The following is a 121276-nucleotide window of genomic DNA, read 5'->3' as shown; positions in this document are numbered from 1 at the left end:
TTTTATTGAACTTTGTGCCATAATGGGGATAGATGGTCAAAAGATCAGAGGAAAGTGACCCAGCAGATTTAGCATATCTAATGATTTCATTCCTATTATTCAGCTGTACTTATATATATGTATGTGGGGCACTCAGCTACAGTCACAGGTCAGTTTGAGGGTAGTCAATGCCTGGAGTCAGGGAGTGCATTTCCCTAAAGGCCCATTAGATGGAGCCAGAGATATTTGGCTGCTTTAACAGTGTCCAGTCTGCTGATCAAATTGTTATAATACTAAAGATTGAGACTCCCATTGTGTGATCCATCAGTATAAAGTCTATTGACCAGGTATGCTCACACATGTAAAGGCATTTGACCCTGGTGTTAAGTAGGTCTAAACATACACTATCAAAACAAATATACAGAAAGATAGAAAACTGATGAATAGGAATTTAAAAAAAAGTGAAAAAAGGCAGTTAGTTATAGTACGGCAGACAAATAACAGCTGACCAAAGATACTATATGATGTATTTGCAGGTCATGTTTATATTGAAGGTTGTGTGCCGGTTGGTCACTAAGTGATTTCTCCAACTACATGTAAAAGTACAAGATGTACCCTAACAGTGCAAAGAACAGTGGAATAAATAGTGTATGAATTTATAGGTAAAGGGTGTGATGACATTTGTCCAGTTAGTAGATATTAGATACAATTGATGTCCAGATATTGCACAGTAGGAATGTATTGTAGGCCTATATATACATATCTATAATAAGAGAAATTTCACAGCTGTTATACAGAAACTCCAGTGAGCTGATCAGACTGTTTGTTTGAGTGTAATGTCCTGTGGGAAGAAACACTTCTTCTGTCTGCTTGTTTTGGCGCACAGTGCTCTCTAGCACCTGCCAGAGGGGAGAAATTTACATAAGTTTTGGCCGCGGTGTGAAGTGTCTGTGATGAACAGTGGGCATCCACTAGAGAAGTCTTAGGTTTTTATTATCTCTTAGTCTCTGTGGATCTCACAGCAACACCAGGCTTTGGAAAAACATGCTATATCTACACCATAAAGAAGTTGAATCTCTTTCTTAGAAATTCTATTAAATTGTTTAATGTTCATTATTCTCATTAGTTTAAGATTCAGCCTAAAATTTAACCATCATAATCACAAAATTTGTATCATATGCCTGGATTGTCAACCATCTGTTTTCATATGAAATGGCATCAAGTTCTCTATCCACAATATTTACGGTCTCCCCAAACATTACCGATCCTTTTTAAAACAGTAATATGTAGGAAGATAAAACAAGATAGTTAATACAGACCTCCAGTCCTCCACTGTATATTTTGTGTTCTCAGTTTTCATCATCAAATGCAAACCCTGCCAGCAGTTATCCATCAGAAGGAGAATGATGGAGAAACTGATAGACAGAGCTTTGGAAACGGAGAAAAATGAACAGAGCAAAGAAAAGAGGAGGAACCAGAAAATAAAGAATAAGCAGTTGGAGAGAGAGAGAGAGTATCAGTTGATGTGTCTCATTAATATCCTTTAGCTGTCAGCTCCATCTCTTACAGCTCCTTATAACCAGACACCACACACTGCTCGGGAGACAGAGTCCAATTTGTTGAGTGATAGATGAGGTGAAAGGGGATAAACTCTGCCTCTCTCTGCCTATTTCACTGTGTGTATGTGTGTGTGTGTGTGTGTGTGTGTGTGTGTGTGTGTGTGTGTGTGTGCTTGAATCAGAGACAAAGAGAGAGATCCTCTCCAGAGTAAATAGCCTGACCTCTTCACCTCTCTTGAGTGAGACAAGTTGGCATCCACTTGGGATAAGACCTTCAGTCTCCAAGGCAGTGTGTAAGTCCTTTTAGAGAATTTTCTGTACTTTATAAATCTGTTGTTGAAATGCCTCCCAAAGCTCGCTACCCCAACCCAGCTCCCCCACTGCCCACCGTCTGATTGTAACTGCCCCAGAGCGCCAGCCAGTGAAAAAGATGGAGGAGAAACAGGAGATGACTGAACAACAGCTGGCCATCAAAAAGAAACGAGGGAGAAGCAGAAGGCGCGAGGAGAGAGGAGACCAATAACTGCTGTCTGTGGCTGCTGCAAAAATAAAACACTTTGACCACACTTGGCTGCTCTTGTGTAAAAACCACATAATCTCTAAAATATTAACTTTTCAGAAAACAGAAAAAGGTTGACTGCCACTCATTTTTTAAAGCGTAACAATATGAAAGCTGGAGCTACAGGCTGACCTCATAGCACTAATGTGTATATTCTGGCAGGCATGAGTGTATTTACAGTTCAAAATAAACTAATTTCCTCATCTTTTTGTGTGTGTGGACCATGTTGAGGACCTATATTTACCCCCTCCAGGCCTCCCATGTCCTTTCCACTTACATTAACCTACAAGTCTGGCATGCCTTTGTCTTTGTCTGTCCTCTCCCTGCAGGGCCCATGTACACCATTACTGTGCCATTGGCCTCATATGGAGCGTGGGGCCAAAGGCCGCCTCCATTGGTCCATTATAATTCACATTATCATGCATTGTTGTTCCCTATTACTGTTAATCAGCTCAGCCTCAGGGGAAAAAGGAGAGGTCTGGATGAGTGAGGGTTACTGGGAAACTCTAGTCTAGACACATATGGAGACATGGCGGGATGCACAGTACAGTGTGTGTTTGTGTGTGTGTGTGTGTGTATGACTTCAGTCTTTGGGACTTTCAGGGACATACATCAGACTTAAGACCAGTTGATTTGGGACAGCTTGCACAATTGGGGTCAAAAGCTGTGTCCCCAATTGGTAAAAAGGTGACTTTTTGGGTCAGTGGTTAGGGTTAGGGTTAGGGTTAGGGTTAGGGTTAGGGTTAGGGTTAGGGTTAGACAAGTGGTTAGGGTTGGGGTAAGTCTCCAGGAAATTAATGTAAGTCAATGAAATGTCCCTATAAGTGACCTACTGTAAGTAAATGTGTGTGTGTGTGTGTGTGTGTGTGTAAAGAGAGAAAGAAGGAGGTGGAGTTGGTTTCCCTATAGTCTATATAGGGAATATGCATTTTACCCCTAATGCTCTGGTAATCCAGGATCTGTTTTCAACTGATAGCATTTATATGGATCTGCACAAAGAGGGTGCGGGCAGACCGCGAGGATCATCTGTGTGCCAGGGGGGAAGACACACTGGCATCCTTCCATCTTCTCTCTCTCCTGTCTTCCTCCCTCCTCCTATTCCAGTCTATCACTGTCCATGTGGATGCTCGACGTGGGGGAAGGGAGAGAGGGGGCAGTCGCCAAATTCTGGGACACCCCACCCCCAACCCCTGCAGCTTCCCCTGTTGGCACCGTTACAGACACAAACAGACATGAACAAATAATGCCTTAACCTCTTCCCTTTACTCATTAACTGTGTAACTGTGGTCACTATGCCTCATCCAACTGTGCGTCATCTTCTTTTGAGCCACCGGCTTCTGAAAGTCAGTCTCAAAGTCAGCCTGGATCATCGTCATGAGTAACTTGTGGAGGTTAAGTAAAACAAAGTGTGGGATCCGTCACAGATTACATGTCTATGTGTTCAACCCAAGGCTTTATTTGAGTACTTTTTAGGGGTCTGAAGATGTAAAATTATCCAGTAATCCACAAGCAAAAGCAATTACTCTACAGATTATAGCCCACAAATTACAGTCAAAGTATTTGTTGGGTATCCTGGTCGGTACAAGAGAAGAAGTACATTGAATAAGAGGGACACACATTTGCATTTAGGGTGGAGCTAGAAATAAATTACACTGTACCTACTTTACTTGTGATGCATGTTAAATAATTACAGGGTACAGAGTGGAGGCCAGTGGGCTACTACACACACCAGAAACCTGACAATTTATTGCTACAGAAATCTGTTCATCTACCATTACTTGATATGGTAGATGTCAAAGAGTCATATTTATAGAATAATATATAGGGTTATATAGAATAAAAAGAATAAAAGAAACAAGTCACGGTCAGAGATAATCAGTTATCATTTTGACTGGTTTCCAAATTAAAGAGGGTGGGTCTCATCTAATACAAGCCTGTCAGAGGGCAGACGCCAGAGAGAGAGAAGAAGAGAGTGGCGTATGCAGCTTTATCTAGAGGCTTCCACCATCTAAATGTAACTGTTACCACTTTACTTATAAGAATAAGTATGCTAAGTAGCCTACAGTGTCATTTGCAAGCTGTAATTTAAAGCTTTACAGCAAAAAGCAAACATTGTAGTAAAGCCAGAAAAAATAAACATAGTAGAAATGTGCTCTTCTGCTTTCATATCCTGTTAAATTGATTAAAAGGATTTAATATTGCACATCCATAAAGTTGAGGAACCTGCAAGAGCCTGAAAAAAGAATGGTCACAATTGAGCCAACAGAGGCCGAGACATCCCTAAAGCTCCCAAAACACTGGCTCCTACTTTTCCCATAATGCAACCAATAGCATCATTTCAGACTCTACCTGGTAAAAGCCACGTCTTTCAAACTCCATGCCCCCAGTTAGGCTTTTTATTCGAATTTTTTTTTGTCCCTTTGCAAGCGACTGCACTCTCACATAAAAGGACCATTTTCTATTCAGATATATACACAGTCGTACTCTCAGCAAATCTCCATCAGTGTAAATCTATGACCTGGTTCTTGCATGTCCTTCAACTTACACATTTCATAAACTCCATCTCTTCTCTTGGGTTATATCACAGCGTCTTTACATAACCGACACACCAGGGAGAGCTATCAAAGCTCATCTCTCTCTCGACAGTTTTCATTCCCTAATTCCTTCAAAGGGAATGCCAACTGAAAGACACAATAGAGAGATAGAAGAGATAGTTCACTTTCTGAGAGGAAGAGATGGTGAGCAAAGGCTTATCTCCAAACTCCCTCCGAATCAAGATCCTATTCATTAATCTGATCTATTTTTCTTCTTCTAAGATCTGCTCTGTTGCGTGGGCTTTGGGGTGGGTTTGAGTTTTGTCCCTGTGGGGGAATTACTCAGAGTAAATGTAGTGTTGCCTACAGGTTGGTAGAGATTAACAAGAGCAGATGTTTCATCCTGATAATATGCCGAAACACACACACACACCAACCCTACACCATTAAACGACCCCCTGCCTGCCTCCTTTCGTAGACGCTGACACACTTAGCAGCCGGGTGTTTTGTTGGTTTAATTCCCATCTCGTCCCCCTTTGCGTCTGTCTTTTTACTCCACTCAGGGACCTGTGACTAAATGGATTTACATCTCTCTTCTCCCATCATTCCCGAAGGGGTGTCATCCCTCCATCTGCCACAAAACGAGAGGTCTATTTAACTTAACTCAGATACCAGAACACAGAGAGGAGGTGTGTTTATGCAGTCTGCGGCGACGCTGACGCCGATGTACTGCACACACACGCTGAGCAAACACACATGGATCACACGAGGCCTCTCGCTCTACACATGCATGTCCATTCATGGCAGGCGCCTCCATTCAGATGCTTCAAGCCCAATTAGCACCTGCCTGGTCCTTGCAGGCAGACCAGGCCTCCTGCTACACAGGAGGTGAGAAATGCTCCAGCTGAACCAACAGAACCAGCATGCTTGCGCGCGCGCACACACACACTTGAAAGGGGACAAACTCCACACACTCTCCCACACACTCACACAGTCGTGTTTCCATCACTTCAGAGGACAAAATATTGACTTACGTTCACTTTGAGACTTACCCTACCCTTAACCATAACCTTTCCTTAACCTTAAAGCAAGTCTTCACCCTAAAATTAAATGATTTACATTATAGGGACATGCTCTTTGTTGCTAAAAGGGATGCGAGTCCCCACTATGTGACAAACAGATTTATTTCCCAACAGGATGAGTCATACAAGAACACTCACACACACTGACAGATACACAATTTGGTAATTGCAGCCGATCAAGCGTGTTCCAAAATGACATTTTTCTATTGTTTCTAACTCCTCAAAGGGTGTATCTTGCACTTTAACACACTGTTCTGTATATTGTGTTGTAGGTCCTCCACATGCTCTTAGAATTGTGTCTTACTTTTGTACTCTTCTCTCGCCTCAAAACCAACCGCTTTTCTTTGGCACACTCTCCATTTCTCACCACTGAAATTCTCTCTTCATTTATATCTGTGAATTATGGTGAAATTTAAGGTAAAAGAATCCCACAGATTTTTACATGTGAAGATCAGTTTACTTGACATGAGGAGTATTACTCAGCCTGTGAAAACAGCTGTATGATGTCTTCTGTGCCTCTAGAAGAGCTTTGACAAATTTCAGAAAATAACCCTGATGATGTCATTGAGGTTATCTCAACTTGCATGGAGACGTCCATTTTTTAATGGAAAGCCTGCATTATGAACTTGGGAGTTTGAAAGACATGGGCATTTACTGAACCAGACAGCAAGCGTCTAACAGACCTTTTTGCCAGCAGACATTTTGACTTAACACAATAGGTAAAGCACAGGTGTTACTAATAACATTAACAATGGCTCTGTTCCCTTTAGGTGTCCCATTGACCCCGAAACTGGCAGACTTAAACAGAATGCAGCATTCATCAACGTTATTAATTACATCTGTGATTTTTCTACTGTGTCTTGTCAAAATATCAAGAATTTTTGGCACTGGACTAACACTTGGGATTACATCAATTTAAAAAATTCTTTCGTAATGTGTTTTGTAAGTCCCCCAAGTTAATGAAAGTGCAAAATTGCTGGTGTACCTTTTTAATCTATTAAATCGATATTTATTAGAAACTGAATATCGATGAGTAATTGCTGTCCATTTCTGATTTCAATGGATGTGAAGGTTTTTCATTGCTCACATCAGAGCTTAACCTGAATTGACCGTGAAGTGACATGTGATCAGACTGCACACAAGCATGATGGAGTATATTTTTGTGTGAATATGATGACAATTAGGCTAAATAATATATAATTGTGTGTATAATTTTTGATGATGATGATAAGGAGAAAAGAATGTTGATAATCAGTCAGTGATGATGATAGTCGTGTAATAGTCGCAGTGATACAGTCTGGTCTGGCAATACACTTTTCCATTTCGGGCACTTGCTGACATGCAATTTGGTTATAATAAACGTCTTTCACTGAGCTTTACACCATACGCTACCAGTTGTGTTACAATGTTATGTTTAGGACAGCCTACTATAGTAATAAACATGAATGATGAACACATTCATGCAGTGTTTAAAATTATGAATGGTTAACTCACTTAGGTACTCAGATTCATGGTTTAAATGCTGTTTCACAGGTATTTCCATCTTTCCAAAAATCACATTTAGAAATTCAGAAGGAGGATTTTTTAAAATAATTTTAACATATTTAATATTCTGACTAAGTACCAGCAGCTTTCAATCCAATTAACCCAGCTGTAAGTGTCCCACTGTCTAAATTGTGTTTCTTTTTAAGCTTTTCTGCTCTAAGAAAAAAATGGAATTGTGGGAGAACAACTACAACCATAAATACCTTTAGCATGAGACTTGAAAATTGATTGCCACAATTTGCCACAAAATATGGCCTTCTCAGTTGAAAAAATGTTGGTATTTGCTTTCAAAAGCTCAAACGCTTCAGTTGAACCCTGCTTCTTATCATCATCCCCATCACACTCTCCCCTTGTCCATCTTCATCCTTCCTCCTCCTTGTTCTCTGTTTCCTAATTTCTGCTCCTGTGCCTCTACATCATCATCTCTCTCTCTCTCTCTGCTCCTGTCAGAGTCACTGTCCCCCTACCTGCCTGCCTGTGCTGGTACAGCCCCCTCTCTCTGCCTCTGTCAATGTATTTTGCCCTTATAAGGAGAGAGCACAGGCAGACTGTACTAACCGCAGGAGCTCGGTGGGGGTGTTTCAGGGGCAGAAAGACCACAACGACTGTAACGGCAGAGCGAGATGGGAGGAGGATGGAGGGGGTGGTGGGGGTAGTGGTGGGGGGTTGTTGAGCTACCACACTTCTGTCAATGACTCCAAATAAGATGACAGAAATAGGCACGGGGGGAGGAGGAGGTGGGGCGAGGGGAGGGGAGCCTGGAGATTGGAGAGGCAGGTGGATGTGAGCGGGGATGCTGGTGTGGCAGGTTGAGCAAATGTTACTGAGAGACAGCGGCAACATTTACCTTCCGTGTCACAAGCCAAAGTCAGCAGCCACTGATTATATACATCAACAAAGCTCACATTTTCTTGACTCTGGCGCTGTGTGATGCCAACTCACCGTGTAGCTGCCCACGCACTCATCGATATAGAAGTCTAACATTTAGCTGGTGAGAGTCATGGAGGGAGAGCGTGGGCTTCAGTGCGGACGTCTGTAGCGTAACGTGACTGGTGCAGGCCTCAGATGTTCCACCCTTTGATGAAAGGAATATGATGCCCTTTGACTGGGTGTACCTGATAACACAGTGCAATGAGATGATGAATTTTAGATTACTGAGCATGTTCCCACACACTGATTATTCAGTCTTACCCTGATTAATACAATATTTTTTAAGCCGTTATGTAAACTCCTTTATCTGATTATCTTTATTAGAGTGACAATAAAAAAAACAAGATTGTTCAGTCAGCAATGTAGCCGGATGTCTTTGCTTTGGACAGATTTACTGTGGATGTCAAAGGTCACCAGGATGGAGAGGAAGGACTGCACATGCTGGTTTTTACATTTCTGCCTGTAGATATGCAGAACGTTATGTAACTTCTAAGAGATGAAATAACACCTCTTCTTTCTCATACAAATGAAAAGTAGAGATGATAAGCAATAAAACACACATTTCCTCAATTTAATACACTTTTTGTGGTTTTGCTGATGCAATCTTTCTTGGTCTGGTATGACCGGTGGCTTATGGTACTTACTTTAATGTGAAAAAAACCTGTTCCCTCTAACTATGTAATGTTGTAAGCATTACAGCAAACATTTCATTAAGTTGACTGCACAGAGATTCAAGTTTTCTTAATTCAAGACCAAAACCTAAATTTCTATGTAGCCTTATTGCTCTCAGTGGATATAAAATGTGTAAAAATGTATAAAATCCTCTTGTGTGGAGTGTGCTCAGCTTTGATTTTCTCACTCCAGCAAGTCACTCTTTCATGCTTTTTCACCTTGATGGTACTAGTGCACTTTACTTCTCCTCATAATTCATAAAACATGCCTATATAGAGACTAAACTCAGTCATTCACGCAACGGCAAGCAGGATGGGACAATTGACCTAAAAAATAATAGACACTATATAAATAATCCAAGGTGCTGCTTGGCAATAATGCTCAGGTATTAATATTTCAGTAAAAAAAAGACCTCCATATCTCTTTGGCGTATAGGCTGGGGCTTTGTGGTTTCAAAGGGCAGTTTGTCCTCTTATTCACCTCATGATCAATAGGGAAAAGCTAATTGAAAATGCTCAGAATTTCAGATATATGTATGATGTTAAAAGAAAGCATTCTGGTTATCAGATAAAGAGCTTGAAACAGAGACCTCTGAGCAATTAACCAGGTTAATGAATGGCTTAGTAATCGTTACCTCATATTTATGTACTAAGGGACTGTATACGGTACATATCTCTGGAAGCAAACTTTCCCTGGAAGCTTATGCAAATGGACTTACTCACCATCCTCCCTCAGTATCCTTTGATATGTGTTATTTATTAATTTTGGTCTCCTTCACTGCAGAGCCGGCATCTTTCAGAGCAACGCACCCAGATCAGGTGATTATCATGTGTCTCAGCCGGGGTCAGCAGTATCTGCTGTTCAATCTGGCACACACACACACACACACACACACACACACGCACGCAGGAAGACACTGTTGTGAGTCTAGCCTTAACAGCATACAGAATTGAATTTCACAGTGTGGTGAGATGTGAACAATTTATCTCTTAGCCAGAGTCCAGTTGGTCAGGAGGGTTCAATACAAGGCCTCACATCAAAAGTGATGTTTATTCACAGACAACAGGCAAAACCCACTCCCCTCTCCCTCGTTTCAAAGAGAACATCTGGTCTCGTGCATATTTGAGTCATTATGGGTGGTGATGCTTGCTACACTACAACTGTGAATCTGGAGTATTTCATTGTTTGAAGGGCTTCCAGATTCTGATGCACTGAGTTAATAAATGATCTCAGTCTATGTTGGAGTGTTTTCCAAAAGAATAAATTATAATGGTGGCATTGATCGTGTTGGTAAGAGAAGATATTGAGTCAGTGGGGGTCACACAGTCATGTGTGTGTGGTTGAAATGCCCTGCAGAAAGCTCAGCCTCACATTTCAGAATATATCCTCCAACGGCACCTACTCATTCAAGAGATGGCTGCACTCATATTGTTTGTGTATTTGAATTTTACATTTAAAGATTTTTCAAAACATTTTCCAGAGTGATGTTGGAAACATCGCTCTGAAGAGCGTTTACATCAGAAGCATTTGTTTCCCTGAGCTAGGTGGGAAGCTCACTCCGTGTTTATGATACAGCAACTAAATAAAACATGATAACAGACTGAGGTGTATCATTACAGTGAGTCTCACACCGGCTTCATAATAACCTCACACTCAATGAATTTGAGTGACTCATGATTCTCCTCCAGTGATCAGGCCTCCCTGTGGACACAAACTCTCATCATGTGGCGAACATAAAACCCAAAGCACTCTCACTTCTCTACAAAATGAAATGCTCACTGTTCTTTTCTTTTCTGTTCTGTCTTTCCTTTCATTATCGTTTACCTCCCCTGCATCTATGTGGCACTGACTTGTGAGCTAACAGGAGGGTGTCAGTCATTGCAGCGCCACTTCCGTGTTTCTGTGCGTCGCTTCCTGTGTGGTGGACTACAGATGGCACAGGTGCATTCTGGTACGCTGAGTCTACTTAGTGTTCTACTCTTAATTCAAACTTTCTTTTTATGAATGTGCGCCTGGTGATTGCACAATACTGGAATATGTATGAATACAATGGCTGAAATATATTGTATGCTCTATGTTTTTTTCCCACTATACAGTTACTTGGACTATATTTAATTAATCCTGCTTACTTTTCCAGCGTATAATGAAGGTTCATATCTGCAGTGCAGCAGTTAAACTGAGGTAAAAATATATTTCCATAAATGTTTAACATCGTGTGTGATTACACACTGCCTACAGTCTGTTTAGTAATATGGGACAATGTTTGGTGATGTGAAAGTAGCAGTCAGAAGATCCACTTCTTGCATACAACCACAAAAACAGGAAGGCTTGTATTCATTGTTAGACATTAAATTCTTCCTCTACTTTCCATTTAGGTTTAGCAGACAGCACAGAGCGACGCTTCAGCTCTAACCTGTGTGCTGAAGTCACTGTATGTAGTTTTCTGAAATCAACACCATATGATGAATTAATGAACTAATTTTTTTTTTTTAATAACAAAAAGGTTTATGTCATGAGTGACAGTTTGAAAAGGGCACTCATGACTGACCAGCTACCACTCAGCTATGTTCAGTGATGGTATTACTAACTGCCAGCATGCATAGTTATTTATATGCCAAATCATTGTTCCTCATGATTAACTGAAGCCATATCGCAGTTCCTCTGTGCTTATTCTACACTCTGCTGGTGCAGTGCTTACTGAGTTCAACAAGCAACATTTTTATTGATTGGTCAAGTCAAAGCTCATCTCACATGAATAATTGTGTGGACTTTGCATGGGTAAAAGTTTTCTTTCGAGTCTTTTTAAGTCACTTTTTGCATAGAATTAAGTAAGGGGATGAAAAGCAATGCAACTTCTCAAGCACTTTGGAGTCTGATTGTATCTTTATGCTATCCATATTCAGATGACAAGTGTCCATTTGTGCTCACTTGACCCAAAAGCTTGTACAAACATTAATAACGGCAGCAAAAGAAAGAGTTCATCAACATGACTCCTCTCTCTGCCCACAAAAACACCCATGTAACCCAATTATAAAAGGGCATCCTGTCTTACTAACCTGATTCTGCCCTAGATTTGGCGCTAACATAAACTTTGGCGCTGGCATGACAGCATTTGGTCTTCAGTTCTTTTTACTCTGCCCCTGGTCTACCACAGTACAAGACCACCAGACAATAGACATTCTGTTCCTGCCCTTACACACACACATACAAAGAGTGACAATTTACACATGGCTCATTTAACTGTGCCCTTTCGTCCGGGCTGCGACCCTGAAGTAAGGGTCCCTAATGGGAGGTTTCACAAATTCTTACTGAATGACAAGAACAGAGAGGGATGGGGTAACACACACTAACGCACATACACAGTAGTAAAATAGTTCTGGGGATAAATATTGATCACATGCATGTTTTATAAATGTCAGCTCATTTACATCCATGGCCACTCTGCAGTTCTACAGTAAATATAAACACCTTCACACTCATGCTGCTTTTGACCACAAATAATATGAATTTCCTTCCCCTCTGCAGCACAGTAGCAAATGATGCTTGCAGTCACCCACACAGTTTGCAAAAATACCCTGCTGCACATCCTTACTCACCATGATTCACTTTCACACCGTGTGGACAGAAAAAGTCACTCTGCTTCTGAAACAATGTCAAACACAATACAACTCTGCACCACACACACAAATACACAGCAGCACACACAGCAAGAGTAGTGCCCCCTCCTCTTTTTGCCAGCAGGCTAGTGGGAGATGTTAGTCAAAGGGGGAGGGGGTGTTGTGAGGACATGCCGAGTATGTGTGTGTGCGTGTGTGTGTGTGTGTGTGTGTGTGTGTGTGTGTGTAGTGGGGGTCTTTGTGAGCGAGAGAGGTAGGAGGAGAAGGGGAGAGGGAGGGGGACATAGCGTTCTATTTCTCATAGACCAACAGCTGCTGTCTTTAGTGCAGAGAGAGAGAGAGAGAGAGAGGAAGAGGGAGGGCTGTGTGGCGTGAGGCAGTGCGTGTGCTCAGTGTTTAGGTGAATCCACAGCCCTCTGGCTCACAAGGATAAAGGATCCTCTCCGAGGAAGAGAGAGAGAAAAGCGACACAGGGACTTTTTTTCCTTTTTTTCCCCCTCCTATCCTCTTTCTTCTGCTTCATTCTCTCACAAGCTCCCGGTGTTTGCATTTTGGCTCGTTATTTGCCCTCTGTCTTTCTCTTTTGTTCCCTGCATCCATCTCTGTTTCACCTCGGTCCATAGAGAAGGAAGGAAGAGCAGAGTCAGAGGCATCATCCTCCCCTCCTGCACGCCCAGCCGGTAAGCTGAGCAGACACTCTTTTTCTCTTCACTTTTATCTCTCACCGTTGCTCCATCCATTCTGATAGAAGGAAGGGGCCGGATAGTCCCACCCTGCACCTAAAAGAGAGGCTGGATTTGCCGGGAGAAGGAGGCTGAGGAGGAGAGGCTGGAGGATGGATGTAGGTTAGACTCTAGACGGAGGCTGGTGGGTGGCTGGTGGTTGGTTGTTGAGGGGTTTTGAGCAGGCGGAGGGATGGTGCTAGTGCCTGTGGGTAGATGGACTGGACGTGGAGGACTAGCGTGGGTCAGGATCCTTGAGGGTAGAGGGGGGAAGCGTGTGTGTGTCGATTCGGCCCGTCCACATCAAACCCTGTGGGGCTGGTCAACTGGGGCTTGTCCACTTTCACTGCAGTGCTTAGCCAGAGCGGCACGGTCACTGCCACTGCCACAGTCTCACACACAGACACACACACACGCACGCACACAGCAGGAATCCATCAGGAGAACATGGAGAACACAGATGCTCATGTGTGTTAATGTGTGTACATTTTCAGTGATGGATGGCGGTTTGGTCACGGGACATATGTGACCCAGAACCATCACAGCACATGCATCATATAGCCTATCACACTGATGCACTGGAGTGTTCTGTGAACAATGTAGGTAAATTGCATGTCAAGCACGCCTCCTCGCCTTTTCCGGTCCATTATCGCACGCATTACATCAGGACTTGTTAGTGTCAGTACAAAAGGTGCTCCGCTTTATACAGAGGTGTTTTAGGTGTGTATGTGTGTATGTGTGCTTGTGCAATCCGTCTCTGCAAACAACCTGCTAAAAACAATAGCCCCAGATTGCACTGCTGATCAGGAGGGGTGGGTGCATGCGAATAGAATGGAAAACAGGGAGGAGGGAAGGAGGGAGGAAAAAACTGAATGGAGGGATGAATGAATGAGGGCTAAGGCTTTTCAGGAGGCTTTGGTTTTTCCAAATGTGAAAAGATCTGGCGTATTCCACAGGGAGGACAGGGCGTACGGGAGGTTGTCAGACGGAGGGGGAGAGCAGAAAGGGTGAAGCTACCGTGTGACTCTGCAGGGCTTCTTTGTGCATGCGTGCGGGGGAGACAGAGTGAGATACTGTGGATGGAGAGATGGATGAATAGTGAGGTAGAATGAGAAAAGAAGAAAAATGAAGTACTGTGTGTGTGTGTGTGTGGTGGTGGTGATGGGGGGGGGGGGACAGACAGGAGAGGTGTGTAATTGAAAGATCTGGTCCCCGTCTATCCCTCCTGTAATCTACTGACTCTGGTTATAATCCATATGAGTAGATTAACTGATGATTTACTGCCATGTTGACTTTCATGATGCACCGTGACACACACACACACACACAAACACACACATATATAATTTGGTTTAAAAGGAGGTCAGTATGTTATAAATCACAAACAATATCTCTCTAACATAGCTATACATATACTTCATTCATGCGAATATACAGACACGAACATACAATATATATGCCCACACACACACACACACACACACACACACACACACACAAACACACACATATATACATATATATGTATATATATGTATATATGTATGTATGTATATATATATATGCATATTCACATTTATTAGTATATTTGGTTAAATGTTTCAAAATGTAACCATGTGATTGATAATGTAAATGTGTGTTTAGGAATGTAGATATAGATGTACTCATTATGTATTCATAAACATGTTGTAAGCTACTTATATTTATACTTGTCACATGTACACAATCAACACAAATTATACATAATACTGAATATATATATACATATATATTTGTATGTGTTCTTATCTTCTTATAAGATACATAAGAACATACAGTATCTCTTAGATGCTTGTCATATTTCATTACTGTCATTTCAAACATGCTTACATACAGTGAGTGACATGTAGATTTTGTCCTACATCTAGGCAGCGGCATACTGTGTGGTCATGAATCAAAATATGCAGATTATAACCCATTTTACATGTGTGAATAAACAAGAAGCTGTAACTGAAACAGCTACATGTATGTGCACAAGTATGTTAATCAGAGTGTGTGTGTGTGTGTGTGTGTGTGTGTGTATAGGGGTTTTTCTTTCAGTCTAAGATGGAATGGTGGCTGCTATGGTATTTACTCCGCTGTTGCTAGGACACTCCCTTTGAACATTTTAACCGAGCCTTTTCATTGGCCTGCTGCGATGATGCAAGATTCCCTCACCCCAAATCTTTCCTGAGCGCCCATAGAAACATGCCCGTCTGCATTTCCTCCTCTCTCGTCGCTCCTTCTCTGTCACTCTTTGTCTCACACCACCACCACTTCCCCCTCCTCACCTTCTCTCTCTTTTTCTGTCTGTCAGTATCTCTCCTTTTTCATTCTCTCTATTCATCCCTCTGTCATTAACTCAGAAGTTCACTAATTCATTCCCGCTCTCTGTATTTCTTTCCTTCCAAACCCTCCAAATCAGTCTTCATCGCCTTGGTATGTCCTGTCACTTCCTTCTCCCTCATCCAGTCAAAAATGTTCGCCGCAAAATGGTGTTGACAGCATGTAGCGGCGTCTTCCACTGCTGCACAATCATTCTGTCCTGCTGTCTTGCAGAGGATTAGTGCTCTGTGTGTCTCTCAATGTCCCATTTCCGCTGTCCATATGAGGTGTGCTATCTTATTAGGCTGCCTTAGCATGTGTCAGGATTATCAGGTTTGACAAGGCGGAAGACAGGAATGGGGGGCTGGAGGAGGAGGTGGAGGAGATTGTCTTTATATTTATCTTGATGTAATGTTGACATTTCCCTCGTAACAACACCCTATGTACTGTATTTCATTTGTTTGTCCTTAACAATATGTATAGCCAAAGTGAGCTATGCATTCATGTTATGACAGCAATTACCCCAAGTTCACGACTACACCACATTTCCCATGATGACATGTATTTCACACTATAGAGGTGCACAACCTTATGGCTCCAGGATGTCGGTTATTATGCTGAGGGACTGGGAATAGAGATGGGGGTATGTAAGGTTAAAAGGGGTGAAAAAAGGCGAGCAGAGGGGAAAGGAAGTAGAGGATGGGTAATGTTCTCTTCTAGTTTGCTACTTTTCTTTACACTGCATCACTATTTTTCACCCCTGATGCACTGTCAACACAGTCCATCAGGTGTAATGATGTGTAATGAGCTCCTCCAGCCTTCACTGAACTCAATGTTACTGAGGTCGCAGTATAACCTCAACTGACAGTCTATGAATAAGGCAGAAAAGTGACATGTACAGTGACTTGGGTAAGTGCAGCTACTCCAAAGTGTCACGGTTCACGCCTGAAAAGTGTTTTGTCAAAACATTTTGACACTGAATAGATGCTAATGGGACAGTCCGCAACAGCATTTTAAGGCTGAAGTGTAGCATCAGACATATGGACGTCTGCCGCTACCTGCATTGCTCTCTGAAGCCAGAATGTAATTATCTTTCTGGCATCGTTTTAGTAAACAGTTTCTACAGTTAATTTGACAATGTCTTAACCTCATTAGGTGGAAAATGTGTGCCTTTTTAACTCAAAACCATCTTTGAACATCCTGTACTTGCCACCTGTCACTGATTGTTGAGAAGAACAGCAATGATGCGACAGCAGATAATTGTTGCTCTTCTCAATTTAGGAAAGCTTATCAGACAGACTTTCACTGAAGTATTATGAAGCCAGAAGCAAGTGGATGGACAACCATGTTGCATTCACTGCTTTGATTAAAATATAACATCACTCACATGTTTGTCCATGTGGCCCAAGTGATTTCCTCAAAAGGCCTGACAATCCATGTTTTATCTAAACACTCCTAATCTTGTTGACTGTCCAACCCATCTGTCCAGCAGCAACATCTGTCATCCAAACATCTGTCACTTTATGTTTGCTGGTGATGTTCCTTTTGTTTTCACTGGAGTTCAGAGGTTGGATCAGACTAGTTTGTGGCCAAGGTTGAAATAATTTAGGAATTTGAGATATGATCCTTCTCTACCTGGTAATCTCACGGTTTTTAATCCAGTAGTGTCAGGAGTCAGGGATTACTCCCTTAGAGATGAGATGATCCTGTTAAAGGGGCGCGTGGTGGAGTGACAGAGGGTGCAGGGGGGTGAGGGTGGGTCCGGATATAGGATACAGGATGTTATGCTATATCTGTAGCGGAAGAATATTCACTATGTAAAACTTGGGTCAGTGGGGATAAAAGAAGAACTGTGGATGTTGCCTATGTACAAATCCAGTTTTATAATTTGAGATTTCTAAAAGCAATAGTTTTTAATATTCTGGGAATTATGCTCATTCACTTTCTTGCTGAGAGTTAGATGAGAAGACTGATACCACTCTCACATATCTGGCCATTAAATATAAGGCTACAGGCAGCAGCCAGTTAGCTTAGTTTAGCACAAAGACTGGAAACAGGAGGAAACAACTAGTCTAGCTCTGAAGGTAACAAAATCTGCTCTCCAGCACCTCTTTAGCTCACTTATTAATGCATTATATCTTATTTGTTTATTCCATAAAACAACCAAAGTGTAAAAATTTACCACCACAATCATCATCACCATTAGGTTGCCAGGCAACCAGTGGAGACTTCAGGAAGTTACTACTCCCAGCCAAGGAATAGTTTGGCACATATCCCCTGTAAAACCACAGCCTGATGTTTTTACACTCTGGATTACACAAATGAGATATAATATGTTTATTACACAGCTTTAGAGGTACTGGAACACAGGTTTTGTTACCCTTGGATAGATCCGGGCTAGCTGTTTCCAGTCTTTGTGCTAAGCTAAGCTAACCCTCCACTGGCAGTACCTATATATAAACCATACAGGGTGGTATCAATCGTCTTATCTAACTCTTGGTAAAAAAGTGAATGAAAAAAGTGATTGAATGAAAAAACAAATGAAAAATTCGGCTTTGTGAGGTAATGTCACTTGTAACTACTGCAAATCAAATTCCACAACACTGTCATCTGTGTCACTATCTTGAAACAAAGAGGAACAAAGACCCTCTTTACTGCTGAGAATACGGCTCTTCATTCGAGAAAATGAAATGATTTAACGGAAAACTAAATTCTCCAGTGGCAGATCAACAAGTTTTGAAATGATGGATTCATTAATTAAACACATATCTATGAGGTAACCCTACTGAATCAGCGAGAAAATAGATTTAGGAGACAGTGACATTTAAGTCATTGTGACAAAGAGGCCAAGATCTGATGACTCTTCAATCATATTACCTAACTCTAGATGTTGGATGGCACTACTGTGGAAACTACTGAAAAGTCTTATTAAACCCTGTTATCATCCTTGTTACGGGTGTCCTGCTGAAACTCTTTGAAACGTGTGATATAACATCCAGTAAGACACAGAGACAGGCCATGGTGACTCCTCTCCTGCCTCTGTGGGTCCACTTCTAACCAGACATGACTGGGCTTGTCTAACTCTCTCTAGCAATAAATGGGAAGAGGGTGAATTTCTGGATGTAATCAGATTACCTCAGATCTGCTCTCTGAGGACTTCCTACAATATCATGGTCTGCTGTCTGTCGATCAGATCAATCTCTGTCCACTAACGTCGATGAATAGCCCAAATGCCTGCCTCTGGTCACATTAAGATCAATATCCCCAATTCAGTGGGAAGGTGAAGCCAAATTAGGCCGATGGAAGGCTGAAGAGAGCGGAGCGGGAGGAGAGGAAGCGAGGCAGTATTGCAATTAGTGTGTAATAAGTGAAAAGGCAAATTATCTACTTAGTGAGGGTATCTCAATCGAGGCTTCAGCTCTCTTAATATTACTAACATAACCAAGTGTTTGGCTGCTGAGGCTCAGGGTAAATACATTTATATGAGAGGGGAACACTCTGAGACGAATGAACACTTCATCACTGTATGTCTTTGTACGTTGCTGTCCCTCTCTGTGTGTGTTTAAGTATGCCAGATCTGCCGTGGGCACACTAGGATGCTGGCAACCACACTCATGTTAAGTGTTTGATCAGGCTTGTGAGACTAAATGCATAGACACTCTATATTTTCCCTTTTCTGTGCACACACATGCTCACTAATTAGTTCAGCTTGAGTCAGTGAGGATTTATCTGCTGTACATATCATTCTTTTTGCAGCAAACAACAAAGAGAGAATAGACATGTGACTCAAAAATAAATCACCGGATGGAAATAAACCTCAAAAACAGCCAAGATCTCAAACTTTCACACCAGGGATCCATCAACATATTCCAAATCGACTTTTTTTCCCCCCTTTTTTCATTTTATTCTCATCCTGTTCCATCTTTTTTTTTTTCTCTGCGTCAGCTCAAGCCCATACCTTACATCGCAGCCAATTTCCTATATTTGAGAGCTGCTGCTGCTATCCTGCCCCTCCCTGAGGGACAGGGAATAGTGTAACACTGCATCCTCTGCCATGTGAGACACACTGCAGCACAGTGTGATGAAGCATCGCCGCTGTCAAGGACACGCCGGCTCTTCCCGCCCTGTACAGGGTGTAGGACTTCAAAGCATACACGCAGCTCAATATAGATTCTAGGTCAGGCCAGGGTCAGAGGTCGGCCCATTCATTCATTCTCTGTGGTCATGTGATAGAGAGATATATGTTATGGTGCAGGTCCATACTACTACTAACTGTATACAGTATGAACAACATACAAGATATCACTGTACTTTACTATGAGACATAGTAGCCATTTGTTTAAACATCATTATTCAATCTAAGATCTACTTTCTTTTTTCCTTTTTAGTTTGCTCATGTTAGCTGTTTTCTATATGGAAGAGGTTGTTATTTTGTCTCAACCAATCAGTAGTGAGCAACTTATCCGTCCTGCCAATGTAATTTTCAGTTGATAAGGAAGCTGCCGTAGTGGTTGCCAGAAACGGTTAAGTTAAGTTTTTGACATCGAAGAAATCTGCTTATTTAAGAGTTGCTACTTTTATAAGCCGATTTACAACAATATGTGGCTACATTGATCTCATCCACACATGTTGATAGTTTTGGGGCCACTTGCTTGTCGCCTTTTTTCTGGCTCTGGTAGAGGAAAATTCCTATCAAAGACAGAGTAACTACAGTTTTTTTGGACTCAGCACTTGGACAAGGAAGATGTGTGTATGTTCTACACACAGATTGACACAAAAATGTCACCATTCTTAATCCTGTCATCCTATAAAGCTGTGATTGGTTGGTTGTTTTTCCAAACAGGGAAACAGCAGTGAAAAGCACAAGATTCATTTGAATTGCTGAAAAAATCTCGGATGTGGACAGTGATCCAGATGTAGTGAACTGTTTGGTGCTACCAGGAGTTTAGGTGATACGTGCGCAGTTGGATGTCAATTAAACAGTTTTTTCTTTCTTTTTTCCCCCCAAAGATTTAACACTAATCATCCTCTATTTCCATTGTGTTGCAACATCTCTTGCTTATCAAACCCTCCTCTCTCTCTCCTGGAACATTTCTTGACTGTATCTACTGTACACTATCAGCCTCTTTCCAACAAAAGGTATAAAAAGACAAAAATGAAATCTTTAAAAAGGCTGTAGTATGGAATTGGAAACGCAGAGAGACAGAAAGGAAGAGGATGAGAAAGGTTGAGTGGTGAGGAAAATATGAGGAGATATTACAATTTATGGATGCTACACAAACACAATGTGTGATTGTGTTAAAGAAGAGAACAGCGGCGGATGAGCATGTAGGCAAAGACACAGGCCTCGACGTGGGCAGACAAACACAAGCACAGTGAATGGACTGAAAGAGTGAAGGAGAGTTGAAGGAGAGAAGAGAATCACAAGACAGTGAGGCGCCAGGGAGTGCAGTCCACACTGCCTTTATGTACTGTTTTATAGTCGTCCTTGTCACTCACTCTCTGTTTTACACTCTCACACACAAGCACGTGCTAACTCGATTTAATTCAAGGCAATCCAGCTCAATGTAAATCGAATTAATTCAATTCAATTGCAAGTGAATATGCACATGTACACATAATCACACTGTATGTACAGGCATCTGCACATCACTCACACACAATTCAAACCAACACAATTAAATTGTATTTTAATTCCAGTGAACTTTATAACACACACACACACATACACACACGGCCCTGACCCATAAAAAGCGGTGTGTAAGCAGTCCATCAGGGACAAAGAGCGACTGTCTGTACAGATGTATATCGCTTCTCTCTTTGTTTACACATAGCAGGGGGTCAGGGAAGGACAGAGAAGGGGGGGGGGGGGGGTGCAACAATATCCACAGCACACATGCACATATGCAAGTCCCCTATGAGTGCATGTAGACCCCCTAAAAGGCTATAGTGTTCCCTTTGATAGCAGCTAATTGGCATCCTACATCACAAATAAAGATAACAAGAGCTCACAGTACATCCTCTGACAGATGAAGCACAGAGAGGAAGCTGTTCTAAAAACTGAAATCCAAGGCTGTAATTTTTCCAACTCTGCTTTTTTTTTTTTTTTTTTCAAGGTTCAAAAAGCCCCTGAGCCAAACTGTGGTATTCAAATATTAATGGCTACATTAAATATAAGGCGTATTAATCTCTGTGGTGGAGAAAAGAGAGCAGAACATTGAAACTGAATTATATTACCAAGAATCTCTTCTGTTAGACACTCTGACAAACAGGATATACTGTATATGACAAATGCAAATGCTGCACAAACATTTAAGAGCTTAATGGATATAAACCTTCGTCATATCTACACAATAAAGAGACATCAGAGCTCGCTTTTTATCCACCTCTGAGCAAATAAGCCATGAAATCCCTCAGTTGCTGCCCCACTTCTTTATTTCACTTGAAGAATTATCACACTGAAGCATGTTACACAATGAAAACAGTGCAGCTTAAACATGCCATACCAACTCTCTCTGTCATTTTCTCACTCTCTCACTCTATCCTCCCCTTTTTCTTTGTCAGCCTCGCAGCACAGAATCACAATGCTCATTTGCAATCGCCCTTTCATGGGGCACCATGCGCTGCTCTGGACTCAGACTCAGTCAGTGTGTGTGTGTGTGTGTGTGTGAGGGAGAGAAGGGGGAGGGGTGATGCTGGAGAACCTCCTCCTTCCATTTCCATCTCTTTTTTGCTCTCTGCCACTCCATCCTTCGCTCTCACGCTCAGTCGCTCTCCCCTTTTATTCTCCTTCCCTCCTCACCTCAGCGAGGGACAGCGGTATCTTTAATTGTGTATGAATGAGTGTGTGTGTGTGTGTGTGTGTGTGTGTGGACCTGAGGCAAATTGGCTGTAGCGTTCCATCAGCGGTCAATCCTTAGCGATGGTCTAGCTGGGTCTGACACTGCCACCTCCCATTTACTCCCGCTAGCTCTTTGTCAGTGTACATCTCTGCTCCTCTCCTCTCTTTTCTTCTCCTTTCCTTTGTCTTTCCTTTCCTTTCCTCTTTCCCTTCTCTTTCCTTTCCTCTCTTCATCTCCTCTCATCTTTTCTCCTCTCATCTTTTCTCCTCTCTTTAATTTCCTCTCTTCTCCTCTCCTCTCCTCTCCTCTCCTCTCCTCTCCTCTCCTCTCCTCTCCTCTCCAGCTACTTAACATTTACATCAATTCACATTATATGATTCATCAGCCTCAAAAAGTGGTTAAACTCCTTTTCTGCAAACCAAACGGAGGATTAACAGAGTTTAGTTGGGTGTTTAGTTCACTCTGCGTTCCTCTTCTCTTTCCCTCTTTTCTCTTTAAACACACATGCAAGCTGCTGATACGACTGCAGCCGACTGCACTGGTCTCTATCTTTAGGGATAATGTGCTGAGAACAAAGAAGGAAAGGATAGAGGGAGGGTATAAAAGGCACGGACAGAGGAAGAGGTCAAAAGGGTTTTGCAGTGAGAAGATGAGTGAATGAACGACTGCATAAAAGAGGGACTTGGAGTGAACAGGGGGTGGAAAGAGGGGTGTGACGAGAGAGCGGGCAAAAGGTTGAGAAAGAGGGAAGGAGATAAGAATAGGAATAAACACTGGTGGGTTTTTAAAGAAAGACCTGTTCAGCCAGCAGAAGTAACATGAGCTGAGTACATCGGACCCTCAACAAAACAGACAGATGTCTCCCCACAATGATTTTGTGATCTCTGGCTTTCTCTCTTTTCACCACTCAGATCCTCTGACTCTTTCATCAGCTCTGTCTGAAATACATTTCAGCTCTGCTACATTGAAAGACTGTCCCTGCAGCTGGCTAGACCTCTCTTACAGTGTCTACTCTCTGAAGACATCCGAGTATGTCTAATATTTGATTACCATGACACTGATTACTGACAGGGCTCATCAAGTGGCAGTGCAAATATGCCAATGCTTCAATACAGGGCACGAAGGACACACCGAGTGGTTTGATGGGTATAAAAAGGATGTGAAATATATGCTATGACCTTAACAGTCACCAGATCTGAAACTGAACATCTACCGTATGGGATATTTTGGACAGACAGCGTTCTTTGCCACCATCAGGCACCAAATGAGGGAATATCTTCTGGAGGAATGCCATTTCACAGCCTTAGTAGAGTTCAGAGACTTACTAAAACACTTCATATTGGCTTTTCAATTAATTTGTGATCCAAGTGTATAAAACAAACAAGGTTTGGGTTACTATATAGGACCTTAAACATGCAGATTTAACATAAAGACCATTTAAACAGCTCCTCTAACATTACTATGTATCCTGATTGGCTTGGACCGTATACTGATAAAACTTTGTAGTTTAAATGTAGCTGAGTTTAAATTTAAATGTCAATCAAAGTGTATGCAGTTGCATCTCAAACCCACATTCATGTGTATCAAGCACAGAGATGGAAAATGAAGTTTGTTTTTGGATCAGATTAAGCAGTGCTGAGAAAGTGAACAGGTGGCATGGAGCTCAACTGGCAAACTCAACTAATTAGCAGAATAGAAAATAGTAATCCATCAAAATGTGTACTCAGGGCCCTGAAGCTGGTGTAAAATTAGATGTCTGCTCTCAATTTGATTTGATAAAAAACATTAATAGTTGTTACAACAGCTGCATAGAGCTGGTTTCAGCTCTATGCCCACTAGCATACTGCCCACTACTTCTCTTTAGATTTGAGACATGACAATGTGAGTTTATGAGGGCCTTTCAGTGTTGACACAAGATACAAATATCAAGACGCATTTTAGATAGGAGTTTATGCTCATTTTAAAAATTAATCAATCTTAATATACATAATTTAGGTTTAGGTAGAAAGAGAAATCTCACTCTAAAGGTGTAGTTCACCTTAAATTTGTCCATGAGTATTAATCCTCCTTGTCTTGTTTCAGCTCTTCACCTCTCTTGACCTCTGCATGTCCTGTGCAATGCTTGACCTTTACCCTTTCACTGAGAGGACAGATCAATAAGCATTAGGCAATTCACTTGAAGAAAATGCAGTCAAAACAAAGCTCACTCAGAAAGGTAGAGGACATGTAATTCCAGAAGTGGACGGTGTAGTTTACAACCCCCACAAGTAGGGAAGTCAATGTTTTGGTGTTCCACATACTCAAGAGATTACAGAGTAGTCCATCCACCGTTCCGTCCGTCCATCTTTCCATCCGTCCATCCATCCATCCACCTGATTGATAACACCGAACATTACCCAGTTATGTGTTGCCATGAGAATAAGAGGCTGGGTTTCCCTGGCAACTATTCTTCAAAGGCTCTCCCGCCTCTCTCGTGTCTGCACTCTCTCTTGATGAGATTCGATGATGCAAGGGCAGCAGCAGCAGTGTTAATAGTTACACCAGTCAGTGGGTAAGACAGTGCTGGAGTTGTGAGAGACGCACAATGAATGTGATAAGCTTAACAAGCTTAGTCTGTTATTGAAATGTAAAAATGGGAGAGAAAGAAGCACCTTCTAGGTTCTCAGATTAGACAGATTTAACTTTTGGAAGTGTAATACTGATAATATTGGATTGAAGCTATAACGTTACATCATTTGTTTCTGTCCATGCTCTGAGTGCTTGTACCTGCTATGCATAAACTTCATTCCTCAAATGGGACACTTAAAGCAGCTATAATCAATATATTTTATAATACCACTGGATCAAATGACTACATTTACCATCAAAGGGATTGCTAGTGATGGACTCACAGAGAATTATTACCCAACCGTGCAGTTCCCCCTAGCACTGTGGAGCTTTTTTAGCTTGTTTCAGCTCACTATTTTGATTTTCTGGTCCGCAACTTTACTGTTCTGCTTCACTCTCACCACTATCATCAGCGTTGCTTCATTTGAGCGAAACACCTCTAAAAACCCACTGTACACTACCCATTCGGCACCACATGTCAGACAGACAAAGCTAGCAACTAGCTAGTGAATACAGTGGAGCATTTTCAGCGGCTAAAGAGGCAGATATTTTTCTCAGGAGGTGGCGGAGACCAAAACAGAGATAAAAGGAGAGCAAATATTGGACCTATGTTCACCAGGTGGACACAAACATGACTCCAAATGAACGCTAATGTTGCTCAGTGTCAGCTGGACAAGTAAATAGGCCAGTGTATGCTAACACATTTGCCATATCAGCTTAAAAGGTGATAGTGATAGCATTTCCCCGAAGTGGACAAAAAAAATCAGTTTTTGCTATACACTAAAAAAACTTTTCTGTTGGAATAGCAGGTTAAATAGCAGGTGGATCATGTTTCACTGCAAAGCTAGGTGGGTGAAATTATAGCCTCACATAAAATACAAAGTAGCTAATCAAGGCAAACTAGTACATTTGCCTAACCCTCACAGGATGCAGGTCTTTTCTTTGCCCTTGCTGACTATGCATCTTGAATCTAAAACCGAGGCCTCTACATTCCTGCTTTTCCGTACAGTGCATGATGTTGAATTTTAAATTAATCTCTCTTTCGCCCTGTCTACTTGTCTATCTCATTGTCAGGTGGTGGGTGCTGATGCTGTAACCACTGTGTGGAGCTGACAAGCCCTGGTTGATGCAGTGAAGTGTTCCAGAGGGATAAACACAAACGAAGGTAGGAATGAAAACTGCGGAGGAAAAAAAAAACAGCTGAAAAATAAGGACACAGCAGAGAATCACCATATGTTTGAGCCAGAAAGAGGAGAGACGGATGGACAAGTTAGGGATAAGGACAGTGATGGGTAGAGAGAGAGATGAGAGAGTACAGTCGCTGCATCCGTTGTGTACAGTACAGCTGCTGAATGGGTTTGATTCACAGGCTACTGAATAGCCAGTCTGCCAGTGTGCGACAGTAAGAGAGATCATTATGGTTGGAGACAGAGAGAAAGAAGACGCAGACGGAGAAAGAGGGTTCAGATGGTATTATTGGTGAGCTAATAGAGGTTAGACTCAGCGACAAAGTTGGCAAAGACAAGCGATGCTGCTTCTGTGCTCAGTAAATCCACACTGATGAAGCTCCTGGGCTGTAACAGGAGGAATCTTTCAGTGAGAGCTAAAAGGAGACTGGGAGGCTTCGCTTTGCTGCTTTGCTTCAAGTCTGGAGCAGGTTTGCTTTTCAGCCGCCATGTGGGAGCCAAGCCGTGCCTTTATAGAGACTCGAGGAGCCCCTCGCTTGAATTTCTCTTGCCGGACTACAGATGAAAGCTGTGTGCTGTGCTGGCCCGGTTGCATAAGAGAAGCACTTTGCTCCACTTTCACGCTGGCTGACTGCAAACTGTGTGTTTGTGTGTAAGAGAAACTGCAACCAGTGGCCACCAAACACACTTCCTAATTCACAGAATGCCATGTCTGAACGTTCACACTGTGCGCCTGTCATTCATCCAATGGCCTTTATGCAGTGTACATTATGGACACCGACCGACAAGTTTAAAAGCAAATCTGTGTCTGCACGGCCCGATCACAATTTCCATTCTGCCACTTAGATTTGTTTGCACCTAAGGGCCACCAGTGAGACTGAATGGCACCGTGACAGAGATGTGCTATGACAAGACAAGGCCAGAGGAGCCGGCAGAGTGCTACTGAGTGTTGAAATAGAGAAGTGAGGCAGAGAAGAGAGCTGGGGGGGATATTTTTGAGGAACACATCCTGACGTCAGATACGAAAAAGAGAGAAAAAAGAGAGAAGGAGATTTCTCTGTTTGCGTGAAATGAGAAGGTACAGACACACACGAGGAAGATACAGCCAGAGGAAAAAGACAGAAATGTAAATAACATGAACATATCTCATGCTCTTTATACTGACAACCTCACCCACCAGAGTATCCACTTCTACAAACAAAGCATCCGCTTGAAAAAAAAAAAACAAAAGAGCAGCATCTAGCACACAAAGCGAATAGAGAAAACCACACGCCTTAAATAGATAGCTGAAAAAGAGAAGTGTGAAGTGGACAGAGATACGCACAGAGAGAGAGAGAGAGAGAGAGAGGGAGCAAGAGCGAGAGCAGAAGTTTACATCAGTCTCTAAGAAAAGCAGAGAGTGGCAACTAGTGTCACAGTGGGATTCCAGTTACCACTCTGAGCCGGGCTAACCTGGGATTAACTCACAGCAACGATTTCACAAAGCACAGAGAAGAAAGATAGGAGGGAGACAGGACTGGGGAGAAGAATCTGAGGACAAAAGATAAAGGAAGAGTCAAAGCACTCGTAGGAAAACAGGGTAAGAAAATAGAGATGTGAGAGGCTGCTGGTTAGTTTCTTGATTTCCTGGTTTCAATTGCAATCTTTGTGTTTATCAAATGGTAAAATGTGTTGTGCAGTTCTTTTAAAGACTGGTTGCTGTTCAAGTCTTATAAATAGTAAAGATGAATGCATCAGATCACTGTTGTAAACAGCTGACCCAGTGTGTGAGCAAGCTGGACGCTATTTTTCCACATCTTCTGCTGAGATGAGCAGACGATATTACCAGGCCAACAGTATCCTGGCAACCATCAGCCAAGCGCTGCTCTCAGGATGGACCACATGCTGCTCCAGACTCTCTGTATGTGTGTTAACGTGTGTGTGTATATGTGTGTGGCTACCTATAACAAATACACGCACACTCACCTATCCACATGTCAGAAAGCGTTCACTGCTTTCTAGGAGACTCCGATCTGAATCTCAGCTTGACTTCGCCTTTGCAATCACCTTGTCAGGCTGGAGATATGAATCTGTTATTCATATATTCATAGCGTTTCAGCATGTATCGTTTCAGCATGTATCTTGGAGCAGGTGGTCTAAAAGTCAGGAGGAGACGGGGTGTGTTTTACACATTTGGATGCTCACAGGTTACAGCAGTGACTCAGCGTACAGCTCTGCTTCTCAGCCCTCCAGTGTTATTGATACTGCTCAACACATTTTGTAGATCCAGTAGACACATACTACAGTAGATACTGTACCGAAACTGAAATCGCCACTTTGGGGAATGTCAGGAAGCTGCCTCAGCAACTGGACAATGCAACTCAATTCCTTCTTCCTCCTCTTTCTCCATCTGCACCTCAGTGCTATGTTGCAACACCCTTTCTTGCTGAGTAACAGCTAAAACACTGGGCTTTTTGCAGGATGGTGGCATCTCGTAAACATGCTAATGCTAGCCATAAATCACTCTCGCAGGGGAAACTGATAGGCCTCCGCTGTGTGCTAACATAGCAAATTAACACAGAGGGTACAGCAGAGGAAGTGAAACTTGGCAGCTGCTTACCTTCTGCTACTGTAGTCCCACTATGGTCGAGTGGGGGAGACAATTGAGGAAGGAGGCTTTTGTTTTCATTCATTTTCAAATAGTAGATTCCACTCTTTTTTGTATTTATTGAATGTTTTTTATGCAACACACACAAATCGATGTGTGGCCCCTCAGTCCTCTCCCTATTTAAAACCGAGGGCCACCATCATGGTCTTAAAGGAATAGTCATTTTGGGAATTGTGTGTCTGTACGGTTACTTTAGCATAAAGAGAGGAAACAGGGGGAAACTGTTAGCCTGGCCCTGTCCAAAGGTAACAAAACCTGCCTAGCAGCACCTTTAAAGCTCAGTGATTAACATGTTACATCTTATTTGTTAAATCTGTACAAAAATCAAAGTGAAAAAATGTGAAAAAAACAATTTGTGGTTTTATTGGGGGTTATGTGCGGGACTATTTCTTGGTTTGTCCAGTTTTTATACTTGGGTATTTGTATGGAATAAACAAACAAGATTTAATTATGGAATATAATTAGTGAGCTTTAGGGGTGCTGGCAGGTGGATTTTGTTACCAGAGCCAGGACAGAGCCAGGCTTGCTGTTTCCACCTGTGTCCACTCTTTATGCTAAGCTAAGCTAACCACCTACTGGCTCTAGAGTGGTATCAATCCTCTCATCTAATTCTTGGCAAGAATCATATTTACCAAAATGTTAAATTCTGAAACACCTGACACATGTTGTTTTGTTTTGCCGGTGTGTGCTGCACATGAACAAATGAGCATGTAGACCTGTGTAAACTGCCTGTCTGACCAACAGTATAATCTAATGAAGCTTGCATCATTGGTTTCATAAAGCGCTGGCATCTGGCCTTCGGGTATGAAGTACAAAGAGCCTTACTTGTCATAAAGTATGTATAGACTGCTGTACATGAAGAGCATTAGGAGAGAGTAGCCCGTACATAGCAGGCTTTTATTAGGTTACTATAGTAATGTAAATGGATTAAAACCACCACTCAGCTCTACTGACTCCCAATGAGAGAGCTAAATGATTCACTACTGGATTGAAGCCCCTCTCTAATCAAATACAGCATACACTGTGCATTGGATGCAAACTGTGATCAGCCTCATTTATGACTGGAATGTCTGACTTTGCTCAGGACATATTGCTTAGACAGAAAGATAGAGGAGGAAAGGAAGAAGGGATAATTAGAGAAGCGCAGATGGGTAAGAAAATGAAACACTCACAACCTGCTGTGTTCTCCATGTGCATTTGTGTATTTTCATTTGTGTTGCCAGGTTCTGTGTACTGTATGCATTTTGTTGTTTCCTCCCGTCCAGGTCGCCAGCCATGGGGAACCTCATTAAGGTCCTTGGCAAGGATTTAGAGAACTGTCCACATTTTTTCCTGGACTTTGAAAGTAAGTGAGCGCCGGGGTGCGTGCACGTGTCCGTGTGCTTGAAATGTGAGCGCACGTGTGTGTGTGGAGCAGAGGCGTTCAGTGGGAGGTCGCTGGGTGGGGGTCAGTGGAGGTATATTTGGTTGTGAGCTGCTGAGTTGCTGATGGTGTGATGGAGTGTTGTTGTGGGTGTGGTTTGTCATTATCAGACGCTCTTTAGTCCCACTCTCAGTGCTTTCATCCAATAGATTTTCTATCCAGTGATGATATAAATATACAGTGCGTAGGTAGAAATAAAATGGTGCATAAGTATTTAAAGTGACCAGAGAAAAACAAGCATCAGTAGCAATTAAAACCAATTACATTTTACAATTACAGAGAAGTGATCATTTATGCTGTTAACCATGAAATAAATGTCCTTAAATAACTTCAACTGAAAATGACAACTGATTTACATGTACTGTATACTCTGCCTCACTCCTCACTACATGCAAGTGTGCACTTTTACAGAGAGTAAATGTATGGGATTATATTTGTCTCAATGTCATTGAACAAAATCTCCAAAGACAGGTTAATTGAGACTGAATGAGAATCATTTGAGATAAAAAAAAATGACCTCAAAAACAAAACCTACAATAAATAAATAATATCTGTACAGTAACAGAGTGCGCCATTTGATTACACATTTCTCTGCTATTTCACCGACAGAGATTTCTCTTTTGCCGTCTCTCTTTTTAGTTTTGCTGCTCCACTTTTCAGTTACACTTTTAACACCATGCTCTCGTTACAGGGGTGACCACTGCCCACAAATGAGGGCACTCATGTATGGTTTTACTTTAGGCTTTTCTTACTTTAAATCTCTCTCAATCTATTTATTTTTTGTTTGATTCTTGGCAGATCTTGCTCAACTCCTTGAAATAAATATATTCCCATATAGTTTAAGATACCTAGTTGGTATCCTACAAAAGCTGTAGGATTTTTTAACAGAAAATGGGGAATAAATTCTAGTATTTATATGTTTTACACAGAATTCTGCAAATAAAAACTAGACTGTAATTGGACTGTAATATTAGACCCTTAAACCCAGTTGAGGACTTTTTCAATTTAAAGCAAGCTATACCATAAATAATAATGTACGAGTGGGATTAAAGAAGCTCTGTGTCCGTGTTGCCATGCTTCACCCAGGACATACTTCCACCATGCCATCCCAACAACAACTCCCTCTCATCCAGTCCCCACACCCCACCACCTTCATCTCTCACACACACATACATACAGCACACATACACAAACGTGCGCACAACCCCGACACCCATCCCCTCATCACCCACAGACTTCTCCCCTCTCTCTGTTCCAGGGGGCTCATGGGAAACCTCCTGAAAGTGCTGGCTTGCGCCGAACTTGAGCATGGCCCAATAGTTTTCCTTGACTTTGAACGTGAGACCATCCGCTTCTTATTTTTTTGAGTTATCTCTTTCTCTCTGTTGCCTTTGCTTTTATTTTCCTCATTCATCAATCTCAGCTGATCATTGTGTCATCTTTACGTCCTTATTTACCCTTTTTTTCCCTACTCCACAGCTCTCCTCCTCCTCACCCTCTTCTTTATCTTTTGAGTTTTGCTCCGGGGACTGGCATTTGAAAGTCATTTGGCTTCTTTCTAAAGGGTCCAATTCTCACACGCCATGTCTTAGGCGCAGACAGATGCACAATAGCATGGTGAGGCTGTAGCAAAATGACAACAATAATACCTTGATCTTGGCTCCTGAGCTCCAAAAACAGAGGATAGCAGTGAATGCCAGTCCTGTGTGGGTTTCTGTTGCTCGGGGATGACGATGGCTAAAAAAAAAGTCTATCGTCATCCTTCCACCTCCTCATCTCCTCATCCCCTATGGTGTGACCTATGTCTGACCTATCTGTGTGTGTGTGTTGCACTACATAATGTGTGTGAGCGAGTGAGATTGAGAAAGAGAAAGATTGTGAAAGAGGTTGGTAAATAAAATCACCTCTGTCCCCCCTTTTTCTCATTTTCCCCAGTTAGTGAATTCTAAACTTTGCACTGTGAAAATGTCCATCTTAACAAGCGATTTAATTTTGCACTGCGCTCAAATCTCTTTGCCAGAATGAGCAACTTAGTGAGGTTATTTTTGAATGTCTGTTGTTTTGTAGGCATTTCATGACAATTCATACAATAGTTGTTGATTCGTCTCACTAAAAAACCAAAAAAGTCAACCTCATGGTGGCGCTAGAGGAAAGGTTTGTGGATCACCAGAGTCATTAGGATTCCTCCTCTGGGGGCCATGATCATCTGTATAAAATGTCATGTCAATCTGGCCAATAGTTGTTGAGATATCTGTTAGTGTGGCTAAAAATCCACAACCAAAATGCTTCAGTGTTTTCTTGAATCGATTCCTTGATCGTCATCTTTGGCAAAGAAATTCCCGCTGACGATTTTAAAGCCGATTATGAGACTAATTGAAATGTTAAGATGGGGATGTTTTGCAGCGTCTCCCGACATTTTTCTGCCCTTCCTCGACCACTTTCCCCCCTTTAACAGCTGGCTTCCTCCTCCTTTACTCACTGTATATTAACATGAGAGTGGGAGAGCTCACTGCTGGCAAGAGACGTCAGCTGTCGGATAGCTTGAATTTCCCCTTCATTTATTATGCCTGTGATTCACTTTACTTCAAAAGCAAGTGGAATGAGTCAGATTCAGGCATGGCAGCTTTAGACGTGTCCCTCCTTCACCCACCCTGCACCATCTGTGAGCTCTCCTTCTCAACCCAGAGACACAGTCACCTCCGTCACACAGTTCAAAGTTTGGTTAAAACTCAGTAGCTCTCATTAAACTCTTTACGGCTGAATGCTAATCATTGTATTGAGGACAAATTACAAAAATGTGGATAAATCCTCATTTAAAATTTGCATTTCACACATGAAACCCTGATGCTTGGAATTATCTGTCAGCTGTGAAAAGCTTGAAGGTTTACGAGTAAAAGTTCATCCTTACATGCTAAATTAAAGCAACCTAGATTTTTTATAAAACATTTTTAAAAAATTCAGTTCAATATTTTTGGAAGTATGCTTATTTGCTTTCTTGATGAAAGTTAGATGAGAAGACTGATACCATTCTTATGTCTGTATGTTAAATATGAAGCCGGTTAGCATAGCTTAGCATAAAGACCAGAAGCAGGGGGAAACAGCTAGCCTGGCTCTGTCCAAAGGTAAGGAAATCAGCGTATTAACACTTCTAAAGCCCACTAACTAACAAGTTATAGTTAAATCCACTCAATAATGTGTAAAAATGACAATTTGTGGTTTTACAGGGAATTAGACCTTTCACACACTGTGAAAGTGAAGTAAAAACCCTCAGACAGAGCCAGGCTAGCTGTTTCCCCACATTTCTAGTCATGCTAAGCTAATCGTCTTTTGGCAACAGCTGCATATTTAACATACACACATGCAAATGCTATCAATATTCTCATCTAACACTCAGCAAGAAGTTGAATAAGCATATTTCTCAAAATGCTAAACTATGAGGACATTTAATGCTCATTTTATTATTATCTAACTTAGTAAATAAAAGGTGTTGTTGTTCACCAGAAGAATGCAGCCACACATTAGTGAGAAGTCATCACTAAAATAGAAATGCTTGCTGTGCTTACTATTACAGCCGGTGTGCATGTACGATAGCAAATATTCCATGATTACTATGTCTCTGCAGGGAGGCAATGCCTCAGGGTGCAAAAATAATCAGCAGTGCTACCACATGTAGAGAGCTGCCTGGGCATACTCCCACTCTCACTTTATACCTGAGTCACACATTGAGACGGATAGCTCGAAGAAAGGAAAACCAAAAGCAATGACGACACATGAGGACACATCCTTAAGTGTGTCCCTCAAACACTTATCCCTCTGGTATGCATGCAGCACGCCACATGGGCAAACAAAGCAGAACTGTGATTGGGAGGTGCCCTGCAGCAAAACACTTAGTTTACAGTACAGTATGTGTGCTGCTCAGCGTTCATGCGTGAAAGTAGGAAAGAGAAAGAGTGAGCATGCCCAGGGGTTGTCCTCCCTGCTGCTTGTTTTTTTTTTTTTTTTTTACATTTCTCACAATTAAACCTTAAGGGCAAAAAAAAAATGTCTCTAGCCCTTCATAAAGGTGCAGAGTGAAATAGAAAGTTGAGAAAAAAGATGGATACGACCATTACATCAATCTTATGGGACAATTACACCTTTCCAAGCCTTTATAAATCTCTGCTGAACGAACAGTTCATAGGATTACAGTCTAGGAGTCTGACAAATTTGTAAGATCCTCATCCAAATGATTCCCTGAAGGGAAACTGATTTGTCATGTGGCTACACACTGTAATCAAACCTCACTGTGTGACTGAGGATGGCTCGCAGGTCTCTTAATATTATTCTATGATGGATAAATTATGTCATTCATTTACTGGCCAGATTTTGATCTTAGATGTGTACGAGTGCAATGATAACTTGAATCCACTAACACAAACTAAATGTGATCATTTTTACTTGTAGGGATGTCTTGCTTTTATTGCTGCCATGTAGTGAGAAATTAGTTATCTCAGGTTTTTATCTGGCCCTTTAGGATATCATCTTCTTTCCTCACTAACCCTCTCCTTTCCTTTTTCTTCTCATTTTCTTCCATTTTCTCCCTCTGGTCCACCTCTCTCTGCTGACAACATCCCTTTCTCCGCCCATCTTTCCTTCCCTCTTCTCTGCCCCTTCCCCTCAATATTTCCATCCCCTCCTGCACCTTACATCACACTTTCACTTCCCAATCTCTCTCTCTCTCTTTCTCTTCCTCTTTCTCTACCTTTTCTTCCTTGCTTCCTCCCTCCCAGATGCCCAGCCCACAGAGGCAGAGACAGCCGTGTGGAACCAGGTCAGCGCTGTGCTCGAGGAGGCTCATGGGATACTAGCCGAGCTGCAGTCTTATAATGGCGCAGGCCAGGAGATACGAGAAGTGAGCAGGACGCACGCACGAAGCAGTCAATAAGTGCTGAACATCAATAAACTGCTTGAGCCACAGAGCAACGTGGAAACATAACACTTACGTTCGATTCACACATATAGTGTAACATGCACTAAATACCGTGCACCAAATATAGGAAGGGACAGAAATGTGTTAAAGTATTTTTTCAAATAAACATTTCATGCAATATGTTGTTTTTGGTGGCGATGCAAGGTGGGAAATTAGCACCAGCCACCAGCCAAATGCTGGTAAAATATGAAAGTGGCTGGTAGAGTTCAGACACAAAATAATGATTTGAAATAATGATTTGAACATTTATCTGTCAGTGGCTGGTAGATGTTCACATTTTAAAAAGTTAATTTCCCACCCTGCAATTATATGGCAGAGGCATAAATATCATAGAAATAATAGAAAGCTGGTATGCTGGGCTTGATGACCAGCAGCTTCAGTGTCTTCAGATTCAGCTTTTCCTCAGCGACACATCGCTGCAAAGCAGCTCCCTCTGCAGTATGAACGATTGCTGCTGATGGCTCAGCTGTTGGCGCTGTTCTACTTGTTAACAAATAGTGCTGAATCGTTTTCCTCTCCTTACTTCCTAACCTTGAGGACTTGGAAGCTTTTCTTCAGAACAGACACGTAGCTATCCGCTGAACTATATTTCACCTACGTTGATCATTTTCTCTCTTACATGTGCACCTGCAGAGGATTTCAGAAGTTCATTGTTAGCTGCTTTGAGTCTGAGATTCAGGAATATTTTTATGCTTTATTAAACCCACCAGAGGGAAAATTCAGCATATTCCACTTGTATAAGCGAAAATTTTAATTGGAATCGTCAACATCATCATGTCATTGTCATTACAGTAGAGAGATGGAGGAGGAGGAGGAATTATTAGTTGTCACTAATGGATTTATTAATGGTTAATGAATCATCTACTAATGTTTTTGTTGTTCATCTAAATGCCATTATACAATCAACTTTTGAGTTGCCAGTGTCTGAAAACTCCATTTGACTGGTAGACTCAGACCGCCTATTGCTTCAAAATCCATTTATTGACAATTTATTAACACTTACAACTGCGAATATGATGATTAAATTCTTTATAACTGTATTACTACCAAAAAGGAAATGTGGGATTTTTCACAACCTGGAAACCCAAAGTTTTTCTCATTAATGACTTACTATATATAGCATTAGTAAATGATGTATTAATCACTTAAAAAGCTATTAATTACAACTATAAACCCTTAATAAATGCCTTATTAGAAAGTGGTATCAAATTAAGGAATGATGTTAACACTTGTTTGTGTGTGTTTGTGCAAAGAGTAAATTGCAGATTATGTCTAATAATTAATTTAAGTGAATTAATAACATCATGTCATTGTGTTTCAGAAAGTTAGTCAATAGAACAAAATTAGGTATATCTGGATATAGAGTCTGTCCCGTCTCAGCGTTTGCTGGACTGAAATCACTGTAGTATGGAAGTAGTGGCAAAGTTCAAAGTGAAAATGTTTTACTAAAGTGAAATATTGCTCTGAGGAAGAGCAGATAGAAGAGATGGGGAGTTTTTAAATTATTTTTGGAAAGTAACATCCATGCATCTGCCTGTGTTCCTCGCCTGCAGGCCATTCAGAACCCAGGCGACCTCGCTCTTCAGGAGAAGGCCTGGAACGCAGTCTGCCCCCTGGTGGCCAAGCTGAAGAGGTTTTACGAGTTCTCCCTCCGACTGGGTGAGCATGGCTATCACGTACACTCAGTAGAGGGCTTTCAGGTGATGTAACACACTCACTAGCAGCTTTATTTGAGGTCAAATAAGAGCTGAAATCATACCTGGAAGCATCTACATTCTAAACCTAAATTTAGTAAGTACATTTGCTGTCAGCTAGTCAGTTATCAAAAGAGCAAGTGCTTCATATGGCTACCAAAAGATACATTAGGTGCCATTCACATTAATGTCTCCTTGTTGAAGCTGTAATACGTTTTTCTGCATTCTGACAAAGCTGACATTTCTTAGGTCTCCATTTGTGTTGTATACAAATGTTAAAGACTGTTGATGTGTTCAACACTGGTGTCACAGATCACTACTGCAAACACTAGCTGCTGTTCTTCTGACTGCAGTTTAACATGTGACATATTCTGACCCTGACAAACAAAACGAGAGATGTTTCAGTCACGACACACTGAACGTATTGTATATGTTTTACTGAAATTTAAATGAGTGGCAGATTAATTTGAAGGTGATGAAAAGAGGCGTCTTTTCATTACAAGCAAAGGTGAGACACTCATCTTGTACCGTCAGTGCTGGTTCACAGCTCTAATCCATGTTGCTGTGTGTCACCGTCGTGATTTTACATACGGTTTCATTCTGACAGCATTCCTTAACACACACACATACACACACACATACACACTATAATGTCCTCTCAGTCCTCTCAGCCATCTCTGCAGCATCCTGACCTAGCAGCCAGGCAGCCGTTGCTACGGAAACAGTGGTACATGGTCGTCCAGCACAGAGAGAGAGAGAGAGAGAGAAGTATGAGCAGAGGAATAGAGTTCGGCTGCCGCCTCTGCTCTGCCTTCCAATAATACTCCAATCTCATTGTGGACATTGTGTTCTCAGCTCACCATAGAATGAGGGCTAACTAATAATCTATGATAATCAATCTGGTTCAAACATGCAGATGACACAGCCATCCTCGCACTGCTCAATAACAACAATGACTCTCTCTCTTCCTATCAACATTCCATATCCCATTTTAGCACATGGTATGATGATAACTTTCTCTACCTTAACATCTCAAAGGTAAAGCCTCCCCAAAACACTGATCAATCCCCCCAGTCTCACCATCATAGTGGGGAAGGTAGAGGTGGTGGAGTCTCTCAGATACCTTGGCATTACACAGGACAATAACCTCAGCTTCAATCAGCATACCATGGACATTTACAAGCATTGTCAACACAGACTTACAGCCATCTGTAAATTAAACCACCTGCCTGCCCAACCCCATCTCCTTCTTCTCCTGCACTGTAGCGTTATTGAGCCAGTTATTCTGTATAGTGTTTTTTCAATATGCTTACAGTCACCAATAAGAATAAACTCTTAAAGATTTAGCCAGCAGCTCTTAACTCATGTAGCCAGCAAACTCGTTGGTATTCCCGAACCCAACTTATCCAATTGTTTCACCTCATCCCTGATCTGCAAAGCACTCACGATCACACATGACCCAGACCACCCACTCTACCAGCACTTTACCCCCCTTCCTTCTGGTCATAGGTATAGACTACCCATGTGCAGAAAGGCCTGTTTTAGCAAGAGCTTTGTTCCTTTAAGTTACAAGAAATCCAGTCTGTGGTGTGTAGAGTGTCAATCCATGTCTTACATCTGTCTAATGTATCAGTGCTAATGTATCTACGAGATAGAGCAGATATCTTGTAGCCTGACCTCCGTTTCTAATGGAGGGAAAAGATCGAATCCTAATGAAGAGGAGAGTCTACAAACTGGAGCGAACCTCCTCTTTTCACCCCTTTACCATCTTTTATAGTTTATGATTTGATTGATTGATTGATTGATTTGACAAGTACAGTACAGCAAACAAACAGCTACAGTGTCTCTATCCAATCTGTCAGTGTACCCTCAGGAATCAGTACTCAGGATAGGGACTGTGCACTCTGGTAGCCATCGCTCTGTGCTAACTGCAGGAGGGAGAGTGGGGTTTCTACCCGGGCCCTTTAGATGAAACACTTCAGCGCTGTATTTATAGAAGGACCTTATGCATTTTTAATGCAGAGGAAGGGATGGGGCCTCCAGAGACTTTGCTTCTGAGGCATTACTACCACATGCAGCCTCTGAGGTCCGGCTCTGGTGTCTGATTTGTTAGAGGCAGCAAGCCAGTGAGGCTTATGTTCAATAGTATATGTGAGACAGGGGATATCTATGGTCACTGATACAGTCGCTACACAATGCTCAGGCTGCATGATTGGCTGCAGTGTGATCTCTGTGGAGTACCACTTCTATTTCATTTAGTTTGTCTTGTAGAGTGAAATGTATGGTTAATATTTGTAGTAATAGAGGATAAAAAGAGTGCTGTTGAACTCCCAAACATAGAAAAGGTCAAAATTACTATCCAGACTCGGCCTATGTGTCACAACAAGACAAAGACTACAGTACAGCCATGCTAGTGTGCTGGTATGCTCAGAATGACAATGTTACAGGAACATGCTGTCATTTTACAGGTATAATGATGGTAAACATGTTGATAATGTTTACCATGTTCACCATCTTATTTCATCTATGTTAGTGTGTTAGCATGCAAACATTTGCTAATTAGCACTAAAGACAAAGTGCAGCTGAGGTTGATGTGATGTCATTAGTTTGCAGGTTTTTAGTCATAAATCAAAATATTTGACAAAGTGCAATTTTTCTATTAAATCTTTAGGGATGACCAAAGTTATTAGAATTCTGAACCAAATTTCATGGCAACACGTTGTTGAGACATTTAAATAAAAAAAACACATATATCAACCTCATGGTGGTGCTAAAGAAAAAGTCATTAGGATTCATCCTCTGTGGACCATGAATGTCAGTAGAAAATTTCATGGTAATCCATCCAGTAGTTGTTGAGATATTTCAGTCTGGACAGCACCTCCACCCATGCTGCTAGCATGGCTAAAAATGTTAGCAAGAAAAATAACTCCGCATTTAGAGTTTCACAAGCATGTTGCTCTAAAGCCTATGGGCTCTAAGGGTAAATATCTGGTCACCTTAAATGTTAAATCTCAGTCAGATGATCTCTGTTTGAGGACCTGAGCTCTGTTCTCAGAGGGGATCCAAAGGTCTTTCACAGTCCCTGAGGCCAAATCTCACTGTGCTTTAAAAGCTCTGGGTCCTGTTTTAAAGCCCTTCAGGTGTCCAGAGATGAAGTGACAAAACTGAAGTGAGGTGATTAAAATCCTGCTGCTGCTGCTTTGTTTTTCAAGCTGTTGACATGAAAGAACCTTAAGATCCATGCTAGATTAGAGAGATTAACAGCAGTCTGAACACAGGGAGATTAAAGCCTGTGCAGTATGACATGCAGATTTCAGCTTGTGGAGATGAATTTCTAATATCTACGTGTACCTATGTTTTGCAGAGAATGCCCTGCGCAGCCTGCTGGAGGCGCTGACGAGCCCGCCGTACGCTCCCATGCAGCACCTGGAGAGAGAGCAGGCCCTGGCCAAACAGTTTGCTGAGATTCTTCATTTTACACTCAGCTTTGATGAACTAAAAGTGAGAAGCATCAGTTTTGTTCTAATTACAGCCCACACAGACTGACCTTCACCGCACTGAAAAATGAATATATTCCTTGAACAGCCTCGTGAAAATATTTTACTTATGAATGACCTTCTCTCTCATCACGCAGATGACAAATCCAGCCATTCAGAATGACTTCAGCTACTACAGGAGGACTATTAGTAGGAACAGGCTGAACAACCAGCAGGTAAGCCCTCGGAGACATGATCAGGCTGTTTAGTGTGCACTTGATCAAACTGCATGGCTTCACTTTCTCTCTTTAATCATTAATGACTGAAGTAGAGGCGTTCCTTTTCCTCCTAACAACACAAAGAGATGTACAATCAATATTTCATTTGCCATTCGAGTTACACAAATTAGAGCCAGGACTGGCTTCATCACTACGCTCTCATTTTACCAACTAGATGGCATGATTATTGGACTGAGTGATAAATGAAAACTGATGATATCTGTTTTTTTATACTAATGATGGAATCATGTTGTATTGACACACAGCTGGAAGCGGAGAACGAGGTTAACAATGAGATGGCCAACCGGATGTCTCTCTTCTATGCTGAAGCAACACCCATGTTGAAGACTCTGAGTAACGCCACCACCAAGTTTGTTTCAGAGGTAGATTTCCCATTCTTACAGAGTCTACACTATCAAGACGTGGTTATTACAAAGAGTGGGAGCAGTTGTTATGGAGATCAAGGAATTGATTGGGTGGGCACCAAAAAATAAATCACGTTTGGAACATTTAGATCAGTGTTCCCCCAAAAGATGATGGTACAGTTGTCAGTCTGGTCGGTGATCAGTCAGTTTAACCTTCTCATGCACAGATGCACAAAAATAAGGAGGATTTTATCAAACAGTTTATGTTGTACAGACCATTTCTAAAATGCATCAAAGGAGAGTATTTTATGCATATTTCTCAGCAACAAGACACTCTGGTGTTTACTTACAAAAATCTATTGGTTTAAGGACTGACCAATAACAAAAGGCCTCTACCGATCACCTCACCTACACCCTTGTTTACTCTTTACACAGTTGTGGTCAATGTCAAAACGCCTTGTGCTAAATGACCAGAGAGTACATACAGATGAGGGCAAATAGTCTGTTATTAACAAGCTACAGAGCACAGAATACATAAGTCAATATAACATGAATTACAAGAAAATCAACATCAAACTTTAATTAGATATTTGTATTTTTACACTTTAAATTCATATTTATCTCACTTTTCTCTATTGTAAGATCCATCATGTGGTTCAGTCAGCTGATGTCCTTGAGTGTTCACCTCAGGTGCCCGTGATGGACTGTTGCGTGAACACTTCTCCTTTCCCTTCCTGTCTACAGTATTTTAGTGTGGAGGCGGCAGTATTTCTCTAACTTTACACATCAGTGCATCTTGATGGAACGGACATTTGAGAAATACTTTTGAGACTCATACAAAATTTAGAGGACATGCTGGTCATGATCGCCTTTTAAGAAAGTTGCTTTACTGCCCTTTTTACCCTTTACTCCACTCTGCAGATGTACTCTGTCTCCACCTTGTGTTAAAATACTGTGAGATATGTTGATTGCTAGTTAAGACATTTGCTTTGAGAGGATACACTTGCTGTTTTGTTGTTTACCTAAAAATTGAGATGAAAATCATGACATTCTTGGGCACTTATGTATTTTTTTTTCTTTCTTCAGAATAAGACCTTGCCCATAGAGGACACCACAGACTGTCTGAGCACCATGGCCTGTGTGTGCCGCGTTATGCTGGAGACTCCGTGAGTACTCCTCGTACTTCCCCTTCCCTTACATCTCCTTGTCTTCCTCTCTAAAGGTCAGAAGCCTACATTTTAATTAACAAGCCTTTTCAAAAGTGAACACAAAAGGGTCCTTCTCAAGTTGGAAACACTAATTCATAGAGTGAATAAAGAGCTGGACCCCGACCTTCATGCCAAATTTAAACCATTTAACTCATCTTTTTCACTGATTGATTTCTTTGTCATTTGGCGCTATTATTGACCCTCTCTGCCTCCCCTTGCCCTCTATATCCAATCCTGTTATTTGGTCTTAATTTATCAAATTTCTCCATGTTGTTTTGCTAAACTCATATTGCACTTTCTTCCTGTCCCAGGGAGTACCGTTGTCGGTTCACCAACACAGACACCATGCTGTTCTGTATGAGGGTGATGGTGGGTGTCATCATTCTCTATGACCACGTTCACCCTGTCGGGGCTTTTGCCAAGACCTCCAAAATCGATGTGAGTAACACAAGTACACACATGCTACAGTTTTACATCTGTCTGGTGTTTGTCTTTCATAGAAAGTTGGAAACTGGTCTGTCATGTTATCCACAGTTAATACAGGAGAGGGTAGTCCTGCTCAATCTAGTAAACAATCAAAGGTTCATCTTGTAATCTTGGTTATCAATAATGAACCTTTAATCCTAAGTGGTTCCAAACTGACATTTTGATCACCTTCTACCTAACAAACATACTATAAATTATATCTCTTTATCAGTATTTTATCTCTTGTGGCCGACAATAAATCACCAGTGTGGTGTGGGAGAATATTTTACTCCACTGTCTATAAAAACTGTGGTGAAAGCTGTCTCGTTTGGCCTTTAGGAGCTGCTAACACACACAAAAAGTGTGTTTGTCTGGGCTTCTGTCGAGAGTTTTAGTGCTCCAATGTTTAAAATACAGTTTCTGGTAAGTGTCAACTTTGACAAGAGGAAGATTTGACAGGAAAATGTTGAGCTCATCAAATTCTTATGAAACGATTTTTTGGGGGGGATAATGTTCATAAACAGCAGAGCCTTAGTTAAAAAATGTCAGCAGCAGTATTAGCTTTGATATTGATACATACGTCTAACAAATGTGTCCCATGATAAATCTGAGGAGCCAAAATATGATTAAATTAAAAAGAAAATTCTGTTACACACAAGTAATTTTTTTCCTGTTTTCTCTTTAAAAAAAAAAACAAAAAAAAAAAAACGGAATACTTTTACCCTTTCAAGCTGTAAAAATCCTTCCAAAACAAATAATCTGAGAAGGGAGAAAAAAAATCCTATGGTTGAACTGTCCACACAATGGCCGTAACCTTTGATGATGGTCATTAGTAGATTTGGTTTCATTCTAAGCAGCCACAAGCTAAAAAGGTTAAACCACTGGTTTCATGTGTTTTCTTTTGTATGACACATATATAACACTGGTAGATGTGGTAACTCAATTTTAGAAATGTGTGTTTTTGGGTCAGCATTTCTTCATTGTGTAAGCATGTGTGTGTGTGTTTTGTTGCGTCCATGTTTGGCTGCTGCAGCAGCAGTAGGACATGAGGTGGATCTGAGGCTACTGACCTTTCTGTAACGCTCTGTGTTGTCTTTGTGTTGCATAGATGAAGGGCTGCATCAAGGTGCTGAAAGAGCAACCGTCCAACAGCGTGGAGGGACTTCTGAACGCACTGAGGTGTGTATGAATGTGTGTGACATACAGAAACATGACGCACAAGCATTTGTAAGAGCTTTCTGATTTCAGCACGTCTCTCTTTGTCGCCTTCTTTTCCTCTTTTTCAGGTACACGACACGGCATCTAAATGATGACAGCACCTCCAAACAAATCAGGGCCCTCCTGCAATGAGAAAGAGGAGAGCGGTGGAGGGAGGGAGGGAGGAAAGAAGGAGTGCACTTGAAGGAGGAGAAAAAAGAGGAGGAGGAAACAAACGCCAGTGGCTGATAAACCTGTTTGTTTACAACGAACAAAGAAAGTCGTCTCGAGGTTTAGAGAAACCTGATGATAATAAGAAGAGGAAAATAATTATATATATTGTCAGCTGTCCATCATTCTGTCTCTCATTTTGTAAAGTAAGAAAAGAGAAAAAAAGCCAGAAAAGAAAATATAGATATATATTAAAACAAGTGAAACACAAGCAGCAGATGAAAATAAGTAGGATTAAAGACTAAGAGGAAGCTATATTGAAAATTAAGGTCAGAACCAAAGCAAAGGCGAACTGAAAAAGTACAAAAAAAGGGTTCATATTGCAGCAGTAGTCTGACAAGTATTTTTGCACACACTTTGAAAACAACACCATCTCCTTTTCCCTGAAATCTGATCCCAAACTGATTCCATGAGACTTTTACGTGCGCTCACCCTCACACACACTCAGTTTACCTGGAGGAGTTTTTTAGCTCTTGAGGTTACAGATGTGGTGGCGTGGTGTGGCTCCGTCAGCTCCGTCTCCTTCAGCTGCACTGATCTCCACCCACAGGTGACTTGTGAAGCAATGTGATGGACAAACTCCGGAGATTTGCTTCCACTTATTTCATTTCTTTTTCCGCATCGGTGCAGCTGGAGGATAGGAGGCGAGGACACGAGGAGATAAAGAGACAGCCTCCTTTTTTTTCCCCTAAATTTCATCCTCATTGTCCATTGCTCCATCACCTCCCTTCCCACCCATCCATCCATGGGATATGTGGTTTTTCCTTGGCACAAAAACACTCCGTCCATGGTGTGTGCCCTGTATGTTCCAGCACAAAACATCTTGTGAGTCGTCTGGCTTTACTTGAACTATATTGTTCACTCTCTCTCCATGGTGCTAATGTGGTTTAGATATCACAGTGCTAGCTTGTTAGATATCATTTGGCTGTGAAAAGAAGATGCGAGAAGATTTTTTTTTCATCCCCTTTTTGCACTAATACGTTAAATCTGAAATGATGAAAGCAGCCGTCGCCGTCAGATCTGCTTTCCGCTTCTCTGTGATTTCACATTAGTGCAGAAACAGGGACAGACGGAGGATTTTACACGCTAATCGACTTGTAAACTGCAACAAAGGCATTATCAGAAACCACAGCACACTTATTTTTTCACCCAGTGCCAAAGCTGATTGGTTTACGCTCGTATTACATCATCAAGCCAGGCCTGAGGAGGAGGGTTTTGAAGGGATGGATTCTTGTAAAACATCATTGACACACACAAACACATACACACACACACACACACACACAAAGTCAGAAGATGGTCAAATTTACACACATGCATTAAAAGGGAGAGTGCTCCTGTGTAAATATGTGACGCTTTTCTTATCAGGCATCTACATGGTCAGCTTAGGTCTTCAAGGGAAAAACATCCGCATTCAGTCAACTAGAGTTATTTCTTTTAGTACGAGGTTGATAAAGTACTAGGACATTTAAATAAGTGGGAAATAAAAATGAAAATAAAAAAAGATTCAAAGGAGATTTAAAAAAGAAGTGCTGTACTTTGGATGTCTATAGCCCTTAGTCTAACTTAATTTGATCTTATAATATATTTTCTATACAGGGGTATGTGCACAAGCATATTCTGTATAAATATATAGATGGCATGTTGTAAAAGTTCTGACAGAAATGTGTAAATAAGGTGTTTTTATTCATTTTTAATTGTTCAGTGATGCTGAAATGGGTATGTGTTGTCTCTCAGAATTACCATGCGTTTGGCTTGGACCATCGGACTTGCCGTAGTCATAGGTTTCAGAAATTCAGCTTCATTATGGCGAATGAACCAGGGGGTGGGGAGGGACGCTACGGGCGGGGTGGGGTGGGGGGGGTAGGGGCTGTCCATTTGCTTGTTATTTTGTACATTTTGTGCAACAATAAACTTGTCATTTATTACATTCAACCATTGTTGTTGTGTGTCTGTGTAGAGCTGTAGTGCTCCTTCTACATTACCAGTATTCAGTCAGGTAATAGAGCAGCTCAACTGGTTTGAGCTGCCTTGCTTATGAGTAGGTAATGAGAGCTTTGAAGCATGATCACCCTCCAACATAATCTGATCTTTTAACTCTTGTAAATCTAAATTTAACACAACCCTCAGAGGATAAATGGAAAAGAAAATAGATGGTCTATAATTTATATTTACACCCCTCTGATACCAGGCCAGCTCTAATGTGTCTATGCCACTTTTATTTTAAAAATAACAGTATTGAGTTTAGTTTACTAAATATTATTCAGGCAACATGGGCTCACAATGCCAGCAAATTTTTCAGTATTTATTATCATTTTAAGAAATTGCAAAACAATTACATGGTAAAGTGAGTCCTTGTGTGGTTGTTATAGTGTGGAGGGTTGCAAAGCGTTAAAAAGCATTTCCCACTATGAGGCTAGAGGCCCCACAAAGGGTCTCAAATGAAATAAAAAACTAAATTCTGTGATTTAAAAAAGAATCTGTAATTTTTTAAACTTTTCATTGGTCTTTGCTTGTTTAGTCCTGCTTGTTTTCTCACTGTTTTAGTGCTATACTAGGCTATATAAGTGTAATAGTGTATAGATTCAATGATCTCGATTCAGCTGAAACAACATAAAAACATAAAAGCGCTCATTGATCTAATTGCAAGTAGAAAGGACCAAAGGGTCACAAGCAAAAAAGGAAACCACTGATGTAGAAGATGATCACTATAAACAAAGATATCTAAAGAAATTGAATTGGCCAACAAACTCCAATCAAGGACCTCCAAAGGAATACATGATCAAAGTGCACACACACACACACATCAGGAGACTGAGGAGGTACTATCTCACCTTTAACAAAAAGCATTAAAAGTATGTAAATTCCATTCATTGCAGCCTAATTGTGGTTACTAAACTGAAATGCATAAAATCACAATAAGCACACATCACACCTTATAATGTTGTTTGCAACATTTTAAGCATGAAGTGTGGTCTCCATCCTGCCTGAGATACAATAGGTTCAGGTCAAAAGGCTTCATACAGAGCTATCAGTTTTCACCAGCCTTCAGTATAGTGTATCATTATCACTTAGTCTTATAATTGATTGTCCTTCTTTCTGGGTACAGTGTGTTCTTCTATTCCAGGAAATACAGATGTTATGTTCCCCATCTCACCACAAGGGAGCAGCAACAGATCACTTTATAACAGACCGCCAAACGAACCCATTAAGATAAACACATAGGAGTAACCCTCTACATCTGGATCAAAAACAGAAGAGTCTGCTTCATGAACAGCCAAGAAAACACAGATACTATGATGAAATATTAAATAATTCCTTAAGGAATTAATATGTTTCTCTAAATGAGCACTCATGTTTGATAATTAAGCAACTTAAAAGTTTAAACATCAGTAGTTGTTTCACTGGCAGACATAGTGACTGTTATGGTTTTTAACAGAAAACTAGGAAATTAGCTGCAGGCACACAGTCCAGTCAGCTGTAAGATCCGTCTGGTCATACTGTACAGTGAGTGAGTGCTGGAAGGTGTAAAGTAGGGCAGGGGGACACAGGAGAGCCTGTGAGAAGTTATATATGGAAAAGAGAGCAGCGGGCAGATACTGTACTGTCTTATAGGGCAATGTGCAACCACAGCTTACATACAGAGAGAGAAGCAGCTGTGAGGAAAGACACGGGCACCCATGACTTAACAGTGATTTGGATGTAAAATTTAAAAAGATAGTAGGCAAATACAGTATCTCATGGCTTGAGAGAGGAGTGGCGCATGTGTGTGTGTGTGTGTGTGTGTGTGATGTGTGTGGACCAGTATCCATGGCTTTGGCTCTGCGCCCTAACTGTCATGTAATAAATAAAGAACCAATGTCTCTCTTTACTTCCCTAATGGCACACATTCAAATTCAGAGTTGCATTACTCCTGACAAGCTTCAGCTATTTACTGCCTTTGAAAAAAAGACAATATGAGGTACAAAATAACACAAAATGAAATCAGATAAGTGGGAGAGGCAGGTGAAAACAGAGCTACATTGTGACTTTATGGACTGAGCGACTAAGTGCAGATTTTTTAAGTGAAATTAATGACCTGTAAATTTCCACTTTTGCGCCAAAAACTACATGTTCTAAAGTGTTTTCTCCAGAACTTTATTATTATCAGGGTGGTTAAGCTTTCAGGGGACATTAAAACTCATTAAAAACCAGACGAGTGGAATTATTTAAGGGTTAGCACCTTTTCAATAGTCTGGGACACACTGGGCCATTCAGTAAAGAATTAATTTGCAACAAATTTCATAATATGATGAAGTGGTAAAATATGCAAATAAAAACTGTCATTATTAGATTATTATTATGTACAATGGAATTTCAACCACAGCAACTGTGGATGAAAGATGAGCCAATCAGTTGTGATCCTAGAAACAAAACCCTGCAGAGCAAACAAGGGTCATCATGAGAGGGGAAATTTTCATTTTCGTCAACAGTTGACGACAACTCAGATGATCCAGAAGTTCTCCTGGAATGTTTTGCAAATTTCCCTCTTGCTCTGATGCTTTCATTACTTTCCCTCTTAAAGCCGCGCCACAGCAGCAGCGGCAGGGTTCTGTCCAAACGGATTAACTATTGACCGTTAACTGCCCAGGGGAGGGAACACCTTATCAGCCAAACTGTGTGTGATACACGTTGAACAGTGGTTTCCCTCCGTTTGCTTCCCCTCCCGCCTTCCACTTAACTTTGACTCAGCCCACACGCACACACACACACACACAACAATAAACAGTTTCTTCTTTCCCTCTTTGTCTCCCTCTCACACACCTACAGTATCTGATGAATGCCACTACACTGCTAACACATTTCATATCAGCACGCATTGTCCTCTCCAGCTGAAATGTAAATCAGCCTCGGTGTCGTTACTGCTGGTTACCAACTGCTGCTCCCGCTCAACCAGCACTGTACAAAATGTGCTGAGCAACATATCTGAGTGCACAGTGACAAGGCTGAGTGTGTATTTGTGCAGCCATATGAGGACAAGTGTTCCCTAATCGCCTGATTTGAAGGATTCTGTGGTAATTTAATAACCTTGTTGCGCTTTGTTCTTTGAAAGTTAGCCGTTCGGTGGCTTTAGGGGAAAGAAAATGACTGTAGAATGTTTTCATCCATTTAATTTCAGTCTATAAATCACCAGACTGGTAATACATGTATGCAGGAGGCCAAAACACCAGAAACATCGTGTTACGATCAACTTTACTGTGAGAACATGTTTCGGCTTGCAGCCTTCATCAAGGTCATCCACAATAAATTCCTTCTTTATGATACAAGCATTGCTGGAGTTTTAAACTCTTCAGACTTTCTCCCAGCTCCATACAGTAGGTGAAGTTGTGTCAGAAATCCCTACAATGTACGTATGCATCTCAGCAGCATGCACACATAGGAACCATGTCAAAAAAACACAGTTCTACTGTAGTGTCGTTTCTCTGAATCTAGAGATGAAAAAATGTAAAATACACCTGAGCCATGCGTGTAACCACTCAACAATATAAAACTTTATTGCAGAAAGAACAACAGGTGTATCCGTGCAAGAAGACGACATTGTGTTGCCTATAAAATGGATAAAGATTCTGTCAATATCTGTTTTAACACAATTTATACACAAGTCACATACTTAAGCATGCAACTACTGGTTCAAGGAGAAAAAGCCAGTTGCATGACTATGCTTGTTAAAGAATCAATAGAGCGCATTACATAACTTCAGGGCCTTGGATCAAATATCACATATGTTGTAGGTCTTTCTGTCCACTGGGTGCTGCATAACTAATGTTTCTCATTCATCAAGTTGACAAACTGTCACGATGCTGCAGCAGATATGAGATATACTGTTTGTAATAGAGAAACGTGTGTGTGTGTGTGTGTGTATAAATGCAAAGTACAGTAAAACAATATTTGAACTGTGCTTGAGGTGTGTTAGACCATGTTGAGTCCCCATCCTGCCTGCAGCTTAGCATGTTGAAGCATACAACTTCATATAATAGGGCCCTTTGTTTGAAATGAGGTGAAGAGGATGTGTGTGTGTGTGCGCGCACATGTGTGTATAACAGCTGCTATTGGTCTACATGGCATCTAATGTTACGTTGGGTTGCATAACACACAACATGAGTGAGCCATGTGCTGTTACACACAAGTGGACACACGCACACATCTGTTTTACAATACCTGTAAAAAAAAAAACTAGTGGAGCTCTAACTTTTCACTAATGCAGCAGGTTTCAGGGAGTTTTTTATGTGAAGTATCAGTGACACAATGAAACTGAAGAATTGGTCGCATTTAGAACATTTATCCACTGTGCAGGAATTTCTGCTGTAAACATGCTGCAAAAAATTTTTATTTATCCAATGGAAACAAACAGCAGATATCTAATGGAAGCAACAACAGTCTTAGTCTTCTGATCTTATTGTTTTCATCACGTAACTGGCAAGCTGACCAGTGAGAGTGTCTCATTAAAACTGTAGTGGTTGCACAATACAATAACACATACTACAGCATTCAGACTGGAAAAGTGACAAAAATTTGTGTAATTCTTGAGTTGTGTGCTTTGGCAGGGCAGATTTTTTTTCCCCACAATGCAGTGTATGACGGGAATGGAGAAGCCATTCACAGATGGAAAAAATTTAGATATTGTGGACCGTGGTGAGACAGCTCCAGAAACATCTTGAAGAAGAAAACCGAACATAAATCTTAGGAAAAACAAAGTTTCCAAATGTGTAAGTGGTAGCAGCTTCCCAAAGTTGCCGCTCTATTGACTTTTGTTGGTAATCAGCCACAACTAGATTACCAACTGGGCAAAGTGGACACCTGTCCTGGGGCTCCATGTTCACTGTGTGCCAACTGGTTTGTAGTAAATTGATTGAACCTGTATCCATTGATATTTTTGCCACTTGGGGCAAGTTGTAAATACAATATTGAAATGTTATCATTTTATAAAGTCGTGATGGTGAATGTGTTAGCATACGATTGCCTATTTATACATCCAGCAGACATAAAGCAACATTGGCATTCATCTGAAGTTGTGTCTCTGGCCACCTGGTGAATATAAATCCTGTATTCACTTTCTTTTTAGTTCTGTTTTGGTCTCACTCACTCATGAGAGAAATATCTGACTCTTAAGCTGCTAAATGCTCCACTTTAGTCTCCAGCTAGTTAGCTAACTGTATCCGTTTGGTGCTGGGCAGGGAGTGTATATTTAGTTTTTAAAGCTTTTTTCACTGAAAAAAGTTGCCTGCTGGCCAAAAAAAAACCCTGATCAAAGTGTTGAGAGAGAACCCAAGTAAAGTTGAGGGCCGGAAAACTAAAACAATGAGCTGAAAGACTCTAAAATGCTCTGCAGATCTGAGAGGAAATGCAGAGTGGGGACATAATTCTCTGTGAGTTTGTCAATACGACTACCACTTTCACTTAACACATAGTCTTTTTCTCCACTGTTGACATAAAAATGTTGCTTCAAGGTGGGTCCTGCTTTATTTTCTAGCTATTAGGCCCTGTCCTGAAGAGAGACCCTGTGTCATAATCCAGTAAAACGTTCATTGTGCATGTACTTTGTATGTTCCAACTACTGTGTGTCAAATATGTGGTGAGCAGATAATTTTTGCTCCAGGGCATCCCCAGCAAGTTGATGCGGTCATGGGTGGAGATATTTATGATTTCCATAATAACTGTCAATGTGTATGCAGATTAGCACAGAGTCAAAAGGTTACAGTATTACATGGTGAAGTGTTTAATTGTGACATATCTTGGGTGTACATCTTCAATCCAAATTTGAACCACAGCCTTAGTCTTTTGAGCTGTCCTTACTTTTATATTTTATTATCTTTCTGTCCCTGTGAGGAGAGGAACAAGGAGAAACACACAACCTGCCTGCGCTTTGCTCTCCTCCACTCCGGCAGCAAAAGGGTTAAGCGCTGCAGTAGGGGAGGCTCCCTATCCCGCCCACTTTGAGGCTATTTGCATATCGGGCGGGAAGCTGTGGCTCTTTGTTGCCTGAGCTCAGCCAAAACCCCTCCCACAAAACGCCGCACTGGCGGGAAAAAGCCGGCTCCAGCGCTTAAGTCACTGACAATGGAGAAACCCAGAAACACACACACACACACACATACACACACAGCCTCTTTGTCTCACATACAGTACACTGCAGAGAGTGCTCCCTGTGTACACACATGCAATAAAAATGAACACACTCATAGCAGCCAGGCTGCATTGTTGGTCCTTTCATGGGCTGGCACACCCATTTCCTGCCTGGGAGCAAAGGTGAAAACAAGTGGGGAGAAGATAAATTAGAGAGGAGATGGGCAGGAGGACAGAGGAGGGGATTTAATATGACATGAAGGCAGCTGAGAGAGAGAGTGAGAGAGAGAGAGAGAGAGAGAACCGCAGTCATCTAACACACACAAACACATACACCCAAAGTGTGTGAGGAGTGAGACAATGCCATTTATGTAGCCCACCAGACACAATACATCAAGGGTAAGCAGCTTTGTCTAAAATAAGCACATTACTTACAATATGTGACAATACAATATGTGCTCTGTGGTTGTGTGTGTGTGTGTGTGTGTGTGTGTGAGTGTGTTTGTGTGTGGGTGGGTGGGGGGTGGGGGGTGGTGGGGTGGGTGCGTGCCCTCCAAAGTGTTGCCCTGGGAAAGGAGTTCACTGGGTTGGTGGAAAAACAGGAAGGCATGTCATGCACTGGATTGGGGAGGGTAGAAGAAGGAGAAAAAAAAAAGTACCGAGCGGCCCCCGCATTACATAACCAGGCAGGAAATATGCAGCAGAGAGAGAGCAAGAGAGAGAGACTATAGGAAGCCATGCATACACTGCTGCACCTATGACACTTTCCTTAAAGGCTTTTCGCATCTAATCACATCTGTTCTTCTTCATCTCCTCATCCTTCTGTCGCGCTTTTTTTTTTGTATACAGCCACTCCAGGAGACAGACAAAATGACAAAAAGAGAGAGATAGAGAAAGGAGCTCCATGAACTCATTGAACCTCGTTTGTCCCCAGACATACACGTACACACACACACACACACACACACATCAATAAATGATGGTCTGCACTTGGCTCTTGATGCATACATCACATCGCATTGAAACGTTATAAAACATCGTCTCCAGGTGGGATTAGGCTGCAACACACTCATCACTCATAGTGCAGCTCTGGAGATGTGTGTGTATGTGTGTGTAATCCATAATACATATAGATACAAACACACAGCTGTTAGACTTGCGCTGAAGGAACCACAAACACACACACACACACACACGCACACACCAGCACTCAGGTGGATGGAGGAGGTGCAGCAGCGTGTGTTTCTTATTATATTGATAATATGAAACATGCAAAGATCCGTTTTCTCACATGTGCACACAAACACAATGGTCCCTTATCTGATTGAGTCACACCTGACAGTGTTGTGTTTCTCACTTGGTTACACAACACCAAGTTCTGAATTGTCTTTGTCCTCTTCCTGATAGACAGCAAAACACCGACCCTGAACAGAGGAAGCTCACATGCAGGGACACACACACACACACACATATCAAGCTTTAAAAAGACTATAAATGAGAAGATGATGCCACAGTGTACAAATATGTGCACTGAGTTTACTCTGTACTCGGGATAAAAGATCAAATAAACTCGTGCACACAGCAGCTGGATGCCTGATAGATGACTTTTGACACGCTGCACCGTCTTGCCAACAGTGACAAACAAAAGTTCTTAACATTCTTAACTAAAAAAAAGTCCTTCACATTCCACATATCTCTGCTCTGCTCTGAGATAATACGACTCTGTGGTGTCTAGTATTTTGCCACTGCAAAGGATTGACCTTCTATATATCTGTAAACATGCTTACAGTCCACATTAGCAGATATTTGCTGCATAAAGCTTATTCTTGGTAATCAAGTCAACAGTGTCTTCGACTGCAGCTGCTGCTCTATCTGATTAGCTGCTTGCATGTCTGTTGGCGTGTGTAGGTGCGTAAGAGTGTGTTTTTTGTCTCGCCAGGGCCAGATGGCAGGGAATGTTTAGTCAAATGGGATTAGAGATTAGGATTAAGTGGACTTCAAATTACCTAGACGCACAGTCACTGGATGACACACTACTACAGCAGAGCTCTAAGACAAGTTCAACAACACAGACTTCTGTTCTGCATTGTTGGGATACAATGTGTGAAAATTCAGGAAAAATACACACAAAAAAGGGCTTTGACTAGTTCAAAATGTAGTAGTGTACTTGCCAAAAGTTTTCTTATAGACTACCAGTGTAATATTAATGACACATGCAACATATGCAACAATCAAACTAAACTTTCATTATGATTGAGATGTTTAAGGCTGCAATAAATGCTAACAACAGCATGCTAACATGCTCAAAATGACAATGCCAACATACTGATGCAAAGCAGGTATAAACTTAACCATGTTCACCATCTTAGTTTAGCATGTTAGCGGACTAACATTTAGTAATTAGCACAAATTAGCATTAAGCACAGCTGAGGCTGATGTCATTAGTTCTGCAGGTATTGGACAAATTTAGATTTTGACCTGAGATGGTGCTACATGAAAAGTTAGATCGCTTCAGTTATCACTATTCATCCTGTGAGGAACATGAATGTGTGGACCAAATTTCATGGCAATCCATCCAACGGTTGTTGAGATATTTCACGCAAAACAAGTGTGAACTTCATGGTGGCACTGGAGGAAAAGTCAGAGGAGAATTCATTTTTTTGCCAATTCATTAGGTAGATCATCATATTCATTGGGATTCATCCTCTGGGCACAGTGCATATCTATAATAAATTTAATGGCAATGAATCCAATAATTGTTTAGATATTTCACTAAAAAAACAAACATGTACTTCACGGTGGCGCTAGAGGAAAAGTCAGGGGATCACCAACATCAGTAGGATTCACCCTCTGGGCACCATGAATGTGAGATATTTCAGTCTGGGCCAAAGTGGTGACCCAACCAACCAACATTACCCTCCCTTGAGCCATGTCTCAACCATGGCTAAAAATACCCATCACATTTTTCCAGAGCCCAAAATAATATCTTCAAATTGTTTGTTTTGTTTAACTTACAATCCAAAACATAGTATTTCATTTACATTTGAGAAGCTGAAACCAGCGAATGTGTTTTTCTTAATAAGTGACTAAAATGATTAACCAATTATCAAAAACCGCTGGTGACTAATTATCAGTCGTCTGATCATTTCAGCACTAAATCAAACAAGCATCACCATCATGTATCCACCATGATAACAGACTAAGTGATATCCCACAGGCCAATGACAAAGTAGCATATAGAAAAATGGATAATCATCATCAATTTTTAACATGCCTTGGATCAGTATACATGCAGTAAAGCCAGAACCAGGGGCCAAAAATCCATGAGCATGCAGGCCAGACACAGACAACAAGCATCTATAGGCTGCAGCATGTGTTACATAAGTCAGCCTGCAGTTCCCCCACCGTGGGCCTCATGTATAGGACAGTGTGTGCTCTGTGAACATATACAGCTAACTGAGCCACTACCGAGCAGGAATGGACTGAGAGAGAGAGAGAGAGAGAGCAGGAGAGACAGAAATGGAGCACTGAATTATTATGCGGCTCGCTGACTGATGCAACTATACATACGAGCAAACAAACACACACACGCACGCATGCACGCACACACAGCAGCTGTCATCAAATCAAATACTCAAGTAAAGCAGAAAACTTGACTTTAAGAGCACTTATTTGTCTGAGGCTATAGTTGCAGGTTTCTCATTTCAAAGCCGGTTCGGTGTGTTGACTCTCTGTGCTCACTGTCTACAGCTAATGAGTTCACTCAGTGCATGTTCGTGTGTGTGTGTGTGTGTGTGTGTGTGTGTGTGTGTGCGGCGGTAGATGATCCACTGCATAGCGGTTCGTAAATCACTAATTAGCCTTGTGACTGTGGACGCTGCCCTAGTTCTCCACTTCTGTGAATGTGTGTATGCGTGGTTTAAGGGGCTGAAGCCTTATGTCATTGCATTGCGCAAGCTTTCTTCTTCAAACGCGGAGTGATTCAGCAGTGCCTGGAGGTGCCAGGCCAGACAAGCTGAGGCACTCGAGATAAGAACATACCGCACATTAAGTTGCCTAAGAAAATTTGAGGCATTTAAAAGTATATCAGATAATTGATTCTGTATTTTTTCCTGATTCAAATAACAGTCTCATTGTTTCTGTTTTTTGTTTTTTTTTATATAATTACAGAGATGACAGAGGAGAAAAAAAAATCACTGAAGGGAAAAGAAAACAAAGCAGTTGTATGTCTGGTTAAAAAAAAAAGCACAACAGAAGGAAAGAAAAACAAATCATCCAGACAAAAAAAGTATTATAAAAACCAGACACCGGTTGCACAGTGACCTTTGTTATCAGTGTGACTCCCATACTGTATGGTAAGGCCCCAGTAAGCTTGAGGCCTGACCCAGTTTGGAAATGTGGGACACACTCACACAAATATTTCCAGCTATTATATGGCTGGAAATATTTTTAGTCATGTGGATGAGGTCAAACACTGGGAGCCTGTGAACTAGACTTACGCTGAGAGAATATGTCTTAGTCTCGAGCTGAAAACTTAAAGAAAAGAGATGATGGAGTGTTAGACGGGAACAAAGGGAGGGGGAAGTGAGAAGAAAAAGTGTCAGATGAAGAAAGGGAAAGGGAGCGCCAAAAGAGGCCTTTGGAGTGATGCCAGGTATTGTGTAAGTGGTTTTACAGCAGGCACACCTTGGTTTGAAAGGGGTACAACACGCCACTGGATAAACAAAGACCTGCAATCGCTGCTGTGAAAACACACTCTCCTCACAGCCTGACCCAGTAGCGTCTATCGTTTTTCCAACCCAGTCTAGATAAAACCACGCAGACTTCCATATGACGAAAACCTCGACGGCCGCGTTCCCATGGAGACCGCGCTCACGCATGTCCCGTGGATGAATTTATTGTTCGTTGTTATTGTTATCAGACCACAATTGAGAGAAGAGTTAGTCGGCTAGCGTGCTATTTCCTAACTGTGGAATGCAGTCAGTTCAAAGGCCTTTAATAATGTTAACTTATTGATATGACAGCAGCTGAAGGGACATAATTCAATACTGTGTTTGTCAATCTTACCATTAATGAAGTACAGGTTTGCCAATGCTGTCAAAGACATTGTTTTTGATAGAGACTGGCTGAGTGGGTTAAACTATTCACATAAAGTACGCACCCATCTTGTAGCTTTTATAGGAGTAGATGACTATCTCTACCACATCTGCTGTTTCCATAAAGGCTGCGCCCCCACTAAAAGTCTTCAGTCTTTCACTGATTAACATTTTAATATGATACATGCAATATATTGATAGTTCACTTGTCAAAGTCCATCAAGTTCATGATTACCATTTATGGATGTTTGTTACAAAATCCTAATGCGTTATGCCAAGTTGTTATGAAATCTATTTTCAGGTCAATCCAAGTTAATGTTATGGTCACTGACTTACTTTTCTCAGAGCTTCGGAGCTACTTCTATTATCCTTTCAGGACATTCTGCATGTTTTGTATTTTCAGGATTTTGATTATGCTGTACAAGAAATGGTTTACCAAAACCTCAACGTTTTAGAAATGCAGACTTCTACCAAACATTGTGCGGCGTGTTTCATCCCTCAGAGCTGTTCTGAGCTTCTGCAACCCGACTGACTGAAAACAAGAAAGATTTGCATTAAAAAATGCCACGTGTATAGACAATTATGTTTTTCTACTCTATTGTATCCTGATGTGATGGCAATAACTTATGAGTTTATTTTGTTTGTTAAGCACATTATCCTCCATAGGCTGAGAAACTAACATCTTTTGGTTTATTGAACATTTTCAAAACCAGCTGGACAAAGTTAAAGGTGCATGGTGATGAAAAAAAAAGACAAGAAACTTAAATCCTACAACGCTTATGCTTTTGAAGATTTTCAGTCGACAGCAACAATAAACCTTCAATTAAGGCACATTCTGTAAAATTAGAAAAATAAACCTTTTCTCTTACAATTGAACTTCGCCATTCAGAGAGTAGCACAAAAGAATCTTTAAAAGAAATCAGATTTCTTTGGCTGCACACATCACAAAACATCCAATTTTCCCTGCTGAGAATATAATACTTGAATTGTCCCGACCATCAATATCTCTACTCCAACAAAATGAACCTGTTTCAAGGATCCATAATCTGAGCCCATGAGAATGTTAAATAAGACATTCTTGCAGTCTATAAAATATGTCCATTGTTATCACATTCAGTAAGGATTAAGTGTTTAGTATGAAGGTCTGTCATCCCATTGAAACTTTGACAAATACGAAGATTCAGTTCCAAATACTTCTATGGGAAGCAAGAAAAAGTAGCCTTGTGTGGGCTGTGAGGAAATATCCACTTATTAATGCAGAGATGTGGTGGGAACCTGAATGATGATGTGTGTAGTCCACAGTCAGTACAGCTGTTAAAATGTCACAGGTACTTCCTCGTGTGTTGTCTTTGTGTCTTGGGAGGACTCCTGAGAGGTTTGGCTGCAGCCTGTGGCAACAGCAGCACAGGCGTCCTTAGAGAGGCTTTCCACAGTCTGTGCAGCGGGGGCAGGAGGTGCAGCGGGACTCTGGGACCGGTCACAGGCCGGATTAAGCTTCCTCTTCTTCCTCACATGAAAGTGATGCTTCTTGGAGTTCAGGTGAGCTGCAGGTAAAGAGGGTAATCACAGCCTGATATGTCTGAAATGTACAACACACTGTATGAGCTGTGTGATGCTCTGACCGTGAACTAAAATAAGGCACAGGCGTGTGTAAACTCAAGCTGGTTTGTGTGTTTTTTGACACATTTTATTGTGTATCTATAACCGCATGAAGAACAAGTGAGACAGGTGGTCACTTTTACAGGGTTTAAAGTCCTCCTCCGCTCAAATATGTGTTTTGCTTCTTGTTCCTACAGCTGGATGTTTGAGCTTCACTGTGCAGAATGATGTATGTGCAGAGTTTGACACTAGAAGGATTGTTTTCACATTCATCTGCTGAAAGTGGAAAGTTTCTCTGTGCTCATGAAAATCTGAGTTTAAGGAGCGGGCCTACGAGCAGGATTTATGACATCACAACTAGTTTGGAATCTAATCTTGGTCCAGTATGCAATTTACACAAGTGTGATGTGGAAACTTGAACTCTTACAGTGAAGTAAGAGACATCTTGCAACTTTTAAAATGAAATATATTGTTATTAATGAGGGAGAAGGAGGAGAATAGATCATTTTAAGGATTTTAATAAGGTAACTGAATTTTTTTTGGTGGAAAAATTAGATCAGACACACATTATTATTCCAAGTGGTGTATTTTTATAAAAATAATCATTATAAGAATCATGAATTCCATGTGCTTATTATATGACGTGGGTCAACAGCCTCACCTGTCCACTCCAAGTCCCCGATGATCACTTTATCACACAGATCACACGTATGATAACTCCGCTTGTTTCCCCGCTCCACCTCCTGTACTCTGATTGGTGTAACAGCTGGCTCCTCACCCTAATTGGTTAAGCCAAAGAGTTTCCAGTTTACGGCTTTAAGTTTGATGGAGTGTTTGTGAAACAATGTGCTGTGTCTGAAATGACTCCCTTATTCACTACTCCCTTTATAGTAAACACTTAGTAGTTTACTCAGTAGTGAGCAGCTAACTTAGATTTTGGGCAATGTCATCATTTTGTGTCATGAGAAGGAAGAGAAGGAAGACAGGATGCAGAAAAAGGAATTATGAAATTATGGAAAAGGAAGGAAGGAAGGAAGGAAGGAAGGAAAGGAGGAAGGAAGGAAGGAAGGAAGGAAGGAAGGAAGGAAGGAAGGCAGGCAGGCAGGCAGGCAGGCAGGCAGGCAGGAAGGAAGGAAGGAAGGAAGGAAGGAAGGAAGGAAGGAAGGAAGGGGAAGTAAACGGACAGAGGAAAACAAACAATCATAAGAAATCTACAGAGTTAGATGAGGCAGAATTGGACAAAAGGAGCAAAGAAAAAAGAAGGAAGGACATAATGGAAAGCAGAAGGGAAGAATAAAGGGGGAAAAAAGAAGGAAAGTAAAGCGAGGTGGAGAGGAATGAAGGAAAAGGTGAAAGTAGAAAGGAAGAAGAGAAAGGAGGGGCGCAAGGAAAGCAGCAAGAAATCATGCAAACGAGGAAGGGAACCAATTAGGATGTGAGGAGAAGGGAACGAATGACAGTAAATGAGGAGTGATGGACCCCACCCTCTCCCCCCCTCTTAAAAAAGGGGGGGAGAGTGTGGGGTGAGTGGGGGTGGCAGTGAGTGAAAGGGCAAAGAAACAAATAAGAGTAAAAGAAGGGAAGAAGGCTATCGAGGCCACACCTTACTGAGACTGTCCAGTATCTGCAGTGCAGGGTTCAGCACCATCTCCTCCCACCTCGACACGTCTGTCACATTCAGGCCATACACTGCTGGCATGTTGTCTCCTGGTCCTACACACACACACACACACACACACACAGGTAGCATACATAATGCAATTTACAAGGCAAACACAGACTGCCAATAAGCATAATAGCTTTTCAAGGCCCATACTTTGATTCAATGTTGCTTTACAGTGTATTTGAGTTAAGGTCTTCCCATCTCATTAGACATCCAGCTTACTGATTGATTTTGCATTTGAAGTGTCATTTAAAAAAAACAAAAAAACAAAAAAAAACACATCACATTAATCATATCAAAAGAGTGTGATACTGATATAAATGTATATATATATATATATATATGATATATTGATGTAATGATTGTGTTGCCAATTATCTTGTATGTAATAAGAAATAAACATGCTGCAGAGTGAGTGATGGTGCACCAGAGAGGCTGACATGGACATGCATCCAGTGCATACTGGGAAATTTACAGGAGCAGTGATGTGCTGGAGCCACACCCTGAAGCTCTGTCAACCTGCTGACTCACACTGGCTCGATAATGTCTCTCCCTCCTTCCTTCTCTCCTTCCTCCCACCCTTCTCTCTTGTGTACCGTCTCTCTCTCTCTCTCTCTCTCTCTCTCTCCATCAGTCTCGCCAGTTTCACCCACTCTCTCATTCTCTCTCTCTCGCTGTTCCACCCCCGTGTTTCTATTTTGCATCAGTCAGCAGTCTCCAGGCCAGGCCTCAGCACTAAACAGCATCACCATACCCTGCCCAGCTGGTCTGTCTGTCTATCTGTCTGTCTGTCTGTCTGCTGCCTGTCTGCATCCAGAGCCACTGCCCTGCATTGATTGAAAGCACACAGACGCACAGGAAATCAAAGTGTGGGCAACTTGTAGAGAAAGTGATTTTTAACAACAGCAACTGTACATAAACAAAGATTTTAAGCATATTGTACATATTACATGTATATGTGAAATATATAGATTCATGAGTATAAACAGCTTTTTTTTAAATTAGCAGAAAATACACAAAAAATAAATATGAGTGAAATATAAAGGAAATATATGAAATCATTTTTAAGGATAAAGACGAAAAAAAAAATCACGGGAGACACAAAGCTGCCACCTGATGAACAGGTGCAGTTTTTGCATGTAATATCTAAGTGTTAGTGCACACACACACTCATGTAAATGAATCCTATTAACCTGTAAGGCACAGTTAGCCAACTCAATTATGGCTTAAGCCTTTCCACACACAGACTGAACTGTGGAGTTGATGGCAGCAGACAACCTACAGACAGGAGTTACTAACTCTGCTGGGAAACATCTGGGACTCTATTATTACAAACCAATACAAAGTGCTTACTGTAAAACCGGTCATCTGTACGACTAACTGTATCGCCTCTGTCAGAGGAATGAGTGTGTGTTTGTGAGGAGGACGGGGATCGGGAACAATGCGAGTCTTCACTCACAACACGGCTGAAAGCAATAAACTTAAACCTGCATTAACTGAATCTTTTGGTCACTTGGGTGCAGCGGAAACAGTTGCCTGTTTGCACGTCTGGCAGTTACGGAGCAACGTTAACATTCATTTCGAGTCGTGTTTCTGTCCACCTGATGAATAGAAATCTAATGTTCCCTCTCTTTTAAGCTCTGTTTTTGATCTCTACCAACTCCTGAGGGAAATATCTGGCTCTTTAGCTGCTAAATGCTCCACTATGCTCACCAGCTAGTCGCTAAGTGGGTTTGTTTGCCGTTTGGCGCCGAGCAGGTAGTTGACAGCGGGTTTTTAGATCTTTTTCTGCTGCACCTGAACACAACACTATGAGAGCAGTGAGAGTGAACCAGAACAGTAAAGTTGCAGGCCACACAGCTAAACAACTCACTATAAAGTTGTACAAAGCTGAATGATAATTCTCTGTAGGTTCACCTCTGACATTACAAATTAGCTTTCTTGCAGAGAGCGAGATGAGAAAATCGATACTTCTCTCCTGAGAGTGGTATCAATCTTCTCACCTAACGCTGGGCAAGAAAGCGAATAAGCGTATTACCAGAATTAATTCTTTAAATTTGCGACTGGTTCTTGGCCCGAGCCACATTTCAACTCCTTCTGGTCCAAATTTGCATAATGTGAGTTTAATTTACCATCAGCCACTTAAACATGTGATGTATTTCATTCATTTCACATCAGTGCCAGCTCTGTGTGTGCACTGTTGAAGCACAAAAATAAACAAAAACCCTTAATGGCAACTTCAAAGTAGTCCTGCACCTGCACCATTTGGCTTCACAGTGTGTGTGTTTTTCTGCAGGCATACAGTAGGTCAATATGTCAGGGTGTGTTTTTTTTAAAAAAAACGGTAGTGACTGTTAATTAAAGCCTCAGGTTTCACTGGCATGGCCGCTGTGTGTGTCTTTCTCTGTGTGTCAGAGGGGAAATCTTTTGTGTCAATGGCACAATAGCAGGCAGGTGGTGTTGGCGAGCGTCACATGGCATACCTATACCAGATGCAGAGTTGGAGCTCTCCCTTAAGTGCTCTAAAAATACTTCACCTCGCCAGTCACCCTGCTGTGGCCTCGTGTTGCCACTATCTCTCGTCTTACTTTGTTCTTTTATCTCCTCCAACATCCCCTCCCGTCCTCAATTCCCTTTTGCAATCACCAACCTCCCGCTGGGCCAAGTGTAGGGGGTAGTAAATAAAGAGGGAGATACTGCATGGTGGGTTGCCAGATGCTGCATGGAAACCCCCCCCTCCCTCCTTCGCTCCACCGTTCTTGTTTAGGATCTGGTGAAATTTAACTCTGCTAATCCACTCTGTAGAGAATGAGGGTTGATAAGAAATGCTGAAGGGACAAAGAGCAGGGTGGTCGACACACACACACACACACACACACACACACACACACACACACACACACTGTGAGCTTTCAGGCACACAGGGGAGCTCGCTTTGCCAACAAGAAAGAGCATCTCCTGTCGCCAGGCAGCTGCTTGCCAGTGTTGAGAGTGTGTGTGTTTGTGTGTGTGTGTGTGTGTCTGTGTGTTGAAACAGTAGTCCACCTGTTGCAACAAACGGGCCAGGAGTCATTTGTTGCGTTACCCTTGTGTTTGCTGAGTGAGGATGTGTGCCTGTGTGTGCTTTACTATAAAAACTCAACTAGCAGCCTCGGTGCAGCGTCCCATGGACCAGCTGTGCTTCTTTGGCTGTCGTCCACACTGGAGCACGACAGCTGCCTCCATTCACCCAACAGCCTCCTTCCTCTTTACTACAGTTCCTCTTCCGCTTTTTGTCTCCCTCACCTTCTTTCTTTGTCTGTTGTTCAAGTTTAACATTTCTAGAACAGGTTAAGTGTCTCGGTCGAGGATATTTCTGTAGATACGGCCACAGAGGATAAAAATAAAAAAAAAAACAAAAAATCAGAACTGTAGAATTTGTTATACTGTTCTTGTACCTTTTGACACAACAGAAATTGGTGAGTTTCGACTGAATAACCCGGTCACCTTATCCATTATCTGTCCTGTCACTCCTCCCAACCCTTCTCCGTAGGTTCTTTTCCTTTGCTCCAGCTCCATCACTGATGGGGTTTTTTTTTTAGATATCCCAGCGGTTAAGACACACACTATATAACTGCAACGTCCTCTCTCCCCTCTGGTTTCAAGTTATGAATACATACATAAAACATGTGTTATAACTGGTATATAAACAATACTAAACCCTTATATCTGCTAACAACTACATTATAGTGTGTTAAAACCACAACTACTATTACTAACTGTTATTAATACTGCTTATAAAAGCTAAAAATGGCAGGTACAGACAGGAAACATGGCAAATGAGAGCGGTAGACAACACACGACAAGGTCATGTCTTAAACCGCTAGGTCACCAGGACGTCCCTCCACTCAGGGTTGTTTTTATGCGCATATTGAAACAAGCTCTACCTGTAACCAGGATTCACAGGTGTAGCACAAGGAGATGGAAATGCAGCCACTGTCTCCTTTGAACCCTCTGTGCCATTCTCATCTTCTCTCTCCTGTCTGTCTCCAGAGTGGAGGTGACAGAGAGGTCTCTGCGGCAACAACAACCCCAGCTTGGCATTCGTATGTGTGTGTGTGTGTGTGTCTACGTATATGAAAGCTGCTCACTCCCTAGAAGACAAGGGTGTAAACTCGCCCCACAGCTGTTGCCCCAGCTGGATCAGATTACCTCCACTCTCTATACACCAAGCTACCCATGTGTCGTTCCTCTCTTTCGCTCTCTGCGTCTTCCTTCATCCATCCTGTACTCACTCACTCACTCACTCACTCTTGGGACTGTAAGATACCTACACCCCTGTTACTTAACACTCACGAGGCCTCTGTCAAACTACACCTGCGTATCCTGGTTACAGGTGGAGTGTGTGTGTGCATGCAGGTCTCTGAGGAATTAGAAAAAACAAAAACTCCAAGGGCGTTGGGGCTCTCTGCATAAACGTTGGCACTTATTAACATTAATATAACCTCAAATTACCATTTTTCTTTATAGGTAATTAAGTCCACGAATTAAACATTCCCCTATAACCACACAGACACACTCACACACATCCTATATGCGTACACCCACATACAGACGCGCTTAAAGGCAAGATAAATTAAGCTTAATTTAATTTGAGCTGGGTGACCTCCTGTTTAAATCCCCACAGCAACCAAAGCTGAGTCGATCAAGAATCACGTACCTTGCTGAACAGTATTTAAGATACTGAACGCCCACCTTCTCACTCGCTGACAGTGTCTCCACATAACACGGCCTGCTAAATGTTGAACTGTAAAACTGGGTTGAACTTGTGCCTTTGAAGCATGTGATTCTGCCTCTCGCTGTATATTTACACGTACGGTCAACATTCAGGTCATTTTCCAGCTTCTCTAACCTACTTCATTGTGTCTGCCTGGCTGAGGCCGGCTGTCATTCTATGTTCGTCTTTCCCTTTGACCCACTAGTCTCTATATGCTTGGGTTGGTCCGTGTAGCCCCCGCTGACCCTGTTGCTCGAGTTTGTGTGGTCGGGGCAAATTCCCGGCAGCTCTGTAATGCTTCAAGAGATTAGCCTACTCAGCTGAGGCCTGCCAGTATCTGTGTGTGTGTGTGTGTGCGTGCGGGGCTCAGACGAAACAGAAAAGAGGTCAGCAGTCACAGCAAGAGGGGGGAGGTGAGGAGAGACGATGCAGGACAGTAAGGTGGGATGAACGGGATTAAAGAGCAAGAACTTGGATTAGTGAGACCGTGGCCAGGGGTGGAGTAGATATCAACATGTGGGACTGTGTGATTCCCGTCAGCTCGGTTTATGTGTTATTACAATAACATTTTACTGGCTTGTAGAGATGTGAGATACACACTCGGGCATGAATAACATCAAAGGAAAGGAGCATGAGCCTCCTACAGCTCTCCAAAAAAAGAGAGTCAGATCTAACAGAAATCATCCTAAAGACTTGTAGTCCCTGCTCTATAGTTCACTACAGCAGCTGCAGGGATTTTCTACTCCTTGTGGTCACTTTTAATCTCAGAGACAATTGAGTGTTTGAGAAGATTTCTGTTAAACTAAAGTTCTTTGGAAAGCTGTAACAGGCTTGTTCTTTTTGCTCCGATTGATGTTGTTCTCGCCAGAGTACGCCTTTCCCCAATCTCTACAAGAGAGGAGATAAGTAAAATAGATCATCCTGGCCAGTAGCCATAAAAAAAAACAGATAAAATTCTGAGAATAATAGCTAGGTTGACAAATATCAGAATTTCCCTTTACGACCGAAAGACTGACACTTTCATAGTGCCCTGGGCGAGAGAGTGTCAGCAATGAAATACAAAGTTTCAGACTTTTAACACTTAAAAGAGTTGATCTCATCTGCTGCAACCTGCACTGTGAGGACCGATATTGCAAATTGTTCTGAACCGACTCAAAGCAAAGCGAGGTTATGGACAATTTCAGACAGATACTGCGCGTTTAAAAGCCCACAGATACACATACACACACACGCGTGTGTGATGAAGACCATATGGTGTGTGCAGCGGGCAGGCAGGCGGTCAGAAAGAGGGGTATTGAGGTTTAGGGCCTGGCGTGGCCTAAGCCACTTGGGCCTAACAGGATTAGGCGGCTGGGTTACTGCAGGGCATGCTGCTGGTGGGACACAGAGGCCAGGTTTCCGTTTGGGACACAGGAACACACTCAGCCTTTATACACATTTTAAAACACGTTTGACTTCCATGAGTTGCGACCAGGGTGGGAAATCACCACCTGCCAAATCTGGGCTGGTTTTGGCTGTGGTGGGTATATTTGTCCATTCTGCAGTGCCAGCCACTCTGACCACTATAGTTCATCACTATGCATTTGGTGCCACAGGGGACTTATAGATGGAAAAAAAGCATTCAGGGTTCCAAGCTGCAGGTGTAAACCAGGGATAGATTTTGAAACATTGTCCCCTCTGTAACGTCACAGCAGCTCACACACGCAGCAGAAAATCCAATTTTGTGCCAGTGAATAAATTAATCTGATATCCAAAACTTAAATATATGGCACTAGCAAATGCTCATTTATTTTTAAGGACAAGTGCAGATGTTTTTTAAACCAGTATGCCATTTCGAGTGTGGAAATTTGTCTAACTGAAAATTGAACCACTAGAGGACAAGTTTGACATTTTTGGATTTGCTTTCTTGGCGAGAGTTAGATGAGAAGATTGATACCACTCTCTGTCTGGAGAGTGGTATCAATCTTCTCATCTAACTCTCGCCAAGAAAGCGGATAAGTGTATTTCCCAAAATGTTGAACTTTAATAAAAAGGTATGTGAAGATTAAAGCGGCCTTAGATGTTTTATACAGAATGGCTCTCTAGGATCAAACAAAACACGAACAGCTCCGTTGTCAAGTGAAAATGTAAATTTAAACTTGTTGGGAGATTGTACAGATCAATCATTCACGTAATGATTGCTTTGAAAGTGACATCACCCCAAATCTGCTGTGCTCACATAAATGAATACAAACACACACACACACACACACACACACACTACACTATACTACACTCTGTACCCTGGATAAACAACACAATGCGGTGGCTGAGAGGCTTATTGTGGGTCTAATGGAGTGCATGAATCTCATCTTGTTAAAGAGAGTGCTGATTGCTGAGGAACTGGAATGTGGACCAACACTCACACACACACACACAATTATACAGACACAAACACACAAACATCTTGAATGAGGTGAGTGAAGAGTACTTACGTTTAAGGAAGCGGTTACGGACCCATTTATTCTGTTTCCTGGCGTAACGCCTCGTAGCGATCTTCAAAGCTTCTATACCTGAAGAAAGTTAAAAGGAGGCTGTTATAGATGAAGGGTAGGCCAAAAAAAAAAAAAATCTTTAAATAGATTCTTGTGGTTGATTGGTCAACCGGTGCATCGAAATCCATCTCTGTGACTTTGATCGGGTGTTTCTCTGACCTTTGTCTCGGAGCATGTCTTTCTCCTGCTGGGTGCTGCTTTCAGGAGCGGTCAGGTACTCATGAAACTCCTTAAACCCAATCGACTGGAAAATCCCATGTTGATAGTCCTGACTGAGAGGAGAGGAGAGGAGAGGAGAGGAAAGGAAAAGAAAGGACAGGAAGGGAAAGGAAAGGAAATATTATCCATCAATACAATAAAGTTTCCATCTCCCGCTTGACATTTCGAGACACCCGGTGGTGAGTAATTTCACCTTCTCCTCCTCCTCCATCCCTCCTTCCCTCCCTGAACAAAGAATATCAGTCTGAGCAGATGTGAGGCCCTTCGGGGGACAGATTGACAGAATGACATTAAAAAAACTGAATGGCACTGGCAGAGGTACCCACGGGTGCTGGAACTCAGTAGCTTGACCACAGTGACATCAGGTTGGGGCAGAAGCCTGCTGGTTACCTCACCAGACAGCAGAGAGAGAACATTTCTGTCAATATCAGACCATATCAGCCCAGTTTGAGAGGAGCTGCCTGTTCAAGCCCACGCAGTAACTTTCAGATTTTTGTGATAGCTCCACCATTGGTATGCGTGTCAAGTTTAAATGACCTGAACCTTTTGAGAATTTGGAGTGATTGCAAAAATAGTAGAGGTCAGGTGTGGTGGCAATTTCCCTTCTACCACACTCCATATCAAGTCTGCAGCTGTTTAAATGGAATAAAGCGAAAATTTGCTTTGCATTTGGCCTGAATACACCATTACTGTATCATGTAATACTGTGTACACTGTACAGAAATACTAGGGTGTAACACAAAGTTACCATCTGTATCAGTTTATTTCACAAAAACCCTGTTTGAAACCCTCTGGATATTGTGTATATAATGGGAGGAAGCCCAGATGAATGTAAAGTTGGTCTGAGGTATCTATGATTTAGAAAATGAGAAAGCTATTGAAAAAAAACCAAGCCATAATAATACATTGAGCCATTATCGGTCATATTACATAATTTCTTTTAAAAATGGTTGAATATGAAATGGGAGGCGGTCCTGATGAGAATAAAGCATCTGTGAAAAAAAAGAGAAAGCTATCGACAAAAATACTGAAAGCTCTCTTGGTGATCACACTGTGCATGTGGCACACTTCAATAACAGAGGTAAAAATGACACTCAAGAATATTACTGCCAAACTTCAGATGTTGTCTATATTTGTTCAGAGCACATTATCTATTTATATCTGAATAATGTGTTCATATTTGCTTGACAAACACAAAAAGTACAATTTAACTGCAGTTTTACGGAGCTTTCTACTATGTTGCCATAGGCCTAAGAAAATATCAAAATGTTCATTCTATTTAAAACTTCTTCAGATAATATTAGTGTGCACTGATGATTTTGTTGATATTATCTAAAGAAATTTTAAATATGATTTTTTATTCATAATCAGGTGAACAAATACGCAAGAAAAGCTATTTGGAAAAACAGAAATGGAAGAGACACAATTTTTGCAGATGATCTGTATTCTATTTTTTTGAAAAAACACTTCTTTTAAAAAGACATCAGAGCTTTTTGTTTTTTGTCTTCTCTGATTTACTTTTCACCTTGAGTTCATTGTTCCTGCTGTCAATTTTGTCTCTTTGTATAGCACTTGAATTCTCTTTTTAAATATATTGTAGAACAAAAACATTATAATAAAACTATTTGCGGTTTGTTACTTAAACACTTGTAACAGAAACAAGGAGAGGAAATAACAAAAATAAATCTGGCTAGACGTGCAGAGACAGAAATTTGAGAATAGCAACAGAGCACAGGAAATGTAGAGTCAATGGAGGGAGAAAAAGAAAGACAGAGGAAGAGAGGGAGGGAGGGAGGGAGGGAGAGATTTGACCTTGATGTCTGGCCACAGCAGCCAGCCGGGGATGGAGACACGAGGGTAAAGGAGAGAAAGACAGACAGAGAGAGAGGTGGGTGGGGGGGAGTAAAGTGCTTGGGTGATCAGATTGCTGAGAGGGCAATAGTGGCAGAGACGGAGGGAAAGAGAGAGAGAGAGAGAAAGAGAGAGAGAGAGGAGGCTGCCGGCTGAGAAGGAGGGATGGGGTGATGGGGTGATAAAAGAAAGGAGGGACGAAAGAAGGGAATTGGCAGCTTCCTGGGCACCGTTCCACCAATGCATCAACTCCCCGCAGCCACACCCCATCACACACATACAATATCAATATCTGCTGCCAAGAGACCCACACAGCAGAATGTGTTCACATGACTGTTTCAGCTGGCAGTGAAGCCCACATACACGTTTATATATCTTTCAGCACATACAAAAGTCTTATTTTAAACAGCACACATTTGATTAATAATGAGGTCCTGTACTTAAAAATACCACATCACTGCGATCCGTAAAAAAGAAGAAAAAAGTAAGTCTGCTACTACAATCTGATGCCATTTATTTCTTGTATTGCACCATATGGTGAGTAGGTAGCTGCTGTAACTAAATCTGGTGGAGATAATGGAGCATTTGTTCCTGCCCAAGAAAATGCTTGTTGTTAAAGGTAAAAAAAAATAAAGCTTTGCTGAATCAATTGGTGTGTGCTTCTAAGTGGAAATGTCAATCATGACATTTTCCATCTCGACTGCGAGAGGTAATTCAAGGACAATTGCAGAGATCCTTTAACCTACAAATTCTCCTCTGAGCTGTACACAAAGTGCTTGAACATTACAGCACGGGAAAGTAAATATAATTTGAATTGTAGCAAATTATGACAAATGTTACAGTGGAACACATGTGACTCCCATATCATTATCAGTATATGTAACACGTGTATTTTATCCTGCCAGTCTATCCATAACCACAAACTCATATATAATGTTTGAAGGTCAATATTGTTGTGTAGCATTTGGTAAGTTGAGAAGTAAGGGTGTGGCTTACAAGACAACAGCGAACATGTTCCTTCTTAACAACAAAATCTATAACTGTGTGACCGGAGAAGTTCGACCAAACGTGTGGATTTTAATAACCGAGCAAAATGAATCCAAACCGTCATTCATGACAAATCACAGCCCACACCAAAATGAGGCAGAAGGTGTCTTTACCCTATCATTGACAAGATTTCTGCTCATTTTGGCATTCACACTAGGAAGAGTATTTTAGTTTTGGCAGAAGTACGATGAAGAATTGTACTTAAGAACCATCCCTTATAAAAACCAGTTTCAATAGTCTCACTCTTAAAATCTTTGAAATTCCAGACACGGCAGATTCAGAGGATCACATGAAAGTATCAGAGAAAAGGGCCACGATAATCAGCAGAGGAGGGTTTTGTTGGATTTTAAAGCACATTGAGAAATGGACAAAATGGCCATGCCTTTGGATCATAGTAACCCAGAAACACCAACGCACAAAACCACTCATAGACAATGAAACAATGGATCCGTACCACTAAAGGAGGGATGTAGGTCCAGTTAACTACTGGTCATATGATAGCTATTAAGGGAATGTCGGTGATAAGTTCGCATTTGTGTGAAAAATCATATTAAAACAGACACCATACTAAGTAATTTGCTCTAGGACCACCAGGATATCCATTCAATGTGGCATAAAATTCTGCAGCACTGAGTAAAAAGCACCAATTACTGCAATCCCTTGATAGTGCTTATGTCATATGGAGAGGGCTTATCTCTGCATTTATTAATAATCTAGAGACATCTTAAAGAAATATCAGTCTCATCTGAAGTGAACTAGCAACAGTGTGGGCTGTTTCTAAATTGGTCTTGCAGGCCTTTGGGAAACGACCGCGTACAGAGTGACCTGTCAGACTGGGAAGAGGAAATAAATAACTGGATAGCTGCTTGGCCGAGTTTACCCGACTCCTGTCACCCTGGTTACGAGAAAGAGAGGCGTTAACTGTGGACCCAGACTGAATGTCTGGATCATTAATTTAGCTAGGAGGATGAGAATGGGATCTTGAACTTGTTGCACGGACACTGAACCCTCAGACCACCTCGTAACGCCCCACAGTAATGACTACAGGGACAAAGGAAACAGTCCTCATGAGTATAAAATACATCAAAATATACTCAAAATTTGTATTCAATGAGGTGAATTTTGATTGGCTTTGCAGTGAAAAAGGGGAAAAAAATAATTGCTTGAGACAGAAGCTACATGTAGCATTCCAGTATTTCTTGGCTTAATGAGGGGAGGATAATACAACACCCCCCCCCATGAGAGTTAACAAATGATCCTATTAATGTAATCCTACCATCATATAACATTTCATCTGACATGACTGGCAATCAAGGTTGTAACATCTTGCAAGAAAACAAAATTTTTAAAGATAAAATCTGAAACAATGACAACACTTGGCAGCACTACAACAATATGAATTCAGGATGAACGTCAGGTTACTGAGTGTATGCATTCAGGGGTTTGAACCTTTTCTCCTGCTCACGTCCTTACCTGCCATCCTGGACTTTCTGCTGATTGAAGCGGACATGGAAATCTCTGAGCTCATCTATCAGTCCAGCAGACAACATCTCATCAACACGAGCATCCAACCGCTTGTCCAGGACAGCTAGAACAAGTGCAACAGCGAAATAAGACCTAAATTGTTATTTCACGCCAGTTCTGTTGTTTTAACAAATAGCAATTTAGAGTAAAATGGAAATCTATACGATTCTCCTTCCTTACCGTCCACATCAGTGTGCAGCCAGAGGATGCAGGGGTCTGGGTACCTTAGCGGCCCCCCGAGCTTAGTGCTTCCCTCCAGCTCTCTCTGCTCCTCCAGCCAGCGACTGTGGGGGACGCCCGTCTCCTCGTGGATTTGCAGGCTCCTGTAGAGGACAATTGCACAAGCAGAGATGTTGTGGTTAAATAAAACTCTGGTGTACAACCAACCAACCAAACAAATGATTTTCTACAGTATGCTATAGATTTATATCCCAGTCCCTCAATGTAAGGCCTCAATAGGTAAAATGAGATCAGATTCGTTAAACATCCACTAAATCCAATGTAAATAAAAACCTTCAACGCTCCTCTGTCCTACAAATTGAAAGTCTAGTTTGAGAGCAATCTGAATGTTATGGAACAAGATGATTACCACACCCGCAACAACAAATCCCAACAGTTAAAAAACAACCATGAGCAACACAAGATACAAAGTGAAACAGCTTGAAATCAACAATTTTCTCACCAGGACACAGTCTGAATTCAGCCTGAGCTAAACAAACTCTCGAGAGGTCGAGATTCAAATCCAAAACCCGACTCTTAAGCCGTGCCTGACTGCACTCTGAGGTTATGAAGAAAAGATGATTCCTGTCGTCTCCTGTCATCTAGAAGAGCAGGGTAACCTAACCTGCTCACACAAAAGACCAGAGTGCGCTGACTGCTACTCATCAAGTCGCGTGTGTGTGTGTGTGTGTGTGTGTGTGTGCACGCGTATGTGTGTAAACAGACACTCATCCCGTCAGCGTGGGTTGGGTGGAGGCTGTGACTGTCAGACAAAGCATTAGCCCTTCAAGACCTCAAACAACACAAGAGAAAACTCAAAAATATTATAATAATATTAATGAGCACAAAGAAAAAAATTCTGTATAGGCTCTACTTTTTCTCACAGCCGATGTAAAAAATATATATGGTGTAATCTCAACTCATATTTTTTTCATTTTTTTCATTATTTTCAATTTGTTTCACCTGTCATGTTATTCTCTGGGTCATGTGATTGCCTCTCATTGGCTGTTGCTACCATATATGTGAGGCCACACTCATATTGTCTGTTTTAAAGCCCTGATGAAGACCTACAGTGGTTGAAACATGTTTTTTTTCATGATTTAGCTGCTACAATAAAGGATTTTTCCTTCCTCGCTGTTGCATATTCTTAGATTCGGAGTGCCTGGATTGTCTCCTTGTTTGAAGCGCCCCATTTTCCCCTGTTTTCCGAACGCACCCGTCACATTTTTTGATCTACGTTTGATTCTATAGAGCAACCAGTCATTTCTTTTCTGAGCACAGAGAAACTTTCCCCCTTCAGCAGATGAATGTGAAAACAGCCTTTAAGTGTCAAACTTTGCACATACGTCATCTGATACAGTGAAGCTCCAACATCCAACTGAAGTAACAAGAAGAAAAACACATTTTTGACTGGAGGGGGACTTTAAGTAGAAGTGCTAGCATAAAATATTACCAGTAGCAGTATTACACTATTACAAGTACAATGTTTTAAGTTACTTAAATAACAGAGAATCATGTTTCTAATGAAATGTAAAACAGACAAATGAAAGAAATTGTAGCTGTTTTTGTTTTTGAACACATACTCCAAGTGAGTAGAGAGCAGTGAGATTGCTGATAAGATACATTTCAAAATTCAGTTGCATCACACGAGTATGATGCCAGTTGGCTAGCTTAGCTGCTAAACACCTTGACTGTTTCATGCCAATTAGGTGACACCATGTATTGCTACACATTTCAAAAAAATCAAAGCTGCTTTTGTTACTAAGTGTTTCTTTTGCTATTAGCTCCAACTAACTAGCAAAAGCAACATATTAGCTACACAAAGCACAGTTGACTGTTAGCGTAGCCACATGATTGTGAAATTTTGATTGGTAATTTAGTTTTGATGGATAAAGACAACAATGTCAAATGGGGGTGATTTTAAAACTGTGAATTCATCTCGAAATACACAAAAAGCTGACAAAATGAGATATCTAATTAAACGAGCACTAATAAAGACATTACTAGCCATATCACCTGGCAATCTTGCGTTTGTCATTGGGGTGCAACATGGCAGCCATTTTTGGGTCCACCTCCATCAGGCGTTTATGTAACTCAGCCCCTCCAAGTTTCTCCAGTTCCAGCTTTCTGTTCTGAGCCGCATCTCCTCCGTCCCCTGACTCATTGTTCTCCTGTTGTGAGACATTTCATTTAAAGTTTTAGAGTTGAGAAAATTCTGCCTTCAAATACTCCTTGTAAAGCTCCTACCTCCAAAAGCTTAAGATATTATTACATACTGTTACAACAGTGCTTTGGGACAGAAATATAAGTAGAAACAAAATCAGAAAATGCACCTCAGGCATTTTAGTGTTTCCATGGAATTAAAACGCAGCATGAAGATACAGCCCTCAGAAGTCACATCTTGGCAAATGATAAAATGAAAAAAAGTCCCATTTTTTAACACTACAATAATCCTAAGCACTGAAAGCAGTAAACACTGTGGCCTTAAGTGGTGCTTATTTAGTGGTAAGTAGTGCATGAGTGAAGTAAACAGACGATGTGTTAAGAGAGGCACATAGGTCAAAGGGAGGTTGTGTTTGAGTTGTGCTGTTCTTGTACTTACCGCTGTATCAACCAGAACTCTCCACAGCAGGGACTCAATATAATAGTTTGTTCCTCCAACAATGATTGGCAGTTTGTTTCTGCTGTGCATGTCATCTATGTCGGTGTTTGTTAAGGAAAAGAAACAGATCTGTGCACATTTGAGGTACATGAACAATTTTTTTTTTTACAGCTTTTACACAAATGTGCTACAATTACAATGATTATGAAATCACCTTTGGGCTCAATAAACGGCATTCAAAGTTTAATGGAATAAAAACAACTCTGGTTTGTGTTCAATCTGTTATCTGTCACTGCATCCCTTTTACTTTATGCCTCTTTAATTTCAGAGCCTTTCTATCTCAGAGAAAGAGTTAAAATAAAAACTAAAATTCATTTCAACAGACAAATAGAAAAGGACACTTCTGCAAGCATTACAACCTGATTTTAAAATAAATACAGCTTTGAATCAGCAGTTTCCACCTCAGTGGAAGTAAGTTTTTTTAAATATCTACCTTGAAAAATACATTTAAAAAAAAGGCTAAAAATCAACTAACATCTAGTGACAGAAGTGCTGCAAACAGCGAACAAGGGTCAAAACAGGCAAAGTCAATGCAGGAAATTGGCAATATTTCAGCATGCTGGGACTGTGATTACATGCTTCAACACAGTTTGTAGCCCATGAAACTAAAAGCCTCAACAGAATACTTAATAAACAAGAACAACAATACCACTTAAGGTAAATATTAGACTGTCACTTTATAAAGAGGAGGTATTAAGCTCAGTATTGACTCTCCATGGTTTACTTTTTCTTGTCAGCATTTACAGTAACCGAGTGCTGTGTGGCTGATAGGATGATACACTCCTACTGTGGACATTTAATAGAACTGTGTGTATAAGGTCAAATACTCAACCTTGAGGTCTCAGCGCGCTTCAGATGAAGTGCTTGTCGGATCGTGTAACAGTGTCTGAACCCCTCCCTCCCACACGTTTCTCACGCTGGTATTACGGGTGTTTGGTCAGACAATTTTTGCAACCTCACTGCAATTATCCAGGTGTGAAGAAGTGAGAAACTAGGCAGAGTTTGAACTTCTCTCTCAAACTCACTTTTTTTCCCCCCATTTGTCACACAACATCAGCCAACCAACTATTTGCGCAATTCATTGTTTCTCACTGTCTCTATGACAGAAGGCTTTTCATCTCACCTTCAAAGCCAAAAAAAGCAATTCCTGCTTCCCAAATGTGAAGATGTACTGCTTCTCTTTGACTTCTATCACAGTAAATTTCATCACTTAAGATTCTGGACTGTTGTTTGGACGAACAAGCAATCTGAATATGTCAACTTAAGCATTTTCTAACATTTTACAGACCAAATAATTCATTGATTCATTATTAATTAATAGCTGCAGTCACAGAGTCAATACTGGCATTTTATTTCAAACACAATATCAATATTGAATTTTTTTTTTTTTTTTTTTTGAAGAGCAGTCAAACCTTACTGGTCACACAGACCGCGCTTGCGTGCCACACCTTATTTCCTCTCCCTCTCTTTTTTCTGTCGCATCTTCTCTCATCTTGCACCTTTCCCTTCCCTCCTCCTCCTCCCTCCCTCAACTCGCCCACCTTCTCTACACAGGGATAATTTAATAACCACTCAAACAAGATAAAGGCCTATCAGCCGTCGTCAGTCACCTCCTCTCTCTCTCTCACACACACACACACACGCACAAATCAGTGAGGGCTGCATCGCCGTGTTTGCTGAGGAAAGGAGATGGGAAAGAGTGAGAATGATCGCTGACAAGCAGCAAGAAAAAAAAAAAATCAAGGGAGAGAAAACAGAAAGACGGCTGGAAAACAAAGCAATAAAAGGGGAGGGGTTTAGACGGAGGGAGTTTATGTGAATGGCATATTGAGTGAAGGATTGATAGCTGATGATGCGTCATTAGGTCCCCCGCCTGCGTCTTTGAACTTCTCAAGCATGTCAGCCTTCTCCAACTAACACACACACACACACACATACACACACCCTCCTCTTTCCCCTCCGTTGTCTCTCCTTCCTACGTTACAGTTTCAAATCTTCCACACTGCTTCTATCCCTTCTAATCTGTATTCATCTCTTTTCCACTTTTCCCTCTTCCCACCAGCAGGCTCGAGCTGCACTGAGCCTATTCTTGGAGCTACCGCATCCCCTCGCCGCACTGGTGAGAGAGTGTGTGTGTGTGAGAGAAGAGTGTGTGTGTGTGTGTCTTCCTGATCTATTAATACCGTCTCTAGTTATTGCCTCCTCTCTCCACATCTGTGTGATGGCCGGTGTCTGCGAGAGGGTGTGACTGCCTAGAGTGTGTGTGTGTGTGTGACACAGGCTCCACTATAAATACCATCCAGTGATCTCTCTCTCTCTCCTCTCATTTTCAGTGCAACATCTGCAGTGAAAGACACATTGACAAAAGGAGGACATAACAGATTGTCTTCTACACACACACACACCCCCTCAGACCAATTAGTAAAAGTCAAATCGACTGAATTCTTTCCCTGTAGTTACCACTTAATAATCAAGGCGGGAGATGTGACAGAGGTGATGGCAACGTGTGGAGGGAGGTGTTACAGAAAACATTGTTCCTTCTGCTTCCGCGCGTTTCCAGGAAAGGATATTAGAGCCAGGGCTTTGTTCCTGAAGTCCACCACCGTGTAGCTGCTTACCAACGGGTCCACGAAGCTGATCATGTGATGTCTGCACTGGGCGCACTCCTCAGCTGTCACCTTATTAGTTATGATGTCTAGACCCTGGTACACCTGAGGGGCACACAAAGGAACCAGTCAACACAGAGCAAAAAGGGAAATTATCACATCAAGGGAGTGAAAACAATCATAAGAAATAAATGCTTTACAGGAAGGTACCTTACAATCATAGTAGATGTTCATTGTTACGGCAATTACCTCACAGTCTACAATTATGCGCTCTAACAATGGGAGTTCAATCAAAGTTCTTTGTCCTAGAAAGCCTAAAACCCTGGGCAACACTGAAAAAAAACCACCTTTAATAAAACAAATATGGCAGGAGATTGGAATCTATGCTAGTGGTGAGGTTGAGGAGGAAGCAGTGAGGGGTGCTGCCCGGTGTCCACGTGAAAATTACTCTACAAATAATACACAACTCCTCTGTCCATTTTACATCACCCAGCGAGGGGGCTCCTTCTCGGAATGTGACAGCTGGGTGTAATAGTCCGTCATGATTTTCATTCTCACACACGTACGTACACATGCAGAGAGTCAGCAGGGGAGTGTTGCCAAGAGATGTCTCCAGATGCAGAACACTTCTAAAGCAGGGCTTCTCTTTCTAGAGGCCTTTAAAAACGCCTAATCTTGCTTTGTCCATGTTTCTTTCCAGGTTTACAAATCCTTCCTGATCAAAAGTTTAGTTCTGTTACAGTAGTGGAGTTAAGTGAGGATTGACACATTTACATTTGTGTCTTCACATTTTTGTTTTTTGAAAGATTAGAGTTTTGTCTGTAAACTTGTCTCTACAGTAGTACAGTACATGAAGGAGAAAGGATTCTTCTCTGGGAGGATACACCATGACAACGAACTTGAGAAAAATGAAACCTTTAAGAGAACAGCAAGAACTGTTTCAAAGGGCACATCTGTTCTGCTTATAACGTTTGTTTCTATTGTAGTATCGTTCTATCATTATGTCAGTTATGTTGGTAGTGTGTAGTCATAGCACTGCGCAGCTTGGTGGAACGGTGTGGTGGTATGGCACACCACTGAGATGTGTTTACATCCCTATGAACTGACTGGCTCAACATGTGAAGTGACTGAAAAGAAAGATGACTCGCTACGTTCAGCTTTCAGTACATTTGTAGCTCCTGAATAATGTAGGAGTCACTGTGGTTTGAACTTTTGTTACTCTCCTCGTCTTTGCTGAGTCGTTGGAGCTGCAATGTAGTCATGCTTGCAGAGTTAATAATCTACTGTTAAAGACATCCAAAGGCAAACCACTGGAGGGTTTTGCAGCTGATAGAGGTTATCGCCTAACTGGTTCACACCTTGTTCAAGAAAAACTGGTCAAGATCTACATTAAGATGTGACATTTTAAATGTTTCAAGGGATGAAAAAAAGAAAGTGAACTGGTTGAAGGTGACGGGCGCTCATTGTTGAAATCTGGGAGATTCTAAAACTTTGAACTTGTGGTCAAGGTAAGTAATGACTTTCCGTATACCATTCCAGTTGGATTGTCTGTGTCGTGTTTAAACCTGGGGGAACAACAGTGCCATGTTGCCCTAACCAGTCGAGGATCGCTGGTCAAAAGGTTAAAGAGAGGTTCACAAATGTGGAATTGGTGCATTTACTGTACTACAACATAACAAAAGCAAGAGGTAATATATGGCAATGTCAGTCCACCTATGGGTTTGAACCACTGTGGTATATATTGTACATGGTGCAACATGAATTCTAGGCCATGCCAATACAATATATTTTGGCAGCAAAGAAAAAGAAATTAAACTTTGATCTAAACCTTGTGTCATTTATTTTTTTTACGACACCGATAATCAGGATTCAGGTGGCAAAATATTAGTATCGCCCCTCGTTTTTCATGTAATACACCTCTATGACCTTGTCTTCTGTACAGCATCTGTGTGTAGTCTGCCATCAACCATTCAAAGTATGTGTGTCACTAAGAAAGTGAATCAGCCTGGAGTTGCCAGGAAAACTTTATGAAACCTTTTTGCGTTGAGAACTTCCAAAACACTTTGACCAGTAGGCTGAAACTTCTGGTTGGGTTCAGCCTTGTTTTGGGTAAAAAAAAACAGCTTGGTGAAGCACTCTATTGTTCAATAATTCAGCAGGAAAATATAGCCTATAATCATGAGAAGCCAGCCAGGTATTGAGACTGACGCTGAAGTATTATTTTTACAGCTTGAAAGAATGGATGAATGAAGTCACTCTTGACTTTACTCGTGAGCTGATTTTTCCCTCAGTGAAAATGATGATGGCATCTTACTGACTAGAACCTTTGTGAGGCAAGGATAGTTGGGACAATGGTGGAGGAGGAAAGATGGGGGCGGAAAGGGTCAAAAACATTTTAAATGTAAATGACAATGGTTTGAACTGTCACGTGAGTAGTCACATGTTGGAGCTGTTACCTGAGGCCATATGTGAATGGTTGTTAAACATCATCCTTTCATCCCTTCCCAGGAGATTTAACAATCATTCACACTTGGACTCAGCTGACTCCAACGACTCTACAACAGCTAGGAACGCTAACAAACCAAACGGTATCAACGACCTTGATAACGACCCAACGGAGGTTAAATACCTGGGACTCCCCACCAGTCAGTCAGAACTAAAGCCCCTTGGATGAGAGATGAAACGTCTAAAAATAGCTACAACCGAGTCCAGTTGCCCTTAATTCAACCCTTCTTGGATTGATCATATCCTTGGTGGCAGTGCGTGTGTGGGTTGCGTGTACTTCACCAAATGTTCTTCAGCATGGTGGCAAGGCAAAATTGGGGAGCAGGGCAGGGCAGGGCAGAACAACCCAACCTGATAAATTATTCACAGCTTCTCTGCACGACACCAGTGTCAGCCAAGCAAGGGCTGGACGGACGTATGGGTGAATGAAGGAGATGGAGAGCAAATGAACAAGTAAGAAGATTTTTTAAGGGATTTTTTAGAAAGATCAAGATAGTTGGAGAGGAGAAGAGAGAGAAAAGATGAACAGACATAAGAGGAGACAGAAGAGCGCTGTGTACTTGTTACAGAGAACAGGATGCTCCTGACAAATTTGCACACATTATCCAGCACCACCCCTCCTTTGGCTTCACTGCTCTCTATCTTTCCTTTTGACACACACACACACACACACACACAGATTGCACAGAGAGAAGACAGGATGATAGGTAGCCGAAGGATGGCGAAATGATGGTGAGAGAAAGACAGAGACAGATAGAGATGCTCAGAGCGATAAGTTGGCATTTATTTGTGTGTGTGTGTGTGTGTGTGTGGGTGTGTGTGTGGGTGTGTGCGTATGAGAGTGAGCAACACAATTAAGTGAGTGAGGGTCATGTGTCTCTCATTTTGAGCAACACTCCTTCCAGATTAACACAAAGGCTCTCTTTAAAACACAAACAAACACTATTTAAAAGTAGACAAAACAATCTCACCCCAAGGTCCATTCAGTAGCTGTTCTGGAGCTCTCGATTGCATCACACTATCTTTTTTTCAGCAGATGGAGTTTGTCACTCAAATTGAAAATTTTCCAAGCACTTTAAAAGACTTCAAAGTAAGATTTCATGAACAACTGGGCATATTTTTGTCACTAGACACCAAAAGCTACTCTATTATCCTTAATTTAGCATTTTTTATTGTCTCTCCACCTTTATTCTCAACTTTACCTACTCTCCTTTCTTTCATTCCAACAGTAGTGAAGTTTCCCTTCTTCCATCTGTCCATCTTTCCTGCCACTGAGACAACACAGTGACTTGTTATGCAACCACTCCTGAATGTACACTCATGGTCTCGTGTGAGAGTATTGAGAAACAGATTGCGATGTGTGTGTAATATTTTCCCACTGTGTGGAAGTCAGTACTGGATGCTATCAGGGTTTAGTGTAACATTAGTAGCTATCTTGCTTTTTTTTAATGAATTTGGCAAATTTATGCTTCAGCAACTCTAGCTAACGTTACATTACAACTAACATAACAAGTGAAAACATACTGTTTGAAAATACAAAGTTAGATAATCAGCCAAACAGGCAACAAGACTGAAATAACAGTATTAAAATTGTCCTTATCATACTAGGACTACATAGGTCTACAAATTCTAATTCTAATAAAAAGTCTGTTTTGTTATTTCCATGTTTTCTACATGGATCATCAACTGGTGAGGATGTTGACTTTTTGGGACATGTCAAGTCTTTTAGCACAGTCTATGTATGCAGACATACTTAACACCCCTTTTACAGGGTTCTTATTTTGAAGAGTCAGCTGGAAACATTAAAAAGTTATCCAAAGATGGTGTTTTCAACGAACTACTGGAAATAAGAGCTCAATTTGCTTTCTAGCAACAACCCATAGCCACTAGTTGTCATTTCAGCAAAATCTGTGGTTTTCAGCTAGAAATGAGAAGCCCAATTTTGTGTGCCTCTGTCTGAAATCAAGGAGCCATTGTTTCAACAAGACTAGGTCAAAACAGAGTATATGGCTGGACTGTGTATGCTGAGTGTGTGAAATTGTGGCCAATGTGTTACAGGGATAGTCAGTGGTAGTGTCTATAATGTGAATTCCTGGATATTAAATGTTCCTCTGCAATGTTCTGTTTGTGGTCCCAGTAATATTTGCTGGTAAAGTGTACTGAAGCAGCATTTAACACACACAGTGTCAGAGCTCGGAGCAGGAAACACAGTCACTCTGTGGCGTGCTGCTGGCCTCCGTTTCTATCATCTTGCGCCGATTCATTTTGAAAGCGCAACAGCCAATGGGGAAACCCCAAAACTCGGCTGGCCGACCAATGGTGACACTTCATCACTCCCTCAGTTAGCCACTCATGCATGGACGACTGCGGTTAAAGTGCTGATCCGTGGCTGGTCCGCCCAAAAATTAGTAAGCATTTCGAGTGATAAATATGTCGATGTTATTCTACATTTCATTATGTTGCATATGAGAACAGAAAGCGTATCAACAGTAATTAACAGAGGTGGGGCTTAGCGAACAATCTATTTTTTGTACTTCACAGTTAGTGGCAAAATAACAGTTTATGTGAGATTTCTTTTTTTTTTAATGTATTTATGTCCAATCAGATCATGTTAGCCAGAAGCAGATGATACAGTTATTCTTTTTCAGCTTCAGTTTAAGAAGCATTTTGTGGTGCAAGGCGTGCCCACATCCTCTTGAATACATCCTGATTTGGTTATCAAGCATCTCTTAGTAAGTGTTATATTTCAGACTGTTTTTACCTAACTGACTGTGTTTACCCCACATATATGCATTGGGTAATCAATGCATTTATGCAGGTTATAGATCATATCCTTGGTGGCAGTGCGTGTGTGGGTTGCGTGTACTTCACCAAATGTTTTTCAGCATGGTGGCAAGCCAAAATTGGGGAGCAGGGCAGGGCAGAACAACCAACCTGATAAATTATTCACAGCTTCTCTGCACGACACCAGTGTCAGCCAAGCAAGGGAGGGGAGGATGTATGAAGGAGATGGAGAGCAAAGGGAAAAAGTATGAAGGTTTGAAGGGATTTCTTTTTTACAAAGAACAAGATAGTTGGAGAGGAGAAGAAAGAAAAGATGAACAGACATAAGAGGAGACAGAAGAGCGCTGTGTACTTGTTACAGAGAACAGGATGCTCCCGACAAATTTGCACACATTATCCACCACCACCTTTCATTTAGCTTCACTGCTCTCTATCTTTCCTTTTGACACACACACACACACACACAGATTGCACAGAGAGAAGACAGGATGATAGGTAGCAGAAGGATGGCGAAATGATGGTGAGAGAAAGACAGAGACAGATAGAGATGCTCAGAGCAATAAGTTGGCATTTGTGTGTGTGTGTGTGTGTGTGTGTGTGTGTGGGTGTGTGCGTATCAGAGCGACTGACACAATTAAGTGAGTGAGGGTCATGTGTCTCTCATTTTAAGCCACACTCCCCCCAGATGAACACAAAGGCTTACTTTAAACACACACAAACACTATTTAAAGTGTGACTTCACCCTTAGGTCTGAGCCTAACTCCACCCACTGCATAATTTTGAAAATTGCTAAAGAAGTAGGCAAGAGGCTGAGAGGGAAGGGGGGCGTGAATGTGTGAGGGAGGAGGGCAGGAGTTGCTCAGTGATATACCCTGACCAGAGAAAAATGATAATAATAATAATAATTATAATGAGAGGAAGGCAAACAGTGCAGTGACATTTAAACATCATTTTTAAATAAACCTGTCTGTGTTTAACTTGGTTTATTTTCACATGAAGACAGTTTTAGCTTCAGCAGCTAACAGCAGCTAACAGCAGCACTGATGTGCTGGAGGAAATCTCTCCGTCTGTGACCGTCGGCGGGAGGAAGAGCTGCTGGCAGCCATAAAAACAACAGAAATCCTCTTCGCATTTTGTCCTGTAGCTCTTTAACTCTCCGGCTGTCTGTTCCTGAAGTTATCAGCTGGTAAAATCTTGTTTTAAAATGCTAAATCGCGGTTTAACCAGAGCTCCAGTGTTACTAAACCTGTCCAAGATTTTACCACTTGATAACTGCAGGAAAAGACAGCCGGACAGTTAAAGAGCTAAAGGACGAAATGCGAAGATTTAGATTTCTGTTGTTTTTGTGGATGCCAGCAGCGTTTCTTCCCGCGGACAGTCACAGACGGAGAGATTTACCCCAGCAGGTCAGTTCTGCTGTTAGCTGCTGTTAGCTCCTGATGCTAAAACTGTCTCAATTAGCATATATTTGAGAATGAGCGCGGGTGGTTTCACAGACTCACACTCAAGGGTGAGGTCTGGGGGAGGCAGGTGTTAACATTCTACCATTTATATAAATCTCATGACGTAGAGAAATCTCAAACGGTCGACTCTACTCGACTCTGGAGTTTATTCACTCCAACAGTTCGTAGCGAAGTTTCCCGCTCTTCAATCTGTCCTCCGACTCATGATCCCTCTCATTTTGTCTATCTTACCTGCCAATGAGACAACACAGCGACTTGTTATACAACCACGCCTGAATGTACACTCGTGCTCTCGTGTCAGAGTGTCGAAAAACAGATTGTAATAATTTAAATTTTGCCTTAATGAGGACAAGGAGACCCGAGAGTAAAAGCAGGCAAGACGAAGACCGGAGTGTAAATCAGAAAAATGAAAAGAGCCACTTGAGTGGAAAATATGAAGAAAAGATGCTTTGAGGGAGAACTGCAAATGAGAGAGAAAATGAGAAAGAAATTAAGATTTTCAGGTAATGATGGTCATATTTCTCGCCATCTGAAGACCAAACAAGATAATGTACACAGCAGTTTTCGATTAATTTAGAGTGTATACGTGGAGATGCCAGAATGCACCAAATTTCTAGGAGGTGGAAATATATTTTACAGTGACCTGCAGGGATATTAAAAAGTTAATCAGTGTGTGATAATCAGTGTTATCTTTTCCACAAATGTTTCCATCACTCTGTTTTATGTAATTTCTTTAAAAAAAACTGCTTAAGGAAGCATAACGAGTGTTTTTTGGGAAGTAATGGAGAGAATATTGTAAAGTTTCATCACACTCAGCTTTTCTAATTCCAAACCTCATAATTCATGCTGATATACTTCAATGGAAACTCAGCCAATGTGGGTTCAGCTGCCTACTCCTCCCTGTCTCGCTTTTAAATGGATGTGAATGGATGTGACCGTGCGGCTTGTGTGCCAGGAAGAGAGGAATGTGTGTGTGTGTGTGTGTGTGTATGTGTGTGCGTGACAATGAGCTCAGTGTTTGAGTTCTGCAGAGCCTGCAGCCAGCCTGCCTGGCCAACCTTACGCCCTGCACGAGACAGCTGTTCCTCTGCCACATAAATAAGGGGGGAGCATGGCAAAAAGACAGAGGGTGAGAGACAGAGAGGGGTGAGGAAAAAAAAGAGAGAGAGACAGCAAGGACAAACACTCATTGAGAAATAAAACAAGATTCAGAGAAAGCCAAAAGAGGATGAAAGAAAATAAAGCAGACCTTTCAGAGTAGTGCCGTACCAATGTAATGGTTTACCAGTTTTTAGACCACGCCGTTCTTTTAATGCAATAAGCAAATGATGCGTAAAGATTCTGTCGATATGCCATTTCCTGCATGTGCTTCACAATAAGTGCATTTGTTGTAGACCTTTACTGGGAAACCAGACGTTTTGCTAATGACATTTGGAGTTAGCTAACATAGATTTACTCTATGGAGTTTTGAGGTCGTTTTGAAACACTGCATGGACAACATACATTTCATTACATAATTAATAGTGACAGAGAACAACTCAGAGCACGAGGACTGACATTACATCTTATTAACAACAAGCATCAACTGGAGTTTAAAAAGATTATGGAAGAGCTACATTGTTTAGCAGGCTGGTTTTGCTTCATGAGGAAAAAGACAGAGGCAGGTAGGGATGAAATGCTTTGGTGAAGAGATGCAGAAGCATGTAATCACTTTCTGTGAAGCACTTTCCACCTGCTGTGTGGATTCAAGGAGGGCAGCAGTGCAGCACTGACTCTAATCACCCCAGAGTACGAAATATAGGACTCTAGGAGCTTTGTGACACAGTGACTCCTAACGGGGCTAGTTAGTAAACTACTATAGCTGGAGAACTAACTGCTAACAAGCTAGCCAGATGGGACATGCTAGCGCTAGTCAGTCACAATAAGTCCCCAAGTTTCTTTCTATTTTCTCTGTACTGTGCCGTTTACTACCCCTCGGCTCTTTGTTCTCAGGGTTGTGGATAATTTCATTCAATAAAAATTTTTATTGTCCACTTGCACAATGCAGTGTGACGTATAACATTATCTGTTTTATGAACTACACGTCTGTTTACTTCAGGTCTACCTGCTGTCAACTCTACAGTGACGTTGCCTTCGCCTCCACCTCACAGTTACTTCACTTTTCACAGTTAATTTTGTACATATTGTTAATAATATTTACCGTTCGTTTTTGTATATAGTGTTTTTACCATTTTTGATCATTTTCGTAATCACCTCAGGGTCTTTAAAAAGTGTGGTTAGCCAGTCAGCTAGCCTAACTGGCTACTAAAAGGAAGAAAAGCAGCGTGAAGTTTATGAGGAGGGCAGTAAGCTCTACGGAGTTTTGCTCAGACCCTCTTTGCTCTTCATCGGCTAAGTTCTGCTCCGTGAGCTTTCATTCCTTTCCAGCTGATGCTGAGCTTAGGGCAAAGTAGGAAGTTAACATTCGAAGGGAGAGGTTCACCGTCACCAATCAGTCCAGGGTGCGTAGCAGGCATTCTCTAACGGAAGACCTGATCAAAACTCTGAGCGGATATTGTCATCTTAGATCATCATCTTCAGTCACTTTCAGTTTGGCAGGTCTTCTAAGCACCGAGTGTAAAAAATAGCCATAGCGACCTAACGTTAAAGCTGTCAAAATCAGTGATGGTGCTACACTGAGTGACTGTACGGTCGGGGTGAAGGTAATGTTACTGCAGCGGGTTGACTGGAAACAGACGTGCAATTTGTAAAACGGATATATGTCAAACTATATTGTGGAGAATGGAAGAGGGGAAAAAATCTCTCCAAGTTTGCTAATCCACTCACTCTCAGGTTAGCAAGCTCTTTAGCTCACTCGCTAACGAGACAATACGTTCACACAGTTTATTTAAAAGATGTATTTGTACCATTGACTCCTGTCTCATAATTGTCTGCAAACTATCCTTATTTGTGGAGTAGTTAATACTCTGTTCTCTCCTTGTACAGGTTTACTTTACCTCTGTGAAAAAATGCAGTAATTGTGCAGATACCATTGGAGTGAGATGATTTTGTCTTGAAACTTTGTCATTTTAAATATTGGTGTGACCAGGTACTACGGCAAATTGTGTCTGTCATGAGGTTGATGCAGAGTAGCATCGAATTTTATAAACGTTAGGCTATAATTAAAATTTGCACAAACCTAAATAAGATGTAGGCGTATTCTTAGAAAAAGATATGTGGTTAGAGCCTCACGCCCTCTTACCCATGAACTAAAGATTGTAATCAGTTCTGCAAAGGGAAGTTTACTCGTATCAGATTGGTACATGCTATCGACTGATACCCCGAGTTTGGGAATCAGAGTCAGTACTGGGTAGAAGACGTAGGAATGGTGCATCTCTACCATTCTTAAATAATAAATGACTGCATTTGTAATTCACTTTTTCTCCAAAAGCCTAGCTACAATTTCCATGTCACTGGTAGTTTGAGTGAGCAATGAGCCCATGATGATTTAAATTACATTTCATTGGCTTTTTCTCTCGGAAGCCAAAAAGAGGAAAACCGAGGAAAAATACTTGTCCTTGACATGTTTTGCATGGAAATTGTTCCATTTAGAGAAAAAAAAATTACTGCCATAAAATGCCAAAATAATATTGAAAGCTTTAATTAAAAACAACAGCAAAGTCATTTGTAATAAGTCAACCCTGGTCCAGATGACATTTGAGGCAGACAGTACAAATTGTCCTTATTGTGACCTCTCAACATGGCCTTACACATTCAACAACCAAACTGTAAGAGGGCTCTATATTTTCATCTTTCTCTCTGAATCCTTTCCTTCGTTACAACAGAATACCTACAGTATCTGCCCATTTTCTTTTTTTACCCCTTCTATCCTCCCCCCTCAAGGCGCCATCCTTCAACAGTGTATCCTTCCATCTTCCTCTCCTCTCTCTCTGTGGGGAATGGCCCAGTAATGCCAGACTAATAAATCATTCATGGCGTTGTTCCCCCACCTCCTCTTCCTCCTCCTCCTCCTTCTCCTCCTCTCCCATCCTGCCATCCTCCTCTCCCTCGTTGCTTTACTATAGCGGTGACCACACCACCGCACCCGCAGATTGAAATTTTCACACACATACACAAGCACACAACAAAAATAAGAGTTAATCAGCTCTTGTTTTTTTGGCTCGCTCCTACACAGGCTTAGATAACTTAAAAAAGATGCATCATAAATCGGATGTGGGAAGCAGCATCGCCTGAGTTACAATATAAACAGATACGTCAAAGCCCAGACAGGTCATAGCCACACCAGACTGACAGAGAGACAGTGGGAGGGGGAGAGAGAGAGAGAGGGAGAGAGAGAAACAGAGGGAAAGAGAGACAGTGGGAGGGGGAGAGAGAGAGACAGAGGGAAAGAGAGACAGTGGGAGGGGGAGAGAGAGAGACAGAGGGAGGTAGAGAGACAAGGAGGAGGAATGAGTGTGAGCAAATTAGAGGGATATATAACACATAGCTGCACAGTGTGAGTGTAGGATGTGTTTAATACGTAGATAAGCAGTTGGTGTATGTGTGTAACAACCTCTGGCCAATAACAAGCATAACTTTTGAAAGAATAAGCGGTTCACCCTCACAATCACACATTCCAAATTTACAACTTCAAAAGCATATCAGCCTTTCCACCATTCAACTTTTATGAGACTATAACAGCCAAGATGACGCCTGACAGCTTTCCTGCTGTTTAGGCCCATTTCTCACATTCAACAGAAAATGAGTAAGCCTGACAAATTGTCCTCCTTTGTCGTAATTTTCACCTCTCACGTTGTCTTCGAGAGAATACGGCAGCGCTTCCTTTCAAACACGCATAAAGCAAAGGGTCAGCGGCCACCGATACTTCCAATAGTCCCACAGGCTCGCACACAAACTAAAGTAATGGTGCATGCTTGTGCATGACCTGTTAAATTGCCCCCTAAGACCACTAGAGGCCCTTCAGTATGATACCCCCACAGTCCCGCCCACACACAAACCCAGACACGCCCCCTTTTTTTAACATCGTGTGGTGAAACAATTTATTTTGTGGTAACAATGTGTTTTAGTTAACGCGTTTAACAGGTGATTCGGAGTGTGCGTGATTAATCTGCCCGTGCACAAAAAAGCATGACAATAGGCATGAAATGTGAACCAACTTTTTTCTTTTTTTTCTTAGAGAGCGTGTGTTAAATTGAAATCTAAAGCTGCAAAAATTAGTCGATCAACAGAAAATTAATTGCCAACTATTTTGATATTTTTTAAGCACAATTGCCAAAAACGTAGCTAGTGTCAGCTTCTCAACAATCCCCATTTGAATGATTATTGTGTCTGACGGCCAGCTTTTCACCACACCATCGAATGTGGCTGTTTAAAAGATCACAGTCGGAAGACACATCATATGAACCAAACTGATACCTTGAGTCAACTGTCTTTTTTTTGTCAAAGTTCAGTAAAAGTTAGGAAGTGATACAGCTCTTTTTGCTCCGTGATGATGCGTTCAGATGCCCCTTGGAAACGCAAACATCTGAAACTTAAGAGTTGCTTGCCTCTCTTTTTAAAATCATCTTATGTAATTTGCAGCAGTGAAGTATTGAAAACAGAAATTCTAAAAAAAAAAGAAGACTGAATCACAATATGACAGAAATACAATACAAACTGAATCATCACTGTAAGAAATGATACAGATTGTAGCAGGCACTCCCCGCTGGTTAACATCCATAATTAAAGCATGTTAAACCACCAGTATGGTCGAAAGTAGAAAATACAGACAGTCTGCACATTGACAGTGGCGTAGCCCAGCAGCTGCCAATATTCTTAAAATGAAGAGTAAGACAAGGAACTCAATAGAACATTTCACTGTGCAGCAGAACACAAACAAGGCAGTGTATGAAGGATGATCACAGCTCTGAGTACGCTGCTCTGATGTTTCCGTCTGAGCGCTCCACACATTAATCACTTCTCAAGTGCTCTCACTCTATCCCTTTACTGCCACTATCCATGTCAACTGTTTCTTATTACCAATAATTTATATAAAAAAAAAAGTGCTGTCAGTAAGCAATGCCTTGATAAATCCTCCTCTCCCCTGAGGTGAAACCTGATTAACAAGTGTCTCTCCATTACAGCTCATCAAAAGCCTGATTCACCCAATTGATCCTACACCTTGTGCATTTCAAATAATCAGTGCAACAGTAACGACCTTGATTTAATGTCTTTGTACAAACATATACAGACTCTAGATTTCTCAAGTTGTCCACTTCAACTGTAAAAGTTTCATCTGATCTCACTTTAAAACGCCCTGAAAACTATTTTTCCCTCAATCAGTCTGTCCATTTTCTGCCATATTTGAACTGTTTTGGTTATTTAAAGAGAGATTTCCTGTATTTCTTTTTTTTTGTTTTGCATGTTCACTTCTCGCTTAAGTTTGCTTTGCCAATGTTTTATGAGGAAGGAAGTGCGTTTAACAGGTTAGTTAGGCCTCAAGCATTCTCAAAATGCATTTTGATCAGTAACGCTGAATATAAACATAACTTTTGTTTGTTTGTTTGCAAGCAATCCCCAACAGGACACCTTTAAGATTTGAGACCACCAAAGCAAAGCCTTAATAACACACCACCCGTACATCCCTGTAGGGCATGGATGCAGGGTTGTCACAACTAAAGTGTGACTTTAAACAGCCAAACTGAAGCCTCTCAATGCCTCTTTAATGCTACCTGTATATTAACTCAAGACTAATTTACTGTACCCAGCTAAATAAACAGAGAAAATGGCACAATCCAATCTATTTTAAAAACTAAAAACTGTAAGTGCACAGTACAAGAAAAGAAAATTCAATGTAAGAGAGCAGTGAGTCCAGTTAAATTTAGTAAAGCATTTAATACACTGTACTACTAACCCACTTCCATCTAATTGTGAATATGGTGCCTGTGATTCTCTGTGTGAAATAATAAGAAATATTTTAAGTGGCTAATTTAAGACTTTTCAGACCTACAAATACCCAGCAAGACTATTCTGCTATATATGGGTGAGGTGACAGGTACAGCGAGGGACTGTGAAACCTAAAATTAAAGTCATGCGCTCACACATTTTCCCATACTGCTAATTTGTAGGGAATAAAATGATACTGACATTTTTTCTGGAAGCCTCTGAAGGACCCCCCGCTGGTCCCTGGACCCCTCTTTGGGAACCACTGGTTTAGACTATTTGGCAGTGGCTCATTCACTAACAGTACAGCCAAGCACTTGTGTGTATGTGTGTGTGTGCCATAGATAGCATGTTCATTTAATGAGTGAATAATATCCCCCTGCATGTCCAATGAACTGTGGGTTAGGGGTATGGGCCAGGGGCAGGAGGGGGTGATGATAACACAATAGGAGTGTTAGGGAGTGTGGGAACCAATTCTCCCCGGGACAATAGACACTTCCCAGTGGCCACAGCGTGCCCATTCACTATCAGCTGCTGGGCCGGCGTAGCACGGCGCTGAATATGCACCAGCTCAGCACAATGCTGCTTTCTCCCAAACAAGACCAGACTGTTTCCTATCCCAAAGACAACACAGCCCAGCTCTAGCCTATACACAGCCTCATTCTCACATAAGCAGTCTCTTTCTCACTCACTCCATGTCTGCACGTCTTTTTCGCTTTCTCTCGCTGTCACACGCACCAACAGGAGGGTAGCAACAAGGCCAGGGATTGTAGAGATAGGCTGGGTCTGCTGTGCTGTAACTAGGCCACTGTTCCTCTCCACCAGAGCTGCTGGTCGTTGAGATATTCTGGGCTGAAATGTTATTAGCGTAACCCAGTTTACCCAGTACCAGGTGACTGCTGGAAGAGTCGCTCCCCGCAGGGACATACACTCTTAAGGACAATGCACACCAAAAGGCAGGAAGGAGAGGGAGGAAAGGTGGTGCTGAAGCAAAGGAAAGGTGACGAAAGAGACTCGGTGAACACGACGTGATTAGGTATTGAATTCAGCTGTCAGAGGAAACGCTGCCGGACACTGCCACAGTTTGTGTGTGTGTGTGTGTGTGTGTGTGTGTGTGTGTGTCCACGCTGTGCTCTGATGTGACCCAGACTCAAACCAGTACCCAACCTTTTCTTTTGTGTGCGCGCCCTCTGGTTGCTGCGGCAACGGAGCCTGAGAACCAAAAGGGAGGGCGGGGCTGAGAGAGAGCAGAGCGAAGTGACACCAGCATGAGAGTTTTTAAATGTCGCTGCGTTGACACACACACATACACAGACCAACGGAAGTATTAATCTGTCATATGAACATATGATCATCATTATACAACACTAAGATCTTATCTTTTATCATATAAACCTTTCACTATTTACTGTTGAATACCATTTTACATAAAAAAAAATACTCCCAGCTTTACTGTAACCGGATTAACAATAAAATAAATATATTATTATAAATATAACATTTCAGTGTTTTTGTGCACATGGCCCATCTGCATTCAGGACCATGCTGCTGTACTACAGCATGTATACAAATGACATTTCAACTTCACCTAAAAAAAAAAAGGAAAAAGATATCTTGGCTCTAATTGACATATTTCATAATCACTGTCACATTTATCCTCCAGGCAAAATGCTATTTAAATCAAAGTGTCCAGAAGTGCCCAGTATACTGAGTTAATTAATATGGAGTTATGTTATGGGAGTTAGGCCAATATTCCCTCTTAAATATCTCTGTAATATCTTTATTTCATGCTGTTAACGCAGCTGATTGCTGATACAAAACACAACTGATGTCGTTCCTCTAATTGCAAGTTTTGTGTTTATTTATTTATTGCAACTTCCTGATCTTCTCATTTTGTGATCATTTGTGTCTCAATACACGTTGTAATTACTACTTATGTATTATGTGCAGTATATAGTACTTTTTATTTTCCATGCTTCATATTGTATGTATAGTAGATGATCATAATATATATAGTTTTCTACTTTTTACCTCATTTTGCTGCTCTGATACTTTTCAACACTTTCTTTGCTTATCTTCAATTTCAGGATTTGTTTTTTCGATACCATATCAATATCTACACTATAAAGCGGCTCCCATAAGACAGGTGCCACGTTAACGGTTAAATAATGAAATTTAAGTTCACTGCACTAATAAAACATGCTTATCAATCATTTTGATACCTTACTGAATATAAAATATACTAAATAATGAGCTCTACCTGTTGTTTTCAGGGTATTAAAATGGGAGCAAAATTCTTCATCATGACCAAGAGATGGGAGTAACACTCTGTGTGTGTGTGTGTGTGTGTGTGTGTGTGTGTGTGTGTGTGTGTGTTCAGAAAGACTTTGAAGACGACTCTATCTTTCCTTTAAATGACTTCAGTGTATTTAAACTGACTTGTAAGGAACAACAACCCCTGCTGCATGATGTTTGTGTGTTGTTTTGTTGTCCTCAGCTGATGTGTCCCAACAGATCAGATCATGGACTGTATATTCAGATATGTATTATTGTATTTTAGATGTATATACAGTCAATGCTTCAGACACATGACAGGCCCCTCAGACTGAGGCTGATACACATCAGACACGTTAAAAACATTGAATCCTCTCCACACGCATTTAACACGATTTATAGAGCAAACTACGAGTAAGTGAGACTATAAACTGTTGACAGTAGAAGGATTGTCTGATTATAATGACAGCTTACTTCAGTTTTCACATTTCTGACTTCCGATGTTGCTGCTATCTGGCGCAGCAACATTTAGCTTTCAACAAACTCCACACTGGGAGCTTAGATGGCAGGAAATATTCGGATGTGTATTAGTTTAAATGAAGAGCAGATGTTTTTTAATTCCCTACTCGAGTGTCATCGGGAGAGCATTATTATGGCTGCCATGTCAAGGACTCCCTTTCCTCGTGTTAACACGTGTCCTACCTGCATGGAGTCGGCGCTGATTATTTCTCCCTGCAGCCGTTTTCCGAGCTCGATCGCCAGCTTAGACTTGCCGGTACCGGTAGCTCCCAAAATCACCACCAACGACGGGATCATCGCTCTCCGCACGGCGCACCGCACGCTACGAGTGGCCGCCGCCATGATGCTGCTTCCTCAGCAGCCCAGCTGACTGACTTCGCGCATGCGCAGTGGGCGCGGAGAGGAGAGGAGGGGCTCTGTTGCCGGGCAACAGGCAGCTGTTACTGTGGTAACGTTGATTGATGGGGGATTATGAGGAGTCGTCTGGGAGGATTCTTAATGCTCGGAGGTTAAATAAGTGTGATAATTTGAACATTTCAGCCTTCCTGGTGTAAATTACACGCTCTGATTGGTGCCTGCTGCTTTACCATCATTAAATCACATTCAACCCAGTTCAGTTTACAAAATTAACCAGCCAATCAGATGTCAGAATGACTCATCTCTGCTTGTTGCTGCATTTGATAACAGATCACATTTCTGGCAACATCTAATGTCTATGAAATGCCTTTACAGAGATGGCAGAGTATTTGGTATTGTTGCTATGGAAACTGTTGGAGCTCAGTAGCAGTAAAGCAAAGATGCTTGTTGATGCAAAGAAGCCAGGATGAGTTACCATGGAGACTGCTCAGGATAAATGGTGGAGAGGGAGATTTGTGTTCACTCATACAGGTGTCTGTTTTTTTTTTTACGGAAAACAAATGATGTGATACAGTAATACTTTGATCTGCCTCAAAATGAGACACTAGATGTCAGAGCAGTTATATCCAGCTGCCAGTGAAGAAAAAACAGCTAAATGATCATTATTATTCTGCGTAGTCTGTGTGTGTGAAAAAGGCAAACAGATAAGACAAGCGGGTCATTTATGATGTCAAACCATGAAATTTATTAATTTTCTGACTTACTCTTCATACATAGAGGCTTATGAGGTACAGAAAAAAACAAAGTGCTGAGACAAGGCTCCAAAAGTCACCATAATTGAACTCCCAAAGTTAAGTAAGCAATGTCCACTGCTACAATGACTATGCCAACAGCAGAGACCACTAACCAATACAAGTAAAACAAATAAAGAAAAACGGGGCAAAACCACTGCAGGTCCACCCAGTGTGCTAAATACAGGAGGTCCCAGGGGGGCTGTTAACCCTTAGTTGACAGCTTGAACCCTCTGAAAATCTTAAAATTAAATTTTTTGGGGGGGTCTCAACAATGGGCCTGATTATTTTCTATACATCTACACAGTGATATTTATTTTTATGTAAATACATTTTTAGGAAATCTTTGATCATTTTTATAACAATAAAAATGCATTGCAGTCGAAACATTTACGGCCTCTGCATATTTAATACACCCAGTAAAAAATGTGATATGTGAACATGACTCCTTAAACAGTCCGTCTATCACAGATCAAACAGAGTTCTTGTATAGCTACTTGGATCAGGTAGCTGATTGTATGCCTGTTCTGTTTTGGAGGTACCACCCACGGCACCGGGACCCCCTAATTGTCACATGGTATTTCGCACACTAGGTCCACCCTTCTGAAAATCAAAAAAAAAAAAAAAATCTAAAAAAATAAGGACTACTGGTGGTTTGTGCTGAATTGATTAGCAGAATAATTATCACAGCCGATTCAGAAGGAGGAAGGGGGAACGTTATTGATGATTCCTCTGATCTAATGCTCTCTCATTCTGTCTCTGAGGGTTCTGAGGTTATGCTATATGTACAGCTTATTATAGCAGGGGGTGTTTTCTTCAAGCACAGCCTAAGACTCTATCACAAGAGCTACAGACTACTTGGAGTTTCCTGAGTGCTGGCAGGAGCAGGGCATGCTACTCGGTGGGATCGGGTCATTTACAGTACAAGTTCCAGGGCTACAGTGTTCTGTTGCATGGCTTATGGACAATAGGGAGCACCAGGCTTGCAAAAAAAGCAGTGAGAAAGCACTAACATTAAGGTCACTAAGGCTACACCCAGCCAGAAGTTTAATCGGTAGATCCTCTTAAGTCCCCCCCCCCCCCCCCCCCCCCCCCTCCCCACCCACACCAGATTTAAGAGAGTGCTACAGCTACAGTGATTGGATTGAATACAGAAGCATTCAGGTGCTTTCCGCTCCAGAGAGAGCAAAGGCAGGACCATACATGCTAATGTTCAGCACATAACCACCAATAAAGCCCTGCCAGCTACAATAACAAAAACAGTCATTAGCTCACACTGAAACATAACTCGGTAGGAAAATATAGTATAAAACTTTTGTCAACTCTGACTTGTACAAATAAAGAAACCCCAGAGACAGAAAAAGTAATGAACAGTAAAGAAAACAAGTAGGCATCGCAAAAAGTGTGACAAAGTGGCTAGTGTGATCAATGTTCAGTAAGTGTTTTATTTTGACTCTTTTTCATAATCATTTTATTAACAAAAATATAAGCTTTGAGTTATCTTTGAAAAGCCAGCAAGCTTGGCCCCGGTTTAGGACACAGGGTCAAAGAGAAACTAGGATGAGTATAGTAGACAGCTCTGGTTTTGGTTTGGAAGGGACTGTACAGAGAGGGTATTATATACATAACATCCAACAGGATAGCCTACGTATATTGAAAGGCTTCTATAGGCATTACACCAAATGAAAAAAATAAAATAAAATTTACAAATGTAATCAGACAGCAAGATGAAAGAAATGCGATTGGAACTCAGTGGGCTTCATTTCCAAAAGTTGGCATTGTTGCTCACACATACAGATTAAATTTAAGCCATTCTCTAAGTGTTTCTTTTGGTTGATAAATTGAAGCCGACATTCACCTTTTGGCTGGTCTCCATGGCACAACATTAATAAAAGATATAGTTAAATCATGGTGAAGATTTTCATAGTGTTTTGCATATGTTGCTTGAAAATAAACAGGATACATCTCAAACAATTGCCTGCATAGCAATATATCTTTTTTTTTTTTTCCCAAATAACGCTACAAAACAGGCTGTTACTGTGGGCATGGTGTTGCTGTCTAAACGTCTCTCAATCAAGAAGAAAACACTGAAGTTATCAAAAGGAACCTAGAAGTGAGGACTGAACCTGAGCTACTCCGGAGGTGCAGAACAAATTATATCCTTCCAGTTGTAACATTATCATTCTGTGGCTCAGTGCAGCCCAACAATAGCCTGCTGCATTTTCACTAGCAGCGAGCATAAAGCTAGAAACTTCAACTGCTGACAAGGAAAAAGTGTGAAAAGAGGAACAAGAATTAATAGGGGAGATTAAATGCTATGAAGAATAACACAAACGAAAGGAAAACGGAAAGGAACACCGAGCAGAAAAGAGGCTCAACTTGACAAAACATGCAAGTTGTACACCAAGCGCTAAAGGAGCAAGGGAGCATGAAGAAGTTGGAATTTGAAGTGGAACCTACAGAGAAACTTCAGGGGGCCCTTCAGACTGATAGAAGGAGACATCACACCATGCCCTATCACAATCAAGGAGACGTCTGACTAGACCATGCAGCAGTTAAACAGCACTGTGTAGCACTTTTATCAATTGGAAGCTGCTCATTCACAGCAGGCCTTCCAGTAGCAAGTAACAGCTTTGAACATTTTTTTTAGCAAGGGGGGAATATAACAGTTTGACAAAACCTATATTGAGTAACCATGGATATATTCATCTGCCCGTAAGATGCCACACAAACATCAGTCCCTAGCTTGCTGTCCTGACCGGCTTACGGCCTTGTCAATCACTCAGAAGCTAATGTGCAAACCACAAAAACAGAAAACAGAAAAAAAAATAAATCCACCCGCACTATTCCAACGTGATCGACTCAAAGTGAACGTCAGTGTCTTTTCTCCTTCATGTAGTCCCATTCAGATCTGAAAGTGTTGAGTGTACGTGTGTGGTGACAGCCGATCCGGTCGCTCAGGATCGTTTGAGCTGCGCCAGCCTCTGCAGCAGCTGCAGCTGCCTTGCTTTCAGCTGCTTCCTCTCTTGAGCCTTCTGCCGCTCGCCGGCGTGCAGCTGCTGCAGGTACTCCGTGGCTCGTGTCAGGATCGCCACCTTCGGCGTCTTGGGGCAGTCCGCCAAACCCGGGATCTCGTCCCGCAGCGACAGGAAACGCGAGCGCAGGTCGTTCCGTCGCTTGCGTTCCAGGAAGTTGTGGGCCTTGCGTTTGTCTGTGTCCTCGCAGTCGGACGACTGGGGGCTGGAGAGGTGGGAGAAGGAGTGTGGCTTCGAGGGAGAGCTTTGGGAATGGGAGGACGAGGACGAGGAAGAAGAGGAGGAGGGAGGAGATGAAGGCGACGTGGAGGAGGTAGGAGAGGAGGCGCTGAGGTTAGGTGACTCCGACCTGACTCCAGCCACGGTCACATGAGACTTTCTACTGTCCAAGTTCAGGGGGGCGTGGCCGTGCCGCGGCTGGTAGTAATGAGAGTTCTGGTGCGGATGATGGGCCGCGTGAGTGGAGGCCTCCTGCCGAACCCTCTTCCGGGGAGGCTCAGCTGGCTGGGGGAGAGTGTCCGGGGAAGGTGCAGCGTAGTTGTGCTGCTGTTGGTGGATGGAGATGTGGAAACGCTTCATGCCGGGGTCGAGGGGGTCGGCTCGCACAGTTATGGTCACAGGTTTACGGGTGTTGACCAGTCGACGAGGTTTGCGTTGCTGCTTGTGCTCCACAGTCACCACATCAATCTCCTCTTCATCATCATCTTTGTCTTCTTTGTCATCTGAAAAGGGCAAAAGGGAAGATATTGAATTATGTATTAGATTCTACAAAAACTGGTTATGACTGCCGGTGCCAGCTGAGGTGAGAAAGATGGCTCACATATGGAGCGAGTACTCTGCCCTGCCTGCTGCCTCCTCAAGCCAATTAAACGCTTCTCTAAAAATGAACTTCACACAACCTTGTGAAACCTAGTAACCTAAATGATCTCACACACTCTACAAAAATACACACTCTCGCTGTGATGCTGTGAATCATCACTGCATTAGGTCAGCTCCCTAAGTGGAAATTCCCTCTCTTCATTCATGCGGACAGACTGAGGATGAGAGGTAGCGACAGGTTAAGTTAAGAAGCACTCAGGTGCAAATTACCAACTCTTCAACCTGTCAAAACGAGCCAACTAATATTCAAACGCCAAACACATTTAAAATCATTTGCTGCTCTATTTACTGGGAACAGAGTTTTAAAACCTAAGGAGAGGTCTTATCGACTTGGTTCCTGCCAACTGACTAGAGTAGGGAGGAGGGGGAGGGAGGTAATGCTCTTGTAAATTGAAACACACTTTTAAAGTAATTGCACCTCTGTGTATTTGCTCAGAAAGTGAAATCTCTATATGAATTACAGTAAAAAGTGGGAGGGAGGTGTGCCTGCCTATTATTTCCGACAGCATATGCAGTTTATGACAAAAGATTCCCCTCAAATAACCCCATAATGCTCTTTATTGAAACTTAAGCCTACATTTATTTCCTATGATCTTTGAGCACATATTATCCCCCTGAAACGGTGTGAAATGCTGCCTCAAACTCACGTCAAAGAATTCTGCAGGCCTAGCCGACCTCCTAAAACGGCTAATCCTGCTCTATTCACAGCCCCGGCTGGCTCGGACCAAATCCACCCACTGACACAATTGGCACTGCAGCCTGTTGAGTGGAGGAATGCAGCAACAAGTTCCCTTTGTGACATTCCACACACCATTATGCATGGTCCAAGCTCAACATCACATGGCAGCCTACATACCAAACTCAATCATATGGGTTCACGGAGTGGAAATGGAAAAAAAGTAGGTCTGGAGTCAGGAAAATTTAGGCTAGACATAAAAACTAAAAAGAGGACTGATTTTCCTTCCCTCCCACCCTCCTCCCCTTCTTGTTACATAAAGTTCCCAATAATAATGAGTGCTCTTATTGAATTCATGTCAAGCCAGGGTCTGCGAAGAGGATATTGTTATCATAAGTCAGACTGGAGGAACAGGGAGAGGTAGCAGCTGGTCTGCTGGAGCCTGGCCAAGCAGCAGATGTTTCAATGGGCGTGTCGCTCTCTGGGCTTGAAGCATGTGTTGCATGCACCAAGGTAACGCAATGCAGTCATCATGTGCCACCCCGATCCTCATTTCCAGATGATCAAACTTAAGTATGATAACTGGCATTTCAGGTCTTATAAACCCCAAAGTCAGGCGTACACACATAACTTTAGCGGTAAGTATAAGTGTATATCCTTAATATTCTTGAAATACAAGGAGAAACTACTATGAAGTGTGACTAAGATCAATATTCTCCCTATTGAGCATCACAGTCACACTTACACACCTATCGCTCTAATATCTTCCATAAAGCTCACTTAAATACTACAAACTCAAGACATGTCAAAGAATGGCCATTATATCAACGTGTTTCTCTATATGACCCAGTCATATGTTGTATATTCAGTCTGTACTGACCTGATGAGTCGCTGTGGGACTCTGAACCAGAAGACACTTGTTTCTTGCAGCCACCGGTTAGCGGGAAAGTGAGCACCGCAGCCGGGTCGACACAGTCCGCCGCCAGACCGCTGAGGGCAGGCGCATCGGCGGGGGCACACTGCGCCCTTCCCGGAGATGGAACAGTGGATCCGGCTGCGACTTTGGCAGCGGTCCCCGTCCCGGGACAGGAGGCGCAGCGCTCCCCTACTACTCTCTCCAGTTGCTGCCCGGCAGAGAAGCCGCTCCACATGCAGTCCTGGATGATGATGGAGCTCAGGTTCCCGAAGGAGTCATTAGCCGTGGTCAGTTTGTAGGGCAGTTCCTGCTGCTGCTGCTGCTGTTCATCGTCCTGCCCCAAGAACTGGGACACCCATTCCAGTTTGTCCCCGAGAGACGGGCACAGCAGCCCGACCCTACCCGACCCTTCCACAGCCCGGATAGGAGACATGGGCGGGGTCGGTACCAGCTCGAATTTCTTCCATATGTCCTCACTGGGCGCTGTGGACTTGAAGAAATCCTCGTCCGGGTCGTAGTCGTCGTAGAAATAATGTTGGTAGTGGTCGAGGTGGTCCATGTCCCAGTTTTCATAACGAGGCGCGGTGGAGCTGATGCCCGGCATGGGGGCTGCAGGCAGCGGGGTGAATCACTCCCTGTTCCCTGATAGAGAACCACAGTTGTATCAGAACTGAGCCTCATCAAAATAATAACACCGAAGTCTGTAGACATGTTGCCCTCTTGGTTGATTATCTGGCCATGCATAATGCAGCTATTCTGCATGCATCACATTTGATAATTATAGTTTTAGTTAAAGCAAAATACTCCTCCACCTTTTAGAAAAACATCCACTAAAGGTGTAACAGACACATGAAGTACCTGCATCGGAACATGGTGTGCCAATTAAGACCACAGCAGAGTCCTCATAAGCTCAATGAGTACCACAGACACACTGAAACAGCCAATAATACATTATAGAGATTTGTCGTTAGGCTACATACAAAGCGCCTTATGCTTAAAAAGCACAGAGTAAAAGTTAAACTACTCTTGTTTTGCTGCTGAGAAGTTCAAGTTTCGCAACAGTGTATCATTACATAACACTGTTTTAGTAGTATACTGTGACAGGGAGAGAGAGGAGGAGGGGGTCAGGGGGTTCAGCTGACTGCTCAGCAGAAAATAGAGTGATTAAATTAGATTGAAATAGATTAATTGGATAGTCAGGTACCCGATCCTGCCTGCCAATGAACCTGCTCATACGGAGGAGTCGTATGTAAAGTAGTTTATTTGACTCCTCCTCGGTTCAACTCCATATCAAGCTCAAAGAATTCAGCTGCGACTAAAAAGCGCCGATCAGTTAATTAAGCAGCAGGCGCGCTGCAAAAAAACAAAACAAAAAAAAAACAACAAAACTTCAAGCGGTTGATTTATTATCTGAAGCTCCTACTCTTCCATATCAGCGTGCTCACGAGAGAAGTTCCTGTGAAATTAAAAAAAAAAGGAGTTTACCTGGTGTTGAGGATGAAAAACCTGCCTGCGTCTTCATAGATACGCCGTGCGGAAAATTAGTGTCTATAAATGATTCCTGACAGTAATCTGCTTCAAACAGGAGCTTTAACTGTGGGTCCGTTTTTCTTTTTCCCAGCTTGTAAACAGTCGTTGAGGTAAATGAGTCCGTTTGGTCGCAGTCCCGCCGCTCAGAGGGCTGGATAGGCTTTGGCTATGGTCACTTTCTTTGCAGACTACTGCACTATATGATCCGGGGGAAGGAGAGTTGGCTGTTCTGCATAAAAGGCGGGTCGTAGTAGGAGAGCCACGCCTGCGATTTAAAGGTGCAGTACACTCAAAACATGCACTGAGCAATGAGGGTTATATGACACTGATTTGATAATGATTTTCATAAGTGTTCTGCTTTTGCAATAATTATACAAACATAATAATAATGATGTGTGTGTGTGTGTGTGTGTGTGTGTGTGTGTGTGTGTGAGTTGTAAACACACTAGTGCAAATTCATAAGCAGCTGTGTGTAATGATCATGTTGCATAAAAAATGCTGTAATAAGGAGAGTGTCCTCTACAACAGGGAGAGATAAGTAGTTATTGGTGTGTGTGAAAGTGTGTGTGTGTGTGTGTGTGTGACAGTCGCAGTAATTTCACGTGGACATATGGCTGCAGTATCTGATGTCGTCGATGCATCTCATAGTCTCTGTAATCAATATCAAGCTTATGATGTAGAGCCGTCCCTCTGAGAGAGTCAATATGGAAGCAACGCTCTGTGTCTGCCGAGTCGTGTGTGCGTCTCCTCGACAGCTGCGCGCGCACACACACACACACACACACCACCAGCAACAACTGCTGACACTTGTTTTTCTTGCCATATGAAACCCCTCTCAGTCTCTTTCCTTTTTTCGAGTTGTGAAACTCTGCCACACAAACTTTGGCACACTCGCTCTTGAGGATGATGATTGAGAAACATCCTTCCTATAACTGCTCCTCTGAAGTTCCCCCTCCAGCTCAACAGCAAAGCAGACAGCGTGAAATCCTTGTCTGTCCGGCTCCTCTTCCCATCAAACTCAGCTCCCCTCCTCCTCCTCCTCCTCCTCTTCTCTCCCTCAAACCCCATCTTCTGTCACTCATCCTCTATTCTTCTCTGCTCAGTTTTACTCTTGTCTACTTTTCTACCCCTCCCCAGCCCCTCTCTGGCGCTTTTATCCCCAGTCACCCCTGATCAAAAAGATCTTGACCCTACATGAAACAGGGAGACTTTAGAGGGTTATATCCTCTGTTTCCCAGGGGAGAGCCTACAAAGACACAGAACTAACAGACTGGAGAAACAGAAGCAGCAATCTTTCAATTTCCCTGTCTGCATCACTTTCTCTCTCTCAGCTCATCCCTTTTCCTGATCTCTCTTTCTCTTGGTGCTTTTATCTGGTTCCTCTCTGTCCTCTGCCTTGTTTCATACTTTGAAATGCTTAATCTGCCTCCCCGCTTTGAATTAATGATCAAAAGTGTATGGGTGCAAGGACCTGCTCCTTAAAATGTGCAAAGAAATGTCTTTTGATATAAAGTAAGTAGATTAAGTGAGCGGAGTGCCTGCTGTTTGAATCATTTATATGTACAATCATTTGCACTTTCCCATATATAAGCAGCATTTAATTGATATGGAAATGTAAATATGATTCTGGAAAATGTTCTTGAGGGAAATAGCTCATTTACAGTAATTCCCCCATGGATTAGTGAACCTTGTTTGCATCAAAATAGGAGGGGTAACTTGTGATGTGTGCTGTACCTCTGATATATCTCCCTCTATTGCTTTTTCTATAAAAGCACTCATATATACAGCGCAGACATGTGAGACACAGTCTCATAGGATTAGTGAAATGTTATCAGTCATGAGGTACCAATTAAGTGGCATCTGCTCCCAGAACAGGGAGGTTGATAGTGTTGATCTTCTATAAGTACATTAATATATACAGTAAAAGTACACATGTGCAACAACTTAAAACAATAGGTCATTTTGGGAAATATGCTTATTTTATTTTTTGCAGGGATTAAGATGAAAGGATTGATACCACTCTCATGTCCGCACAGTCAATATAGAGCTACAGCAAGCAGCCAGTTAGCTTAGCTTAGCATAAAGACTGGAAACAGGGGGGAACAGCTAGCCTGCCTGGTGTACGAAGGTAACAACCTACCAGCACCTCTAAAGCTAAACTAATTAACATAGTATATCTTGTTTGTTTGATCTGTACAAAAAACATGTAATAACGAAAGGGTTCAAATGACATGTTGTGGTTTTTGGGGGGTTTTATGTTGGACTATTTCTTGGCTGGGAGCAGTGACTTCCTGACGTGTTCGTTTGCGAGCTTTAAAGGTGCTTGTTGTGCTTGTTGGCTGATTTGACAGTGTGAGGCTTGCTGTTTCCCCCTGTTTCCAGTCTATGCGCTAAGCTAACCAGCTGTATCTTTATAACTGGCAAATATGAGAGTGGTATTGATTTTCTCATCTAATTTACGTCAAGAAAGTGAACAAGTGTAACCTCTTGACATTGTACTGCATTGTACTTTGTAAATTTCTCCAAGAACTTTAGTACAAAGTCAAGAGGTTGTGATATTTAGCACAAACTACAGTGACTGTACTCTTCGTGGTGAAGGAACATGTCACCCAGTGCTGCAGTGTGGCTCACTGATGTGTTTTTAATAGTTTCTGGACAACAACAGAGGTCTATGGCACAGAGGAATAAGATATATCAGGCTTTGGATCCCCACACAATACTTGTAAGTAGGATTTGTTCGTTGTTGGTTTGGCTCTGCACATGAGATTTGTTGACAACAAGAAAAATATAGAAAATCACTAGCCTTATTATTTTTATTTTAAAGGCTGATGCAAATCTCTATTCTGGTTCCTTCACAGTAGAGGATTCCTAACTATGATACATAACAGATATGATCAAACTTTACTTCATCATCCATGACTTAACTGTCCTGTCAGAACTCCCATCATGAAATACAAGTTTCTCATTCTTCTTCAGTCTTTTTTTTAACATCTTTAATCCACAGACACCCACAGGTGGGTCAGTTAAGTTTTTCAGTGAAAAATTGGAGTCGGGAAATTTATAACAGATCATAACACTCACATGTGACATTTGCTATTTTTCTTTCCCAATTACCCTGCAGCTTTTGGTATAACATACTGTGAATAGAACTGAGAGAGCTCAGATTAAATTAAGCTATAATGACTCCCATGGGGCCGTCACAGCAGAAGCAGAGAATGGGATATAGCTTTATAACACTGAATGCTGCTGATAATACAAGTGATCACACTTATCATATAAAGAGAGAAAATCAGAAAGAAAATATAGAAATAAATGAACAATAAAATGCAGGTTTAATTGAATCCACCTGTTTGTATGTGTTAAATATGTATATGTGCAGTTATTTATAGGAAACTTAATGTTAACATGTATTAATATTCACATAACAACATAACATAATTAGTTAATGTGTGTAAAAAGATTATTTATTGCACTGAAGAAGAAAAAGGAGGGAAGTAAGGAGCAATAAAGGGATGACTGGAGGGAGGAGTGTTGACAAGGTCTGACCCCCCCCTCTTCATCCTTCACGTCATTCCTCTGACTGCCCCCACTCCACCCGACTCTGACCTTCCAGACTGATCAATGAACACCTAGTCTGGGACGCACCCATCAGTGCGTCTGTGTGTCTGGACCGCCACAGGTTCACTTCATGTAATCTGGAAGACCACAGAGGAAAAACGACAGCTGCTACCCACTGGATGGTGTTGACCTCCTGCTGACACACTAGCCACGCACACTTGCACACACACACATGGTAAGGGAGGAGATTGTCTTTCAGTCCAGATGCTCATTACATCGAGCTATTACACACTGACCTCCACACACACACACACACAGTACAGATACACACAATGTCTAATTTTCTAATCCTCAGCGCATGCTTTTTTAAAGGGTCAGTTCACCCAAAATTCTTTTCTCCCACTTACCTCAAGTGCAGATAGTTGTGGTTTTATTTATCATTTATGCACATCTTCAGATCTTCTGCCTCCACCACAATATAGTGGAAATATGTTTGTGTTACAGGATCTCTTTTTACTGATTTTTACCTCTATGTGATTTTTGATCAAGCACCTGTGAAAGTTTTTTGGATGTGCGTACTCTCACCCCTTTTGTGTTACAGGATTAAAAATACATTCTAAATATTCAATCCCTTTTAAAAGACGGTGTCCTTGTTACTCTGAACAATCCACAGAACCCGGTAAACTGTTCTCATTTGGACTATTTCTTAGAGAATAGTTTCAGTGAAAACTGTTTTTGGAAGGACATATAGTCGTTCATTTTTTAAAATTATTTGAGCAACACAAACAAGCAATTTTTTTATTGGGGTGAATGCAAGAATCTCAGATACCAATATCTCAAAACTTGGATAAATAAAACTAAAACTGTCTGTATAATTCCAAGACTGTATATAAAGATGGAAGTAGCGAGGTGTGACGTTACCCACTGGTTTTCTTTGGAGTCGGTTTGAAGCCCAGAGTTGCTGCAAATGGTCAGCACCATCTTTTCTGGAGCCAGGACCTTCCAAATAAGGAGTGTGGGGTGTTGCCTTTCACACCCTAGAAACATGCCACTCTACCATGGACCAAAGTGAACGCTAGCTTATTGGGAACACCGAGCAGGCCAATGTTAACTACTTTAGCAAAACTGTGCTAAAAGGGCAGGTATGGTATCAAGCACTATTAAACTTACCAAAATATTGCGACAATAGTCTAACTCCTGGAAACCACCAATGTGCAAGACATCTTCAAATCTTATTAATGGCGCAATAATTTCCAAAATGACCATCAGCACATTTATTAGAGGGTCTGAATTTAGTGATCAAGATCATAATGACTTTACTTTAAGGTACTTCCACATTGGCTTCAATCTCAAGTTGTGGTCATTGCCACTTGGTGTGGTTAGAGCCCACAACTGATTGTAATTTGAGTGAATTGACCCTTTAAATAAGTAGAACATGTGTAGGCCTACATGGGTTTGTCAATAATGGGTGGGGGAATGTTTTCCATTTACTTAGAAAATCAAAGTAGGAATTACAGCGCACCATCAATTTTTACTCCCTCTCCCAGAACACTGCAGTATATCTTTGCCTCTCAATCTGTGTCTATGCATATATCACCGAGCGTCTGCCATGTTCCCATAACTATCTGCATATGGCCACATCTGTGCAAAAACAGCGTCTGTGTGTATTCAAACCAGAAATTGATTTCAATCAAACAGCAGCAGAGCAAATGATTAGTAGTTACAGAATAAGCATCAGTGTGGCAGGAAATCCATTAAGCCTGATGAGAATACGAATACTTAATACGAGGGGTGAGCGAACCTCCTTCCTTTCACATGTAAAGAACATAATGTCTCTGTAATGTATAGACAGGTAAATCAACATTGCACCTCGCATGTGTCTATGTCTCTACATGAGCACATGTGGGACAGCCCATCCCAAATTTCAATCACACACCTATCAGGAGTACTGATTGACAACTTGTTGTTACTCAGTTGCTCCCTTCTCTTTCTTCAGTGCCTTTTATTGCATTCTGGGTAGAAATCAATTCCGGAGGAACAGGCTGTCAGCACAGACTGTACCCTGGAGAGACAGAGAGAGAGAGAGGTAAAGAGGAAGGGTGTGAGTGTGAAAAGGAGAGGGGCATATGTGTGTGCATGTGTCAGAAAGCAAGGGAATAACAAGTGTCTGCAGGAAAAGGGGAGAAGAATAAGGGGAAATGGAGGAGAGAGATACTGTGCAAAACAATGAACTAAGTGGGGAAGACAAAAGAAACAGCATGATGGAGATTTAGGGAGGTGAAGAGACAACAGTTCACAGGAACAGACTTGAAGAAAATGATGCAATTACATAACTGATATTTGGCAGGGCAGTGTTATTGAGCATTCTTGAAGCATTGCACACTCTGACACACACACACACGCACACACACACACACACACAGGCAAATGTATACACACAATTCAGTCAACACAGAGTACAGATAATCCCACTTATGCATACAAACTGTAGTAAACAAATAGCAAGTAAATATTAGTCTACTAAAATTTACTCTGATGAATCACCTGCTGTTTTGCCTTTATGTTACATAACTGTTGTCTGGAGAATTATTAGTGTGTGTGTGTGTGTGTGTGCACCTTATAAGCAACTGAGCTGACTGTTTTGAATTTGTCTTCAGAGCGAGGACGTACTTCTGCTCTGGTGGCCATCACTGATTCATGAGTTGTTATCCTCATGTGACACTACTTTTACATACAGTAAAAGTCAAAAGTTTGGACACACCATCCCATTCCCTTGAATGAGAAAGTGTGTCCAAACTTTTGACTGGTACCGTACAAGCTGATTGGAAGAGGGTCAGTCATCAGATGTCCTGTAACTTTTGTAATCAATGGTGATGCAACTGTAAATATAAAAGGGGAGTTACACAGTGTGGCTTCCAGATTGGGGATGGTCAAAATCCATTGTAAACAAATAACAGACAAGCATTCATCCATGTTTTTGTGATGGAAATGAACTGTTTGTAACAGGTTTGATTGTAGTGGCTAAATTATATGAAAAAGAAAAAAACAATAAAGACATTTGTTCGTCTTAATGTTTGACATATTTAAAGCTGCGTTGGCGTAATTTTTTTGGCCATTTGGGGGCAGCAAAAAGATGCTGCAATCACAGCACTGACATTTTGTCCCCTCGTGAAAGTGTTGTGGCGCACAAGTTAGCAAATAGTCACCTTTTTACACATCTAGCAGATTCAGAGCAACATTCAATTAGAGTTATTTTTCGGGCCACCTGGTTAATATAAGTCCAATATGCAGTGAGAACCAAAACAGTAAAAATGCAGCCGTAAAACCAAAACAATGAGCTGGAAGAACACTAAAAAACTCCATCGACCTGTGGGGAACTGCAGAGTCCGGTGATAATTTCATCTTTTGGTCCAGTGTTCATATAGAAATATTCATTTTAGTTGTATGTGGGTGCTATTTTCATACATTACAAGGTGGATAAAGGAAGTTTACCCTTCACTACATCCATCTTCACTTCAGCTATCCAGCTGGTGTCACTTTAAAACTGAAAGCAGCATCCCTGTGTCCCTGTACAGCTTTTGGTACATTGCACGAATCCCTCACCCGCTGTCCTCACTGCAGCAGATCAGAACATACTGTTCAGTAGTGAGACATCTAGTGGTGAGAAATATCACCCTGACTCCTGACTGACTGTAGAGCACTCCTGACTACACCGGCCTTGAAGCTGAAAATGCCCAGAGACAGCTATTCTGTTTTGTCTGCACTTTTTCCTTTTTTTCAATTCATGTATTCAACTGCATGATCAGTCAGATTCAATTGTTCTGTGTCTTTTACATGATGTACAAAATGTTGCGCGGCACAAACCACAAGAGGGCAAATAGTTGTCAAGGCAGCAAATTATAAAATAAAATATATTCTGATGTACATCAGAGCAAGAGCGCTGTACTAAAGAAGTATGAACTCTAGCTGCAGCCTTGAATCTGCTCTGTGTCCACTGACAAGAATGAAGACCTCATTTGCTGTTTGAACACAGTGACGATGTAACCTTGACAAGCTGATAGAGAGCAGTCCATGAATGTATCTGGAACTTATACAGACAACATCTCAGTAAGTACTTTGCTGCAGAGCAGGAGTCAAACGAACCAAAGCCTGCACCAAAGTTCCATCTGAAATAACATTATTACACTATTAAAGTTGTGAGGATATATTTTTGCAACCCCATTTTAAGAATTTGGGACCTAAATTTTGTTTTGCTGATATCAAAATGCAAAGCTACTTTAACACTGTCAAGGTTTTCAAGTGAGGATAAATTTACTGTAACCAGAAGATGCCTGTCAAAGTGCTGCTAACATTTCCTGCAAGATTATTCTCCCACTTATTACTTTTCAGCTTCATAGAAGGCAGCATTTGGTAAAACCTTTGGAAACACCCTGAACTCCTCAATAAACACAGACAGACAAGCACTTGTCTTTCATATTCTCAGTTATGGGCACCTTTGTGTCTCCACCGACCCACATGTGTTTGAACTGTTGAAGAAAACCCCTCTTGCTGCACTAATCAACATTTTCATGTATAAAATGCAGCAAATATCTACACGTAACATGAAACTCTTAGCAACAAACCCGAAGATTGTTTTCTTTACACTCCACAGCCTTACTGTTTTGGTTCAGTCTAACCACTCTAAACCCACTGAACGCTCTCCCCCCATCACCAAACAACAGGCAGACATAGTAGATGATTAGCTGCTAAAAAGCCACTGTGGTGATGGTGAAAGGTGTTCAATGGGGGGAGCTAAATAACTGAAGTTATTAGTCGAAGGCTAATATGACTTACTAAAGCAGCTGAGGGTTGCAGATGGTTAACAGGCTCAGTCTTTGTTAGTGAGACAAGATACAAGATTTCCAGCCAGTGAGCATAAATGACATCAAGAAAAAAAGAAGTAAGCCAATGCAGGCACATTTGTAGCATCTTTATCATCAAAAATGAGACTTTTTGCACTACTTTCTGATTCGGGTTGATAGGATTGTTGTGTTTTTATACAAAAAGCTGAATCCTTGTAGCTTTAACGGAAGAGTTAAGGTGCTAAATGTGCTCAGAGGCTGCTGAATACTGGTCCCGAGCTGGTCTTGTAGCCTGGAGGCAGGGGACACAGATGGGCACACACAACACACACACACACACACACACACACACACACAAAGGGCCCTGCAGAGAGATCAAAAGGGGGAGTGTGGCTTTGGCTTGTCACCAGTGAAGACTGATGGACGGAGGCATCTGTGTGGGTTGGAGAGTGGAAGGAGTTGAGAGAGGAAGGCGAGATCTGCACATTATCTTTCACATTATCATCACATCACATGCAAAACAACATCAGGGTTTCCTCGACAGGTGGGGGAGTAGGTGATGCAGCAGGACTACAATGAATACTGTAGGTGACATAAACTGCCAGCCCATGCATTTGTTTCTGCTTTCACAAATAACTGATTCATGTAGGCTTGACTTAACTGAGTCTATTTTCCATAGTGACAGCTTTGAGACGTGCTATTTGTTATTCAGACACTTCAGATGAGATGGGAAAACCACATCTGTTTTCTTTCTCCATAGGCTCTTGTCAGAAATGCACAAGCTATAAACAGAGTTGCCCACACAACAGAGGAGGATAAGTGGAGATGAAAGGAACCAGGAGAGACCACCTCGCTTCATAATTATTCCTAATTAAGATTAATTGTCTCTTGGAGAGTGGGGGTAATTCCTATTGGCCCTGTGGGTGTGATTTCCCACACAAGGATGATTCAAAACAAAACAAGACTGTCAACGCAGATCGCCTCAGTGGTTAGCATTGTCTCATAGTACAGTGTCTAATTTATTTCAGTACACTGGTACATTAATCTCATTACTGAATGAGTTGTAAGAACACTCAGCAGAGTGATCAGCACAAAGATGAAAAAAAAAAAAAATTAAAGTAGCTATAATCAATAGTTTTGTATTAAAATTGTTCACATAACTACTTTTACGTGAAAGGGGTCGTTTGTAGTGACAAACCCAGAGAGATCACAAAGCTCTGCAGCTCCCCTAAAAAATGACAATCTGCTCAGCACCAAATGGCAGACAGACAAAGTTAATGACTAGCTGATGAACACAGTGGAGGATTTACCAGCTAACACCAGATACACCAGATATTTCCCTCAGGAGTTGGTAAAAATCAAACACAGAGCTAAAAGCAAACTGAATATCGGACGTAACTTCACTGGGTGGCAAAAAAAACCCCAACTCTATATCTGCTAGATGTGTGAATAGGTGACTATTTATACCATAACACCTTCATGAGGTGATAATATTTCAGTGTTGTGTTCGCCCCCAAGTAGCCAAACATCAGTTAATGCAGTTTAATGAAGCTCTAACACTACACATTTAACTTTGATACAACTTAGTATGTTATGCCATCAATGTAAATCAGAATGATCAATATCAGGCCTAAATGGATACTCAAAAGCCATAATTTAACTTAAAACTACAAATTAGGTATTGCATTCCCATAAGGTTGAAGGACTCACAAGTTCTTAGTTAGGATCAAGCTCCAAAAACACAAGATCCTTCTTTTCCCATAATGCTACTTAATTGAGTCATCCCTGCCTGGTAATGGACACATTTTTCAAACTCTACAGCCCGTTTGTCACACAGGCTTTCTGTTATAAATTTGTACCCTCCAAGCCCAGGCTGAGATAATCCTGATGACATCATCAGGACTTGGGTGGGTTTTGTTTCTCATTGTGTCCCTGATGTTCCAACTGTGGTTAACCAAATGTTTAGTCACCACTGTCACAAACATTGTCTATGGTTTAGAACTTACTTTTTTGAATTGAACCAATCCAGACAGCAGTGTGGATACCACTCTCACAAATTCTGCCTTAAGGTATAGTTACGCTCTCTGTAAATGATAACTCTTGTGCCGACACATTTCAAGTGTACAACTGAAGCATTATTAGGTGAAGATGGTGTTTTCATACGGCAGACAACGACAGACCACCTCCAATCAGGAATCCAATCTCTTGGAATGTGTGTAAAATCCAATTTTCTTTTTGCGTAATGGCAGGTGATCACTGAGAGCAGAACACTTATCTCCTCTGTCTCCCAGACAAAATAACGGTGGTGTGAGTGTGGTAATGTTCCCACAGTCAGCATGAGAACATGCACAGAGGGAGAGAACATTGCTATATTGTAGTAGTTTGTATAAAGTGCAGAGTTTTTCCTAAAATGTGATTGTGTTATGCATGATAAACACTGAGAGGGATGGCCCAGAAGGTTTCTTTTCATCAGGTGTCTTCCAAATGACACTTTGTGAATGTTCAGCGCCCACACACAATCTGTTGCTGAACACCATATATTCATTGGGGCTCTTTGGGTCCTCACCTCACTACAAAGACTCTCTGCTCTCCCGTCACCCCTCACAAACTCCTTACCTCCCCCTCCACAGCCACAGAAACACCCAGCAATTGTTTCTCACCATCCCTGCTGAGGAAGACACAATGGTTAACTTTAACAATACCTCCTCCAGCTTCTCCTCAAACGTAGCCAAGCTAAGGCAGCCAGTGTGTGTGTGTGTGTGTGTCTTTTTTTATTGTCTGTGTGGCACATGGCCTTCTGACATGGCAGACAGAAGGTCACTGGCTAAAGGAATTTAAGTCATTCTGGGAATCTTTCTGTCTCTCTTTTTCTTTAACAAACTCAGTTAAAAGGCCCTGATGCTTGAAAGAGCACACACATACACACTCAAACACACACACGATGGTATGACAGTACATATTTTCCCACTTATCGTTGGATACAGGTCATTCAGTTCAATACGTGGCTTGTTTCAGTACAATACACCCTTATGAACCAAATAATTGCAGTGTTCTTAGCCTAATATAGTCTAATTATAGTCTATTGGTTCACTGCATACTGAGTCCTCAATCTGCAGTGGTGAAAAGTAACTAAATACTGTGGTTAAACCTGCAAAACACTGACATGTTATCAACTTTTAAGTTGATATTACACACCCAGCACACACATAACAACATTAATTTGGAGTCATGGCCCTGGCCACATGATGAATGTAAGTCATTTGTAAGTCATTGAATGTAAGTCTGCATTTAGCAGCTAAAGAGACACATATTGATGTCTTCACTATGTTCACCAGCTAGTCGCTAAATTTGTCTTTTTGTCTTCTGTTTGGCACTGACAGGGAGCATTTGATATGTTTTTAGAGCTTTTTTTTACTGGAAATAGCTGCATCTTGTTCTGGAAATGATGCTCATAGTTTTATGACATTGAACCAAAATAGAAATGCCAAAAGAATCAAAACCAAACCAACAAAAACCAAAAGAATGAGCTGAGAGACGCTAAAACGTTCAATAGAGCAGCGAAACTGCAGAGCTGGGTGATAGTTATCTTTGGGTTTGTCAGTACAGGGAACGCCTTTCACATTACCCACAGACGTTTCATCCACTACGCGTACTTGAATATTCCCATTTTCTGCTTCACTTTTAATCTCTACTCAACCACATTTTAGAGGAAACATTGTAGTTCTTACTTTTCTACATTTTTTTGACAAATACTTCACTTCACAGATTCAGATTTTACATACAGAAGATAAGATTGGATTATAAAACATGATTCATTAATAGATTAAACTATGGAGCAGCTACAACATTAAAATACTGCTTACATGTTAACCCATCAATGATAATAATCCAATAATATAATGTACTGTATATACAGTATGTATACATGTATACTGTATATACATAACATAACACCCACTGTCAATGTGGTGAAAGAAAATGAGTTGCCACAACTCAAGCATCCTTCTGTATAATTAAGATCTCCTACTTACAGGAGCATTATGATTATAATTCTGAAATTAAGTTGGAGTATTACTGGCATGTTTCCTTTTGTTCTTTCCTCCCTTTTGTTCTCTTCTCTTTTCACTGACCATATTTAAATGTTGGAGTGAGATTAGAAGAAATTTGTTTTCCCCACTTTGCCAGAAACATACCAAACCATGATCCTCAAACTGTACATGCTGTGCTATATAATTCTGTGTATCATTACCTACTGACGCACACACATACACACACACACACACAGAACAGACTAGCCAGATGTAATCAGGAGCAGATATCAATGAGGAACATCTTAACTGTGGGGAGGGAGGTATACCATAATGATGAGCACACTACCTCTATTGTAATGCTACTATCTTGGGAGAAGGGATGAGGGGGGTAAAAAGTGGGGGTTGGATGAAGAAAGGAAAATGCAAATGTTCCTATAAACTAAGCCCATTGTATGTCTAAGAAAAAACACAGAAGGGAGAAAAGACATAAAAAAGGAAGTAGGAGGAGAGAAGTAAAATATGAAGAAAAAGCAGACATGTATGTCTGAAGAGGGGGTTTAATATGTTGGAGGTGGTCCTGCGCTGGGGTTTGGGTGGGGGTAAAGTGATCAGACCCCAGGGACAGACTCTGATGGTAGGCTGTTGTCTCTCAGGTGGCAGCCTCTTGCCTCGGGGCTCTGGGGGAGGCCTCCATGTGTCAGCCCTGACTTTAGTGACAGATGTCTCTTTCTCTCTGACTCACCAATAATTCACCACTAATCAGCAGATGATACTGTAGTGGAGGAGGGGGTTAAAGAGACGTAAAAGAGAGGAAATAAGGATGGGGGAGCTCTTGAATATTTATCTTCTTTTCCTGAAAAAGTGTGATGCGGGACTTTTTCTGTGTACGGCTCTTCTGAGTATCTGCAGCATTAAATCTAACATCACACAGTATATCTTTGGGCTCTCTCTCTCTCTCTCTCTCTCTCTCTCTTTCTCTCTCTCTCTCTCTCTCTCCCCACTCCCCTTCCCACAAGATACAGTGACCATGATGAGAATGTGTCGCTGACATGAATAGATGGTGACGATCACAGACTCTGTGTGTGTGCACGTGTGTGTGTGTATGTGTCCTAATCAAGACAGTAAATCCATCTGTACTGGGGCTGTTATTATCCAACCTGTATCTGGGTGTATTTCTCCCGTGCTGACATATTCTTCAAGGGTGGAAGCCAGCGCCAGGGGGTGAGTTGTGCTATGATGGCAGTTTGTCGTATTGCCTGCATTTTTTGCATAACGTGCACGTGTCTGTGCGCGTGTATACACTGTATGTGTGTTTGACTTTTTGTGTATGTGTGTGCCCGTGTCTGACTGTGGTGATGTAGTATCCTCCAGGGATGTTGATCCTCAGATCGAGCCTGTCAATCATTGTGATTGATCAGTCTCCTGCCCCTCCCTTCTTCATTCCAATCCGATCCCCCTCGCCCTCTCCTCCCACTCCGAGCCCCCTGGTGATTAATCACTCAGTCAGTCAGACAGGTAGTAGTGACATCATGCAATACACCCACACAGCACTTAAAAAAGGAACATACCAGGGTTTATGATGACAGCAGATCAGACACTGGGTCCCCAGCAGTCCCCGAAGTAATCATATTTAATATAACTTTGTGATCCAGAACAATGTAACAAGGGTGGCGAAGAGAAAGTTTCCACTAGAAATGGCTTCATTTGTCTAGCATTATCAGCATTTTGCATGCATTCTCCATATTATCTCATCAACAAAACAAAACAAAACAAAACTAAGGAGAAATGATAGAATAAGGAAGGAAAGAAGGAAGGACAAGGAGAAAAATAACAATTTCTGTGTCCATATAGTTATAATTCTGAGGAGGTGTACATAATCTACACAGTAGCCCTCTGCGTGCTCTTGTAGATATTATAGACTGTAGCTACCGAGCACAAACAGGTCAGACCCAACACTTAATACAGTGAAGATGACAAATACAGTAGTGGGATACATTGTCTCATCTGTGGGTTGTAGGCATGCAGATATTGAGTACAGTGAAATACCATCAACTGACAAGGTTATTTGGACACAGCATGTATTATGTGTTACTTGCCACAGTGACCCATGTCTATATAGGCTGTGGAAAGTGTCTCCAGCCATGTTAGTGTCTTACTTAGCGTTTGCTACTTTTTTTTTCTTCTTTTTTTAAAAATAGATAACAAAAGTGTAGATTTATAACATATATGAAGAATCTTATCAACAGGATGTCAAGCAACTTTCAGGTGCCAGCCGAAAAAACAGAATAGGACCTGAACCACTCGACATCCATCACCATGGAGACCTGGAAAGAGGACAGACTACATATACGCGCAGTGGAAACTCACATCAAACCATTCACACACAGAGAGGAAGGAGAGATAAGAAACCACACACACACACACACACACACACACACACACACACACACACACACACACACACATACACTGGGGGAGAGAGAGACAGGACATAATTCACACAGGAGAGAGAGAGACATGAGGTGAGGCTGAATCTCTTGCAGGATGAGGAACCAGATCCAAAACCTCTGGAAATGGCACTGACAACCAGGGAAGAAGAGCAGTCCCAGTCCAGAGAAAGACAGAATAAAAGACAAGCACAGATATAACACACAAAAATAATGTCAATATTCGATCAAAGATTACATTCAATTAGATCAAATTTCACCTACAAGTGTAGAAAGGCAGTAGCTTTCTTTTCATCATTGGGAAATTTGGAAAAAAGGTTTTAGTATGACTGCTCTAAAATTAAAAAATACTAAATATCATTGCTGCTTGCATCGCTGTGTAGAGTGATTGTATTGGTCACATATCTGTTCCTCCTGTGACCTGGAAGCCACACAAGGATCTGGCTCTCATCTCCTCTGGACGGCGCCCTTTCATTTGGTCCTGTCATACCTGTGAATTACTACATAAGCAACATATCACAGATGTAATATTTTTTTGTGGGTGGGTGTATTTTTCTATTTTTGTAGCTAGTTGGTATGACTATTGTATGTGCTTTCTTTAGCTGCTCAACATGACTTAATAATTTTTATATTATCTAAAATCAATTATGATTATTGATGCCAACCCTTCACATATATAAAGCAAGAATGACCAATATATCTATACCATATGTAAATACCATGTCTATCAATATACAAACCTGATTCAGACAGGTTACACATTGAATATCGTTATAGTTTGTTTGAATGCTGCAATTTAATTGTAAAAAAAAAAAAAAATGACAGCAGCGATGAGAATTAGTCATGCTTTAACAGGAGCAGCAGGCCGGTATCTCACAACCTTGGCAAGTTCCTTTCACTCTCCAACTTTACTTTTCAGCATCAAAGCGCCGCTTGTACTCAAGGACGTGGAAGAAGAACTCTCTCTTTTGTGACCATGAGAACACTATGTGCAAGTGCCAAGGTCCTTTGAACACGGGAGGGGTGCTGATATTGTCAGTGAGGACTCCTCATGATGTTCACCCAAACACTGGCAGAGATAGACAGAGAGTGGGTTGGAATGACTGCAAACTTCTACCTGATCCCTAATGCCCACTGCTCTCGTTTGTGTTACAGTTACTTTGTGTGTGTGCAGGTTTTGTTTCCTCAGTAAAGGTCGGGGTCCCTGGGGCTTCTGTGACCTTTCACCTGCTGCTTTTAGTTCAGACCTACAGGACTATGTGCTCGGTTTTTGTCAACACTGTCATTCCACATATGAAAGAGAAAAAAACCAACATGCACAAACATTTAAAGCTTGTGTAGTCTAACATTTCCTGAGTGATCCCACCTCTGGTCACCACAAAGCAGGTGCATTGACTGTGACTGCTCCCTGCTGGGCATGTTGCTTTCCTGCACACAAGATCAATAACCCCCCCCATCCCCTCGGCTGACATCTAAATTAAGTATCATCATATTTTTAGCTACTTAGAAGAATTTACCATGATGACGATGAATGATGAGTGTGTTTTTGTTTTTAATTACTGTGCATTATTGTGTGGTTTTGTTTGTCTGTGTAATATTAAATGTCAGAATCAAAGACACTGTAATTATACAGAATTTCCAGTAGGTGGCAGCATAGTTGCAAAAATCCTGTCTATCCTGCCAGCTGAAACTTAACCCTCTCACTGGAATAATGTATGTTGTTTTATTCTGTTCAGCTGATTTTGAACAGTAATTAAGTTGTAGAAGTTGGTAAATTAGTTTATTAGTGTAGTAGCACATCCAACTGGTATTCGAATGTGAGGGTTAGAGCTGTAAATCAGAAAATCTGTAAACATCATAAAATCCCCCAGGCTGCTATCATTGTGACCTTGAAGTTACTCATCATTTATGAAGGTACTCCAGCAGATCCCTTTCTGCTGTTCTGCAGGAGGAGACATTTGTCAGAATTTAAAAAATGAAATTAAGTTAAAACATTACTATAATAAGAAGAATAACGTGCCCATTATCTTTTAGGCTGAACTTTCCTTTTAAAAAGAAATTAAAAATTAGTTTTCCAAAATTTAACTCATTCTGACTGTACACTTGGTTGACAATTATATTGCTTTATAGACTTATTTCATTTTTATACAACCCTACAACTGCCCTTCTGCTATTCCACGCTACCAAGATGCTCTCTTCAGAGACGAGAGAGAAAATATAAAGAGGTCAGTGAGCAGGAAACAGGGAAGCACTAAATGGTAGGTATATCTCTAAGGGGCTAATAAAGATAAGAGCTAATGATTTTAGGTAATGATTTGCTCTTGAAGATAAGTGATTCAAGAGTGAAGACATCTCAGTGTTAGTTGGTGATTTATTATTTAGCCAACTGCCTCAATCAACTTGTAACCAAAGTTAAACCAAATTTTAGCCAATTTCCACAAAGGGACTTGCGCTGTTTGCACTGTTTATGTTGCTGTAAATACTGAGATGTTGGTCTGTATTAAGGGAAGTGTGTGTAATGGCATAAATAATAAAAACACAGCAGTAGCGGGAGCAGAAATGACACACAGACTGGATCGCAGAGCTCACAATTCAACTGAGTGGCAGTGAACTTGTGAACTGTAATTTCCTTTGACTGTCCTTGTCTATTTTCTCCCAGGGGACAGAGGCAGACATGCCAGTGGGTGGGATCACACACACACACACACACACACACACACACACACGCAGCGCACTCACAGCACACACAAACATACACATTACACTCATGCACACGTCACAGTTTCCATTCTAAAGATAAATAAACCCTGTGCACCTCCTAAGAGCATAACCATACACAGTCAGCTGTATGAAGTCTATTATGACACCCCAGCTGCTCTTGTCTACATGTTGCACAGTGTCACATGACAAGTGAGCTGCTGAATATTTTTCATACTGTGCTCCTCAGCAGCTGATGTCAACACAACATCTGATGAATGTCAAGCAATCCAAATTACTCATTCACCAGCAAATCAATATGCTGAAAGATACTGACCGATATTAACACTTATGTCCATTTTTTGAGTCAAGTACAAATAACCTTCAGCAGCCTGGGGTGACTTCCAGCTAAATCATTACAAAGTCACATTATTGTGACCTCTCATGTGCACGTGACACTGAGCGCATGATCTGCTATGAAGACAGAATAACCAAAACATAGATGAAAGCTTATTTTAAAGTGTCATTAATCTGCTGCTGGAGTCATGTTATCACACGTAGAGGTTGTAAAGGCTTATTTATCATTGCCCTTAATAATTATAATAAAAGTGATAATGCTCTTGATTACTTTAGGAGGAAACTACAGTGGTATTCTGCACCTTATATCTACAGGACTGGACTTAAGTATATTGCTGCATGTGTGTTTGTGTGCTAGTTTTTGTGTGTGGGATGTAATTGTACATGCATCCATGCATATATTAGTGGGTGTGTGGGTATTTATGAAGTATATCACTGTGCATGTGTCAGCACATCATTGATCTGGCCCATTTAATGCTGCAATCAGTGTGCACTGAGTTCACTGTGAACCACATACACTGATAAACTACAATTCCCAGAAGTGAAATATGACAGTCTTGATTGATCCTACACACCATTCTTGTTCTCAGTTAGCATGCCAGCCTCAACTTTTGGTGCTAATATCCAAATACCAAGGCTAGTAGTTTCCTCCTGATTAAAGTTGTTGTGCTAAACACATCTGATC

General features: G+C 41.6%; 3 protein-coding genes across 8 annotated transcripts; 1 reads left to right on the top strand and 2 right to left on the bottom strand.

Moving 5' to 3' along the window:
- The first annotated feature begins 24918 nt into the window (after positions 1–24918).
- Positions 24919–45953, top strand: fam49al (family with sequence similarity 49 member A, like). 5 transcript variants are annotated; one of them, XM_042436607.1, is made up of 13 exons: positions 24919–24935; positions 26066–26156; positions 30091–30170; positions 31507–31586; positions 35018–35139; positions 36771–36876; positions 40276–40412; positions 40546–40623; positions 40932–41048; positions 42117–42196; positions 42550–42676; positions 43812–43882; positions 43990–45953. In XM_042436607.1, the coding sequence occupies exons 4-13, from the start codon at positions 31514–31516 to the stop codon at positions 44051–44053; spliced, it is 975 nt and encodes a 324-aa protein (XP_042292541.1). In that variant the 5' UTR covers positions 24919–24935; positions 26066–26156; positions 30091–30170; positions 31507–31513; the 3' UTR covers positions 44054–45953. The 5 variants fall into 5 exon arrangements, with proteins under 5 accessions (XP_042292541.1, XP_042292543.1, XP_042292540.1 ...); XM_042436609.1 differs by lacking the exon at positions 30091–30170; XM_042436606.1 differs by lacking the exons at positions 24919–24935; positions 26066–26156; positions 30091–30170 and adding an exon at positions 27566–27757.
- A 12045-nt stretch (positions 45954–57998) lies between these two features.
- On the bottom strand, positions 57999–94869 carry trit1 (tRNA isopentenyltransferase 1). 2 transcript variants are annotated; one of them, XM_042436423.1, is made up of 11 exons: positions 94660–94867; positions 77975–78115; positions 75345–75443; positions 74759–74913; positions 72704–72846; positions 72473–72587; positions 68042–68154; positions 67823–67900; positions 60533–60642; positions 59591–59708; positions 57999–58874 (listed from the first exon to the last, which is right to left on the bottom strand). In XM_042436423.1, the coding sequence occupies exons 1-11, from the start codon at positions 94816–94818 to the stop codon at positions 58645–58647; spliced, it is 1461 nt and encodes a 486-aa protein (XP_042292357.1). In that variant the 5' UTR covers positions 94819–94867; the 3' UTR covers positions 57999–58644. The 2 variants fall into 2 exon arrangements, with proteins under 2 accessions (XP_042292357.1, XP_042292358.1); XM_042436424.1 differs by lacking the exon at positions 57999–58874 and adding an exon at positions 61347–61419 and having other exon boundaries at positions 59623–59708; positions 94660–94869.
- Positions 94870–97049: 2180 nt separating this feature from the next.
- Positions 97050–102878, bottom strand: myclb (MYCL proto-oncogene, bHLH transcription factor b). The gene is made up of 3 exons (XM_042436142.1): positions 102616–102878; positions 101095–101772; positions 97050–99381 (listed from the first exon to the last, which is right to left on the bottom strand). The coding sequence occupies exons 2-3, from the start codon at positions 101732–101734 to the stop codon at positions 98582–98584; spliced, it is 1440 nt and encodes a 479-aa protein (XP_042292076.1). The 5' UTR covers positions 101735–101772; positions 102616–102878; the 3' UTR covers positions 97050–98581.
- Between the last annotated feature and the right edge of the window lie 18398 nt (positions 102879–121276).

Source organism: Thunnus maccoyii, chromosome 15 (assembly GCF_910596095.1).
Source record: "Thunnus maccoyii chromosome 15, fThuMac1.1, whole genome shotgun sequence".
NCBI lineage: Eukaryota > Metazoa > Chordata > Actinopteri > Scombriformes > Scombridae > Thunnus > Thunnus maccoyii.
This window is presented reverse-complemented; position numbering and strand designations above follow the sequence as displayed.

What these genes read in the sequence shown, in the direction of transcription:
- fam49al (XM_042436609.1), top strand. Translation starts at nt 31,514, where the DNA reads ATGGGAAACCTCCTGAAAGTGCTGGCTTGCGCCGAACTTGAGCATGGC. An exon ending in CGAGTTCTCCCTCCGACTGG is followed by an intron (nt 36,877 to 40,275) that starts GTGAGCATGGCT and finishes TATGTTTTGCAG; the next exon opens with AGAATGCCCTGCGCAGCCTG. An exon ending in CCACCAAGTTTGTTTCAGAG is followed by an intron (nt 41,049 to 42,116) that starts GTAGATTTCCCA and finishes TTCTTTCTTCAG; the next exon opens with AATAAGACCTTGCCCATAGA.
- trit1 (XM_042436423.1), bottom strand. Translation starts at nt 94,818, where the DNA reads ATGGCGGCGGCCACTCGTAGCGTGCGGTGCGCCGTGCGGAGAGCGATG. An exon ending in GACAAACGCAAGATTGCCAG is followed by an intron (nt 72,847 to 74,758) that starts GTGATATGGCTA and finishes TGTCCTCTACAG; the next exon opens with GAGCCTGCAAATCCACGAGG. An exon ending in GCTGCACACTGATGTGGACG is followed by an intron (nt 72,588 to 72,703) that starts GTAAGGAAGGAG and finishes CACTTGTTCTAG; the next exon opens with CTGTCCTGGACAAGCGGTTG.
- myclb (XM_042436142.1), bottom strand. Translation starts at nt 101,734, where the DNA reads ATGCCGGGCATCAGCTCCACCGCGCCTCGTTATGAAAACTGGGACATG. An exon ending in GTCCCACAGCGACTCATCAG is followed by an intron (nt 99,382 to 101,094) that starts GTCAGTACAGAC and finishes TGCCCTTTTCAG; the next exon opens with ATGACAAAGAAGACAAAGAT.